Source organism: Alligator mississippiensis, chromosome 8 (genome assembly GCF_030867095.1).
Source record: "Alligator mississippiensis isolate rAllMis1 chromosome 8, rAllMis1, whole genome shotgun sequence".
Taxonomy (NCBI): domain Eukaryota; kingdom Metazoa; phylum Chordata; order Crocodylia; family Alligatoridae; genus Alligator; species Alligator mississippiensis.
In genome coordinates, this window is record NC_081831.1 from 66,302,602 (window position 1) to 66,433,741 (window position 131,140).

At 44.2% G+C, this 131,140-nt stretch overlaps 2 protein-coding genes across 5 annotated transcripts; both read left to right on the forward strand.

Moving 5' to 3' along the window:
* The first annotated feature begins 1,945 nt into the window (after window positions 1-1,945).
* PGK1 (phosphoglycerate kinase 1) lies at window positions 1,946-17,198 on the forward strand. The gene is made up of 11 exons (XM_006262565.4): window positions 1,946-2,055; window positions 5,374-5,424; window positions 6,415-6,570; window positions 6,655-6,799; window positions 10,956-11,059; window positions 11,726-11,845; window positions 13,483-13,597; window positions 14,073-14,252; window positions 14,592-14,769; window positions 15,032-15,130; window positions 16,703-17,198. The coding sequence occupies exons 1-11, from the start codon at window positions 1,991-1,993 to the stop codon at window positions 16,741-16,743; spliced, it is 1,254 nt and encodes a 417-aa protein (XP_006262627.2). The 5' UTR covers window positions 1,946-1,990; the 3' UTR covers window positions 16,744-17,198.
* Window positions 17,199-25,769: 8,571 nt separating this feature from the next.
* AMOT (angiomotin) lies at window positions 25,770-103,388 on the forward strand. Of its 4 annotated transcripts, none has more exons than XM_019487831.2 (13): window positions 25,770-25,874; window positions 59,242-59,402; window positions 60,424-61,342; window positions 68,440-68,893; window positions 70,830-70,974; window positions 72,554-72,646; window positions 76,307-76,452; window positions 89,375-89,524; window positions 92,145-92,335; window positions 95,021-95,143; window positions 95,814-96,046; window positions 96,917-97,141; window positions 98,244-103,388. In XM_019487831.2, exons 3-13 carry the CDS (start codon window positions 60,471-60,473, stop codon window positions 98,342-98,344), a joined length of 2,733 nt encoding a protein of 910 aa, XP_019343376.1. In that variant the 5' UTR covers window positions 25,770-25,874; window positions 59,242-59,402; window positions 60,424-60,470; the 3' UTR covers window positions 98,345-103,388. The 4 variants fall into 4 exon arrangements, with proteins under 4 accessions (XP_019343376.1, XP_014462714.1, XP_014462715.1 ...); XM_014607228.3 differs by lacking the exon at window positions 25,770-25,874 and adding an exon at window positions 45,074-45,159; XM_014607229.3 differs by lacking the exon at window positions 25,770-25,874 and adding an exon at window positions 45,500-45,629.
* Window positions 103,389-131,140: the final 27,752 nt, after the last annotated feature.

Below are 131,140 nucleotides of genomic sequence, written 5' to 3' on the forward strand. Positions count from 1 at the left end.
TGACACATTCAAGATTGAAGCTGATTTCCAGAAGGATGCATTATTTATGCCCTCTACCTACCTAGATTTCTCAAAACTACATGCTTTGGGTGTTTTTTTCCCCCCTGGGATCTCTCTACCCATCCAGGAGCATAGCTTCCAAAATTCGAGGAGTGGAAATGAAAGATAATTAATTTGAATGAGATTTTATCAAACACTTATTCCACAGCTAGATAGAAAAAGAAAAGTAAATGGTCAAGAGGTTTTCCAGAAACCAATAAAATAATTTTACTGTGAGTCCATGACAGCTTATACTGATTTGTCAAGGTATAAAATGGCTTCGTTTCCCAGGAGTAATGTTTCATCATGGTGTCCTTGCAGGATTTTTTCCTTCATTATTCCAGAGGCCTTCGTTTATACGTGGCTAGATCCCTAACTACCCCCAAAATATTGGGATTTGACAATGTTAGTTAATATTGAAAAACTTTGTAAAATGCCTAAATGATACAGAACTGAGCTCTGCATATATCAATAGTTATCCCTGCTGGGATCATATTGTCAAAGGAATCAAGTCTCTCCTTGGGAACTTTCAGGTATACCGTGCATGCGGTGAGCCAGTAATAAACCAGTGTGAGTTCATGCGTGCACACACACGTGCATATAAATGACTACTGAAAATCTTTGAATATTATTGTCCAGTCTTCCTTGTGATGTTACTTAGATAGAGCAATTGGTGGCTATGTGCGTCATCAGCCTGTGCATGGTAAAACAGCACTGTCAGTGTTGTCTGCTGACTCATCTCCGTTGTACATCAAGGAGGGCTGAAAGAACATGATTTTTACAATGCCTAGAATCATAAAAATAAAATTGAATGCTGGATGCTCCCCAACATGTTGCCTTGTCTATAGGATGATAGAGCATAAATCAGTGTGTGTGTGTGTGTGTGTGTGTTGGCATGTACACAGTTGGATATTTCTCTTGCCAAAACTTAATTCAGTGCTTACAATAACTAATATGTGGCTTGAATGCTAAGCATCATCAGCTGAGAGTGGATGCCTTGCTATTGACATTGCTGTGGACATCTCCAGCTGCGCTATACCACAGCTCATCCTGCCCACCGACTTCCCCAGCTAAATGCATTTGTTACCATTATTTTTATTCTTGGGCAGGCTCGGAAGAGGAAGACCAGCAATGGGCTCCTCAGTAACCTCGGGGGTTCAAGTTGGGGAGACCAAACTGCCTCTCCCCCTCCGCTACTCAGCCGGGGAGCAGCGGGCGCGGGCGAGACACGCTCTTGGCACAGAAAAGGAAGGGGGTGCAACGCGACAAGGGGCTCTGCGACACCAAATGCTAAGAGGCGACCAGCCCTCTTTAATCTGCTGCTGCCTAACACCGAGTGGCAACAAGGAGACGCTTGGATAAAACCCGGGAGATGCCTCAAGTGCTACGTGGGAAGCTGGACGAGGCCCCTTGGGTAGATGCCATAGCTTTTAGCAGACCAACTACAGCGTTGGGAGAACTGTTCTTTGCAAGCCTCGGGGTACCACAGACACCTTCTTCTGCAGGCAGAGCCGGAGCTTGCAGGGGCTTTGTGCTCTCCTGGACGGGAGGGAGGCAGCCCCCCCACCGCCAGAGCCTGCAAGCTCCCAGACTCCAGCTGCTGGGCATGAGGGACCAGGCTCTCAACCTCCCTCCTGCAAACTGAGCATGGCCCAGGGGTATCTACCCCCGTGCAGGCCTCACTGCTCAGGGAGGGGGGCCCGTGCAGCGCCCCCGCGCTCAGGGGCGGCCCCGGGGCTCGAACCCGCGTCTCCCGCCAGACGGCGGCTCCGTGCAGGACGTGACCACCCCCCCCGGGGGAGGCGGGCCCTGTCTCGCGACGGACAGGTCGCTCCGCCACTCGCGAGGCGTGGCGCGGGCCGGCAGCCAATGGGCTGCGGGCGCCGGGCGGGGCTCTTGGCGGCGCGGAGCGACCCTGCGGCAGACGCGGCGGAGCAGCAGCAGCAGCAAGATGTCTCTCTCCACCAAACTCACGCTGGACCGGGTGGACGTGAAGGGCAAGCGGGTCATTATGAGGTGAGCAGGGCTCGAACCCGCGTCCCAGCGGCCCTGGTTTAGCTTTGCACTAAGCCTGGCTCCCGGGACCTGGCTCTGGAGCCCTGCGGCCTCCACGTGCTGGGCCGCGCTGGGACTTCCCCGTCCGGGCCTCGTGGTTGCACAGCCTCCCTCGTCTTTGTGGCTTGTTGCGCTGTTCTCAGAGCCCTGTCCGGCAGGCAGGCCCCCCTGCTCTTGGGGTGCAGTGGGTGCATTTGCAGGCCCCCTGCATTTGGGGTGCAGTGGGTGCATTTGCAGGCCCCCTGCATTTGGGGTGCAGTGGGTGCATTTGCAGGCTCCCCTGCATTATGGGTGCATTTGCAGGCCCCCTGCATTTGGGGTGCAGTGGGTGCATTTGCAAGGCCCCCTGCACTTGGGGTGCAGTGGGCGCCTTTCCTTCCAGGAGGCCGTGACTGAGGCACGTTTGACTTCCAGCCCTGGCAGGGGTTTCATGGGGAAAGGTGGCACGGGTCAGAGCTGCATTCTGGTCTGGGGGCGTTTTGGGCCCTTGCAGGATTTGCCAAGGGACCTGAGATTTGTAGGGCAATAAATGTATTGGATGAATGGAAACAAAACCAAGCCGCCCTTTCCTTGGCTAGATGGGTTGTACAAAGCAACAGAAAATTCACTGCTTCTGTGTGCCGTCTTGGGGGAGCCGCACTGATTCATAGGTGCTCTGCACCTTACAACATCAAGCTGTTTGATAGAAAATGTCCGTTATTCCTTGTCGGTGTTAAGCCTGATGTGGGAATGGCGAGTCTCTGACCAATACTATAAGCTGTTTTTGGTGTATTATAACAGTGGGACACATCTTTATAGGCATGGCTCTAAATTTTTCTTCCAGGTACAAGGACTTTTTCCCCAAGGTCATCTGAGTGTAACAAGTGTAGAGCACTAAATCGGTTATTTGAGTAACAGGCATAAGGCAGTGGTGACTTCCTCTGGGCCTCCTCACTCTCACACACTTATTGTTCCAGTGAAATTGTCTAAATATTTTTATTTTCAAGTCATTCATTAGAATTTTGACTGCCTCACTGTGCAGGCCTGATAATAAAACCCTTATGATCAGACCTCAGGAGTGCATCTCCCAAACATTGCAGAAAAGCCTTTTCTCTTATTTCCTTAAGTACTTGCCACTTGACCAATTTTCCCTCTTTTCATACATATTGTTGAGAACAACTTTGCATTAGTAGAGGACAGCATGCTTGGCTAGCTTCATTAGATTCCAGTTTGTGGTCTTTATTTTTAAATAACATGCCTGCCTTATTTGGAAAATACACTGTTGTTGTTAATTTTTTTAATGTAGCCTTAGGTGTAGGACAGATACTAAATATGACCATAAATAATGCAAAACAGTAGCTGAGATATTGTTGCACTGAGATATTGTGGTACCGTCATCCACCCTGGCAATCTGCAAAAAGCATCTTGATGCCCATCTTGCTGGGGTCATCTGATCCCAGCAATCTTTCCAAGTGCAGGGGGGCTGGACCCGATGATCTGTAAGGTCCCATCCAGCCCCTAACATCTATAAAACCTATGAATAGAAGTGACTTGTCCTCTGAAAATGGCATTCAGCAATTTTTTTCCTTCTCTCCTATTCATCCTAATAACTTTTCATGCACCTATCTATACCTTGCTGACCTTCCAGGCCTGCTGCCAAGCAGAGGAGGCCCAAGCAAAACTCTGGCTTATTGAAGGTCGCTGTTAGACTTAAATTTATTCAGTTTAAAGGAGCTCTCACATTTCATTGGCTTTTTACGCTCAGGTCTGCACTGGGAGGCACGGGTGGATCAGGTACTTCATACAGTGATAATGACTTGGCAAAGCAAACTTTTAATTTGCCCCTGGTGCCATAACAATGACATCATCATGGTACATTTTCTTTTTTTAGAATTAATCCACTCTGCCAGGGGCTGCCAGTTCAATTCTTTCTGCTCAGCTTCTCCTATTCTGCTGGAAGCTTTTGAGGCTCTGTCCACATGCCCCTTTACTGAGCAGTCTCTGAAAAAAAATTCAACCTGCATTTTGTATTTGGAGGTGGGTGGAGGGGGTCTTCATTGTGATGCATAAACTACAGGGTAAATTTCCATTTTTTTCATTCTGATACTTGGACACAGTCAGTAAGAATGACTAGTTTTCCCCAAATGAATTTTTTTTTCATTAGTCATCTTACTTGCCGCAGCTAGACTTTCCTGTCTGAACTACTCAGAGAAGGGGCTGGTCTCATTACAGTCTAACGTTCCCTCTTGTCTTGGCATCCCATGAGTAAGTTCTGCCTTCAGCTATTACACAACACTACTTCCTGTTGCCTCTCAGTTTATGGACCCAAGGTATGCTAGGCAGAAATGGCTTATGAAATGCTCCCTTTTATCTTCTGGCATTCAGTAAGGTGCCAATATGCTGTTGGGAAATTACCCACAAGCTGTGTATAAGATCTGACTTGAGTGCAAGAAAGCTGCAGTAGCTAACTAGAGAGAGATGATAACTTCTGCTTGTTAAAAGCTTTTTAAGTGCACAGCATAGCAATAGGCCCAGCAAATAACAGGTCCAAGCTTTGACTGACATGTGACAGAACAGCATGAACTCCTACAATGCATTGGGGGAAAAATTGCACTTGAAGTCGGTAACCTGGAATATTTTGTGGAATCTATCGTATTTCCCACAATTGTCTACCTTCAGCATAGCCCCTGGTGATGCTGACTTTCAGTTCCTTTGGCAAACTTGTCTGTCTTCACATCCGCTTACTGCCAGAGCAGGAGTGTAAGTTGAGTGCAGAAGTAGGGGAAGTGGTGATATTTCAAGCCCTGCCCAACTGGTTTACCGAAATGAGATGCTGCTCATGGTAGACTGTTCAGAGGATCTGCACAATGTCATTTGTCCTTTGTGTGTGATGAATAATGAAACAATAAATGGGCACTGAACATCTTTTGGGACTACTTGAGCTGACTGCAGAGCCTAGCTGAGATCTGAGAAAAAAGAAATTTCTGCTTGTCGTTGAAAAATGGAATTTGGGGTTGGTTATCAAAAGGTGCCCAACTCCCATTTGAAGTCAGTGGGCACCTAACTGCCCTTTTATATTTGGACAGCTTCATCTGCCTCCCTCCCTATTGCTTTGACATAAAAGGTGTCAAGTATAATTGGTTTCATGATAGGCTTGTTCATAAAAGCAAAAGTGAATACTTTGAACTGACTGGATTGCCTTTCTAGTCAGCCCTGTGATCAGCAAGGGCCCCAGGTCTTCCTAAAAGAAATTAGTCATGTTCATTTAAATACTAATAATTATTTTTACTCCTCTTTTAGGGTTGATTTCAATGTTCCAATGAAGGACAACAAAATAACCAACAACCAAAGGTAAGGCACCACTTTAGGTTCTACGTTGAAGTCTCAAACCCCTGTCCATGTAATGGTCCATGTTTTATCTATGTGGTTCACTCTGAACAATAGTGGAAGCATCCTTGTGGTTAGCCACGTCCTCTTGATTCCCTCCAAGAGGGCTAATTGATACATTGTGGCTACTGCAAATACTTTATACTAAAGTTTTCTGTTAAAACCAGCTGTAGCAAATACCTGCCTCCAGTGTTTTGAAAATGGTTATTCTGTGGTTATAGAACTGTTCAACATGTTAGCTTGGCAGACCCTTGCAGGCCAGGAAATGCTGGTTAAGGACATTAACAAAAAAAGCTTGTCTGGTTCATCCTTTTACCTACTCATCTCCTGGCAGGTGCTAACCTTGTCTACATTAAGCCTGCCATTTCTGCTATTATTTCAGCCTTAGCAACAGCATTACTGTTAAAATCCTAGTGTCCCCAGTCATTTTTAACTCCATTTTACTATACATATTTTACTGTAATAGAAGATGGCAGAAGGGGAACAATTGAAAAATATGTAAGAAAAGTACTGGCATCGGCGCACTAGTTTGCATTGGTAGTTGGCTTCTTGCAGCTAGTTGTGTGGCTGCATTCTGTAGTCCTGAAGCTCCTGTCCATAATGGCCATCACTGTCACTGGGAGTGGAGAGGCTTGGATTACTTCCTCATGCAAGGCTCTTCCTTTTAGGTTTGTCAGTGTTCATACCAAACATTTTAACCCATATCTGTTTCAGAGTTACTGTTTGTCCTGTTTGGTGTAGTATTGTTGGCAGTGCTTTCTGTTACAAGGGATTCAAATAAATAAAAAGAGCAGAATGTTTCCTATCTTGTCCTCATTTTTGTGAGAGACGACACCCAGTGGATATGCCTGTAAAAATCGCATTCAGCTTTATGGCCACCTAGCTCATTTGCCCCGTATCACCTCAAGCTGTTTCTTTCTAACTTATCTTTTCTGGCCTTCCTTGCTCTTACAGAATCAAGGCAGCTGTCCCTAGCATCAAGCACTGCTTGGATCATGGAGCCAAGTCTGTGGTTTTGATGAGTCATTTGGGCCGGCCTGATGGAGTCCCTATGCCTGAAAAGTTTTCCTTAGCCCCAGTGGCTGTGGAACTTAAATCACTAATGGGCAGGTATGGTATAATAGTTGTGCAGCGTGGATGGACTTTTGAAAAGTTAAGATGTCGGTGAGATTAAATCTTGATTTATGACTCCAGGGAGATCTTGTTCCTGAAAGACTGTGTGGGTCCAGAAGTGGAGAAGGCTTGTGCTGATCCTCCAGCTGGCTCCATCATCCTCCTGGAAAACCTCCGATTCCATGTAGAAGAAGAAGGGAAAGGGAAGGATGCGTCGGGGAACAAGGTTTGGCATTTCCATTTGAAATCCATCGTGCATTTCTTTCCTTGATCCAGTTTGACAGACAAGCATGACAATGAACTACCTGTGACATTTTGTGCAGGATGTTAACATAGCAGATAGCACTTGCTCTGTCTTTGTCAAAGAAACTAAGAAACCACCCAGAACAGTGTCTGGGACTCTGCTTGTTAGGAGAATATCATAGAGATGCAAAAAGGCACAGCGTTCTGGACTTGACACACATTATGGTGATTAGCATTGGCCATTGTTCTAGGCTAGTAGTAAGGTTTTCTTTGCTTACTTTTGGGATTGAGATTAAGTTGTAAAGTAGCTTGTCTGAAATGCTGAGGTATTGCTTTTTAAACATCAGGAAGTTTGAGTATATCTGATTGGGGCAGAAAGCTCCCATAGAGCCCATGTTGATCATATTTAAATGCTACAAAAATACAGATTGACCATGTGCCAGGAAGGTGCTGCTTATGTGAAGGACACGGGTGAGCATGCAGTAGCTGGTATTCCTATAAAATGAAGGGAAGAGTGGAAAGGAAGGATGACAGAGGTCCTGGGGAAACTGCTGGTTGCTGCAGGAGGGGTTTCTTTCCCTTTGTGGTGTAAAAGTGAGAAAATGGCTTGGAAGGAGATGTTTCCTTGCCCCTTTTTGATCCCAAGTCTTATATCTGAATTTTAATGGGATGTTTAAATACTAAACTGTACTGGGGCTCTGAAAAGCCTTCATTTAAGGCTACTTTCTCTTCAGGCAGTTGCATAGCATCTGCACTGCCTTGTACCTCTGACATTTTCTTGAAGGTCAGGAAGAGCATTTGCTCTAGACAGTTTCTTTTCTTAGTGTAGGTGACCCCATTAGCTACACAGGGTTTGGCTCCCAGCAGATGCAGTTCATAATGCAGATTTGCTGACATAGCATGGTGCCCTTAACAGACTTATACAGAAGATTGTATAGATTGGAGTGCAATTAAGGCCTCTGTAGGTGGAAAGGCTGGAGTTACTTGCCATCACCTAACTTCTGGGAGTCAATTCCCCTTTACCTGTTTTGACTTACTGAACATAGTTCTGGTCCCTTGTGGAAATGCCCTACACCAGAGGTGTTCAAACTTCTGGCCCCACAGACCAGATGAGTGGCAGAAGGTCAGTTCATGGGGTCTACTGCCCACTGTCCTGAACCATCTGTCCACCATCCCTGTCTAGTGCTCAAGACCTTCTTGTTATCTAGCTTGCAGAGCTTCCCGTGGGTCCAAAAATTTGCCAGCAGGATAGTGGCAATTAATGCTGCCACTGCTCCCCTGTCACCAATTTCTGAAGGAGACCCACAGGTTGGATGATACGGCACTGTGGGCTGGGTCTGACCTGTGGGCTGAGTACCTTGTCCCACACTGTCTACCATTCCAGTTTTTCCCACTGTAGCATATCAGTCAGGACATACACAGGCAGCATGACAGCAAAGACAGTTGTAGGCCTGGCTCTTGTCAAAATAGTACATGCTGCAGAAATACTAATGTTACTAACATGATCTTTTGGGGCTAGTGGCAGTTCAGTAGCAGAGGATTGTCTAGACTTTCTAAGGAAAATGTTCTATAGCAGATCCTTCATTCAGATTTAGCTCTTTTCTACTTCCAGCAGTTACTAATTCTAGCAGAAACAATTATATAAAGCTGCCTGACTAAGGAGCAGTTTAGAACAATGATTCTCAATGAGGGTAATGTGAGATCCTTTCATAGTAGGTAGGGTCGGAAGGGACCTGAGCAGATCATCAAGTCCGACCCCCTGCCATGGGTAGGAAAGAGTACTGGGGTCAAACAACCCTGGCAAGGTGTTCATCCAGCCTCCTTTTTAAAGACCCCCAGGGTAGGAGCCAGCACCACTTCTCTTGCAAGTTGGTTCCAGATCCTAGCCACCCTGACTGTGAAGTAGCGCCTCCTGGTGTCTAGTCTGAATCTACCCTCTGCTAGTTTGTGACTGTTATTTCTAGTCACTCCTGGTAGTGCTCAGGGGAACAGGGACTCCCCCAATACCTGCTGGTCCCCCCTGACCAGTTTGTAAATGGCCACTAGATTTCCCCCCCCCCCAGCCTTCTCTTCTGGAGGCTGAACAGGTTCAGGTCCCGTAGCCGTAGGGCCTGCCCTGCTGATAATGCGGGCAGCCCTCCTCTGGACCCTCTCAATGCTGTCCACATCCCTCCTGAAGTGTGGCGCCCAGAACTGGACGCAGTACTTCAACTGTGGCCTGACCAGTGTTGCATAGAGGGGGAGGATCACCTCCTTGGACCTGCTCGAGATGCATCTGTGGATGCTTGACAAGGTGCAGTTGGCCTTCCTGACCGTGTCCCCACACTGTCGGCCCATGTTCATTTTGGCATCTCTAATGACTCCAAGATCCTTTTCTGCCTCTGCACTGACAAGAAGGGAGTTCCACTGCCTGTAGGTATGCTGCTGGTTCTTCCTCCCCAGGTGCAGCACCTTGCACTTGTCAGCGTTGAAACCCATCCTGTTCTCAACTGCCCACCCCTGTGACCTGTCTAGGTCCAATTGCAGCCTATTCCTCCCTTCTGGTGTGCCCACTTCCCCCCACATCTTAGTGTCGTCTGCGAATTTGAACAGGGTGCTTTTTACCCCCTCATCCAAGTTGCTGATGAAGATGTTGAACAGTGTGATGCACGACAGTTTCAAGGGTGATGGACAATGTTAGCACTGTTAGTTGTGCAAACATGATTCACATGATAAACCAGAAGTTTCAAATAGGAATCCCTAGTGTTGAAAACATTCTTGCCTGTTGTGGTCTTTGAGTTCTTTGCAGTGGAAGAATTTTTCAGGTATTTTTTTTTTTTTTTTTTCTCTTTCTACACTTAATTCTCAGTTTTCACTCATTTTCTAGCATTTTCTGAGGGGTGCCGTGAGTCTAAAAAGGTTGACTGCCACCGCTTTAAAATCTCCCTACTTCTTTAGCTTTCCTTCCTTCCCAGATCATGCAAGCAAAAACAGCAAAGAGACTTGGCTGTACATTTCTGCTATATTTTGTTTAGTGCCTTTCCTCAGAATACCTCAGAAATACTTTATACAGGTGGGTAGCAAGCTCTTGAAGTGGAGAGGATTGCACTGATCGCTGAATGAGAGGCTGCTCCATCCTGGATTGTTTCTATATAAAACGCACGATTAAGAACCAGGTCACAGAAGGCCGTTACTGGCTGGGACCAGCTCTGCTATGTTTTCATTGTTGCAGGAGGGGAGATAAACCACTAGAAGACCATGCTGTATGGGTCCCCAGGAAACAGTGTGGGAAGAGACTCACTTAAGACAGATATATCTGGTGCCTGCTGCACACTTAGGAATGCTGAAGATAAGTTCACTTGGCTGGTGTCGCCAATTGCCTGAAGTACAGTACAGGCTATTTTTAAATTAACCTTCTACACTAGGGGCCAGCAGCCTTTTGCTAGCAGCAAGTTGAAGCTGGAGACCTGGCTGCTGCCTCAGCCATCCCTGCTCTGTACCGAGGGCTTCTCTCTTACATCCCCCACTGCAGCCTCCTACTTACTATTGCTGCTGAATCGGCCAGTCCAAGTTTGTCACTTGCCATGTTTTCAACAGCATATTTTTCGACAGAGGCTGCTTAAAGGGTGGGGGGGGAGGGTGAGAAAACAGCACCCACACAGAGCAGGGAATATGCAGCTGCCATCAGGAAAATTCAGATCACAGGCCAAATCAGACAGCTGGGTAACAGTAGAAGTTTGGTGTGACGTTAATTGAATGCAGCCCAGATCAAATCTGTTTGCAGATCTTTTCTCAAGAAAGACCCAAAAGTGAAAAGAGGATGTTGCAGATGAAAGGTGCTGGGCATTGACAGTATGGGGAGGGGAGATTTGCACAGTACCTATTTGATTATGCTTGAAACGAGCCAGTGTTGGTGGATGTCGTGGTCGCTAAATTTGATATAAATCCCTTGCTGCCAGTGATAAGTCTTGACCAGAGGCTTCAAACAGCAGTGTCTTAGGGCCTGAGTTGTGAAGAATCTCAGATGTTTTCTTCATTCAGTAATTCCATTTTTAAATTGAAAGTGAGTCATGCAAGTCTGATTTGCAGTTCATAGTGGCAGAATTAGAGGATCATATTGTAGCTAAATAGCATCAGCTTGCATGTCCTGTATCCCTCAGATCAAGGCTGATTCAGCAAAGGTGGAGGCTTTCAGAGCATCACTTTCTAAACTGGGAGATGTTTACATCAACGATGCTTTTGGAACTGCACACCGAGCTCACAGGTATGTAACTACTTAGCCTCTCTAGGCAGACTTACGTAATTCCTTGTTTTCTGGGTTCACTCCATACTCATCCAAATTAGCTTAGTCCTGGTCTTTTTGTGCTGGCAGACTATCCTCAAAAAGCCCTGTACAGGATTTTCACAATGAGGACTGATGAGTTCTTCATTAAAATTGACCAGTTTAAAGTCTGTGTACTGTGTAAGTCCCACCCTTTAGAAGTTAATGCAAACTGTCAGAGAATGAAGCCTTCTGGACCGTGAATTTGTCTTGTGTATTAAACAATTGCACACCAACTATTTGAACATAGTCTGTAGAGCACTAAGCATAGCGGTAAGATGTGCGACTTAGGGAAAAAAATATCCTGAATAAGCCTGGGTATAGTGCCTCATGAATGCAGATATGCCACTTCCAGTCTTGGGAGGAAGTGTGTTTGGAGTAGCAGGGTATGTATGTGTTTGCCATTGCTCTGCACACTAAGCGTGTGGTTTAGTCATGCCATGAGTTTCCATACCATCTCTTGATGCTGCTGCTGTTATTGCAGCTACACAAAGAGTTAACTTCCCACTGCTGGGAGCATGAAAGGCCCTCTGGCTTTAGGAACGTGAGGAATTCTGTTGTTTGGATATAACTGATACAGAACTCTTTTCTTCTCTGCCTATTCCATAGTTCCATGGTTGGTGTCAATCTGTCACAGAAAGCTGCTGGCTTCCTGATGAAGAAAGAGCTGGATTATTTTGCTAAGGCTCTGGAGAGTCCAGAGAGGCCCTTCCTGGCAATTCTTGGAGGGTAAGAGCCAAGAATATATATGTGTTGTTTTTTTTTTGTTTTTTTTTTTTTGATATGCTGTTAACTCCATTGTCAGAATGAATGAGAGGTTTGTCCAGATTGACATGGACAAGAACACTTTTGTCCACAGGAGGGGAGGAATCCTGAGCTCCCTGTAATCCATACTTCACAAAGGAGCTGACTAACTTTATCCACCACAGTGAAGTTGGCTAGTCCTGTTCAAACTCTCTGCTAGCTCTTCAGCTGCCTCTGCCTGAGTTAGTCCACAGCACTGTGTTCTGCCAGTGATCCAGAAGAGCTCTTGGATATAAGAGATGGCCCTGACACAGACTGCCAGTGCCCTTTCCACTGGAGTTCATAGTACAAGCATAGTGCAAGCTCAGCGTGTCTCTGTAAGTTGACACTGTCTGTCCTTATGTAACTGTGACCTACTGTAGTTGGATGCACTTCAGCTCTTTATGGGCAGTTAATGAACAAAGCCACATCCAGGGGACATGCATACCTATTGAGTAACTCCTGTGTGCCGGAGTAAGCCTCTTTTCAAATGTGCTTGGGTTCTTTTACCTCTGAAGAGTGAATTTAGGCGCATTGCAGACACCTAGCCAAGTACAGGAATGTTCAGATATGGTGTTGGCAATCAGAACAGTGTTTGCCCTGGTGCTCCCACTGTTGCTCCTATTGGAGTTGAACTAGTAATGGTGATGGCAATAATAATACCTGGTGCTTTTTTATCTATTCATGTTCTACAAGGGAAATCAATATCACTATCATTATAGAGATGAGGAAACAGGCACAGAAAAATGAGGGGTTTTGTCTGAAGTCATCCAGCAGACCAGTAGCAAAGTAGAGAACAGAATGCAGCTGTCCCTGAATCCTAGCTAAATGCTTCATCGAGTAGCCCACTGTTTCCCAGAGCAGCTGCACTCTTGTCTAATATCCCTAATGTAGACAAGCCTACCGTTAAGAGAGCAGATCTGCAGAGTTTGATATTCAAGAGCAGAAACTGAGAGACTTATGTTCATGTGTTCCTGTGCTCTGAAATTCCAGTGTAAGGGTACCTTAGGCACTGCCATACCCCTGTCCATCTCTGTCCTGTTTCTCAAACAGGCTCTGCTCCTTTTGGGGAGGGTGATTCTGCATAGTCTCTGACCCTAGAGCAGATCCAGCAGTTAGGAGGAGGCTTTTTCTCCTCTGCTGACTTAATGAACTACTGACCCTGGGCTAATTACAAGAGTTAGGCATCAAGGGGCAGCATGATCCAATGGACTGGGGTTGGGGTCTCTGTTCTAATCTTAGCTCTGCTATGGTTTTGTTGGGCATCCTGGGACATGTCTCTTTCCCTGTTAGTGTTTGGGAATTCAGGCCTCACCATACCTTTTTGAAGTGCCAAATAAGAGATCAGAATGCTAAATGTTACTCCCTGAAGTTGCTGCTAGTGTCCACTAATCTGGTTACCCTGTCTGTGCAGGATGGCACGGTAATGCCCAGGCCTGAGTGTTGCCATTCTAGAGCGGCTGAAATGGCTCCACATTCAAGCCTTGTAGCTTCCTAGGCAGTACATTTCTTAAACAATATATATGCTGCTAGAATGAGTATGTGTTCAGGTACATTGCTCTCTTTCTTTTTCCCTCCTGTAGAGCTAAAGTTAAGGATAAGATTCAGCTAATCAACAACATGCTGGATAAAGTCAATGAGATGATAATTGGTGGTGGAATGGCCTTCACCTTCCTCAAAGTGCTTAACAACATGGAGGTACAAAATGGGAGTTCTGTGCCTGCTTTGGGAGGTTGGGGAGGAGAGGCATAGAGGGGTTTCTCCGTGCACCAGATCATTTGCATTCCCTTTTGGAGTTTAAAACTGAAAATGCATAATCTGACTTGAGTAAATATAATACAGAGCAGTCTCTTTGCAATCAATTTGTCAACTTAAGAGGCGACCTCTTGCCAAGGCCTAGATGTTAGCAAATGAAAAAGGCAATTCAAATGTATGCTTTGGGCATGGGGTGAAGTTCAGCTCTGTGCAGGGGGTCAGCAGTGAGGAATAAGAACCAGATTTGACCCTTCAAAGTGGGACTTCCATAGTGCCTAGGGCATGGGCTGACCCTGTGACTAGTACACATTGCCAGGCTTCAAAACCCAGGTTCATGTTCTTGCTGTCAGAGTGCAGGTAAACTTCTATAATGGCCAGTAGCCACAAGAACTTTTCTATATCCCTGTTTCTTCTGTAGATTGGCAACTCACTGTTTGATGAAGAGGGATCAAAGATTGTCAAGGACCTGATGGCAAAAGCAGAGAAGAATGGCGTGAAGATCACTCTACCTGTTGACTTCATCACTGCTGACAAATTTGATGAGCACGCGCAGACTGGAGAAGCCACTGTGGCCTCTGGGATCCCTGCTGGCTGGATGGTAGGCTTAGTAGGAAAGAGAAAACAAGGTGGAAAGAGGGGTGGAATGTGCACCTTGTTAAAGGAGTTTTGGAAACAGCTTCTGAAAGCACTTGACTGTGGCATGTATATTGGCTAAATAAGGGAAGTTAACAGTGAAGTTGGTGCTTTCACAGTAAGACTGCTGGTAGCTACCCCAGGCAGGTGGTGGTCTCGTTCATTCAGACATGTTTAGCATGTGGTGAATAAGTGAAACAGAAGGTGGTGTAAGAATGAAGTAGCTGGCTTTCTTGGATCATATTAAGTGATCAGTTTTGGATGAAGCTTGACAATAACTGTATTCATGTTTCTCTTCTCTTAGGGCCTGGACTGTGGTCCTGAAAGTAATAAGAAGTTTGTAGAAGTTGTAGGCAGGGCCAAGCAAATTGTGTGGAATGGTCCGGTTGGTGTGTTTGAGTGGGAGAAGTTTGCCAAAGGCACCAAAGCTCTGATGGATAAAGTTGTGGAAGTTACTGGCAAGGGTTGCATCACCATTATTGGTAAGACCTTGATATTAATGCATCTGTCTCCCCCATTCCTCCTCCCTCTCGACACCCCCAGCCAGCAGCATGTTATGTAGCGATTTAGAATCTCCAGCCCTTTCATTGATGGGTTGCTCTGCTCTGCTTAGGCTGCATTTGTGGCCTTGAAGGGCACTGTGTGTACTGGATCGACACACATCCTTGCAAAGAGGAGCAGACTCGTTCTTAGTGGATGAACTTAAGTTCTTCCTACATATCATTAATTCACTTTTCTGACCAGGTGGTGGAGACACTGCTACTTGCTGTGCGAAGTGGAACACTGAGGATAAGGTCAGCCACGTCAGCACTGGAGGCGGTGCCAGCTTGGAACTGCTGGAAGGTAACTTCTTTCCTTCTCTTAATTCACTCATTCAGAGTGGGAAGTAGGTCTGGATGATTTAAGCTGTACTGGTGCAGGCAAAATAACAGAATGAATGTCTCTTGTATTCACCAGTCCAAGTGTGTGCTCTGCCACTGCCTTTGAGATTCTCAGAGGCTTATTTAAAACAGCCTTTCTTTGCCCTGTTCTGGCGTTGGACTGAGAAGAAAAGGGACCATTCTTCTGTGAGCACAGACTGCCATTTCTGCCCTTACTGGAAAGGCAGAACAGAAATTAATTTGAGAACTGACTTGGGTTTTCTAAAACTATTGCCCTTTCATCCCCTTTATGGAAGATTTTGAATTTATGAACTGTCTTGGTCTCAGTTGCTCAGACCCAGAATACTCGTTTAATCTTTGTAATGGCTTGGCTGATGAGCTGCATCTATGTAAAAGACAAAATAGTCTCTACCTTTTTTGGTAGAGAAGCATGATAGCTTTAAAATTTAATTAAAAATCTTAGTTTAAGCAGCCCTCTAGTGGTCACACAAGCCTGTACATGTGAAGATGCCGTGTTTAAAATGGTGAGAACGTATCAAACTCTTTTACAAGCTGCATTATATTCTAAATGAGTTTTCATTTCCTCTGGTAATTAGCCATTTCTCAATATATGTAAATTATCTAATGCTGTCACCTATTCTGTGCAAGAGAAGCCACACTAGACTGTTGCAGCTGTTAGTTTCCATCAGTTGTATGTTAGATGGGGCTTTTGTTTCTGTTGCCTAGGGAGTAATGGTGAAGGGAAAGAATGCAAGTGGCTGGAAGAAACATTGTGCAGCTGATTTATTTTAAAGAACAAAGTTTGTCTACTTTTTGGCTTCAAATGTAGGGGGTGGGTGTGTGTGTGAAGTTTTTTAAATTATAATGAAAGTCTGACTGACTTGAAATATTTCTGTACCTTAAAAAGTAACTTTTGGTTTAAGAATAATGTCATGTGATCTTGTTAAAACTCAGACATTGTAGCATTGTGCTATGGCCCCAGATTTGGAAGATGAGACAGACCTGTTTTGTCTCCTTGTTGTCAAGTCAGTGTCCACCATCAAAGATGAATGAGATACAAAAAACCAAAAAGTGAAAAGGGATTAAAAGAGATTCCTGTACTTTCATCTGGACCCAAATCCTGAGGGGTAGTTGGATACTTCACTCCTCTACCAGTGGGAAATCAGAGCGAGTAAAGCATCAAAATATCTTTGAGGATTTGAATTCTTGTGCGTTTAACACACGTACATTTTAAAAACCCACAAGCCCCATAAGTCTTTTGAGCAGAGGGAGGTTTTGGGTTTTTAACCTACTTAACAGAATGTTGAAAACAGTTGCACTTGAAAGCTTTACTGGAGCTTTAAAATGTGTTTGCTGCTGTGTAGCAATTAGATATAACACTACCTTAAGAGCCATCAAAATCAACAGGAGTGTGTGAGGGCTGATCTAAGCATTTGTGATTCTTTTATAGTGTTGCGGTATTTTAATGCATTTAATACCTCAATTTCTTTTAAAAATAAACCTTATTTTCTGTGGCTTTCTTAATTGCTAACAGGTAAAGTTCTTCCTGGTGTGGATGCTCTGAGCAACGTGTAAAGGACAAAACATCTCCCCAGTCTGTTCTTGTGCACAGTCCTCAAGAATCAACACTGCAGCGCTTCAGTATTTCAGCTCTGCAATAGGCAGATCACAGAATGTAAACCAACACTGGACAGGATTAGGAAGAAAAGAGAGTGGAGATCTCTTGAGTCTACCATTTACATGATGCGAATTTGTCCACTGTTATCCCACTTGAACTAAATGTAGTGTGTTCAACTGTTGTGAATTTAGAGTGTATATATTTATATTTTGCCTTCTAAAAAGATTAACTCTCCCTCTTCCCCCCACCCTTAGATATCTGTTCTCAAAAGATTGATCCTGTCTGCTTCATCATTACTGTTTTTAGCAGCTAGTTTTGTCACTTGACTTGGTTCAGAAACAAAAGGGGACTCCAGACTTTTTTTTGGAGATTGATTGCAGTTGCTGCTAAATAAATGTATGTAAAGCGCTAATCCGTTATGTGTCCTTTTCTTCAGACCTGGAATGCCATTCACGTATGAGAATACACACATAACATGATGGTTCATGTTTGGGTTTTTTCTCTTTTGCACCAAGGTAGTCTTCTATTTGCTCTTTCACTTGGTCCAAGCATTTAGAATGACATGAATCCTAATACCCAAAACTTATTTCCCCAACATGATGCTAATTTTTTGAAGCATTTATTTATGCCAAAATGTCTGACATAATTTACTTCATCCTAATCTGTCATTTGAAATTTCAGTGTTAGATAAATAGTTGCATCTCTCAAATAAATTGGGTCAGCTAGCTGGAGAATTGGGTTTACCGACCCAACTTTATATCCATTTTAAAGATCCTAGAAATTCAGAGGGGTCTGGAGTTCAGGCACGTGGAAAATTTTGAACCACTCTTCTCTGCCTTTCCCACATGCAGTCAACTGAAAATTAAAACAATGCTCAGTGTGGAAAAATGTCTTAAAAGGAAGAGTTAGTGCACACCTTGGGACTTCTAGGAAATGTAGTTGAACTAAAATGTGACGAGTGCCAGAAACCGTGGCTGGAAGTAAAATATTTTAAAGGGAATAATCTGCTGTAAAATAATCCTTCCCTTTTAAGTGCTTTTCCAAAACTGGTACATAACAGAATGTTTGCTGAGGAAACTCCTAATGTCTTCCCTCTATAGAAAATTTAGTTACCATATTTCTAAACACAGTTTTTCAAAGATGCAAATACAGGGCAGAAGGGGCACATGGAGTCTGGGGGAGGGTGCACACATCCAGGCACCTATCTAGAACGAAGTGCAAATAAGTTGTAAGCAAACATCCTCTGATCTCTTACCAGCAGTTTCCTAAAGCAATCAAAGGGCTTGTGTGGCCTTTTGCCTCATTTATGTTACAGCATAGCTTAAAGTGTGAAACATGTCTGTGGACTAGAGATGGTCTAGGAAGATTTTTTTTTTTCCCCTTCTTGGTGTGGATGAAACTATTTTTAACTCCATGTAGGTATAGGGCTAAAATTATTGTTCAATGTCCCCACACAGATGAAAAGAAACATGACTGGGTTATGAGTCTAAGCAAATTGGCACTTAAGTGCTTATGCCACACTACCAACTAATAGTGCTCACTGCTAATTAAACAGTTATTTTCCCTGTCAGTTGTATTGGTTTATGTTCCTCCCCTGCTACCAGTTTGTATAGTGTATTCTGATGTAATATGGTCAACTCTTTCAGACTGCTTTGGTTGATGCAAGCCGAGAATGGGACGTCTTACCCACCATAGTTCCCTTTGGGATATCTTCCATGAGTAGGATAGGTGGTAGGTAGGTCTAGCTAACCTACTGTCATAGAAGTACTTGGCATTCATCAGGCTTGTAAAACAAAGTGCTTCAACACCCATTTGTGCCATGCAACAATTCCCAGAATGGAGCCCTGCATCTGCTGTGTTTGCACATTCCCACCATGTTTGTGTTAGAACTTACCCACAATGCACTAGGAAGCTGTCCTGTAGTTGTTCAGTAGAGATTACAGTGCCTGCAGAACGTGTGCATGAAGAGTGGGCTGAGTTTCCCTTCTTATGGTTTTAAAATGGTGCTATTTTGACTACCTTCATACTCCTTGGTGGTCTAGGCTCCTTTTCTACTACTCGTGTTTGTGAGCAGCTCCTTTCAGTCTCCTACAAGCAGCTCAATCCTGAATCACAGGGAAGTAGGACTGAAAGGGGCCTCATGAAGTCATCCAGTCCCCTGGTCAAGGTAGGATCATCTCGGACTAAACCACCCTAGCCAAGTGTCCCATCTCACTTCCACTTGAACATTTTCAGGATTGGGAAGGCCATGATTTAGCCTATTCCAGTGCTTGACCACCGTAACAGAAAGTGCCTCCTTATCTCCAACCTAAATTTCCTCTGCTGCAGCTTGAGGCCATTGATCCTTATTCTGGTCCCCTGCAGCCACAGAGAAAAGCCTACTTCCATCCTTTCTGTAATAGCCCTTCAGGTATTTAAAGACTGTTAGCAAATCCCCTTTCAGTCTCTTCTTCTCCAGATTAAATAACCATTCCTCATAAATTTTGCCTCCCAGGTCCTGACATTTTTGTTGTACTCTTGTGGACTCTTGCCACGCTGACCATATCCCTCCTGTAGTGCGAGACCCAAATATAGATGCAGGTCTCTAGGAGAGGCCCTCCAGTGCTGCATGGAGTGGACAAATCATTTGCCTCAATTTGCAAATGATACTGCTGTTGATACAACCCAGGATTTTGGCTTTTTTTGCAACAAGAGCACACTATTGGTTCATATTCAGTTTTTAGTCCACTGTAACCCTTCCCTCCAGTACTGCAGCTCAGCCAGTCATTCTCCAGTCTGTATTTGTGCATGCACTTATTCCGTTCCAAGTGCAGGACTTTGCACTTCTGCTTGTTGAATCTCAGCTGATTGACTGCAGCCCAGTTCCCCAGTCTATCCAGGTCATCCTAGCCCTGCCCCTTCGAGTGTCTGCAGTGTGTGCTAGAACAGCATTCTAGCATCCTGCTGAATGATGTCTTGGAGGAAAATGGCTGGGAAGATTGAAAGTGAGTTTTCTGTTCAGTCTGTGAGGCAAGACTAACCCTCAGAAACAAAACACTAATAAATGGAATACTACCAACATTGCAGGAACATCAATTTCTGGTTTTTGGGTGCATCTCCCACAAGCAGAAATGTGTGTTTTCCCCAGGGACAAATAGTTGTCCCCAGGAAACAACCCTGCATGCATGCTGTGGCACACAGCGAGTTGCCCCAGGTCAGGTAGCAGAGGCTGCGGCCAGCACTTGGGCTGGCATCAGTAGTCTTACCTGGGGTCCTGGGCACTTCCTAGGGCTGCATCAGCAGTGATCCAGTCATGTGGAGCCTGGCTGGGAGCCAGAGCAAGGCTCTGGCCAGCTAGGCTCTAGTTTTGGGTGATGCATACTGCTGCCACCCTGCTTTATTCTGGTGCTTTTTTTTTTACACCAAGATTTGCTGGTGTCAAAAAACCCACCACACTGCAAATTAACAGTGCGGCAAATGGGTGTGTGTGTGGCATGTGCGATTTGTGGCACTGTAGACGAGTTTGTAGCACTGCAAACCGCATGTGTGCTCCTTTAGACTCACCCTTTGTGTTTATTTGTAACTCTTATATCGCATCTGGGGTCAGCTCAATCCCAGGCTTAACTTAGAGCAGTGAAAGACTGTTCTGTATCATACAGGCCCTGATCCTTCCCCTCAACTTTCCCTCTCGGGATCACTGCCAGATAGGAATTGCAAGAGCAAGAGTTCTGGTCACACTACTAATGTATTCCTCTACTGGAATCGAGAACAGCTGTGACTGATAACACCAGCACCACCAGCTCCAATTCCAGTTGCATCACTCTTGGGCAGCACAAAGCAGCTAGGAGGTGGGCAGAAGATATGGCCCCCTAGATAGAAGTTCAGGTTTAAAAGCTTGAGCCTACAGAGCACATCTTGATGCATGTGCCTAATGTTTCATATGTTGAGAGAGGGGGAGAGAGTGAGTGAGCATGTTATGTGAATAGGCATATTCTTGTCCTCAAATTTCACCTGGTAACAGTGGGATGACAGTTTAAATCCAATAAGAATGGGTGTGGCAGAGCTGGTAAAGAAAAGGAGAGAAAGACTTCGTTCACACCCCAACCCGAATCCTTTGAGCACCTTGGACTTGCCAACATAGTTACATAGTTTCATAGTAGGTAGGGTCGGAAGGGACCTCAGCAGATCATCAAGTCCGACCCCCTGCCATGGGCAGGAAAGGATGCTGGGGTCAAGTGACCCCGGCAAGGTGATTATCTAGCCTCCTTTTGAAGACCCCCAGGCTAGGAGCTAGCACCACTCCCCTTGGAAGTTGGTTCCAGATCCTGGCCGCCCTGACTGTGAAGTAGCGCTTCCTGATGTCTAGCCTGAATCTACTCTGTCAGCTTATGGCAGTTATTCCTCATTACTCCTGGTAGTGCTCAGGTGAACAGGGACTCTCCCATTGCCTGCTGGTCCCCCTTGGCCATTTTGTAGATGGCCACCAGATCTCCTCTCAGCCTTCTCTTGTGGAGGCTGAACAGGTTCAGGTCCTGTAGCCTTCGCTCGTAGGGCCTGCTTTGCTGCCCCCTGATCATGCGGGTGGCCCTCCTCTGGACCCTCTCCATGTTGTCCACATCCCTCCTGAAGTGCGGCGCCCAGAACTGGACACAGTACTCCAACTGCGGCCTCACCAGTGTTGCATAGAGGGGGAGGATCACTTCCTTCGACCTGCTTGAGATGCATCTCTGGATGCATGACAAGGTGCAGTTAGCCTTGCTGACTGCGTTCCCACATTGGAGGCTCACGTTCATTTTGGCATCAATAATGACTCCAAGACCCTTTTCTGCCTCTGCGCTGATGAGAAGGGAGTTCCCCAGCCTGTAGGTATGCTGCTGGTTCTTCCTCCCCAGGTGCAGCACCTTGCACTTGTCAGGATTGAATCCCATTCTGTTCTCATCTGCCCACCCCTGTAACCTGTCTAGATCTAGTTGCAGGCTGTCCCTCTTCTCCAGCATGCCCACTTCTCCCCACATTTTAGTGTCATCCGTGAATTTGAACAAGGTGCTTTTCACCCCCTCATCCAAGTCACTAATGAAGATGTTGAACAGCGCAGGTCCGAGGACCGAGCCCTGGGGGATCCCACTTCCCACATCCCTCCAGATCAAAAAAGACCCATCCACCACCACTCTCTGGGTGTGGCCCTCCAGCCAATTTGCGACCCATCTGACATGCTCAAACCAGCGCGGAATCAGGATAGCTGGGGTCAGTACCTCACCCAGACCCAGTTGAACTGGGAAGACTCACAGGGAGAGAGACTGAAGCCAGAGATCCACATTGACGTGAGTCATCGTCCAGAGAAAGGGAAGGGCCAGATCTCTTCACCTAGTTCTGCACCCAAGCCGGGAGTCAGCTGATCAAGTCTTGGTCGTTTCCTCCATAGGGATCAGAAGCCTAAGCTGTGCAGCCAAGATCACACCTGATCGGAGCAGAAAGCTGGCAGGAGAGCCCAAGAAGCCCCAGGAACTAAGGCTAGGCAGTGAACAGACACTGAAGCGAGCCAAGCATTGGACAGGTGAGGAGTAGCTGAACTGCTTACTTTTAATTATCCTTATAAGGGACAGACTCTTGGGTATCCCAGGAACTAAATCTGGCACCTACAGCAACAAGGCTGGGTGAAGATAGGACTTAAAGTAATTAAATCACCAGAGGTATGAGGCAGGAGTGTAGGGGGCTGGAGGAGCTCTCAAAATTTGGCCCTTAAGATCAGTTGGCTGGTCCTGAAGGACACAGTGCTGCACGAGACTGGGATCATTCTTGGTACTGTCCCTGCTCAAGGATTGACTGTTCTCAGACCAGACATCACCGCCTATAAATTTTCCATCAAAGTCATGGCAGGAAAGACTAAGCAAGGGCAGGAGGAGTCTCTCTTGGAGGAGGGAGTGAGCTAAACCTTTCCACAGCCAGAGGCCAGGAATCACCCAGTCACCAAGACTTACTATCCTTTCACAGGTGGTGACTGTGACACTGACAATGGGCTTTGTACTAGGCAGCAGGGAAAATATACATTCAGATTGAATTTTTAAATAAATAAATAGAATTGTCTACTGAATCCAGGGAGAAGAATGATAAATAAATTTGAAATAATTAAACTACCATGTTTTTCCTCGTCCTCAATCTCCCAGGTGCCCAGACCAAGCAGGAGCCATGTAGACATTTGCTGGGCTTGCTTTTAGCTATTATTCATGTTTTGTAGGCTGGGATGCAGACCTCCCACAGCAGCACTGCAGAGGTAAAGAAAGGAGCAAGTCTGTGATCCACAGAAAGACGATGGATTTTGAAAATCTAATACTATAAAAACAAATACCCCACCAGGATTTATACCAAGTCTTTCTTGTCTGCCGGGTGAGTGAGGCCTAATGACAGCACAATTCATTGGAGTGTCACTCTTGCACTTCTATGTCCTGGATTCCCATGGAGTAACAACAAACATTTCTGATGTGGCTGCCTTCTTGGTATTTACAGTGAAAGGTCAGTGTGTGGCCATTAAACACTAAAAACATATTTTTTCTTCATCAAAGCCACCTCTCGAAAAATCAGTCAAAACTTCAGCGTGGCTGGAACACCCATAAGCAATGATTTTTAGTGTGAGAGCATTTTGTCATCTCATTCTTAAAGTTTGTTCAGCACAATTTAAAACGTTTCTGTATCTGTCTAGCTTATCTAATTGCTATAGTATTCAAGCCTGTGAAACTCACTCTCCTGAGAGTTCTGAAACCTCGCTGTGCCTAGATTTTGATTTGAGATCTTCTTCTATGTAGGCCATCCTACAACAGAGGAAAAGATACCCATGCAGCCTCACCGAAGAACAAAATAGAGAAATGGTCCAACATGAGAACATGAAAGATATCCACTTCATTATCAGCATTTAATTACATTGGTAGGTAAGAGGTCCCAGACATTTGAAACTTTTGGCAAGCCTTATTAGTGTTTTAGCACATAGATATCACTGTAGTTAGATATTTATAAATATCTATAAATATGTAGTTACATATTTATAAATACCTGGATTAGGTCCCTTTGATGACAACCTCTTATACTCTGCTGGATTTGTATCAGTTCTAGATGACCCCTGTACACTTCATGATGACATTCCTTTAGATATGAATCATCATCCTTTTATGTTTTAATTATATTTATTTAGAATATGCTTGGGAGGAAATGATAGCTCAGTACCATTAAACATGAAATACATATAACTCTATATAAATAATCCTATAGAAGATCTGTATTAACGTATGGGGTGCCAAAAAAAGATCACGAGCTGTGGAAGGTATTTTGTGCAGCCTATATTTAACAATAGAAACCACCAAACAAAATAAATAAAGAGGAAGAACTGCAGTCCTTGCTGTTGGGAGTTAGCCAATATTTTAAAATAAAAGTCTTGAAAAGGCTACTGTATTATTTTAGTCTTAGCCTTCGGTGCTGCGTTCACACCAACTTAGAGTGAATTCTTTCATTTATGCTATACCATCAACGAAAAACTAAACCTATGAAAACCATTTAAGTGTACAAACCAAACTCCATCAGGGCAGAAGTGTCAGCACCTTCCTCCCCGAGTCTCTCTAGAAATGTCCAGCCCATTACAGTGGAAAGAAATGTCCATGTTTTTATATTTATAAATATATTAGATTATTGACATGAAAGGCATGTGCCCCTGGAGGTTGGGGGGGCACGACGACTGCCTGCAGGCGGCAGTGACGGCAGCGGGGGCATAGCAGTGACAAGCGGGGAGCTCCCTCAGGCAGCCATGGCAGTGTTGGCAGTGGAGCAGACCAGGCGGGGAGGGCGAGCACTGAACAGTGGTCGGTGACCACCTGCAGACGCTGTTGGCAGCAGTGACCACCTGCAGATGCCACCGGCGGTGTAGGTGGCAAGGTGGGGGGTGGTGAGCGGTGACCGCCCGCAGGCCCCGCTGGCAGTGTCAGTTGTGCTTCTGTCAGGGGGTGCATGTGCACTTGTGTGCACCCCCTACGCATTGCCAACGGTAGGGCATGTCTCTCTGTGTATAAAGCACCGTGCAAAGCAATGTCACACTAACAACGAAAGATCACAAGTAGAAGGCTTTCTGCCTGACCTCAGACTAACAGGGCTAAGTACCTGTCTCCAGTCATGGGTAACATCAGTACTGCATCAACTGTGTGCACACGGGTCACCCGTGACTTGGTTAAGCACCTTTAGAAGTGAGAACCTGACCTGTACAGTCCTTACTGTCCTCTGATGAGTCCACCATCAAAGAGGCCAAATATTGTCATCTGCCGGGGCTGTGATATGGGAAGTGTGCAGTTCTTAAAATATCATTAGCCCTGCATTACACCTTTAGGAAACTGCAGTGGCAGCAGCCATATTCCAGTCAGCAGGTTATAGAGTAGACAGACATGAGAGCTCACACTGTCCTTTCCCATTTCTCACTTTATTTCCCTCCTTAGCGCCTCAAACACGTCCATCATCTGAGGTTTGCTTTAACCAGCAGTTTCTCATCACCAGCACCCCTCCCATTCCCCGGTGCAACTACTGCAGGGAATAGGGATGTTACAGGATGGCATTTAAAATCTTGGTCCTTAACATGGATGTAACAGCTGGAAAGGAGCAGAGCCAGCACCAAGGGAGTTGCCAGCTCCCCAGGAAGACCTAAACAATTGTCTCATGCACCGTGCTTTGGTGACCTCTCTGTTACTCTGACATAAATCATTCCAAGTAATAAGGCTGCTCTTTGTGCATAAAAACCCCAGCACCTGGTTGTTTTTAACCCATTAGGACCTGGCCCATTTTTGATCCATTAGGACCTGGCCTGGACCCCCGAGCCCCACCGCACAGCCAGGGCTGAGATGGAAACAGCTTGTGGTGCAGCTGAGAACTACAGTTCCCAGCAGGCCGTGCGGTGCAGGCTCGCACCGAGCTCTTCTGGGAGTCCTAGTCGGAGCTGCCTGATGAAAGTTAATAACTGAATCTGGGGTAGGCAGTTCCCAGAGCTCCTCGGTGTCTCTCATTGTTATGCTGCCTTTGTCACCTCCAGGGGAAGAGGCTCAAGATGGATGAATGGGATGCTGCTGGGGCAAGGGCCCATGGGGTAAGGAGCCAGGGCACTGCCCTGTGGGGTGCGGAGGGCAGGAGAGGGTCTCCCTGATGCTTGGCTGCACTGTACCTGGCTCTGTCCAGCCGCTGCCTTGGCAGACATCCTCTGCCTGCCTGCTGGGCTGATTGCACTGCTGGTTTGTTATGCATGGGGCATGCTGCGGGCTCAGAGGCAGGGGGAGGCTGCAGGTGCAGCCGGGGAGCAGCCCCCAGCAGCGCAGGGGGAAGGAAGAAGGCGCTGCCTGGCTCTCTGCTGCTGCCCTTTGAACTACTTTGTGTCCACTCACACAAGGGGAGAGGGCTGGGGATGGTGGATGCAGCCACTCAGTCATTCTCCTCCCCCTTCTCCCTTTCCCGGGCTTTAATCTCCAAAGCTTTTGCTGAGACAGGAATGTGCTGCTACCTCCCATGGGGAGAAGAAAGCCCTGCTGGTTTCCTCCCCTCCCCACAGAACCTGGAGTGGGAGTGCGGTGCCCTCCTCCTCACCCCAGACAGAGCAGCCCTGCCCTGCCCTCCCCCTCCATCAGGTCCCCAGAGAGATATGTGCTTCCCTGCTCCCCCCTGCACAGCCCTGCCCACCTCTTACCCCCTGCATTTCAGAGAGAGCCTTGCCACTTGGTTCCTTTTCTGTCCCTGCCACCAGAGTCTAGAGGGATGCAGGCTCTCGCCCACTCCTTCCCAGCCTACGTGGCCAGAGAAGAGCCATATTTCCCTCACCATATTTCTCTCCCTGTGTCCACAGAAAGGCACCCCTGTCCCTCTTGCCCGCTCACCCTCCACACTCACAGCCTAGAGGCCAGAGATAAAAATGGGCTGGGAGCACAGGTGATGCATAGGAAGGGTACAGGGGGGGCACACGCCCCTCCTGAGATTGGCCGCTGCTGACACTGCCGCTGGCATCTGCAGGTGGTCACTGCTCACCAGCCCCCCTCGCTCACCACCGACACTGCCACAACCACCTGCGGACGGTCCTTGCTCGGCCCGCCCTTGCCACCGATGTCACCACAGCCACCTGCAGGCGGTCCCCACTCGCCACTGCCATGCACCTGCCGTTGACACCACCGCCAACACCACCACTGCTGCCTGTGGGCAGTCGCCGTGCTCCCCCAGCCTCAGGAGGCACATGTTGTTCATGGCTGGGAGGATAGCTCAGTGGCTGAGGCACTGGATCAGGGTCCTGGTAACCTGGGTTCACTACCAGGTTTGTCACAGATTCCTTTTGTGACCTAGGACAATTTGCTTCCCTCTCCTCTGTGCCTCCTTAGTTTTTCATCTCTACAGAGGTGATAATCCTTCCCTGCCTCTCAGCAGGACTGTGGACTATTCATGAACTCTACAGTACATGGACAAGAATGGGAGAGTGGAGAAAGTGTTGTCTTGCCTTAAAGCACTGAGCAATACTGAGGTTATGCAGCTCCCCTTTCTTCCTCCATCTCCCACAGTCCAGATGGAGGATGCATCCTTTTCTCTCCCTCCCCTCTCAAGTCTAAAGATTCACAGAAGTTTAGGGCTGGAAGGGACCTTGTGAGATCATTAGGTCCAACCCCCTGCTCTAGGCAGGACAAACTGCTGGGGTCAAATAACTCAGCAAGGTGAGCTTCCAGTCTCCTTTTGAAGATCTCCAGGGTAGATACCTGCACCACCCCCACAGGGAATGTATTTCAGAGAAGGCAGCTGCCCTTCTTTCCTCTTCCTGAGTCCTCCAGAGTCTTTGGGAAGGTGTTAGGTCATCCTAGTCCTCAAACCCTGTAGCATCTACACCAAGATTCTGCTCGGTTTCTTCAGTCCTTACAAGCCCTTTACATTAGAGGTGCACCAATACATTGATCTAATATTGGATTGGCACCAATATAAAGAAAATGGATTGTATTGGAAATCAGGCTGATGCAGCCAATAATGTGGCCAGTAAATGCCCGTGCATGCATGCAGTCGCAGAGCAGCACGCAGGCAGCTAGGAGTACAGCCCGGCAGCTTGGAGACCTGTGTGCAGCTGGTAAGTCTGTTGTGGTGGACGGGGACAGGGGAGGGAAGGGGTGTGGGGAGAAGCAGATCAACACCCCAACGGTGATGGAGGGAGGGAGTGGGGCGGGGCAGGGGCAGGAGCAGGGACAGGGTGTGGGATGGAGCTGCAGCTTGTCCGGGGGATGCAGGGAGGAAGGAGACTCCCACCGTGGTGTGCACCCTGGGAGGGCATGGGGAGTGCGTATGCCCCCGGTTCTGCACGGGGGTGGGAGGCAAGGTATGCTGTAGCTGTGGGCTGGGGGATGCACCGGGCTCTTCCTGGTTTGTGGGGGCTGTGCTCCCAGTGCATGGAGGCTGTGCTTGGGGCTGTCCTCGAGGCTGTGCTTAGGATGGGCAGCTGTGGTGCTGGGAGGGGGGTACAGTGAAATTTGGGGTGGCTGCAGCCCCCCATAACTCCCTCCCAGTGTTGCCACCACCCACCCCAAGTGCAGCCCTGGCCCAACCCTCCCACCACATGCTGGGAAGAGCCTGGTGTAGCCCCAGCCCACAGCTGCAGCCCTCCCATACAGATCCAGGGGCACATGACCCCATACCTTTCTGGGGTGCGTGCAGCTGTGGGAGCCACCCCCTACCCTGTGTCTCCCGGATGAGCCATGGCTCCGTCCAGTGCCCCACCCCACCCCGGCTGGGTAGTGCCTACCCAAGCCCCTGCCCCACTCCCTCCCTCACTGTGGGGCCTTGATCTGCCCTCCCCCCCACCCCATGTCCCTTCTCTCCTCCATCCCCATCCATCACAAATGACTTATCAGCTGCATGCAGCTGTATCAGAAATCGGATCAGTATTGGTCAATATGTCTCCTTAAAAATCGGCTATTAGTATTGGTCCCCAAAATCTCTATCAGTGCACCCCTACTTTACATTCATCAGACTAGGAGCAACTTCCAGCTCTCCAGTTGTCATGTGGGGGACCAAACTGAAAAGTTTGTTAACAATCCCAGCAGAGTTAATACATTTATCTTAGTGTTGCTTTCTCCAAACAATTTTTGGGACCCACCCAATCACAGCTGTCTTTGGGTAGTGTCTGTGCCTGGCAGTCTTTGCCACCACCCCACAGCCTGGTCCCCTCACTTGAGAGAATACCCATGTTGACAGTCTGTGTGTCAAACCTATTAGACATCTGCTATGATCCTGCAATCCAAGTACCAATTCCAGTAATCCTAGTTTCAGGCTGTAAGGAACTGTGATCAAACCTGGGATCTGAGTGGGGGTAGAGGTTGATTTAAACAACCTTTAATCTACCTTGATCTTCTGGGTAGCTAGATTTAGCCCCCAAATAAATTAGAGTGACCCAAGGGGCTCACAGCAATGGGTTTCCAGGGGTTGGCATGTGGTTCTCTGGCAGTTCTTGATGTAGTCTAGGCCAGATGAATCCATAGCTCCTCAATTATTCTGCTTCAACAGGGCCAGAGCAGGGACCAAAAATTTGGCCCTAAATTGTCAGGTTCAGACTCTCAGTGTCAACTCACAAATAATTATTGGCTGGATCTTGTAAGATTCTAGCTTCCGTCAAGACTGTATGGAAAAAGTAGGGAGGAAACCTGATTTGATTTTGATTCTACCTAATGATAATGACAAGAATAAGTAAAGTAGTAGATGATAATTTCAACCCTCTAGTTCTTTTATAGGAATTCATCATCTGCAGGTCTCAAAACTCTTTCCAAGAACTAGGTGTATCATTATCCTCATTACAAATGCGTCTCTCAGTCACAGTCTACAAATAATTAAGGATACAACCTTGATGCTGAGAACTGGTGTAGAAAACCTGGTGAGGAAACAAAGGAAGGGGAAAAGAAAAGAAATGAGATGAAGGGTCTGAATGAATTTCAGAATAACAAAAAGGGAAGAGATGTGATGGAAGGAGATGGGAAAAAACATTGCTGGCTATTTGGGAATGGTTGTGGGTTTACATTCATACCAACCATGGCTGTAGAGTGTGCTGGAGGACATACTTGGTGCATCTACACATGCACATTTACTGCGCAGTAACCAAAATTACTGCACAGTATGGGTGCGCTTCTACACATGCATGCCTCTACTGCACAGTAAAAAAGGCGACTTACGCCAACTTGAACATATATTTGATATGTGCATCATGCAGGTATCAAATTTACACCCGATTAATTACTGCATCGTAATGCACGTGTAGATGCTTTACTGTGCAGTCCCAAGTCAGTCCACACTCAACGTTAATATGCTTTAATGCCTGCACGTGTAGACGCCGGCCCATTCCCACCTACTGTGCAGTAAATTGAAGCTGGTGTAAATGTACGTGTAAATGATATGCCCAGCGTGTCACCAAGTGGGACAGCAAGAGGCAGGAAGAGAATTCTTGGACAGTTCCCACTTTGAAGCCTTCAGTTTTCCACAGCATATCTGCCGAGAGCTCACTTCTTCCCTGCTACCTTATTTTCTTTCATTTGCCAGTGTTTGGAGAGAGGAAGGAGGTGAGGCACTGTTGGGTTTTCCTATTAACTTAATCTGTGGGAAGCCCTCTATAAATCATGGAATTTCCTAGTCTTGCTAGGAGCTCGATATTTGTACAGTGCAATCAAATGAAAGATCCAGGTTACCAGTCCTTTGACAGAAAGACCGTTATTCTGCTCTTGTGACTCTTAAGTGTGTCTGCCTTTGAAGTCTGAGGCTTAAGAGTCTGCATTAATGATCAAGGGACAGAGCTGAATACCAAATTCGTATCTTGCTAAGGCAAGGATGCATGTATGAATGGGGAAAGAGGGGCATCGGGGCATGTGGCACGTATAGCTCAGCTAATAGAATGGAGAAGCATTTGAACTCTTTCTGGTAAGTTTTCCACACTGGTGGCCAAATTCTTTTCAAATTCTCAGAGTTTAGCACCTTCTTTTTTGGACCCTGGCTCTGTACATTGTAACAATCTCTTCTTGTACCTTGCTATGTTCCTGAGCATCAGTTGCTCAAAAAACATGGACCCTTGTGTTTGAAATCAGAGTTCTTTGTTGTAGGAATTTACTCTGGCTTCCTATACAGAAGTCTTCGTTCCCTACAGGGTTGGGCAACATGGTCTTTGTCATATGACTGCCATTCTCCACCTAAGACTTATCTTAATTTCCCTGGTGCTTGTCTGGTGAAAAACTGCTATGGCGTTCTGTATAAAGTATTATTGTCAGAATGAGCTTCTCCAGAACAACAGCTTCTGAAATTGACTGTATGTAGAATATTACTGATTATTATTGCCCTGCTAATTATTAATCACCATTAGTATTTATTTGTTCTTGGTAGTACACAGCTTCATTAATTTATATCTATGAAAACCTGCGTAGTTGTCCATCTAGCTGTCTGCTGGGCCATCTCCTAAATTAAAATACACAATTGTGACTACAGCATATGGGCATGCTTATGTCAACTTGGGTGCATCTACACAAGATGCTACAGTGACATAGTGACACACTACGGTGACAGTGTCAGCGGGCACAAACTGTGACGCTGCAGCTATATCGCTATAGTAATGTGCTCCCTCGCTATAATGCATTGCTACAGTGACATAGCAGCTAAAAATTACCATGTGCCACCAGCACGGTACAGAAGGTACTAAAAAAAGTGCTAAACGATGGTGCAGTAACAATGGTGCCGTGGGGGCATGTGTAGACATGCCCCTTGATGCACAAATATCCATCACCAACTACAATAAAAGTAGACCCAGACTCATCTGGCCCTTAGTCCATCCTCTCATCATCTTCTGCCAGCTCTTCTAGCTGCTTCCTCCAATAGCTATCCTTATTGGATTAAGAAATAAATCATTAAGCCCTCAGTCAGGTTATACAGGGTCAGGTTGTTGTTGCTGGGTTTTTTTTCTTTTTAAAGAAAAGGAAAGAAAAAAAGACCAAGGATGGATTTTCAAGCAACCCCAAATCTAAACTAGATTTTCAAGAATTTCTCTCTCACATAGGCATCTTAGTGAGGATCAGAATCCAGCAGCTCCCAGTGTGACATTTATAGCATATTGGGTGTGTCTACATGTGCAAATGCTACAGGGTGGGTTTACTCTAGAGTAAATTACTCTAGAGTAAGCCCACCCTGGGCAGGAGGGGATTCCGGAGCAGATTTGCTATTCCTGCCCTGTACAGGGATTCAGGAGCAAATTTGCTACTCATGGCAGCATTCTGCTCTCTCCTCCTCCAGCCCTGCACTGGTCTCCTGTAGCAGTCAGAGGGAGCTCTAGGCTACCCTTGGGTGCTAGCCCAAGGGCTGGCAGGAAGCATGGGGCCAGGAGACAGCTGTCCCCTGGCTGGGGCTGGGAGATTGCTCCTTGACCCCAGGAACTGACTGCTGCTGGGGTGGGCTTCAGTGGCAGAGCTCAGGCAGGGACCATGTCCTCCAGCAGCAGGGAGCTCCCAGCCCTGGCTCCCTGATCAAGGGCAGGGGACTTGGAAAGAGCTGCAGGGATTCGCCGTCCAGCAGGGGGCTTGCTGCTAGGTGCCCCACTGTCAGATCGGGGCAGGGGGCTGGGACCTGCCCCTCCCCCACAGCTCATTTCAAGCCTCGTGCTTTGATCACCTGATTAGGACACAGGGCTGGGACCTGCCCTGATTGGGACAGTTCCTGGCCAGCCCTGAGATGCACAGGGAAGTCTGCACGTGCAGTCCGGAGCTGACTGGGGACTGCCCAAACTAGGACAGTCCCCAGCCAGCTCCAGCTGCATGTGCAGCCCTGTGCAGCCCAAGGCTGGCCGGGAGCGGTTCCTGTCAGTGGCAGGTCCCAGCCAGGGACCAGCTCCAGGCTGGGCAGGGAACACTCCCCATGCAGGGAGCTCCCAGCCCCCCCTACCTGATCATGGAGCAGGGTTTGGGAGACTGTTCCCAACTGATCATGATCACAGAGCACTCCCGCAATCACATCGGGGAGCTGGGGCTGGGAACAATCTCCCAGCCCCTGTTCCATGATTAGGATCACGGAGCGGGGGCTGGGAGCTCCCTGCTGCTGAGGCAAGGGGCATTGTCCCCAACTGTGCTCCAGTGGCAGAGCCTGCCCTGGCAGCAGGCAGCTCCTAGGGGCAGGGAGCAATCTCCCACCCCCTGCTGCCCCACTGACTGGCTGCAAATTTGCTCCTGGTTGGCTGTCTACATGTGTTGTACCGTGCAGTAATTACTTGGCAGTTAATTTGCTACTTGGATTTGCAGATAGTAAATTAACTGCTGAGTAGAGGGAATTACTGTGCAGTAAAAGGTCAGCATGTGTAGACAATGATGCTTAGTATGCAGTAATTAACTCTACAGTAAAGCATCTTGTGCAGATGCGCCCATTGGGTACCAAAATTCCCGATGAGGCACTGGGGAATTTGTTCTACTGCTCTAGCTGGGGCAGATGTAGTGCAGATGTGAAACTGGGTGTCTTGAGTATACTGAGCAAATTGTGTGTCCTGGTATTGAGCTTTTCTGCTGGCCTCACATATACCAATTTAAACCCTGACAAGAGAGAGCCCTTGAGACAGAGGCCCAGGGGAGATCACACAGTGGTAAAAACTCTAGCAGGAGGTCTGTAGTAGTGCTTTGAGTGTTGCAAGGATCAATAGAGCTGAATGATAATACCCCGGGCATTTTTTAAAAACAGTGATTTTTAAGCATACACACTGCTAAGACCTTAGACTAATATCTGTGGAGCCCTTAGAGATCTGGGGAATCAAACATGTTATGTAAAGATCTGATCTAAAGCCCACTGAATTCATCAAAAGATTTCCAGTCTTGATACTCTTGTGTTCAGGAAATTAAAAACCCAAACCAAGCCATTTGAAAGCAGTTTGATGTGTATTTAGTTTCCATTACCTAACATAAGTACAGCATCTTTCTATTACCATACTGAAAAAAAGAAAAAGAAACTGAAGAACAAAAGGTACCTTTGCAAAATAATAAAGGGGAAACAAGCTGGCTAAAGCCAGGAAACTCAATCCTAAACTAATGAATGCTCTGTCCTTAACTCACATTGTGTCTTTTGTTTTCCACTCATGAGCTGCACACAGATTCAGTTTGTCTGTTTTAACTCTTTTGAGGCCTGCTTTATACAGGGTTTTTTGGGTTTTTTTTACTGGCATAGCTCAATCAGGGGTGTGATTTTTGAGGTAGTTACACTGGTACAATCTCTAGTGTGGATGCACCTATATCAATGTAAATGTATGAGCTGCTTTTTGTTGCCTTCTTTTATGATAAAGTAACTGAGTGTATGGGGTTTGTTGTCTCATTTAAACTGCACTTTTACATTTAAAATGATGCTGTAACACACCATGTGTGTATACAAAGCTTGTATATAACATCCGGAAAATGAGGAGCCATGGATGTGCTACTGTTGTAGCTCCATGGTGGAAGCTGTAGTGTAGACAGCATTTTAGTCTATATTTTGATTGCAATACCAGTGACCAGGCTGTGGTAGCGCTGCGTACATGCTAGGGCTACATTTGGAAATGTGAAGAAAAAACACTGCAGTATAGACATGCCTGGAAGCTGCTGCTGTTCTTACAAAAATGGCACTGATCTTGATGGAACACCAGGGTATAAACTGGAAGATTCAGGGTCAGGGGGCATATCTCCTCTACTGATTTATATCTAGATGTGGAAGACAGGCAAAGTACCAGAGTACTGGAACAGGGCCAACATAGTGCCTCTCTGAAAAAAACCCACAAAACAAAACAGAGGACCTTGGGAACTATAGACTGGTCAGCTTCACCTTGATACACAGGAAGTTGCTGGGGCATATCATAAGGAAGTCCATGTGCCAGGCCAGCATCTGGAGGAGGAAAGTCTGATCATGAGCAGCCAGCATGGATTTACTAAGAACAAATTGTGCCAAACAAACTTGATCTCTTTCTTAAACAGTAACAACTTGGGTGGATGAAGGGAATACTGTGGATATAGTGTATCTGGACTTCATCAGGGCTTGCATTTTGATCTTCTCACAATCAAATTGGAGAAATGTGGGCTAGACAAAACTCCTGGAAGGTAGATAAAAACAATTGGCTTGATTGCCACAAGCGAAGGGTAATTATAAACGGGTCCAGGTCGGTATGGATCCATACAGGCAGGAGGTTTCAAGTGGAGTCCCATGGGGATCTGTCCAGGGCTCAGTACTGTTCAACGTATGTATTAATAATTTTGATCTTGGAATAGAGAGCTTCTTCCGCAAATTTACAGATGACATGAAACTGGAAGGATTGCAAATGTATTGGAGGACAGGAGCGCAATTCAGAAGGATCTTGACAGATTGAAAAGCTACACTAACAGGATGACATTCAGTGCTGACAAATGCAAGGTGCAGTACCTCAGGAAGAATAATCAACGACACAAAAACAAACTGAGTGACACTCGGGTAGATGGCAGCAGTGTAGAGAAGGATCTAGGAGTCTAGACAGATCACAGACTCAATATGAGTCTGCTGTGTTATGCAGCTGCACAAAGGCAAACATGGTTTTCAGATGCATCAATAGAAGTGTTAGGTGCAAGACATAGGAAGTGAGAGTGCCTTTTTCCTTGGCATCAGTTAGGCCTCATCTAGCATATTGTGTGTAGTTTTGGGCTCCACATTTTAAAAAGGACATGGAGAAGTTAGAGTCCAGAGGTGGGCAACAAAAATAATAAAGGGCTTGGAAGACAAGTCATGTGAGGAAAGGTTGAAGGAAACAGGCATGTTCATCTTGCAGAAAAGGCCCTTAAAAGGGGACATGATAGCACTCTTCAAATATAGGAAGGGCTGCCATAAAGAAGAGGGAAAAACCCTTTTCTCTCTTGCTGCAGAGAGCAGAATGCAGACCAATGGCTTGAAGTTGCAGCAAAATAGGTTTAGATTGGGTATCAGGAAAAACTCCTCCACTGTCAGAACAGAGAGGCAGTGGAACAGACTGCCGAGGGAACTCTCCGTCACTACAGGTGTTTGAGAAGAGACTGGACAAGCATTTGGGCAGGGAAGATCTAGGAGAGCTGCTGTCTGTGTTCTCCTATGCTTATTTCCCATTCTTCTGGGTTTTGCTAGTTGCCATGTGGGGCTTGGAAGGAAACTTTTCCCCATCCTGCTGCTTTGTGCATCAGCAGTTGTTTTTTAAATCTCTCTCAGAAGCATTGGAAATTGGCTGCAGCCAAGGCTGGGGATTTTGACTGGGGTCTGACAATGCTACTAACTTAAACCCAAAGGTTCCTGGTTAGAGGTTCTTGTCTGTCTGCTCAGGGTCAGACAGATCACCATGTTTGGTGTAAGAAGGAATGTTACCCCATTGTCAGATTGGTACAGAGTGAGAGTGTGTGTGTGTGTGTGGGTGGCAGGGGGTTGCCTTACTCTGCAGCAGAGGGCATGGCTCTTTTTTTTGGATCTCTCAAGCTTATCTTAACAACCCTCAATGGCAGCAGGACATTGGTCACCGTTGTCCCCGTTTGGCCTGTGGCAGGTTAGTGTTGTGTTTTGTGGTTGTGTCAGGGTTGGCTGTGTAGTTTTACTAATGGGTTGGACAACGGATTTGTATAGGTTAGTTTGGATAGGGATGATCCTGCCTCTGGCAGGGGGTTGGACTACTAGATGATGTCTGGAGGTCCTTTCCACCCCACACTTCTCTGTGATTCTAGACTATTTAGTAGCAATACAAGGGTTTTTTCTAAAGTAAACAGTGAAGAGATTGCCACCTAAAATAGTGACATTTATTTCTGTGTGGTTCAAATTATAAAAGATGGTTTCTGAGGGGGCAAAGATACTAAGGACCAGCTATAGTCATTTCTCCTCTTAAAAGTGACTGTTATGTTTGAAGGGGTGTAGGTTGTAGCCATGTTGGTCTAAGGACATAGGCAGGCAAGGTTCTTTGGGTGAATCTGATATCTCTTATTAGACCAACTTAAATAGTTTATGTTTGAAAGAATTTACTAACTGTTTGATAAGTTGAAATGAATCAGATTTGTATCCCATTTAAAATGAAAATGGCATTTTCTTTTTAAAAGACAATTCATTTGGTTTCTTCTGCTTCTTACTGGTTTATTCAACTGGTATTGCCAGCAGAGTGTGCTGGTGTCCTTTCACAACCTGGAGCCTGCCGATGAAAAGGACTGGGAAAATGTGATCATCATACTTTGTTTAGGGTTGTTGCTTGTAGCATGTTGGTCTAAGGACATAGGCAGACAAAGTTCTTTGGATGGATGTGATATCTTTTATTAGACCAACTAGTTAATTAACTAATTAGTTGGTCTAATAAAAGATATCACATCTACCCAACCTCCTCCGCCTGTCACACTTTGTTATAATTTTTATTGTTTAGGAACACAGTTGTCTGATAGTTACTGGCCTGTTATCTCTAATTACCATTGATCTTTTTTGAAATTCCATTAAAGAAAATGTGTAATTATTATTCTAAAAGTAATCCATTTGCTTAAAAAATGATGCCAGTCATGTTTTTTGCTTTTTCTATGTAACTTTACATGGTTTGTCTCTAATGCAGGTTATCTAAATTTTTAGATGATATATTCTACTTCACTGCTGCTTCTTAATTTTATGTTCAAAGAATCAGTTTAACATGTAGCATGCCTATAATTGGATCTGGCCCCGAGTTTATAATTAGTTCATCTCGGGTACAAGGGTCATTTTAGAACTGGAGTTGTATTTGAACCTATGCTTGGGAATAAGATACAAAATTTAATTAGGTCTTTTCCAACTCTCAGGTCTATGATTCTGACCCCAGTTTTAAAATTTGGTCTGCAAAGGAAAGGATTTAAATACAAATGGACTTGTGCTTCCTTTTCTTCTTCTTAAAGATTTATTCAAAAGGCATTAAGGCAGACTTGTTTTTTTCTATTTTTGTTAGCAATTTAGTTTTTCATTTTTGTTAGACTAAGGCATCCTGGGAATTAAGGCACGTCAAGTCTGGTCCTACTGGGGAACTACTAAATGTGTTAGAACATATTCTAATGCAAGTCCTCCATCTTAGTACCAATACTTTAGCAATGACTTCCTTTCTTTAAACTGTTCATTAGCCAAAGTTAGACAGCAGTTGACAACACTAACAACGAACAAGATTTAAAATCCTTTCCCCTCTCACTTGGTGAACTTGTATTCTCTTGTGGTTTCATTATTAAATTCGTTTTCCAATCATTGTAGAATCCACATAGACTTCCATTGGGTTCTGAGGGCACTGCAACCAGTGAGTTGTGGGATGATACGTGGTCCTGGAGACAGAGCACTCCTTGACTCAACTTCCTGTGGCACTTGCTCTTGATGGCTTCTCGCAAGTACAGTAGTTCAGTAGCATGATACACTCCACTGATGGTCTTTCCTGTTGAAAAGTAGTCAGTCATGATTGATAATCCCTTTCCTTCCCCTCTCCCCTTCCTGCAATTGGCTACAACCTTACTGATGCTCATCTTCTTGAATTTCTTGAGATATCTACCATGTGCTCTGCTGTTGGTCTTAGGCTCAAAGTGGTGAACCTATGTCCTGTCCCAAGTCACAAGACTGCTCATGATTTTTTTTCTAAGTTTGCTTGAAGTTGCCCCAGGCACCCATCTTGGTGATTCCACTCTCATGCCCAAGTCTTCACTAAGGATAGCATGCGCTAACTGTCCCTTACTTGCACTTGTCCATTCTTCTAGTGTCATTCACCACCATCTTGAGGACTGCATCAACTTGTTTTGGTGTGGTGGTCTCTGCTGTGTCCTGACCTTGACAGACCCTTAGCCAGGAATCCCACTCATTTAAAATTCAGCTGTCCAGTTTGTTACTGTTACTTGTGAAGGGATATCTTTTCCAATTACTTCCACTCTTGATGGGTTTGCTTTGGGGTCAGGTCTTTCTTATGGACTGACCTGAGCACTACTCTAGTTTTGTTCTTCACATAAAGTTAAAAAAAAGGAGATTGCTTCACTTTAATGTGTCCTTGTGCAACTTCTATAAGCAGAAAATATCTGCTAGTGAGAAACGCATCAAAAGACATGTACTGATATGGGAAATCTGTTGGGCCCTAACATATGACTCAGTAGGTCAGATCAGATACTTTAACACTCCCTGCTATTCAGGCAAACCTCCTGGGCATGGATAGGGCATGGATACATCCAGATAGCAGCCAATGCATTTAATTTAATTTTCTGTAGCTAATGCTGATAAACAGCTGCTGACTATGAGACCTATTTCAGAAATGCTCTGTCGAAGGGAAACTGAGCTCACTCATTCTAGAACATCCCTTAGACTGTAGCAGTGGAGTGATTTATGTGAGGAACATAGTCACTCATTTTATTTTCCATTTTCAATGGGGTATTGGGTCCCTGTTGTTTCCACCAAGGCTCAAGAGTCTTCTGTACTGGGCTGGGAACTGGGTTAAAGAACCACGTGTAAACCGAGTTCAACTTAGTAAGGACATAGTGTAGAGCAGACTTTTTAAAATCTGTGTGCTTCTGTCTATGCTAGCTTGCCGAACCCAGAGTTTGCTAGAACCATATTATTTAATTCACTGTAAAACCCAGCATAAACAGGGCCTCAGTAATTATGTACTCCACAGCAGTTGGCTAAGTTTTCTCATTAATTTTTTATTGTGTAGAATTAGCAGGCTAATAAACTGGTGTAGAAAGATATCACAAGTATTTAGAGAGGGGAAAGAAACTCATAATTTATGTCTATTCTGAAACACAAACATTTCCTAATAACCCCAAACATATTAGGTTTTCCACTGGAAAACTGATATCTGTCTCATGAAAGCTTGCAGAAAAGGACAATTTTCTTGTGATTTCCCAGTTGGTCTAATAAAAGGTATCATTTTGGAACTAAGAGTTCTAGTTTTTTGTATGTCTATCTGTCTCATGAGGACTACTAGCCTGTTGCAGATAGCATTTACTTTTGCTGGCTCAGGTGGATTGACTTTTTTTTTCTTTTTAACACAATGCATTTTAACACCACCTTCATCCAAGGACAGCTTCTCGGGCCACGTCCAGACAGGCACGGCCATGCGGTATGTGGCGCCACAGACATGTCTGCGGTGCTGCATACCACATGTTCAGCTGTTCTCTGTGCTGCAAGGGAGCAGTGTAGAGGGTTTTTTTGACCCCTGGATATCTAGGGGTCAAAAAACCCATGGGAAAAAAAGCAGAGTGGCGCACCCAGCATTAGCATGTGCCGCCCAAAGCTGGAGCCTGGCTGGTCAAAGCCACACTCCACTGCTAGCCAGGCTCTGCACGGCAGGATTGCTGCTGCTGCAGCCCTAGGCGGTCGGTCCCTGGGATCCCAGGTGAGGCTGCTGGGGCCAGCCCAGCGCTGATCCCAGCCTCACCTACCCCACCCGGGGTAACATGCTGCATGCCAAAGCACACGTGGCACAGGCATTCCCTGGGAATAACTAGTGGCAGCACAAGGTGCACTGCTGCTAGTTTTCTCAGGGGAACCAAATATCCATGCACATTTGGACGTGGCCTCGGGGCTTTCTTTGTGTATCGTGATCCACTAGATACAACATAGAGTTGGACACATCAAGTGTCCTGAATTCTAATACTGGCTCAACCCACTTAATTTCTTCTCTGTGAGCAAGGTTTACATCAGGGCTTCCGCTGTTGGCCTGGAAAAAATGCTTTTCCCCCTGGAGGCATCATTTGGCTCTTTTGTTCACTTTACCATCTTGTGAAGTTTTGGACATTGGTCACAGCTAGAGATAGAAGATTGGCTGAGGTATGCTGATGATCCTGCTCATACTTAAAATCTCTCAGACACCTAGCTGGTGGGTCTTGCTCCCATGCTGAGGGTCAAAGCAACTACCTGATTTGGGGTCAGGAAGGAGTTTTTTCCCCCTCTCAGGACATTTTTTTTACTACCTTGGAAGCATGGGGTATGGTCCTTTTCCTAGGATCCTCCCAGCACGTGTTAACCTAACAAATTCCCCGCAGTTTAAAGGGCGGTGTCCTTGTCTACCCTGCTCACTACTCCCCTCTGCATTGCAGAAATGTTTCTTAGCAGGGTGCTTTGTGGCTGTGGTATGTGAGGGGTCAAAGTGGGTGAACATGGGGGCCTGGACTAGATGTCCAAGGAGACCTCTTCTAGGTTGGCATTCTTCCTACCAGAGAGATGTAGTGACCTCAGGGAAAACCACTTCACTTGGCTGCACAGATCCCTTCCTGGTACATTGGCAATGGTGATTTTTATCTAGCTTTGTTTTTATTCTTATTTGTAGATCCCCAAGGCACAAAGCTATTATAATTCTTCTTGTACCTACTGTACGTTCCCCTGGATAGCAAACTCAGGATTATTGATTCAGTTATGTGATAAGAGTAAGGACAAGGAAATAGCCTGTCTTCCTGTTCCTTGGTTCCTGTACATTTGTGACATTTCTTAGCCTCAGCATCTTTTCTTGTTCTTTTCTATATTGATTTTTTTATTTAATAGAAGGTTATTATTATGGTTTGTATGGGATGGTTTGGCTAGGGCTGATCCTGCCTCAGGCAGGGGGTTGGCCTCTGGAGGTCCCTTCCTGCCCTACTTCTCTACGAACCTATGATTATATCATTCAATCTACAGCTTTCACCGATTTCTGGAAATGCATACACTGCTGAATGAAATAAAGATACTGGTGGCCAGAGTCTTCTTTGATTGCTTTGTGCTGGTCAGTCAGTACCTGGTTGTGGAAATCTCAAGCCTGGGAGAGTGCCTGAATGTGGAAAAGGCCGTATAGCCACCCACTCCAGCAGCCTCCAGTGCCAAGGGTAGGTTGAGGACATGGTCAGAGTGCTGCAGTGATGTTTAGTCTCTGTTGGTATAAAGGCCTCTGGGGCCATGGCCAACAGTGTATTTTCTGTGCTGGGGTGGAGCTTGTGTGGAACTGGCTTGTGGATCAAAGATCTGCAGACAGTTCATTTACGTGCCCTCAAAGACCATAAGACTAGGCCGTGACTGTGATCCATATAGTGGAGCAGCTTTCTTAACTCTAGCTGCAGAGAAGGAAAGATAGCAAGGCTGCAGCGATTACTGAAGGAAGAAACCGTAAAAGGAGGAGTTTTAAAGAATGCAAAAGGCAGCTACTCCAAAATCATAGGTGGAGGGATTCCAGTTTACTCCAACACTCTTTTAGGAGGAGGACAGGGTAGAGATTTATTTTCCTGCTTCCAAATTGTTTCCACAGTGATATTTATCTTCTGTCTTTTAGTGCATTTAATGTAACCTTTGCATGATTGCATAACTTGGCCTGAAAATGCTGGAGTGGCTATTAAGAACCCCTTTCTTGTGCTGTTTCCTGAATTCCCACATTGTAGCATGATCTATGTATGGAAAACTGCTGGCTTCCTTTATCTGGCAGTGGGTTTGCCAGGGTGTGCTTCAGTTTATGAGTACTGAGCTGGGTGGGAACGTGGGGGAAGAGAGGATGCAAAGGAAGAACATTTTATAAAGGGAATTTGGATTTCATACATCTGTCTTTGCTTTTTTCCTGTTCAGATAAAGCTGTTATCTCTGATTGCATGGTTTAAGCACGAGCTGCACTGGTGTTTTTTAGAATAAACAGAGGAACAGGACTTGAGGTTAACATGCCTCAAGCAAGGCTAAACATTTGTTGGAGTGAAAATTAAGCTGCATTTTTTCTTTGCTCAGGATCTTCCCCATCATCACCTTTTGGCAACACGAGCAGGAGACAGGATATGTGGTGGGGTCATTTATTTTATAAATCTTTATATTAATCTAACTGTAGCTATATATTTCCAATGCACCCCTTGCTGTACCATCTAGCAAACATGTTTTGTCTAGTTTTTTATATTTGCATACTGTAATGGCATGGGATTTTTAATGAATTGTTTCCATGTGTTTCCCTGTTTGTTTTTCTGACATTTTCTATGAAATGAATTTCAATTACAAGGGAGATAAATAGTCTATTTCTACATGCATGCATTTGGGATTTCTGGGGGGTTTGCTTTGTCTTTCTGAAATTGCTTCCAGATTTTTTCAACTGTAGATTTCTGAATGTTTATAAAGAACTGTCTTCTGCACAAAGCAATTGAAAGATGCAGAGTCAAATCTTGTGAGGAATCCCACTGAACTGAGTGCACTGGGCAAAGCTCAGGATTTGACCTCAGGCCAACAGGAACTGAAGACTGGAGAGCACATGAAAAGGAACATAACTTTGTATGATCAGGCTCAAAAGTTGAGACTATTGCAGGGTGTTAATGTTTTGTATGTCATGGGCTGAAAATACAAAAGGGGGGGGGAGAGGAGATAAAATGCTGTGGTGCATGGACTTCTTCCCTCTTATTTTTCATTGTTGTCATTCTTTAAATTGCAAGTTAGTGAAAAGAGCCAGTCACAAAACAAACACTATCAACTCCAGTAATCTCCATCCTGCTTTCACAGACAATGAAATGAATTCACGCAGAGGAGATTTCGCAAACAAAGGATTAGAGAGTTATTGTATGTAGATGCGGGGTAAGGAGCTGAATTGAGAGACCACAAAGTAATATTTTTTGTACATAAACGGGTCCTGCTGAAGGAGGACCCATTTGAGAAAAGAGGCCATCTTGTCATCACCTGGCCTCGTTTACCCTTGGGATTTGCCTTGATTACAGCCCTAAGTGCGGATAAGACAAAACCGGTGGTAGTACTGGAGCCAACCCCACTTTCAAGCTCCTGCACCAGTGCAAAGAACAGTTTCCCCCGTCTATGCTTGAGGTTTGTACTGCTGCAAACTCATACCTGTGGCATCGCACATTCTGAAGTGTTCAGAAATCATTGGTCAGACTTCCCCAAAATAGCCAGCTTTGAATGAACTGCAGGAGGTGGCAGCACCACAAAGATATGCTGAAGTCTAAAGAAGACCTGCAGTGCCTCCTGTTCTCAGCTGGATGCTTTAGGTGCAATCCTGAGGGACAATAGCACCTGCAGGTGTTCAGCACTATGTAGGACAGGCCTGTGAAAGAATATCTGATGGACTGCTTTTACTTTTAACATAAACTCATCTCATTTAAAGGGGCTTCTCCTTAAGTGCCCTGTAAAATGCATATATTTAGTCATCTTCTATTTTTGCCTTGCTTTCAATTATTTTTAGCAGTTGGCCAGCAAAAATGATGAGTCAGAATTTTAGCTGATGTAAACTTGATGGAGTCTCACATAGCTGGCACAGATTGGGTTTGATGTTTTTTCAGTCTTGGAGCCCTAACCTGAAAACATCCCTGGGGGCTAATTTACTCAAGTGACTGACTTGCTGCTTCTCCTGGTGCTCTGACTCTAGCACTAATGCCCTGATAAATCAGGCCAAAGAAACCTGGATCACTATGCATAGATTAATAACCATGAGTAAGTGTTGCACAGATCCATGTTGCATCACAGGAGCCTCTGCTACCTCATGTGAGCGTTAATATTTATAAAAGTTCATTAGATGAAAGCTGATACCCAATATGTATTTATATAGAGAATACATATTGTATGGTATAAGTAAATGAGTATGTTCTTTATATGAGCATAGATATTGCTCATATACACACACATTGCGTATGCATATATGCATGCGTGTATGCTATCGTGTGCATGCATATGCATGCTTGTCTATATGGGTGCATGCATATGCATGCTTGTCTATATGGGTGCATGCATATGTGTACATGCGTGTGTACACTTGTGTGCATTCATATACGTTTGTACATGTGTGTGTGCATGCATGCACGCACATGTGGGTGTGTATATACACACACACGTGTAGATGTGTGTGTCTGTGTAATTGGCTAACATTGTATTTTCTGTAACCTAGTTGCTTTCCCCTCCTCAGCTCCATCCCTCACGTTAGTCCCTTGCTCCCTCGATATGTATTTCCCTACTGGTTTTGTCATCTTTTTGGATTCATAACTCTTAACATCTACTAATAAAATTCAATCTTTTTAAAAATCCCCCCCCCACTTTATTCCAAGCCAAATTAGCCCAATCAAATTCTGAATCCGTGAGTCAGTCCAGCACCATAAGCGGCCTTATAACTGGCAAACATCCTCCAGCCCCATTTGGGGCTTCAGATGTTACCCAGTCCTTTGGCGGGCACCCCGCACGCAGGCGCAAGCCCAGGGGCTCGGGGTGCAGGGGATGCCCCGAGCTCTGCTTGCTCTCAGCCATTTGGCCGCGGGAGCAAGCCAGGGAGGAGCCGGCCCTTCCCATGAAGTGGGCGCAAAGCCAAGCCCGTCCCACTCCAGCAGCCAAGCGGGAGGCTCACCATCCGTGTGCGCGGCAGGCACTGCTGGGCGCCGGCAGAGCCGCCTTCCCCGGTGCGAGCAGGTGGTCAGGGCGGTCCCGGTGCCGGGCCAGCCTGGGGGGATCCGAGCCCGCCCGAGGTGCGTGTGTAACAGCTGCACTTTCCGATGTAAAACCTACAACTTCACCACGGTCCGGCGCAGGGCGAGCGGCGGCGGCGGCGGCACGGCGCCCGCGGAAGCGCACGCAGCTCCGGCCGGCCGTGCGGGCAGCAGCCCGGGCCCGGGCGCGTTTCCCGGCGCAGGCTCCCGCCCCGGGCTCGCTGCACAATAGAGGCTTGTGTCGGCGGCTCCGGTTTCTCCCCTCCCCGCCCGATTGACAGGCGGGGCCGCCAACGCGAGCGGCGGCCGCGGGGCCGGGCCCAATGGAGCCGCGGGGCCGGGGCCGGGGCGGGCGCTGCCGCGGGCTGCGCTGCCCAACTTGGCGGGGCGGCGGCGGCGGGAGCCGGTGCCTTGGATGCGGCGGGCGGAGCAGCCCGCGCGGGACCGGAGCTGCCTTCCCGCCCCCCGGCCATGCGCGGCCCCCCGCGGCGGCGCTGAGCCCGCACGAGGTGAGCCCGCGGGAGGCAGGAGCAGGAGGCGGGCGGAGGTCGCCGCTGGGCCCCCAAAACCTCCACGCCCCGGGTCGCAGCCCTGCGTCGGCCCCGGGGGAGGTTTGAGGGACACTCCCAGCGGGATTGCTTCTGCCTCTGGAGGGTGGGCAGGGACCGGGGGGGCACAGCTCGCGCAGCCCCTTGCGCGGAGCAGGACGGGCCCCAACTAGGTCATCCCAGCCGAGGCTTTGTCTGGGACCACCTCTCCGGTGACCTGTTGCAGGGCTTCACCACCCTCCTAGGGAGAAAGTTTTTCCTTGTATCTAATCTAAACTTGCTTCCCGTCGCTGCAACTTAGTTGCTCCTCGTTCTGTCTGTCATCCGAGAGCAGCTCCATCCTCTCGGAGCCCTCCTTCGGGGAGCCGAAGGCTGCTATTCAGTCCCCTCGTAGTCCTCTCTGGTTAGCCAGCGGGCGGGAGAGTGGGTTCATACGTGCGCCGGGATCATCCTGGCTTTCGCTAGATTTCTTGTCACTGCACTGAAAATAGTTATACATTGAAAGAAGTGTTTCTACTGTCTGTTCTTCCATGTAAAAGGTTGGTCACCCGTGCCCAAGAAGTCAGGTGTGGGCCTGTCTATAACAGGATATTTAATTGTCAGGCACTTTTGATGTGCATGGGGCTGTACAGAGCCTAAATGAAGTTAATGATTGCAGGAAGTTTTTATTATACCTAGGAGTGACAATACAGCATGAACATCAGCATGAAACCCCATGCCCAAAGCAGGGCAACGATACATTTTGTGGTTCGCTTCTCTCTCTCTCTCGTGTATTAGCGTCCAGCCATCTTGCAGGTACATTATGGTCCAGGTGTGCTATTATATTAGTCTTGTGTGCTTGTCACTTGATCCCCCCTGCTCTGCCCTTCGTGTCCGGTGTGAGAGCTGCCAGTGTTGTGTGTCAGCGAGAGCTGTGCGATACTCCATCCGGAGGGTGCAGGGACTGCTCCTCTCCTTGCAGCATCACGGTTCTGTATTGAAAGGCATACCATCCCCTTGAAGCAGACCTGGCTACTTCTGCAGCCTTCTCCTTTCAGCTGGGTTTTGCTGTAGCTAATGCAGGAAATGCCATGTTTGAGAGTTTGCTACGTTTCCTGCTCATCTTCCTTTGCTTTCGAGAGGGGGCCAAAAGGGAAGTGAGAGAGATTTCCTGTTCACCTCCCAGGGAATGGGGTGATGAGGCAGTATCCTTCAAACCAGTGGATCTCCTGAGATCTGCAGACCTTGGTATTTCTGTTTGGCTACCCTGTCTGCAGTGGGAGACAACTGGGAATTTTATCCCAGGCCTAGACTTTCTGGGTTACCTGGACTGGATGGTTTTTGAATGGTGACTTCCATAAAACTTACTAATTTTCTTTTCACATGAGAATCATGATAACGTTCACAAAGTACAGAACTATAACTAGAAACCATCCTGAGCCTCTTAATTCATTATCTTCCAGGGGACTGATGCCCCAATTCAAGGGCTTGTCTTGGTCCTGCAAATGTCTGTGGGCTGCACTGCTGTATCCCCAGCACCGCTCATCAGGGAAGCAGAATGCAATGATTGTGAATCTGGTTGTGAATTTATAGGGTGGCCGCTGTCTCAGCTTCATCTTTGTGACCCTCAGTTTTGTTTGGAGACTGAGTCTCTCCATTGGCAGGGTGCTGAATCGGGTCCCAGGGCACAAGCAGCAAGCTATGGAGCCGGTGTGCCGTCTTTTATGCTACTTCTGCACTTCCAAGGTGGCACGTGACATCATTGGCTCTCTTCTGCTCATGGAAACGGAGCAAAGATTATTTTGGCTTTTGCCAACCAGACTATCAAGCAGCTGTGAATTTAGCGTATGGTGTGTACTCCAGTGCTGAATGTCATAGCTGGGTCAGTAAGCCATCCCTTACCTGTGATTTGAATGCCTGGGTTTCCAACAGTGTAAGAGGGCAGGTGATTTGTATATACTTGAGAGTTAAGTTCAAAAAATCACATTTCATAGGTTACTAGACTGAGTGCCTGGAGAGGGTATGCTATAAATACGAGATTCATACAGAAAGTGTGGGTAAGTCCTTTTATCTCTGCCCCCTCCCCAAATGACGTTATATGACCAGGGTGTCTTTAGAGATTATTTTTAATTCTTTAACTTCTTTACATTCGAGGGAGTTCCAGGAAGACACTTTGAACCACTTTTGTCAAGTTCCATTGGAGTTATGATGAAATATATGGCACTCATAATAGCCAAAAGGAATTAAAGTTTTGTTTTTTTTTTTAAATGCAAAATGATTCAAAATGCCTGGGCTCTTCAAGTTGGGCTTAACAATGTGTGCAAACATTGCCATCTGGTAGGGATCTGTCTGGGATAAATAAAATCTATGTTTGTAAATGAAGGCTTGCACTTTTAGATGTATCCTGATTAGCACAAGTCATTCAGTTTATAAAACAGTCCCAAGACTCTCAGAATAGACATACAGGGAATTTAACATTGGTTCTCTCTTTCTCCTCACTTCTCCCCCTTTTAAGCCAACTATCTTCATATGGCATGTGGTAACAGGACGAAAGCAGTTTGGTGCCATGCTTTCCAAATGATGTCAGTGAAACACGTGATTTTTGCAAATTCCCTTTTTTTTTGCTTTCTTCTTTTTTTGCTGCTGAACATGGCAGGAAGTGATGAGTTTGTCAGTGGGGGTAAACTTCACACACAGGGATACAGTAGTCCATGTACAGTGCCTCACAATTAGATTCTTCTGGTCCACAAACAAGGCTCTTCTGCACTACACAACAATTAAGTAAACCTCCAAATTTCCTGTCAGGGACGGATTTGTTTTTTTTGACATGATGCCAGGTATCTGACAATGATTCAGAACATCAATATATTAAAAGTATAGCAATGCTTCTTTATTTCAGATTATTAACTGTAAAGGACAGTTCAAATGGGAAATTACCTCTTCCACGCTAATATGAAAATGGGGTTTATCTATCAGTGAACCCATCTTTGAAAACCTCTTTAGGGGCAAGCCACTCACTCTTATTTCTTCATTCTCTTTTGTTGATGGCTTTTTAAAAGTGCTGTTGATTTTTATCCCACTGAAAGTACAACTGTTTCTAAATGCTAATAAGATTTTGTTTTAGAACTTGGCCTGACCTAAAAGCCTGGTGGTCTGTCACCTGTAAACACATGGATTTTGGATCCAGAGCTGAATGTTGTATGGCTTAGGCCATGTTTTAAGTTATAAAGGGAAATCATGTCCTTGTTCTTGGACTGGTAAATGTTCCCCACCCCTGGATGATGTTCCCTCTTCAAATAATACTTTTAAAATTGAAACAGGATGCTTTCTTCCCTTCTCTCCCCCCCCCCCCCCCCCACTTTTAAGCGTGCATCCCTATTTTCACAAGTTTTTGGTGCTAGGGGCAGATTTTTTTGGTTGGGGAAAATCTCCCAGAAGGTTTTCTAAAAGGGAAAAAAAGCCTTAAAGATTTTTTTCCCCCTGTCATTGTGGGCAATGTAGTGGGAGTGGAATGTCCTCTGTTGCCAATGTTTGCTGCTAGGTATCCCCCTTCCATGGAGACCAAGTGTTTGCAATAGTGTGAGAACAGCCATTCTCGGTTGACTAGCAATGAGGTTGAAGGCTCTCCTTCTTGTTCCATCCAACTGGAATACAGCGAGGATTTGGCTGTTTTGGTCCTTTGTACAAGTGATCCAAATTGGCCGTAGCTGTCAGTATAAAGTGCCAGTCAGCAGAAGAACTGAGATTCAGCCCATTGCATTGAATCCAGTCCACAATAAGCTGGATAATTTTCTTTATTTTTTTGCTTGTTTTGTCTAACTCAGGGTTGTTTACTTGAGTGGACTTCCATTTATCTCTTTCCTGTTCTGTACCCCAGAGGGCATCGCTGGGGTTTAACTCCTTCATATTGGGGGTTAAAATTGTGCACTGGGCACTAAATTATTATTTTCCCTCCATATTAATTTAATCAGCTGAAAACTATATTTAGATCATTGTCTTTATGAGAGAACAGGCAACTAAGTTTCCTCTGAATTCAGATTGACCACATGATGCACTCATTTGTAAGCTCTCTTAGTCCAGAGAGGGAGTCCTGAAGCTGCTTTGGATCGCAGAATCCTAGACACAAACCTACAGGCCATGTGCCATGAGGAAGGCTTTGAGTTTGTTTGGTTTTTTTTTGCAAAATAATTTGTTTCGTTCTTTGCGTACCTCTAGTTTATTGATTGGCAATTTGTCTATATGAATACTTTTACAATTAAATATAGTAGGAGACATGATAAAAAAACAGTATTCCTATAATTTGCTTATAAAGTCTGCTCTGTTCAATTGTAAATTAAATTTTAGGAGTTCAGGCAAAAATCTCTCAATCTAACCTAGCAGTAAGTAATAAAGCAGTGAGGAACATAAAGTCAATTACATTTTAAATATATAGTGTAGTTGATCTCTTTCTTGCTGTTAAACCCCCTGAGTGGAATTTTGCAAAGGCAATGTAATTTGTGTTTAAACACCCAGGCGTGTTTTCTAAATAACATACCCAGATATTATCATAGAAATGAGTAAATAAATAGCCATTCAGTGTGAAGCAAACAGTTGAAAAATCAGTGAATGAAGAGTGGATTTATGGCTTTGCTCTGCTAGAGTTGATGAGTGACATTAAAAAAAAAAATGGAAACAGTAACAATACACCTTTTGCAAGCAGCATGCAATATAGAGTTATCCAAAGTTTGTTTTAAAATATCATATTAATATTGTGATGAGTATTTGCTATGCTGACTAAGTAAATGAGGTACTTGTGCTGCAATCTCGCTCAGTGATTTATCAGGGAAAGTTGATGCTAAACAGGCTACCTAATTTTATTTCGGCTACCCATGACAAGTGTCTGACAGGTCTCGTTCTTGTGTCTGACAGGTCATGTCATAGATTTGATGTGGAAAATGCAAGTGCTGTCTCCCTGCTTGGAACAGCCAAATCCTCGTGTGTTTTCCTGACACACCACTCTGGCCTCAGTTTGCTTTTCTGCAGAGGATGCTCAGAGATAAGTTCTGCCATTCATACCTTTATCCCCATTACTTTTAAGTTCCCAGGGAAACTTGTTTAATTTATATGACAAATAGCAAGCTTCTATTAAAGAAAACCTCCAGAGCTCCAAAAAGTGCCACAGAGTCCAAATCATTCAACTACATTTTAAAGCAAAATATGTGAAAATCATATTAATATTTAGTTGTTTCCCCTGTAACAACTGAACATGCATATAATATGATTACGATGTAAAACCAAGACCTTGGGTAGGATGAGAAGATCCCTTTTGCCTGCATCACCTACAGGAGTTCGTGAGCATGCATGCCTTTGTTTAGCCATACCTCAGCTCACAAGTCTTTGATCATAAGTTTGTACCATGGGCTGGTTTAATTGTTTTTGTTTTTATTCAGGGAACAATTTGCTATGGCTTTTTAAAATTGAACATTCATTTTGATGCCGCTTAACCCATCAGTGACAACATCAATTCTCACTTGTTGCACATTCCTAGTAGAACTAAACACATTTCTTTTATTATATTCTGTGCCCAAAACTAACCCTCGTAGCAGGAACCCAGAGCCCAGTATGAATAGCTTTCATGGTAGGAGCACATCTCAGGCTGTCTTTGTGACCACTCAGGGCATTTTTGTAGAGGCCCCCTTTTCCTGCTGCCCATAATGTTCAGAAAATTGCTTTCCGCCTTCTCCTTCCACCAATTTCCTAGGATCTCTTCCTGCTCTCATCAGTGTGCAGAATACATCAGGCTCATGTTTTTTGTGTGGTAGGTAATACTGAGAAACATCCCGCTTTCCCACAAGACACTGCTGCTTACTGTTGTGTCTGCCAAAGTACACTCCTTTGATGGGCTGCAGCTTCTCAGCATAAAGTTAAAAACCTCTCTCTTGTGTCCTGGCCCCCAAGTAAAAAAAACTTGATAATCCAGGAAAGCAGATAATAAGCTGAATCACCGCTCCATTTATATCTATAGCGGTCTGGGTGATAAGTTTATGGAAATGGGTTGTATGATGTGGTTGCTTGTGACAGTGAGGGACTGGACTTGGTAACCCAAGAAGATCCTTTCCAGACTTTCATCCTAAGCTTTCGCTTTTCTCATGCTAGCAGATAGGCTCAAATGTCCTGCCACCATGGACCTTTGTAGGCTATTTCAAATTAATGGTGAATCCTCTATGGCAATCAGCCAGGCCTTGTTGCACTATGGAGAAATGAAATCTTAGCCCTGGTGTGAAGGGCAAATAAGTTCACGTACACAATCACAGGCTCTATGCAGGTGAAGAACCCCATTCATGCAAAGTTGCCAAGCTCCTATGCAATGCCAAGCATTACGTCATGGGACAACAGCAAAACCTCCACTGCAAAAGCCCTGACAGTGGATCTACCAACACCAAACCAGTTAGCTCCCAGCAAGTGGAGTGCTGAACTTCTAGATGGTGAGGGGAGCTTTTCCACAATGACAGGAGCTCTTGTGGTGTTGTTTTGCATCTGCAGCTCTGGTGGCCTTTGATATCCTGATGTTCAGCCATCACTCCTGGTCATCCCAGTGCTGACTAATTTCTCTCCCTCCAAGTCACTACTGCCTGACCAAGCCCAGAAGTGGTGCTTCACTCAGCAGAGGTGCCCAGATAAATGCCTTGCTGAAGGACCTGTTTGATTACATCCTCCTGCTCCTCCTCCTCCATTAGCCATATCTCAGTGGCATCAGCTGCCTTACACAAACTACAAAGCCCAACCCACCTGCTGCCTTGACTTCAAAGGCCTGTGTTTCATCCTGTTTGTACAAATAATTGCCATGAAGGCCATGCTTAGCCTGCTGTCTGACAGCAGCATGGAAATGGTGCTGACAAAATGAACGCAATAGCAGGAGAGGAATCACAGAAGTACCGGAAATCGTGATAGTTTTTAAGGCAGCCCATAATGTACTGGGAGAAAAGTCAGAGATCATAGAGCTGAGTGACAGTGTGCTGCCCCATGGGATGTCTGCGCAGAGTGCCGAGTAGTTAATTTGTACCAAGCACAGAGTTGTGTGGATTCAGTGCTTAACTAAGACACGACTTTAAAGCAGAACAACAGAGGTGCAGATGCCCTTGTTTCTATTATAATTCAGTTACTGCATTTTTGAGTGAAAAATCAGCTTGATGTAGCATCTCCATGTAGATAAGGACTAAGTTACTGGTTTAAACTAGAAATCAGATATGAAAAGATTTACAGTGATTAAAAACCTATTCTACTTACACAAGTGCAAGGTGTGTGTGTGCATGCACCTCTGAATTCCTGGCTTCTTGACCAAAGTCATCTGCCTGACACTTGAGCACCAAGCTCATGACACACATTAGCACAAAAACAGGATGATGCACAGGCATATGGAGTAATGCAGGCAGACAAATTTGCTATAGTGGAAAATCCTACTAGGCCTACATTGCATACTAGTAAACAAAGTCCTTTGGCTCTTAGCAGTTCCCAGAGCTAGACCTGGAGATCTGGAATAGGTTGTTTTTTTTTTTTAAGATCAGCTTTACAGAGCATCATTTGAACAGAGGATGCACACTGATATAACAAAATGGGCTTGTTGGTGACCTAGGGCTGTCCCTGTGCTACCACAGTAGAGCAGTCCCCCTCATTGAGTCGTACGTAGACTCTCAGAAAGGTCCATTTACAGTCCATTACAATGATGAATCATTTAGAAGTTGTCAGTATTTACCCATTAGATGGTCAAATATGTATTTGCTCAGTTTCTTTCTAGAAATAGCTCTCTCCTAAATTAAGAGCCGGATTCCAAAACCTTCCTCCCAATAATGAATCCCTTAATTCTAGGCATGATCAGTTCCAGCAGAATTATTTGTAGAACAGGGAGCTTTTCAGTAGGTGCAAGGGCTGCTAAAACCAGGACGTACACAAACTTAATGCTGTGACATATTGGGAAAAGCAGGGAATTCTATGCTCACATTACGATTTAGTAGTTTTCTCCCCTTTCCTCTGCCAGTTTATATTAAGTTAGGCCCATTGCAACACTCAGAGTTAGTATCAGGAAAAGCTACACAAGAGTAACAGTCTGCCTGGGGAACGTATGCCGATTGTCTCTGTGCTTTAAGCTTTTGGGGTTGATGTTTGCTTTTTTTTAAATGTAGAAGCTGATTCTGATGTTTTCTTCTTAAACAATTTAATGTTTTGGTCTGATTGGTAGGGCCAAATGATCTGCCGTAAGCATTTTGCTCCCTCCTGATAATGCAGATGAAACTGGTTCATGCGTTTTGAAGACTGCAGTTTAACTTCACATGGTTTTCATTATCTGAGGGCCCTGAGGAGAGGTCTGGACTAAATCAGCAAAGGAATGAAGAAACCACACAATGCAGCAAAAATGACGCTGCTGCATGCTTGGGATACTTGTGGGACGGGGCTCCTGACGACAGAAACGGAGCACAGCCTGAGTTAGGAGTAGAGTGATCTGAACGCGCAAGCTAAAATGTTGAATTAAAAGTGCGGTTTGGGTTTGACAATAATTCACAAAGCTGCTCTGAATAACCTGGTGAAGATGGTTACAAAAAAACCAGTGATGTTCAAGGTGGGTGGATTTGGCTTAGCACACATCAGGGACCAGATTTACCTGTGACAATGTGATGCAAGGCTGGGTCTATATTCAAAAACTTGCACCAGTGTAACTAAATCCATGCAGGGTTGATCTAGTTGTACTGTGTCAACATTTTAAAGTGAAATCCAGTCCCTAGACAAAACTCCATTAACTTTGGTGGAACCACAGTGCATGTGCAGGAATGACTGTGTCTGTTGCTTAAACTGTAGGCTCCTCTGTACACTGTAGTAGCCGTGTAATAGATCCCAGACACACTGGCGGTTTCGAATGCGAACAAAAGACTGTCGCATGCAGTGGAGAAAGCAGGATTACTTTAAATGAGCAGGTCTTGCAGTTTGACCAGGATGTCAGGCAATTTGACCAGGATGTCAGGAATAATGCCCTTGACCCTTCCCAGCAGTACTGTTGAGTCTGGTTTTCCTATGCTTCTAGGGAATGTTTAAATCCTGTAGCAGTTCTCTAGTGAAATACTGCAACTCAGATTCATAAAACATTTCAACTGACATTTAGATTTGTGGACCCTTTCCTGCTTCCTTTTTTTTTTTTTTAAACTGTAAAATCTAAATTATGTTGGACTAAAGTTACTTGCCAGTGTCCTTCCCAGTAAGGAAATTGGTACTGAAGAGTGCAAAGTGAGAACATGGAAGGTGTTTTCACTTTGTCCTCAGCTGTGTTACCTCAGGAGGCTCTTACTCTCTCTAATGCCGTGACTCCTCTTTCTTAGGCTGGTATAAGTTGGGTTTTCTCAACTGTCAATTAGGCCTGCTGAGCTTTTATGGCCTTGTGACCCACTTCCAGTAAGTTGATCACTGTCAGATGAACTGATTCTTGCTAAAACTCGACTCTAGATTTGTCTAGTCAGTCATATGAATGATGATCAGTCTACCTAGGGTCCTGAAGCCAGTTGCGGTAGTGCCTGATGATCTAATGTTAAGAGCATGTATAATACTTGGACTACTCTGGGCGGCATTGTTCTTTGTTTTTAGTTGAAAGCAGGAAGTTTTTCTCTTTTGTACGGTGACTTTGTCCCTCTGGTATGAAAATGAGTAATGCTGACATCACTTCATGCACCTGCTGGGTGCCACACCTGCAAGATCATTTGAGACAGTCAGCAGACACGGGCAGCTTGGAAAGGGAAGGTTGAATTGGAGCTAGGACAGTGCGTGAACTTAGGCAATACGTTCGTGCTAATGGTATGTACCTTTGGTTTCCAAACCCGACATCCATTTGGGGGAAGTTTTGCTCACTAAAAGAATACCAGATTTCTGGGGATTGTGGGTGTACAGCCCTGAGGTTTTTCATTGGAGTAAACTTTTATTCATAAGGGTAATCCTTACAACAGTATTTTATCTTTTTGGAAGGGGTAAAGTATAGTTAAGAGTATTTAGTTATAACCTGCATTATTCATTACGTAACTTTATGGTCCTCGTCTTAGGAACTTAACATTTCTAGGCTCTTCAAAGTATATACATATGCATATGAACTTCATCCTACCTACCCTTGTCTCATCTATGTGGCAAACTGGGAAGCTTGTCTTTTTACTGGTAGGTTACTTCGAATGCGAGCTATCAGCTCTGCTGTTACCTAGTTCTTGTTGTATCCCTTCACCCCTTTATCACAGTATCCAAGTACTTCTTGAGATATCGCTTCATTTCTGATGCAGTTCAAGACTATCACTTTCTCACTGAGCATCTCCACACTGTTCCTCTGCAGCCAGCCGGAGCCAGCAAGACCATATCTTCAACAAAGCAGAACATGGTACCGGCCAGAAAAGCCTTTAGGCCACTTGTGAAACCCACCCTTTGAAGAGGCTGAAAGTATTTTGCTTATGAGTTCAAGCCCATAAAGTCTTTGTTTTGTAATTTTATTTGAATGGATGATTTTGTATTGAGCATTACAATTGCATGTGCTTAAGTGAACGTCAGCCCTTCTGAGGAGGTGAACCTGTTCTCATCTCACCTGACGCATTATTTAATTAGCTTCTTGGCTAAACGGTAATTCAGGGCAAGTATGTACAGGCGGCATTTACAGGGACTCTTACATTCAACTTAATTTCGTAAGCAGAAGAGAGATGCTTCCCTTCACCTGTGAGGCCATTATTGCTCCATGCAACTTAATTTAGTTATAGTATTAAAGCCACTTATCAAGAGTGGTGAGCATTTTGCTTGTCTAAGCTTGCTTCTTTTTTTAATTCAAGAAGATGTGTGTGATGCACAGAAACATGGGGCTTTGTTCTGACCTCTGAGCAATGTAACCATTTAAAATTCTTCATTAAATCTCTGGCAGTTTGACTGGGTAAGTGACAAGTGTCTTATGGCATAACTATAGGGCATTTAAAGTAGGTGCCTCTGCTTTTACATGTCTACAAAATGACATGCAAACGTGAGTCTTGTCTTCAGTGACCCAATAGGACTTATAGTGATTCTTCCGCTACTAAATACCACAAAGAAAGGCCACAGAACGGAGAAATGTTAATGTTCATAGAACAATGCTTTCATGGGTGCTAGAAACACATGGTGAGAAGCCCGCTAAAAACAGCCAGCATAGATTCAACCCACAGAATTCACTTCTCCCTGGTTCCTTGCAGCAGAATTGTGCTCTGGAATTGAAACATTCATTTTATAACCTGTGTTTCTGACCTTTGTGGAGAAAGCATGAACCACATGGAAACCAGCATTGTCTTGCAGAGTTTGGCAGACTGAAAAATAAATGTGAAATGTCCCTCGGAACTTAATGGGTTAAGCCTGGTGCCTGTAGATATCCGTTTAAAAGTGTCAGCACAAACTGCTTTATAGCATAAGTTAGGAAATGTTATGCTCCAGCCTCCTCAGATACCAGCTGACAAAACTGCCAGTTCCACCTTGACAGTGTGTTTAGGGTGCTTCAGGTAGTTTTGATGCAAAAATCTTTGACATGATGAGAGAGAGCAGAATAAATAGAAGGTAGAATCGAAAATAAACACCACCTGGGCTGCAGTACTGTTTCACAGTTATTTGAATGTTTGATTGTCTAAAATATTCAGCTAAATGGATCTGCCATAACATTTCTAGCTGACTCACAAGAACAGAATCCAGAAATCTTGTTGCAGCAGTTGCACAAGGTTTTGTTTGGCAATAATAAAAATGGATAAGGTGGAGCTAACAAAGTGGGCTTATCACATGGCTAATAGCTAGAGTTTAGAGTGAACACTGGCCAGAGATCTCCCCATAGTGTGGCTGGATTCTTCTGTTCCAGATTTTCAGGTATGGATTGCAATTTGGACCCAAAGTACTGAGGGAATAGTTGAGTGGTCCTTAATCAAAGCTGGTAATCTTTTGGATTTCAGTGTGGCCTTGCTTGATCCACTGGGCTGTTGCAAGAAGCTTACATAGTCTTGATGTAAAAGCATGTGTGTCTGTGTGTGAAATGACTGCAGAGAACTTTATACTATTTCCTGCCTAATAGGAGGGAGTTAGATGCACACAAATTGAAATGCTCTGTTGAGAAAAAATCTTTTAAATTGAGAAGCAAGATCTGTGGACTTTTCCTTCAAAGTGGATTGTATCTTCCTATTAAAACAAACAAAAACTACATGTGGCCAGTAGAGACAAAAAGGAATAGTTGGGTGGAAAGCAGCATCATATTACAGGATAAAAACCTTTTTACGCTCTCATAAAAAAGGTTGCTTAGAGCAGCTTTTTTTTTTTAACAAAGATTAGATGATGGTATGAGTGGGACTAAGAATCCTTGAACTTAGGTTGTGCAATACTGAAAAAAGAGGCTAGAAATGGCCCTTGTTATCTGCTATCTTAATGCCTGGTTTAAAGGATCTCTTGCTGCATATTTGTTGGCAGCTGTTTTCAATATACCCTTCTCAAACTAAGTCACTAGTTAAGAATTTGACGTTAGGTGTTTGTTCCTAGCCACCATCTTGCAAGTGCTGTACTGTACTGCACAACACAGCCTTGTTCCACAGTTAGATATTGTTCCTGTGCCTTGAAATTGCTGCAGACACTCCAGAGTATTTAACTTACAGATCTATTATAATTTTTGTTGGGTGTGAACATAATATGATGGACACAAATTATCCATGTCAGCATTTTTTCACGGCATCTGTACATTTATTTTTTGCAGCGTTCCAGAAATTGCACTTTTCCCATTTTCCTTGCTTTGTTTTACTTTGTGTATAATTGTCTGCTCTTAAAATACCTACAGGCTCTGAATATAAATATGGTGAAACCCACATCATATACTGATTTATCATAATATATGATTTTTGATCTTTTTATTGTCTTCTCGTTTCAAAATTATTCAAAGTATTGTACATTTCTGTCATGATTTTCCTCCTAGAAGGGAAAAAATAATACAGGGGTGTAAGAAGAGGTTTGGGAGTTATGTCTAGGTTGTCCTATACTTCTGTGGAGCCTATAGCAAGTGTTCCTCATTTTCTCAGGCCATAGAATAGAGATAATGCTCTCCTGCTTGCCTCACAGAGACATCCCGAGTCTTAGTTCATTTATGTATGAAATGCTTTGAGTTCCTGTGACAAAAGTTGTTATATCCATTGGAGACATTGTATAGTACGTATTTACATACATGTGCAGTACCACTGAGAGGTCCATCTGCCCAGAGCATCGTTTTCAGCACTGCAGCTTTCATTCCTGCTCCTCCTCAATCTCCCTCTCAGCCTCCTACCCCAAAGGGAACAACTGGATTTAAAAATCACAGGGAGGGTGTGCGGGGTGCAGGAAGGGAGATGATTCTTCATGTTTTACTCAGACACACAAATGAGGCATTTGTTCTCAAGGCAAAAATCATGATCAAGCAGCAGCAGTAGGCATTGTTGAGCAGTGGGATTGTCTCACCTTAAAGGGACCAAAACTATTGGGTTTGGGAAGAATGCATGAAGGTTTGACAAGCACTATTGACCAAGCTTGGTAGTTTTGGGTGTCCTAACTGGTGGCTAAAGTTAATTTGTTTTTTTTTTCTCCTTAGAATTTTGTTGGGAGTGGAGAGAGCATCAAGTGATCCAAATTACTGAAGGGACAGAGGCCATTTCTGAGCGGTGACTTTGGACCTGCAGAAGAAGGCCAAGTGTCCTCCTATGTACTGGAACTGCTCCTTCTGACTGAGGGACTCTCAGTAAAAGGACATAGGTATGTAGCCACTTCACACTTGATTAAAAAAGGGTTAGCATTAGTGTGTGTGTCAGTGCCACAGTGTGGAGGTCATGAGGAAACGTTATGGAATAAGAAACATTTAAATGTTCTCTGTGTTAGATTTTGGAGAAGAACATTTTCTCTTGACAGTATAAGCACAGGCAGTAGTTTGCAACCAATATATCTACTCTAAAAACTGTCATGAGAGAGATGTGGAAGCAAGGTGGTTTTGTAGCTAAGGCACAAAAAGAAGATTTCATACAATTCAGAAGACCTGGATTTTAATCCCTGGACCAGGACAAGTTGATTTTACTCAGACTTTTGAAAGAGACCATAGATTTTTGGAGCGTCAGTTCTTATGCGTCCAAATGGACCTTATTTTCAGAAGTGCTGAAAACCCATAACTCCTAATGCCATGGGAATCTGAATCTGTAAGGTTATTGATCACTGAGCCCTTCTGGTCTGTGCACATGCTTGACATTTATTTTTATAGATTTATTTTTTTAAATTACATTTGTATCTTTTTGGACTTTCAGATCTAAACTCAGCCTAAGAATTTAATTTTTGTGTGCCTCAGTCTGGCAGTTCCTTCTCTCTTGCAGTTGCTTAGGGGGAAACTGGTGTTATTTAGACATCACAGTTTAAACAGAATTCATGGAGTTCCCCCTTATCCTTGTCTACATGGCAGTATTGTGAACCATTAGTTCTCTGTTGGGGGTAATGTGTGTAGTGTAGATGTGGCTTAGTCATTTTACAGGTCTTTGAGCCAGCAAAAAATTGGCTGTCTAGCACATAGCTCTACAGCTTGTAGTTAATAAGTTTTGAAATTACATCACTTCCACAGGCTTTGCTACCTTAGCAGGCAGGTCCTTTCCACATCTAACAGCTGTAATGACCCTTATTGTTATGAAAACCTTTTCCAATCTAACCTGCATTTTTCTAGTATTTCAAGCCATTGCTCCTAAATGGCCCTTGCTTGATCCACTCAAGAGCTAATAACCATGTCTCCTCTCCTTAGGTCAAGGGCAGCTTTTGCATTCCACTCAAAAGGCACCACAGTTTGAGATGAGGAATTCAGAAGAGCAAACAGCTACGACAGTTTTACAGCGTCTGCTGCAGGAGCAGCTCAGATACGGAAACCCAAATGACAACCGTAACCTTCTTGCCTTACATCAACAAGCCACAGGAAATGCACCCCCTTTCAACAACAGTGGGAGTCCAGTGTCTCAGAATGACGGGCTGAGCTCCCAGGACCATCAGCTTGTGACTCATGCTGCCCGACAAGAGCCCCAGGGCCAGGAGATTCAGGTGGACAACAGCATCATGGAGAAGCAGCTCTCTCCAAGACTTCAGAACAGTGAAGACCTCCCTACCTATGAGGAAGCCAAAGTCCAGTCGCAGTATTTCAGGGGCCAGCAGCATGCCAGTGTTGGGGCAGCATTTTATGTAACGGGGGTAACCAATCAAAAGATGAGGACTGAAGGGCGGCCCACAGTTCAGCGAGTGAGCCCTGGGAAGGTCCATCAGGATGAAGGACTCAAGGACCTCAAGCAAGGGCATGTTCGCTCACTGAGTGAAAGGCTGATGCAGCTGTCCTTGGCCACCAGTGGTGTCAAGGCCCACGCACCTGTCACAAGTGCTCCTCTGTCTCCGCTCTCTTCTCTTTCTTCTCAGCAGCAAAATGACCCATACAAGAACTCCAATTCCAATGATTTCTACAAAAACTCAGTGCAGACGCCTCCCCAGCCAAACATGAAAGGGATGGAGCACAGGGGTCCTCCGCCAGAGTACCCATATAAAAGTATGTCCACCCCACCCATGAACTGCAAACCTCAGGACCCTGGACATTTCTATGGTGATCACCGTATGAGCCAGCAGGGGAGATCCGATGGGCCTATGATGAGATATCAGCATCCTCCTGAATATGGCTCCATCAGGTAAGCAGACTCTTAACTGCTTTTCTAGGCTGGTGGCTTTTAGCTCTGTAACAAGCAAAGCACGGTCTGTTTTTCCCCCTTGTAGCAGGTTGTCTTTAAACAAGGATCCTTTCTCTGTTGTTAGCCTGTACCTGTGGTGTGGTAAGATCATGACTTGCTGTCTGAAGGAGCCAGTTTTCTAGTTATACTGCTGATTGCGGTTTGATTTTACAACAGAGCACAAAGCTGGGCTCTACGGTTCCTGGATCATGCAAGGGCCCTGCTAAAAGGCTGGGGCTGTAGCATGATTCACTGTTCAAACTTGCAGTCCCTTATTGCAAGAGTAAGCCAGGCTTTAATTAACATCTTCCAGGACAATAGATGTTCAGGGTGTGGCCCATTGCCTAAGTATTTTTATATCAGATAATTTAGGAAAGGGGAAAGTGATTGCAGACAAGAATGATAAGTTTACCTGAGTTTCCAGCCTTCATATACTGAGGCAAAGGTGGGAATGGAGAATGGGGTGCTGTTTGTTCACTGCTTGTTTAGCAGTCGCTTTCTCTGCGTTAATTGACATTCCAGTCTGCTCTGGTTTGCTCTAAACTGGATCCTGTTTGGGCCACCACTGATATCCTGGTGGGTGGAGCAGATCAAGTTTAATAAACCAGAATGACCTACGTTGTTCTTTGTCTTACTCTATGTTCAGATCCAGCCAGCGGTTGAGCATTTTCTCTTAAGAGGGAATTCAACTTGAAATGTTCCAATCTAGTGGATATCAGCCCACCAATTCCTGCCTTTTTTGCTTGAAAGATGATGTAAAGCAGAAAGGGGATGGTGGGGGGCAGGATGATGCATCACAAAAGCGGGGTGTGTGCATGCACACGCGTGCGTGCATATACAGAAGGAAGAGGCTGGCCAATATTCTTGCAATGGAGTCAGAACTTTAGAGAATCTGAATCTTTTCGGGACCTTCCCAGCCCTATAGGCAGCTATTTTCAGACTTCGTTCACCATTGTTCATGATCTGAAATGACTTCAGCAGCATACAAGCCTGGTGAAAAGGCCCTTTGATCTGGCTAAGTAAATAAGAAAGAGGCCAGGAAAGGGGGAAGTAGGTTTTTTTTTGTTTTTTTTTCCCATTTTATTTTTTTGGCTACTGACTTCAGAAACTTGTTGCAAATAGCTTGCAAAATCCACAGGCAAGATGAGGCCTTAGCTCTGTGCAAACAGGAAAGGGCAACCAGACTCCTAATGATTATCTCTCAGTGGGAATATACAATGTTACCAGTATCAGAGACTGCCTGCTTGCTGTGTTGAGAGAGGTATTTGAAAGCATGCCAACAGCCAGCTTCTCTGTATGGGATGATTTTTTTGTCTGTACTGGATGGATCTCAGCCACTAGAGGAGATTCAGAGGGGAGGAGGATGGAGGTTCAGTTGGCAAGTTTTCCAGTACAACAAAACAAGGAAAATGTGTCTTCAAACATGTATTGGGAATCTAGTGAGGTTACTTTTTAATCAGAGGAGCTGTGCAGAGAAGAGAATTCCTTTGCTAACAACTGCTGAAACAGTGGAACAAATATAAGACTAAACTTTTAGCTGCTAATCCATAAATTATGGAGCCCCCCCCTTTTAAACAAACTGTCATTAAAACAATAAGCCTTCTGTTGCAATTAAACATACTACTGCAGAATGGATTGGGCATTTGAAAAGTGCACATCTTTTAAAATGGGAATGCTTTCTGGATGCCAGGCAGGGGCAATGAATGGCTCTGCAGCCTCTTTCTGGAATGACACAAGTTTTTTGTTTTTTTTTTTTCCTATTAATGCTGTTTTCCATGCAGTGGTGTATGCATCTGTCAGGGGTTGGGGGGGAGGGAAAGAGAGATTGCCTGCCTTACTATATGTAAAGGAAACAAAGACCCTTTTTTCTGTTGTTAAAAACTCCACCCACTTCAGAGGGTTTTTTCCCCTCATTGTTCAGTGGAATCTGAGGGTGACCTAACAATGCGGTCAGATGAAAACTTGTTGAGCAAGATAAACATTAGGGAATTCACAGCATTCTCATGATTCGCCCTTTGAGTCTGGGAAAGGAATGGCTTGCATGGTGAGTTCCAACCAGTCTGCAAACAGTTTTGCCTCACCTGCTTTTGGGTGGCGTGAGTGTGGCAACATGTATATGTTGCTAACGGTGTTGCTTGAAAGTAAATATTGGACCAGCCAAGAACCCAGACTGACATTCCCAGGCTGTTGTTTGGAAGTTGTAAGAATTCAGTAAGGGCAAAGTGAACCCCAAACTCCGCAAGCCTTATTTTCTCCTTAGTATCTCTGTTGCACTTTGGTGTTTGTAGTGAAATATTTGAGCTTCAGGTGCCGTCTAGGGCTGCTGTCAACAGGGCCCTTGCTGTGGGGATTAATCCCATGGATTTTGGTGGGACTGGTTTTGTGACGGGATTACTAGAGAATTGGCCCCATAATTAGCATATCTTCTGTACACTGCATTTGCCTCTCCTGCTTGTGTTGTATCAAAAGCAGATGATAATCAGGTATGACTAGGAAGTAGAACATAAATGCTTTGGTTAGGTTTCAGCTATTTGATCATGTGAAGCCTGCTCATTTTTTGTGGTTAATGTTTCCAAGTCTGGGAAGGGAGGGCTGTGGGAGAAGGGAAGAACCATACTGCTTGAACATGACATAGGCAAGAGGCGGGAAAGGAGAGGCTGAAACGGGCATGGGATCTTCTCTGGTCTCTTAAAATATACAGGTAACCCCCGCTTAACGCTGTTTCACTTAGCGCTATTTCGCTCATTTGAAATTAATACCTGATTTCACTTAGCATTCAATGAATTGTTGTAACCCTTGCGGTCACCATCTTGGGGCATTAAAAACAATTGCGGTTGCCATCTTGGGTCATCAGTAACTTTCAGTTTTGCTTAACGCTCGTTTCACTTAACGCTTGTTTTTTCAGGAACCAATTAAGAGCGCTAAGCGGGGGTTGCCCGTATTCCCAATTCCATGGATTTCTGTATGGGTCAATGGATGCAATGCATGCAGCAGTCAGGCCTTTCTTTGTTTGCTTGGTGTTCCTATTCCTGCCCAGTATATCAAACCTCTGTGCCTTCATGGCTGCAATAGTACATGACCATTTTAGTAGCAAGAATGCTGACCCAAAGTGCCCAGTCTGCACTATCCTATATGATGTGCCAGGGAATGGAGGGAAGGAGAAGTTCTTTCAAGATATGGTCTTGGAAGCAACAAAGCCTTGAAGGTTGGCCTTCATCTTTAGACTCTCTTCTAGGAATTCTTTCACTTGTTTTTTTTCTGCACATACAGCTTCTCATGTCTCCATCCTGGACAAGTGTACCACTCAATTATATGCTGAGTTTACATTCAATAGAAATTATATATATATATATATATATATATTATTTTACATAGATTGTGAGCTCCTTTTTGAGTGTTTGGATAACACCTAGAACATAGTGGGTGGTTGTGTGAAGCAATGCTAGTCTTATTACTATAATAATTATATAATGATTATAATAAGTCTTTTATAATAACTAGTTTTAACACTGCAAAGCTATGTGGATAGCTGTAGTCTTTTATAAAGGGATGTTTCTCTTGAATGCTATTAATAAAAGTATGGATGGCTCTGAAGTGTCAAATAACAATTTGGGCTTCAAAAACATCAAGAATTCAGCTTTAAAATTGTGAAGTTTACATTGTGAAACCTCATACATTTTGTTCTGTGGTATTTCTTTTCTGGTTTCTAAGCCTCTAGAGTTCACTCAGGTCTGATTCTCAAGCTTGTTTCCATAATTAGAAAGAATAGGAGACTTGCATCCTTTTTTAAAAGTGGAACTGTGATTCTCACATAATCTGAGGAATCCAAGAACTGGAGTCCAAGGAAAACACCAAATATCGTAAGATAAAATTGTGAGACTTGGCAACACTGAATGCCACTTTGAACTTGTATATGGTGTTTTCCATATAGAGGTTTCAAAGCTTCAGTAAGGTTTGGAAATGTTATGGCTAGTTGTCACGATTAGATTATGATGAAAGTATTTAAAGACAGGTGTATTCCACCCCCTGGATTTTACAACTGGTATCCAAGGCACTTAGAATTAAGGACTCATCTGAAGTCATTCATCTAGCCAGCATCAGAGCAGGTAATACAACCAAATGTGTCCAGCTTCCAGGTCATGGGTTGAACGCACAAGACCAGAATGATTTTAAAAGGTTATTTATACTCATTGTGAAGACCTGTGCAGCAATTTGTCGTCGTTTGGGAACTCACCTGCTTTCGGTGCTTGTTTTGCCTGCCCTCAGGCTTCAGGTCATGGGAGGTAATGGTAATACTCTTCCCGAACTTTACTCCCCCCTGCAAAGTAACGAGAGGCTTTTAATCAAATACACGGCACTGACATTGTAAACAGAGTTGACATTTCCATGACCTCCATTAGGCTTGCAGCGTTAACCAATCACAAGGCTGAAAGGCAGGCAGGTGGCGTGTGTCGGTTATGGTTGGGGCTGCCGGCTGTCTGCAGACTCGGGCAGACGGTGCTGCGTCCGTTCACGCTTGGCAGGTTTTCCTCTAAGCACGAGGGCTGCTCCTACTGTCAGTCAGCAGAGGTTGGCTGTCACAGCGCGGTTCCTCTGGAAAGCACCGTGACATCAAACAGGAGAGAATGATGTCACCTGGGGACTAAGTTCCAGGAACCGGTGAATTCGAAAGCAGCAAAATTAGATCTTAATGTGCCGTGGCAACTTCATAAACAGAGCTGAAAGTTATCTACATCAGCAACATGCTTTTGCTTCTCTTTGGCATGTTTTCAGTTTTCTGTGAGGTATCAGGGCTCCTTTCAAATGAACGCAAGGAGCTGCACCCTCCTCCTCTTGGTAGTGGATAGAGCACAGGACTGGATGGTAGGAAGATCCAGAGTTTCTCTCTTGACCGAACCACTGACTCAGCGAGTGACCTTGAGCAAGCCACTAGCACTCTTTTTGCCTCGGATTTAAAGAAGAGCCCCCTCCCAGCAGAGAAACAGCCAGGCACTGCATCTGACCAGGACATTCCTGAGGAAATTAATTGCACATCTCCTCTCTCCCACCAACCCCTGAGAACCACATGTGGCATCTGACCTCTCCTGGGGAAACACATTCCTTGCAATAATGTGGCTGGCAACGAGTAAGTACCATAGTCATTAGAGGGTGGAATAAAAGAGACTGGTACTTTGCTGAAGCAACAGGGAGTTGTCTCTGGCCCTGTGTGTAGGGAACTTGAGAACCAGACTAGTGGATTTCTGACCCAGGGTCCTAGTAATGACACATAACAAAAGCAGCTAGTCTTGTGTGAGCAGGGATAAAGTGGTGAATGTTTGTCAGGAGAGGCACAGGATGTGTAACCCTGAGACGGTCGGTCCTGTGCAGAGGCCCACAATGTGTGACCTCTGAAACATCTTGCCAGCAAGATGTGATTAACACAGACGTTTCCTTTTTGGATGAGTACGAAGAGTTGATGCGTTAGTCCGTTCAGGACAGGAAGGCCAATGCCTAGCACTTGTGCATCCTCTGATAAGTTTTACATGTAACCCTTTAACGTCTAATCCACAGGAGCGCTGACTGTGGTCAAGAAGTGTTGCAGCTGGATTGGAGTTTGAGACCAGGCCTGGTGAATTCTGCAGTGCAGCAGGCTCAGTCTAGCTCCTGGGCCTGGTGTGACCATTCCCCATGAGGTTTCCGATACCTTCAGCAGTGCAGGGCAGCAGCATAACAGGTGTCTTCTGCTTAGCTACACCCGATAGAAGATAGCAAATCCATTCCAGCTGTGCTTTTGAGCTGCAGCAATTAAGGGTTCAGTTACATCAGAAGAATTGGAAGACTGTACAGAATAGTAAATAAGTGCTAGACTGCACTTGTGCCAGGGCCAGTGTCTGTATTTAGGAAGAGCCCTGGGTTGTAAATATGTCCTTGGAACTTCAAATGTAATTTCAGGAGGACTCTGCGCGTATGTGAGGAGGGAATCCTCCTGTTTCCTCACCTTTTATTCCCTCCCACCTACCCAATAACACACATCAATATAACCTTATGAAGATTTTTTCCTCCCTGACAGGGCATGGTCCTGGGTGTAGCTGCCAGTGCTTTTCCACATGCCAGTAAGTGGGGACCGTGGGAGAACAGAGCTCTGACATTCGCTCCTCCATGGGTGAGCGGACAGTAGATCTGATAGTGATAGCAGCTGTCTTGTCCAGCACAACGGGAACAGAACCAAGAATCTCCAGAGTTAAAACCCTGACCTGCTACATCTTGAGTTAGAGTTCTCCAGCTGTTCCCACAGCTGTGGTATCCTCTATGGATTGTGTGCAGAGGTAGATCTGTCAGCACACTCCCACCAGTGACTTATGCTTGCATATTAGGGTGTTGGGAGCAATAAAGATGCCCATTACCCAGGGCTGAGAAGACTTCTGGATCTGTATTCTAATCCTAACTTTTAGGTTGTCTATCGCATCCTTTTACCTCTTTCCTTGGGCAAGGCTGAGGGTCATTAGTTGGCATTTTGGTACATATCAGCCAACAGCAATAAGCAAGACTTTAGCTTACTCATTTAAATCTGTATCCTGAATTTCAGAAGGACGTTCTTTGTTGGCAGGGCTTTTGCCGTGGAAATAGTGCCCTTAGGTACAGCCTGACCCAGTCCATTCTGAACTGCCCTCAACTTAATTCAATTTACTTACAAAAGCAGGGAAAAGTGAACATTTAGAAAATAGTTTCTTCTGCAGTTTTACAGATTTGATTGTTAATACATTGCTAATGTGTTGTAAATTGCAGTCATCCCTCTCGATCAGTGGATGAAGTGAGTATCAAGAGTTTCTCTTACTGCCTCTGTATAAAATGTACTTAAGAACCATTAAGTTTAGGTTCTTTTTCTCACAGCTGCTTACTGGTTTTGGAGTCTGTTATGCAAACATTTTAAATAGGAAAAAATGCATGTAAAATCTTGCATGCTGGGCATCCTATCAATAGTAGCTCTATGTACATGCATTCATCACCTCACTGTACTGTTTGGTTCATATGTAATTATCTGCAGTGCTTCAGCTGAGCTTGTGCTTACTATTTCACAGGCTAAACCCCGATGTACAGATGCAGTTACAGCAGAGGCCACCTCATCATCACAGCCCAACTTCCTCCTTAACGTCCTTGGGATCTTTGACCTTACTACAGTCTCCACCACCATCCAGACTGTCTCCTTCTCAGCATCAGCAACCCCTTATTTCAAGCCAGGGAGACTCAGGCCTTCTACCACGGACCCAGCCACCATTCATGTCAAATCAGGTCCATCAGGGAGATCTTTATCGACTATGTCAACCTATTCTAGGCCAGCAGCAGCAACAAGGAGATTCCTACTCACTGATGTCAAGAGCTCAGCAGATTCCCTCTCCTTATCAGCAGATGCAAGTGGATCCTTTTGCCATTGTTTCCAGGGCCCAGCAGATGGTGGAGATCCTGTCAGAGGAGAACCGGTCCTTACGGCAGGAGTTGGATGGGTGCTACGAGAAGGTAGCAAGGTTACAGAAGGTAGGTGTTGCATAGCCCTGAAAGTCTTCTCTGCAATTAAAAATCACTCTCCAGCAAATGACTGCAGCTGATTCAAGACATTAGTTACCTGCTCTAGAGCTCTTCATCCAGTGTCAGTGGTATCTTCAGCTTCATCACACGATAGCATTCTGTTGGCCTGTATGCAATGAGTCAGTGGCCTCAGTTCTACTCTCAAGTAGGCAACTGGCCACATTTCAGTTGGCAGCCTCATCAGCTGCCTTGGAGAGGCTAGTGGTTTGGGCAGTTTTCTCAGCTAGAACCAGGACTGTGAGACTGCTGCAGGCTTGATGTTCTTATTATATTTGAAAGGTTTAGATATTGTGGTCATGGGAGCTCTAAAGATCACATAGGCCAACAACTGAGTTGGTCCCTCCAAAATTGGCTGACTGGACAGTGAGAGAAACTTGCACAGCTAGTTTCCTGTGGTGTGCCCATGTGTCTAAAAGAAATTTGGACATACAAGGTTTTTAAGGTATAGCTTAAACTCCAAACACAACACAAGTAATGTAATCCTAGTTGTCTCCGTGGTATGAAGCTGATTGTTTGCTTCATTAAACAAGAGTGCACAACACTTGGCATCAAGCTGGCACATACATTTTCATAACTCTTTCTAGAATTGTCAGTAATACTTGCACCATTGATGACGCATAAATGTTGACAGCGGGGAGGGATACAACTCGGAGCTATTGCTGGGCGCTGGCTCTGACTGGGCTGCAGGCCTGGACCCCTCCCTCTGGTTAGTGCAGAAGTTGCACCAGGCCCCACTGCTGCCAGGTCTTGGCTCTGGCTGGGCTGCAACCCACCATCGGCCCAGAAATCTGTGGGTGGGGGGGGAAATATACCCTCCATGTTCCCCCAACGTATTGCCAGTGACTTGCACCTGGCTGTGCCATGATAGACTCACAGAAAGACTTGTTGTCTAATGAGTTCACCAGCAATTAGAACATAGACCTAGTGAGAATTGCCTTTACCCTGGAGCTGTAAGGGAGAAGTTGAGCACTGATTGTAGTTTAGGTGTCTGTAGGCTTTGAACTGTTCTCTGACCCCTAAACAGCCTGTGGGGCCCTAGCAGTTCCTGGCTGTTACAATGCTCTTGCTTTTTGTTCTGCATTTGAGTATTTCTGCCCACCAGTTTGTTTCCTATGTGACTTCTGTTCAGGTTGGTTTGTTCATTTTTAGGAAGGTTGTAATGAGGGAAGTGATTTAGTGAAATGTTTGACAGCTTCCTGATAACAAAGGAACTCCCCTGCTGTCCCCTTACCCAGCTGACTCCTTGCTAAAGATAGAAATGGTGGTGTCTGCTTCTTGGTAGATCCTTACTGCCACAGTGACGTGAGACACAGCCAGCTTGGGTTAAGTGGAAGTGAATTATTTTCTGTCTCTAGTGTTTAACTCTTTCCTTCAGAGAGCAAACTGGAGGCTTTACCATACAAGATAGATGGATTGAAGAAAGCATATTTATTGTTAACAAATCTTCGTTCTGAAAACTGAAGACCTAATGAGACTGAACCCTTTTTAATTTTCTAGACTATACTTCCAATTTTTCAGTGCCAGCTCTGGATTGTTAAGCCCATAAATGAATGCAGTCTAGTGAATCTCATCAGTAAGTTACAACCTGATATTAGTATTTTTTGGCGCAGCTTTATTTGTAAGTCAATTTTCCTGCACTAATGAAAAGTGGTTAGAGCCAGGGCTTGGACGACTTTATTCCTTGCTCTGTGAGATCTGGGATACACTGCAGTTTACTTTGGCCATAGTTTCACCTCCTTGGTATATGGATGTAATCATGCTTTACCTCACTTGAGGCTGAAAAATATTTATTCATAAAAGCACTTTGAGACCCTAGACAGAAACACATATCTTAAGTGCCAGGCATTATTGCTGATTAAATTGCATGCTTCCATTTCCACTGTAGCTGGAAACAGAAATTCAGCAAGTTTCAGAGGCCTACAAAAACCTAGAAAAGTCCTCCTCTAAGCGGGATGCCTTGGAAAAGGCCATGCGAAACAAGCTGGAAGGAGAAATCCGTAGGCTTCATGATTTCAACAGGGACCTGAGAGGTAAATGCATACCATTTCCTCATGTTGTACTTGACTGGTGAGAGTTTTGCTGCTGGACTCACTTGTGTTGGCTGACACACTTACAGAACATGACATGATGCACCAGGTATTCTCAGCTGTCTAGGGTTGTCAGCAAATGGCTGGGACTGTAGAAAGGCGAGGTTTGGTTGATTGCTGCAGCATCTGATTTCCAGCCTCTTTAATTATAAAGGGGGGGGGGGGGGGGAAATCCAGCTAAGCCCAAACTAGGGCATAACATTAGAATTATTTCTCATGTTATAGCTAATAAATAGGGGTGCAGATATAATGATTTTTTTGGCTGATACCAATGGCCAAAAAAAGCCAATTGCTGGTAATGTCAATTTTCCTTTTATCAGTGCTGATATATGAACTGATATATTGGTGCATCTCTCTGAATAAACATTTGAAAATATAATTGAAAAACACTCTGCTGACTGCCCGTTCTGCATGGTCTTTTTATCTCCTATCTGGCAACCCCTTCACACTGACTTACAGACTGTCCACTCTTCCTGTAGTTTCTCAACACTGCTCATCAGTGGAAGCAGCAATTCATTCTGGTCCCCACTTTTTTCCAAGAAGAAAGCATCTATTTCTAGCTAAAAAGTTGTAGTAGTGCAATGGCTGGAAATTGAGACTGGCATTGAATAGGGTTTGAGTCTAAAATGACAGAGAGAGAAAGCCAGCTGTGTTTTTAGCGGCATGCAATCAGAATAATTCAAACTGCTTTTTCTGTAAACACCTTCTAATTTCCCTGAATATCTTCTGCTTTTGCTGTCCTTTCAGCCTCTAATTGTTTAAAGCCACGATTCCTTGGTATCAACAAGGAAGGAAGTGTTTTGAGTTCCAGCCTAAGACCACACAGTGCCCAATATTAAAGCAAAAGGTTTCATGTAAGGGTTGTAATAAACTAAATCAGATATTACTAGCAGTTAGTTAATATTTTCATGGATTGATATAATCTTCTGTTAGAGATCTAATGAGACAAAGATACACCTGCAATTAGGGCAGTTAATTTTTCTGAAGTCAGATAAGGCATCAGAGACATTAGTGACTTTTATTTTCCAGCTTACGTTCCTAAGATTTAATGGAAGCCTTAGAGAGAATCTCTTAATTGCATAGACAGGCCTTCTAGAATTCATACAATAAGGGTATTTTCTCTAGGTTTCTCTAGCCCTCTTGTATAAGCTTCCCAGAAAATTATAGAATTCTATGGAGCGATTCAGTACATCTGTAGAAACATTTTAAAAAACCCACTGCCTCTTACACATTGTTTTTTGGAATAATTTCTATATCCTTTTTTGTTTCATACCTTTAGAATACACCAGAATGTTTTTACAAGAGTATTATAATCAGAACATTCAAAACTATCTGCAAATTTCATGAAATTTCATTTCCCTCCGATTTCAAATACTTCGGATTATTTAGAACTAAAAGTGCTGAGCACTGAACTAGTTTTTACAAGTGTCCCCAGTGGATGCAACTTACAGAGCAAGTTCAAAAAGTTTTCCTGAAAGCTTTTCATTCTTTGTTGTTTCTCCTCTTTAAAAAAATTCTGCAGAGCGTATGGAGACGGCCAACAAGCAGCTTGCAGAGAAGGAATTTGAGGGGTCTGAAGACAATCGGAAAACCATCTCTCAGCTCTTTGCACAGAGTGAGTCAGACATTCACTGTGGTCTAGCTAGTAAAATGCACCACTCAGGTAAAAATGGAGTACTGTCATGCACCGTAGAGAGAGGTAGTTAGCTGTGTTAGTCTGAAATCAGGCAGAAAGTAGGGTATATTTGCACCTTTATAGACTAAATTGGAGATGTGTAGCATATACTTTCATCAGGAGAGTGCTTACTTCATCACATGCAGATCAGCCTGTCTTATCTTGTGCTCAGCTATTGTGGTGAGGAGGGCCATGTAAGGAGGTGATAGTCTGAAACTGCTAGTGGAAGAAGAGGTTGAATTCAGGATTTCCCTTCTATCAGTAAATAAAATTCATTGAATGACATGTATCCAGTGGAAAGATTGGAAAACAAGCACCATTCATCTGCTTTTGGCTCATATGCTGCTTTTTCTGTAGGTTTCTCTAGCCCTAGGCAGGGAGGACCTTAAGGACTTCCACTGTCTACTGAGTCTGCAACTCAGCATCTATTTTGTGGCCTGAAGACGCACTTTGTGTCTGTCCTTCACAGTTGGGCAAGAGTGTGGAGGATGCTATGGAGGAGCTGAGTTTCAGCAAGGGGGCTTTACATCCCCTTAGCTCTTTCCTCTCTACTTCTTATTGGCACGGTTTTTTCTGAAGTCCCTCATTGATGCATTTGGTTCAGTGAACAGGCCAGTAAGTAGGACTCAATAGTTTAAAAAAAATGGGGTACTCTGTGTAGCTGTCTGGGCAGAGATACTTAAGGGTCATGACTTCTGTCCAAAGCAATGGATCCACCACAGGGCAAACCAAAATTACAGGTAAGTGATTTTTGCCTTTCCCCTGTACTGAAATATCTTGAGGTTTATGACAGTGAGTCAACCCTCTTCCTCATTGCTCAGCGCACTCCACCCTTCTGAAAGAGCCCACTATTCTCCATTATATAAAAGATAACGCTATAAAGTTGAGGGGGAAAAATTGCCACAGGGAAATGCATGTTCCTCAGATGTAGGTTGCAGAGAGACCCTAAAATGGAGGGACAGGGCAGTGCACCACATGGGGGAGAATAGAAGCTTTCAGTGAGCCCCTTAGTGCAAGCAATAACCTCAGCTCATGGAAGTTCTCACCAAAGTTAATAGCAAAACTAATCAACTTTTACAGCAGCAGAATTCGGCTACATACATGTCAGTTTGTAGGTCACACTCCTCCAGGCCTGTACAAGCAGGTAGTTTAATACCAGGCGGCAATACTGTATCCCAGTGCTGTAGGAAAGGCCCATGCCACCACTTACTGTGCCTCAGGGTTTCTGCCTGCAGAAGCCAGCTCTAAAAGGTGCAGTCAGGTCTCCCCACTTGGCAGAGGCTGATCTGGGGATATGCTGAGTTGGCAGTCTTCATCTTGGCTGCTCTGGCCAGGTTCCCACTCTTCCTTTGCAACTACTGTTTGGGCTTTTCAATCCTTTTGCAGAGAAGAGTTTGTAGTTGCTACGTGCTGTTAGGGCTTTGAACTTGGCTCTTCCCGGCAGAAGAAAGGCAAGGTAACCCCTGTGTGCAGCCAGGAGCTGGTTCCTGTTTTTCAAGCCTTCCACTCCTTGTCCTCATTCCTTTGTCGTGGGATATTACGTTTTTGGAATGCAGTTTCTCTGGTGTCATCAGTGCTGGGTGTAGATTGCTCTGGGGAGTATTTCATAGTTATATATTCAGTAGATGAGTTAATGCTACCATTGCAAGTGGTTTGCAAGAACTGCTGGGAATGGCAGCAACTCCACAGAGGACGTCTGCTCTGCATTCCAGCTTTGCTTGTGGGCTTGCTTACATGTTCACACTGGTTTTCCATGTCCTTATGTTATCCCATTTATTTTTACTAAAAGAAGTTGCTTTGTGAATGGAAATGCTTTAAGGCACTCTCAAAGTCCAGGTGTTTTGTGGATGGCAGCTTTAATGGAGCAGACATGTTGCATTGAGTAGATTCATCCTTATCTAGTCTAAACTCCATTGTCCCTATGTTGAGGACCTCCACCGCCTACTGAGCATGTGTGCATGCATGTATCTATACTTGCTCCTGGCCTTCTTGGTAATAGCTAAACCTGTACACCATCCATTACGTGACATGATATTTTCCAACGTAACAGATCTGCTCAGACTGCAACATGAAAGAGTCAGGAATGGTATGAACCTCTCTCTAGAGGTCTGAGGAAAAAATATGCATTAAATTGTGTCAAAGAGCATTTCCTTCCTAAGGAGAGAAAAATTTAGAAACTTGAAGCCCAACATCTGGCATCTTTAGGTAACAGTATTGCTACCATTGCATTGCCCCATTGCTAGCAGCATGATCTTGTATTTGGCTAGTCACTGCACTGGGGACTAAGAAACCAAGAAATAGCTCAACTACATGTCAGATTGCTTCCTGAATGTGAGGACTAAGAAGGACAATTAAAATAATCTAGTCCAGCCTTTGACACAGCATAGAACCTGGACTGAATTTCTGCATCAGGCATTGGCTTTAAAAAATTGACAGGGGGGTTTTCAGTACAAGTGCGTGGGTTTGTACAAAGCTTTGGAGAGAGAGAGAGGTGACTTGTGATCTCGGAGTACAGGACAGTCTAAGCACTGATGGCACAGGTCCAGAGGTCTTTACCTGGAGGCAGCAGAGAAGAATTTTATTGCTCGTCCCTCATCCCTGGGCCAGTCAGCATGGTGCTTGTGTGACAGTGATGCTGACCCACCAGTAAGTCATTATTGAAAACAGGCTTATCATGGGGAAGTGAAGCAGAAAAGCAAAGCCTTGCAATAAAATCAGACAGCTCCATGATGCACCTTTGCTATTGTCTACTCGCTAACCTGGGATGTTACCAGCTTCTAAGGATATCAGCTTTTCTCTGACTGATTCTGTTAGCTACAAATACAAGGCACTGTGTCCCAGTAGCTGTCTAGCTACGTAGGGTAGGACACAGCCTAACTCAGGGGTGTCAAATGTATGGCCTGTGGGCTGGATCCAACCCGTGGAAGCACTCTATCCTGCCTGCTGCTATGGGAAGTTGGGGTGTGGTTGCAGGGGAATGGTCTGCTACAGAAAGGCAGACATTGGCAGGAGGAGGGTGAGCAAAGGCCATTGCAGCCCTACTGGCTTTCCATCCACTCCACCCATCACCACTGCCATTGTCCTGTCTCCTCAGCTGTGAGCCCTGCCACCATGTCACAGGGCATACAAGAACGGCAGCAGTTCTGGTTCTGGCACAGGGCACGTTGTGGGATCTGGAGCTGTCTCTGCTGCGGCCATGTGCCCCGTGTCTGAGCTGGAACTGCTACCACCACTGCCCCTGTGCATCCTTGCCTGGAACAACCCCATGCCATAGGCTGGATCAGGCCCAGGGTATGGGGTGAGTTTGACACCTCTAACCTAACAGAGCCTATTTACTGAACAGTCCCTCTTTTTCATCTCTGTCTGTAGTGCTCTCTTTGCCCTCTTTCTTCCCAGAGATTCATCTGGTATTAGCAAAGGTCCCATCTTCCCTTTGGGCAAGTGGTTGCCTGTGAATGCAGATAATGGTACTCAATGGCCTGGGAGCTCCTGTTTACTGTGGAATTTATGGGAATGTCCCACTCACATGAGTCCGGTCAGGGAAAGCTCTGTTCGTTTTGAGATCACATCATGTTTCCCACTATATTTTTATATATATAGATAAAGAAACACAGAGGGAGAAGGAAAAACTGGAGATTGAACTAGCTGCTGCACGCTCCACTAACGAGGATCAGCGGAGGCACATTGAGATTCGAGACCAGGCCCTTAACAATGCGCAGGCCAAGGTGGTGAAACTGGAAGAAGAGGTAAGCTCACTGGGGGAGTATGTCTGAGCATAGCTCAGTGTGTGTATTAATGAAAGGGAATGGGCAGTGGTTCACCCTTTGCAAAATGAGTGAGAAATGTGCTCTCTTTAAGAGGTTTAATTTGCACTGCATTAAATTGCATTGCATTGGTTAGTTACACTGGTTCAAAAGGTGTTCAGATAAGTTGCAAATTTATATTTGCTTGGAAAAACATTCTTCATTCTTTGGGCAGCCTCACTGCGTTTGCCTCTTGTCTTCATCATCTGTTAAAACAGGTTTGAGCTGAAGTCTCAGATCCAGTTATCCCCTGAATTTGGCAGAAATTCAGATCTGGACTTAGTCTTATAAATAATAGCAAGTGAATTCAGCTCACACATTGCCAAGAGTTCTGTCAAAGCTGTGTTGTGAGTAATGTAGCTCTACAGTAACTGTTTTCCTCATTCGTATGGGCTGGGTCAGAGCCTGGCTGCTTTCTCCCCCTCCTCTTGCCAGGGAGAAGGACAGGGACCTGTCTTTTTCCCTGCTTAGCATGGTACATGCCTTATTCATAGGCTGTCTCTTTGACTTTCACCTCTCTCTGCCCATTGTCATAGCATCCATCCTTCTTCCTTCTGCCCACTCCTTCCCCTCACTGATTCCACTTCCCACCTCCAACATCTGTTCCATCTGCCCTCCTCTTGTATGGTGTGGAGTCTCTCTGGTGAAAACCCTGTGACCAAGCTGGCTTCCTCCACTACAGAATCGTCTCTTCTTGTTCAGTTTGGTCATTTTCCTCACTAAACAGTTCTGCTACTCCGGCATTCAAGTAGTACTAGGTCCTCAGTCCCAGTGTTTTTACTGCTTTTGCTCACTCTTGTGCCTCCAGGATTCTGTGTAGAGTCTTACCAGTTTCTTGTTTCTTCCAAGAAACAAAATTGCCAGAAGAAGATATGAATCTGTCCTTCCCCTCCGCTTGCCTTTGCTTCCTTCTCTTCACCTATCTGAAGTGCAGAAGTTACGTACCTGGTGTCCTGTTACTTCTGCACTTACTCAGTGATTCCATCCCATCCTTGGATCTCGCTCATGCCCATTCCTCTCTCCCCCTGTCTCTGTGTAAATGTGATTCAGTTTGTCCCATCTTAAAATACTCCCTTTTGTCCCCTCATGTCTTTCTGACCATCATTCCATCTCCCTTTCATCTCAGTCTGGAGTTCCTCCCTCCAGCTCCATCCATGACCTGGTCCAGTCCAATTTTTGACCCCTTACACTCTACTGAAGCCACATTAACCAGAATTTCTTATCATCTCTTTCTGGCCAAAGACAAAGCATGCATTTCATCCCCCGAGGCCTAGCAAGCTGTCTTCCATGCCATTGACTCTGCTCTTCTAGAAATCTTGCCCTCCCTTGGCTTTTGTGATGTTCTGCTTTCCTGTTTCTTCTGTTTCTCTAATTGCTCCTGTAGGATATCCTCCCTTCATTTTTTGAGTAGGTTCCACAGAGTCCCCCCTCCCTTTATTTTCCCCCTTATACACTTTCTCTCCATCATAGCTCAAGGAATCGGAGACCAGTCTGATGAGGGGCTTTGGCAAGCTCCAGAGAGTGTGGGAGGAGAGGAGGACAGAGATCAACAGGTGAGGAGTCCTTTGGAGACAAAGGAATTTAAGTCTTAGAAATAGAGAGGGACAGGACTGTGGATTATGAACTCCCCTCTGACAGAGAGGGTGCTGCTCCGTGATAGGGTTGAAGTCAGTCTGTGGGGCACTGTGAAGAAAGCTGGCCCTACTACAGCAACACACATGCTATACCTGTTCTGGAGAAAAGAGTGCAAACTTCGCATGAATGGAAAAGAATAGTTGAACTTCTCCTAGAATTGTGTTCAGCTCAGAAGTGAGAGAGACTTGGTTTTGTTGTTCAAAGAGCCAGAGAGGTGGGCTCTCAAAGAGATAGGAAGAGTGGTGACTCGTTGAGGCTTGGCAGGGTGGAGGGTTGAGAAGCTGTTAAGAATCATGGACCAAATCCAGCCCTGAGTGAAGCTGACAATCCAGCAATATCAGTAGAGCTGCAGCCTCTAATGCCAGGTGTGAATTACACTTTGCTTACGTTCAGGAGACAAAAGGAGACAAACTGATTTATAAGAGCAGTGATACAGTTTGGGTCTGAAACTATTCAGTAAGCTTGAACCTGCAAGGTGCAGAGTGGTTTGACACCAGTCCAAAGGCTTAGTCACCTATATACCTTTAAAAATCCAGTGCATGCTTTGGTTTTAGCATGCAAATAGTCTCCTAGATGTCCACAAGATGGCTCATATACTCAAAGGTTCCTGGACCAGGGCCATCAAGTTCAGCACCTTGCAAGCTTGAGCCCCTAATTAAGCTGCTACTGCCTCCCTTACTATAACTTCCAAACGCCTTGAGACAGTAACCCATAAACATGGACATGCTGTATTGCAAAAGAGCCCTCTTGTGTATGCTCAGGGTATGCTGTCATCTCAAAGTATTTGCCTACTGTCCTTTAAAATACAAGATCCAGGATATACATAAATGATTCTTTTAAATATACACAATGGACCCCTACCACTTTGTATGAAAAAATATAGTCCTGACTGCCTGAGGGTTTGTGGTGGCTTTTAATCCATCTTTTGCCTGTAGTCCCAGGACTACAGGAAGTGCCACCCTTCCTGTTGTAGATAAATATGGAAGCTTCTCAGTGAGAAAGTAGACACAAGCCTTCGAGGAGTCTGCTCTTTTTGAAGATGTGGGGGAGGGAATAGGGGAGAAAAAGCCACTCATTTTTGTAGGTCTCAGAAATCACTTTTCAGGGAAGCACTTAGGATCATGAAAGCATTTGTTGCCTCGGCATCAAACCAGGAAAGCTTCTCAAATCTTTTATCTCTCCTTTCAATAACTTTCTGAAAGAAGGCACAGGAAACTTTTCAGTGCTCAGAGTACAATTTAAAGAGAACTCTAAATGTCAGGCTATGATTTAATGGTATCCAGAGACCAAGTTATCTGAGCAATGATTTGTCAAAAAAAATGATTTATCAATGATTTCTTTTATTCCCGTGTGCTTCACCCAAATAGCCAGTCTGCATAATGGTCAGGAATTTCCAAGTTAGTGCTTCAAAAGCGGGTGGGGTCGGCTATACTAACATTTGGCAGAGGCAGTGGTTCAAGGCCTGAGGGATGGCGTGTTTCAGTCGTTGCATCCTGCCGTGTGGTTTTTTTTCAGTTTTTCTTCTTCCTTTTGGGCTTCCTGCTCAGCAGATTCTCATCCCGCCTAATCTCCATCAAACCTTTTCAGATACCCTTTATTCCAGTTGAGATGAGGGCTAGAAATTGTATCGTTGGGATGGAATTTGAAATTTTGTCTTAGAATCAGATTCATTGGTTTCATTCTGCTACTCCTTTACTGCCTTATGCAAGCCATCTAGTCTCTCTATATTTGTCACCTGTTTTGTATGTGGGGAGGTGGTAGCATGGAAAATAATCCCACGGGGCTGGGTGAAGGTAACATGGGGCACTGGGGCCCAAGCCAGGTAGGTGGGGCCTGATCCAGTCTGTAGACTGGTCCCACGCTACTTATCTGGCCCTCAGGGTCAAGCACCACTGGTTTAGAATATAAGCTACTATTGAAAGTTAAGTTTAGGAAATGCTGAAGTTATTTCTGAAGTAAGGGCATGAGTGTAGGTATTTAAAAGGAAATTCAAAGCAAATGTGTCTGCATCCACTTGGTATATGTCTGCATATGTTGTATGAGTTTTCTTATTTCTACTTCTTCGTGATCTGTAGCCCTCTCCCCCAAGAATGTTTAACTCCATTTTCTCATTTTTCACTTCAGATAGGAAGATTTTTTTAGTCTTTTCCCTCTGCCAGAGGGGCCTTGCTAGGACCTTGAGAGAGGACCTTAATAAACAGTATTAACTGCAGCTTTCCCTCCTCACACATTAACTGAGCAAGTATTGGTCCTGCACTTCCAGCTGTGAGATGCAGGGACAGCTGTCAGTCGTGCTTTCATTTGTAAATGCACAAATGGATGAGGGCATGATGAGAACAATATTTGTTATTAAAGGAAATACAGAGCTTCACCTTTCTATACCCCACATCTGTGTATTTAGGTTAGGTGTTTGGAAGTCCCCTCTAAGGATTAATTTGAATAAAGGGAAATATATAAATGCTTGTATTTCACATACATTTAGGGCCATATCATGCTATCTATGTAAGCAGACTTCATTGATTTCATGGAGTCTCTTAATAAGTTTTACAAGATGACCAACAGTTTTGTAAAGACAGGATTTTCAAAGGATCCTAGCTGCTGTTAAGTTGTCAACATGCTGCTCTGTGCTGACCACTTAAAATCTCTGCCCACTACATTTAGGCGTCCAAATGGGAGCTAATTTGCAGAAGTGTTGAATAGAAGGAGGAAATGGAAGAGGTGGAAATGAGTAAAGCTTTGTGAAATCACTCAAAGACCGTCAGTGTTTTTCTGTGGCCATGACAGTCTTAAGGGGAAAATGTACTTAATATTAAGGACGTGGCTGGCATTAATGCCAGACTCCAGGCTAGTGGAGCTTCTTGCTTGATGTTGGTTCAAAGTGATCAAGTTGTGTTGGGCATTGAATCGTGCTGGAAAAAGGGCAAGTGTTTTTTGCTGACATTTAAGATACCAAATGCAGAGAAGAACAGGCCGGTCATAAAATAGCCAGCATATACCAGTTAGCCTAAGTTGATTTTATTTTATTTTTTCCCTTTTGCTTGAATGCCTGATAGAGACTGCGGAGGGAAAATGTTAACCATTGCTGTGCTGTATGGGATCACAGCACTTTTTTTTCCCTAGCACATCAGGACCAGGGGAGGAGACGGTTTGCTATACTAGTTGGAACTCTTGAATTCTACTACTGCCACTGACTGCAAGCAAATTCTTAAATTAACCTTGTATACCCTGTTCACATCTGGGTGTAGTATTTGCTCATTTCATTCAAGTTGTGCGAGACTGTGTGGTTTAAAGCTCTTTAAGATACAGAGGTATTACTGAAGTGTGAATATGGCAGTATTAGCACAGTGTGGCTTATTGTATGCTACTTGTATGCTACTCAAAGCAATAGTTCCTTTTTAGGTCTCAATAATAGGTGTCATTCTCAGTACAGTTTCACAATAATCATTAAATCAGCATCATAACAAATGTTGTTTTAGTGGAATATTTAGCCTATTCCTCTTTAATAATGTCTGCGTGCACACTTTAGAGAGAAGATGGGGTAGATGTTTCTCTTTGTATACATATAAAATATGCACATAAACATGCACATACTTTACATGAACTGAATACAGCTGGCATCTGCTGTGTATTCTGTGTCATCTCAAGGATGTCTTAGAAAACAGAGAGCCCTTTTTAATAGGAAATGCAGATTGCTTTTTATTCTGTTTGTATTGCTGTATGTCTGCCTGTTAGTAATTTTCCAGAGGTGACTTTGAGGACTGTAAACTTATTTTAAGTACAGATGGAGAGACCACATTGTGATGAGTATCCAGGTTGTAGCTGTCAGAGGCAAAAGGAATCAGAACTTGTGGTAGAGGTGATATCTTTTATTAGACCAACTGGATTTTTTCAGAAATATTTTTTCAAATATTTCTGGCACCCTTGCTCAGGTTCTGCTCCTTAACAGGACAGCATCATCAAATCACTTCAACCTGCACTTGAGCTCTTGTCAGTGGCCTCGCTGGAACAGAGTGCAGTCAAGCCACAGTTCACAGGAATCCTGCAGGAATATATTCCAAGAGGGAGAGGTGGATTAATTGTGCCTGCTCTCTTCTTAGTACATTTGGGCAATAGCAAGCAGATTCCTGGAGAAAAGCACATTTTCAGCTTCATCTGAACTGATTCAGCTGTAGGAGAAACTCAGAGAGATTTAACACACGCAGGAGAGATTTAAAAACAAAAAACACTTTGAAGACGTCAAAATGGTGGTGGGAGGGAAGCAGATGTTGACAAGCATTACAAAAATGCTGTAACAGCATAATTCAAAATCAAGAGGGTAACGGCTGGGTTTTTCCCAAGCCTGGAAGCATTTCTGAATCATTGCAAGTTATTCAGGAAGTCCTTATCCAACTCCTTCAAGTTGCAGCAAGGGAAATTTAGGTTGGATATGAGGAAAAATTCTCACGAGGATGGTAGTAAAACACTGGAACAGGTTACCCAGGGAGGTCGTGGAATCTCCATCACCGTGCTGCTGCACCCGCGGGTCGAAGACGAGTCGTGTGCCTTAGAGATTAAGACCTGGATAGACAAAGCTTTGGCTGGGATAATCTAGTTGGGGATGGTCCTACTTTGAGCAGGGGTTGGACTAGATGTGACCTCCTGAGGTCCCTTCCAACCCTAATTTTCTATCATTCCTTGCTATGCAACTCCTCTGAGAGTTATGCTTATCTTCACAGGAGAGGAACTTTTCCTCTCTATGGAGGCTAATTCCAGGATTCCCAAAATGACTCTGTATCCCCAGTGCTCTCCTGGTATCTAAGGACCTGCACAATGAAAGTGCCTCTGCCCTGCATGCCATTGTTCCTGGTATCATATACATAGACCCTCTTTGGTTTCTTTGAAAGCCTTCTTCCATCACTACCCTTGGTGCTCCATAACTGTGCTAATCTAATTACAGGGAATTTGGGCCCAAAGAGAGCAAGTCTGAATAAAACAGGGGAATGGTATTCATTTGGCTTTTGGAATTTTTTCTTCTTAGTCTCTTTTGGGAAGTAGCTCTACGATCCAGCTTTCCGTGTTACGAGGGGGACACATTGTTTTTCAGTGTTTTTGGACTGCATGTTGGATCAAATGCTCTCTGTGGTAAAAGCAGGTGGCCTGGTGACTGGCATTGCTAACGAATTCTCCGCTCCCTGGGAAGTGGGTATTTAAGCATGCTCCCCTGTGAAGAGCGTGAAGGGCTAGTTCCTGCTTGCCGCAGTTCGGTGCATATATTTGTTTTAATTTTATTCCTGTATATTTAAAGAGATGGATCCATTTCCCTCTGCTGAGAGCCTTTTAGTTCAGGGATTTTAATGCATGGATATTTCCAAGCAATAAAACCTTTTAACTCAGAAACAGATTATTCTTCAGGATTTTCTGGAGTAGCGTAGCCCAACATGCTCTTTATTGCACTGAAACCTCCCAGAAGTCTGCAGGAATACAGTCTTGTTAGTAAAAGAGAAGAAATGAGAAACTCTCCTTGGATCAGGAGACCCAGAAATTTTAGGGAAAACAATTGGTTGACTTTTTAATTTTGTGTGTTCTGTATGCCCATTAATGAGCAAGTCCCATAAGGACACGTGGGAAGTTCTGCAGCAGCACTTGAACAAGAAAAATAGAGAGCAGAGGGTTATTTTGCAATTCTTTCCAGAGGAAGCGGGGGATGGGAAGACAGCTACACTTAAATGGTTAATTTAGACACTGCTGCTACAGTTAAAACATCTGACGGGATTAAAATCAGGCTCCAGGTATCTGGGGATGATTTTTTCAAAGCAACGTGGCAGTGAAATAAAGGATTTGTATGGTTACAAGCCTACATATAGTTAGAACTGTATGATGTGCTACAGAAAACAGTCTCTCCACAAAACGTGGTCCTGCGGGGACTCTGTGCAATACAGCCAGCTTTCCTGACTTGTAAGCAGTGTAGCTGAAGCACTTTGTTATCTTCTGGTTTAAAAAAGCTGCTGCCTGTATTGACAGAATGCCTTGCATTCCCCTCCCCAGGAAAGGTTAGTTACTCTAAGTAAAATGGTCATAAGATTATTATTCAGTTTAATTCAGGATCCTTAAAAAAAAATTGCCACTAGAAACCACTAGATCGTCATTAGAATAATCTGCTAAGAACAAAGATGGGCATTTGCTTTTGTACTGAATAAATTCATGCCACAATAAAAGAAACCACTAGCGTATCCCTAATTGGTTAGGGGTAAAATACTTCGTTGGCTGCGGGTACAATTTTGGTATGACAGATAGCTTGGGTTTGTGAGGCAGGGGCCTGCATTGGTGGTAGAAAAGTGCACATTAAATGTCTAGTTCTTCCTGCTGGTTCTTTTTTAGATTTGCAGATGTTATGAGTCTGAAGTCATAGCTACTTAGTTGCCAGAGTTTCCAGATCTTGGTGGAAGGGAGAACAGGAGAAAAGATCCTGGTCTTGGCATCTTCCTAAGAGCTGGAGAGAGCTGCTTGGCAGAACACTTCCTGATTGAAAGGCCAGTTGCAGAGGAAAAGAGTCCATCGTGAGCTGCTGCCATCTTCAACTGGCAGATGTTACGATGGCCATAGTAACATAAAGCAAGCCAAGTTTTTTTTGTCTCGTGCTGGGGGGGAAAAAGTAGGGGTTAGGTACAATTAGGGACAATGAAGAACAAGCCTTAGGATGCTGCTCTCTCATATTTTCCCTTTTGTTTGCCTGCAGCATGCTGGCAATGTTCAAGAAATGCTGTTTCTAATTCCAGTCCCAGAGAAACAGTTTATATTAATAAAATCCCTATGTGCTTGGCTGCAATATTCCCAGCCCTTTTTATGTGGAGGACAGATCCATCTGAAAGACAAAACAGAACTAGAAATCAGCAGTGAAACTTCTGTGGGGAAGTTCTGGTTCACAGCTCATTGCTCTGGGTTGATAGTCATAGAAGTTAAGTAGTCGGAGACGGAAGAAGAGCTCTTCACTGTGAATACAGCGTAAAATTACTGTACTCAGTCAGTCTAAGAGACAATATGGTACATTAGAGGGCTCAAGTTTTCAAGAGTATGTAAGGAGCTTTAAAAATGTACCTAACATCTTTGATTTAGTTGCACAAAGGTGGATTTGAGGAGTTTCTGAATTCCCTCTGTAGCTAAGCTCTTTCAAAAACAATCTTATTTTCTTATATTAGTAATCCATATTTGACACTGAAAGGTTAAATGAAGATTTTTTTTTTAAAAGGAAAAAAAACCTGTCGTGATGAAAATCCACTGAACAAGCCATGCCTGTACGTTGGGTTTGGTGCATCAGTGAAACTTGTGCAGGCAGTGCTAACGTTGGGCAACCACACTTGCATTGCAAAATTTCACCTGCAGGTTTGGCTCTTGGGAGCACTTTCCAAAGTAAATGTCTCAGCCAAATTTGTGTCCTAATTCTTTCTTTGGCTGGGCTCTTGGTATGTGTTGACTGTAGGCCAAAAACCCCCCCCCACAAAAAACCACCCCGCCAAAAAAACATTGTAATACACAGACAGACTCAGATTTATTAATAATTGAACTAGTAAGTGTTTGTTAGCCACCTTGTTTTTCCTTTTAGCAGGTGATCAGCTGATTTCTTTAAGTAATTTTACCTGTGGCTTTAGAAAATATTAGAGATCTAAGATGTCTTCTAGTAGCCCCAAGACCTCTCATTCATTTTCTTACAATAATTAGGAGGAGAGATCCTGGTTATTACTGATTTATTTAGTGTAATGCTCAAATTGCTTTCCTTTTCATTTTGCCAGGCACTTCATTACACTGTTCCCTGAATTTTTACAAGGAGCTTAACTCCAAAGTAAAAAACAAGGGACCAGAACCAGAAACTCTGGGGTTCTGGTCGTGGCCGTTCTGCTGATTCACTGTGTGAGACCTTTGTATTGTCACAGAACTTATTTGAGCCCCTGTTATCTGTAAAATTGATATAATACTATTCACCTTACTGTGAGGCTCTAGGACCAAATCTAAACGGTCCATAATGCACTCTGTTGGAGATCTATCAGTGCCCTCCATAGCATCTTTCATGTAACATTGCATTAAAAAGGTCCTTGCTACTCGTGATCCAAGATGGTTCCAAATCTTGGGCAATCAAGAGGTAAAAATATCCACCTGCCCTAGCTGGGAGCTCTGTGCTTGGATTACTCACCCATTACTGAAACTTGGGAGAAACACCCCTCTGACAGCAACACTGCATCACCTTGCCAGAGGAAGTGTCTGCTGATGCTGCTGTCTGGTTCAGTGTCTGGAGCAGTGCTGTAGCAACAAAGTTTGGTGCCTGGGGCAAAGCCTGCAGTGGCAGCCCTCCCTCACCCCGTGCACAGATCTGGGGGGGCACCCCTGCCCATGCTTGCACGAGAGTGCATGCAGCGGTGGGAGTCACCTTTCCCCTGTGCCCGTTCCCCCCCAAGTGAGCTGTTCACGGCTCCATCCCGTGCCCCATCCCGGCTGGACAGTGCCTGTTGGCGTCCCTTCATTTTGGCACCTGGAGCAGTCGCCCAGCTCACCGCCCTTGCTACGGCACTGGTCTGGAGCTCACCTGGTCTCTCTGTTATGGCTTAGATAAGATGGACTTAAAAAGCAAAAAACCCTGAGGAGCATGTGATGAGATTTTGTTGAGGTAACTGTGGGAGAGAAAAAAAAAAAAAAATCAAGGAAACCTGTGCTTGCAGCAGGGGCTTCTCTGCACATTGTGTTCTGACTTCTCCAGGGCCTCTGCCCTGCATTCACAGCTGAAGTCGAGCTAATAACCATTGTGTTCATATATTTTTTTCCTTTGGCATTCATGTGCGTAGCTGTGCAGGAGGCCTACTCTGTGCTACAACCATTACTATACTCAAGCGCTTTAGACAGAATTAGGCGACAAGTATGTTTTAAAATGGTGTTGTGGCATCTGTATGGATTGGAGCACACTAAAATTTACTGTAGACCATTGTAAAAGGCCAGCATGTTGGGACATGGTTTCTTAATGTATATAAAACATGGCTGCTCTGAGAAAAAGCCAAACCATATCCCAGCATGACCCTTGAAGGCCTACACAGTCAGCCAAGTCATTTGTCTTGTTACGACCTCTGATTTCTGCTTTTCACAAGTGGTAGAAGCCGACTCTTCTTGGAGCAAATGCTTCCACTCTTGCAATATCTACATGTATTTCTAATGGTCCACACAAAAGGACACTGTGGATCTACAACTTTGCTCATGCTCTTCAGAATTTCCACTTAACCCCTGAGGTGGCTGGCCCATAACAGTGGACACCTTCAAACCAGTTGCTCCACCTTGTCATTGCCAGTGAAAGGGGTATTGCAGGCACTTTCCTGTTTTCCTGGAGGCATTGACAAAACTGGGCCTTGCGAGTAGAGCAGACAATAGAGGCACATTTTACTCCAAGCCTATTATTATGTAAAACTGCTTTTCTCTGGATATCACGGGCTGTGTTGAGCAAATGCATTGTGCCAGCCACGTGCTCGGAAGCAGCAGCAATCATTCCCAATTTTTTTCTCGTGTATACAGATATTATAATTTCTCCGTTATCACCACTGTCTGACTCGGTGTTTTGAAGTTTGCAGTCTAAGTGCACACGCTCTGTTAGAATGGACTTTGCTTACAGACACCTCTCCCATAGCCCCAAAAGTGTTTGTAAAGAAAATGACATTGCTAAAATATTTAGAGCAGGGCAGCCTGCAGAATTTGTTGTCTTGTCAGCAGTATTACAGAGCCCAAGACAGTCTTTCAGCAGTTCTTTCAGGTCATTTACAGGACTTTCAGAAAAGCTTTGGTAAGTAGATTTTCCTCAGTTGATCCAAACAAGGTATGACACAAATGTTTTTGAAAGAGCTTTCCAAATAGCTTTTCCTAGTGGGGTTGTCTTTGATGTGAAGTGGAGCATTAGCAGTACAAAATGCCTCTCCAGGTTTCTAAACTTCTCTTCTTAAGAAGTTTGTTCTTCTGTCCTCACGGAAAATAGCTCATTTTTGTACTTGGCTTTTCTACTGGCGATTCAGCTCCTCCCGGCTCCCATTTCTGCAAAGGACTCTCAAGATGTTTGTCATGGATTGGTTTGGTTTGAAATCCATGGGAATATTATATGCATCGTCACCTCGCTGCTTCTGTCAAATGCACTGTTGGATATATTCTATGTCTCTGCTTAACATTTTTATTTGCCACTTGCCTTGCATACAGTGTGGCCATTTTGTATCTTTTCAATATAGCGGCAATTACTCAATTACTTCCTCTTCTACTGATCTCATTGGCTGAGCTGCCTTATTACATGTGCATACTTGTTGCAGACCTGAATGGTACAACAGCACCCTTTACCAAGTGAGACACCCAATGATTTCATCTGACATATGTGTGTACATGCCAGGACATGCTTTAAAAAAAAAAAATCTATAAAGAATCAACCAAGTTAGATGCAATACTCTCCCCACTTCCCTTTGTATGATTACTATTAGTAGAGTTTATTCAGATTCATGCTGTCTTGGATCACTGACTGCCATATCGCAAAATGTAGCTTTACTGATGAGTCTACCAGCTTGGTAGTTTTCAGTGTGTATTATCGATCAAGTTTTCAGTTTGCTAGCTTGATTCTTGGTGGAGAAGGCAAGAGTTAAGCAGAGAATGGAAATTTCCTGGTCACGCTGGCCCAACAGACCATGCACAGAACCCCACACAGCAGCTAGTGGGGGGAGGAGTTCTTGGCTGAAACATGGAGAGAGCACAAGACCTTAACCTCTTTATAATGTCATTTGCTCCTATCGTTATAGAATGGGACTGGAAGGAATTCTTGGTTCTATTCCTGCTAAAGCTCATCAGAAAACTTTGCAAATTTGCATTTTTTTGACCAACTTGAATTCTTGGCTCTTAATATGACATTAGGCCTAGTTACTTAACTTTCTTCATGCCTCAGCACCTTTCCTACCTCTGTAGGAGATTGTGAAGATACCTTCAGTAGCGATGGTGAATTGTCAACTATTATAACGGTGGGGTAGGGAAGACATATGGCACCTGGCTAGAGCCTAAGTAGGACTGACGAGGAGAGAAAGAGGAAGAGTGGAGAGCAGGTGTGGAAAGTTTTGCACTAGCCCAAAGCCTTGACTGGAATTTCAGTTTCATGACCAACAGAGCATCACTTGTGACACTTGATGCGTGCAATAGAAAAAGTAACTTATTTTCAGCACATAAGTTATGATCCATTCTTTCCTTTCCTTTGTTTCAGCTGAAAAAGAAGCAAGTTTATGTGGAGAAGGTGGAGAAGATGCAGCAGGCTTTGGTGCAGCTGCAGGCAGCTTGTGAAAAACGGGAGCAGCTGGAACACCGGCTCCGAACTCGCCTGGAGAGAGAGCTGGAATCTCTCCGGATGCAGCAGGTAACTGGGATCTATCTGCCCTGGGCACTTTCTAATAAGAAATGTGTTTCTTGCGTGCTTTTCCCATCAAATCATGCACAGAACATGCAGCAGTGCCATTATCTTGCTGGGTTTGTATTGTTTTCACTCAGTTAAATATACTGTATCCAAAACCTTTCCATTCTATCCGGACATTTTTTAAATTATAGAATATGAGCAGATTCATCACATGGGAGAGAGCAGGCCTATCCACAATGTCCAGAAAGTGTTCTGTCCCTTTCTGTGTTCCTGCATCTTAATTTTCTGGAATTTAAGACACGCAGGATTTGGTAGATGGTCACATCTGTTTAGATAATCTCAAGCACTGGTCTGAAGAGAGAGCTTTTTGAAATGCTTGTAGCTTGTACAATACCATAAATGCACATGATAGAAACTTGTATCAACTTGGAATGTGTTCCAAGTATTGGAACTAGTACTTCCCCCCTCTTCTAATGTATAGAAGAAAAGGCAGGCTCTCTTGTGGTGGTATGAATTGGATTTTTAGTCATGTGTCGACATATGCTAACGTAAGTTGACTAATCACATTGAAAGTTCTGGTGTAAATAGTTCCAAGTTGTGTTTAGTCCTCAGCTGTGATACACCACTAGAAAAAAATGCTTAAACCCCAGAACAAAATGTTTGTGCTGTCTATACTAGCCTTCGTAACTACATTAGCGAACAAGTTAAAAACATAAAATGTAGTCATGCTGTAAGCATGCTAAAAGAACAAATTATTGTAACACAATAATTTCTATTTTTCAGTTAACGTTTTTTTGGCTGTTTCATATGACATTTAAAAATGCAACTGACTGAAACATGCTGCCAAATACACAGTAAATTAAAACGATAAGCTACTTCCATGCTTTACTTGTATTCATATAGCATGCAAGTGTTGTGCCTGCTTTAATAAGAGAGTGAATAAAGTTAAAATTAAATAAAGTATATGAAAAATGAAATAAAGTTATTATTCAAGAAACTGGTCTTGAAAGACAGTAGAATATATATAAAAAATCTACATTGGGTTTAAAATAAGCATTATTTAAAAATTCCTCCCAATACAAAAGATGCATTTATTTGACACAATTTGTTAATGAGTTTTACTCAGCCTTTAAGAGGTTAAAAGCTCTGACAACTTAGTTTTTGGCTTTAAACCAGAGAATGTCTCTTAAAACAGAAAGCGTGAAATATATTGCTTTACATGATAATGTCAATCCTGAGCCAAACATAGATTCATTTTGCTTCATTCCTTGTAAATGACCTTCTCCTAACTAGCTCCTTAGGGAAAAAGGTCCTGCCAATCTTTGAGCAGATCTCCACACAACAGTTTGTATATTGTCCTTTGAATTTGTTGAACAGCAAATCAGAGACAACTTTTTTGTATTTTCTGCTATTCCTCTGTTAGGTTTTAGGATAGTGGTTCTCAACCTTGTTATATTCCAGGCAGCCCTTGTTAGACTCAAGGCACTCATTAGAAAATGCCTGCCTTGAATTTTCACTTGTTTTTTTTGACTGCAGAAGAATAATAGAGCAGTTCTTCTGTTGCAGAGAATTAGGAAGACCATGACGGATCAGAATGTTTTTGACGTTGTAGATTCCTATTTGAAATCTCTGGGTTTATCTTGTAAATCATGTGTAGATATTTGCACATCTAAGAGACCTAATGTTGTGCGGCACCCTGTGAGGCCATTTTTCTAATACCGTGGATCAGTTTTGCTATACATCCATCGGAGGGCAGGGTCTTGTACATTATTTAACTCTAGTTTTCTTCTCTTTTATAGCCTATTTGCCCCTGAGACAGTACTGCCAATCACCATTTTGTTAAATTACCAACCAAGCTTCCTTTATCTCAGCAATTCTGTTCCTTCATATAGGAACCAAATAATATCACATGCTGCATCTTATGACTGGAGCTGTTATGGGAATTCAGCTCAATAACAGCAAAAGCATTTGTTTAACCTGGTTTGCCCTCATCCATGTTACATGGTCAAACATGTCACAAGAGTTTGACAGCAGGGCATGGCTGTTAAACTTCTGTGGCTCCGTTATCAACTTGCATACTCTGGTGTAACTCCTTTGAAAATGAATGGGATTGCATTAGTGTGAATGTGGAGCATTGTTAGAATTAGCCCATCCAAGTTGCAGGATAGAACTCTCCAGAGTAAATGTGTGTGGTTGGATGTGGATATAAGTATTATACAATATTTTCATTTCAGACATTAGCTTTTTGGGGTTGATCCATTTCAGAAGAGTGCTGGAAAACATTCCCCAATATATGCTGTCAATTAAGCTCTTTTTGCCAGTAGCAGAGTTTGGTTTTGGTTGGTGCTTAGTCTGTGTTTATAAAACAGAAGTCTCTCTTACTGGGGCAGATCAGCATGTTTTCATTGACTTTAGTAGTACTAAGCTAACTTGCATAGATTTAAGGCCATTATCCTTATCATAAGCTAGTCTGTAAAATTTTAGTCAGTGTGCAAGGCAGTGTGGTTCCTGCATAAAGCTAATGAGTAACCTGGAGCAATGGTTCCTCATTCTTCCTTGGAAAACACCTCTTCCAAAAATCTATCCTAATGCATTTTTTTCTTTGAAAAAAAAAAAAAATCAGCGTCAAGGCACATCTCAGACAGCCAACGTCTCAGAGTATAATGCAGCAGCACTTATGGAACTCCTGCGTGAAAAAGAGGAACGAATTCTCGCTTTGGAAGCCGACATGACTAAATGGGAACAGAAATACCTTGAGGAAAGCGTGATGAGACAGTTTGCTTTGGATGCAGCAGCAACTGTGGCTGCTCAGAGGTAAATGAGACTATTCATAGCAAAGGGTTTTTTTTTTCCCCCCTTCAGTAAAGTGTCATGTCATATTTCCAGCTGATAGGTGTTGCCAGAAGTCTCTCTTTCCTGTGAAACCTCCCTTTGCTGCCCAAACATTATCCCTTCTGCTGGAGACCCTGCCTAGTTACCAACATTTAAAACTTTTTTCCAAGGGAATTTTCCTCCCAAAATGAGAGCGGTAGTTCTCATACTAAAATTCTTTTGAGCAGTTCCTAGAAGCTTGTTGACATTAAATTAAAAAAAAAAAAAAAAGATGTTTTGAGCAGTAAAAGTTTTACAGGAATCTGTCCGTGCTGCAGTCATGTGAAATGGGGTAAGCCTGGTGATTCACATCGTTCACCCTGAATGGCATAGTTGTTCTCTAGACTGTTTTTGCAAAAAATTACTTTGTGGTATTGTCCACAGTATGGCTGCTGACCAGAGATGTGTCCTGAAAAATTCCACTCCAAGCAGTCTGCTGTGCATGGATGGCATTTGCAGGGACGAGAGGAGAAGGGTGTCTGAAATTTGGTATTCAGCTTAGATTCCAAGATTACTGCCCAGAAATACTTATTATAACTTGCTGTAAATAGGTGTCTGTAGCTAACTAGTAAAAAAGTGCTTCTGACAGAATGCAAGGCTTCACCATTAGCTAGTATTTGCCTAGGATTTTATTACTGCCAGTTCCAGACAGAACATTTTTGTTTAGTTACTGCGGTTTGTTTCATAAACCAGATTCAAATGTAGATGCTGCTGTGGCTTTGGCACTTTGATTATGCAATCAGAGTACCAATCAGTGGGGAGAGTTACAGGGTCTGCTCTGTTAGCATGTCAAGAGCTATCTTATCTCAGTCCAGAAGCAGCCTCTTGTGCAGTGTTTTCCACCTCCCCAGAAATTCTCAAAAAGGCCTCTCGCTTGCATTTCCCCAGGGGCTGTTATATTTGCAGCACATGCTGATAAGATCCTGGTCTAATGCTTGTCATATACACAGACAGAGGTCAGGTTAAACCTGTTCAGGTTTTAAGTGAATAAACAACAGAAACGTTTACAGGATTGGGAAATATCCCATCTTTTGGACCCTGCTTTCTTGCCGCCTTTTAGCTGCCATTTTTTTAAAGGAGAGGACAGCTCTATTACCACCCAATCATCTTAATCATCCAAAAGTTAATTTAAAAAGTTTAGACCAGTCACCCTCCCTCCGAGAGTGTCCCTTCCTTTGCAGGACACTATTCGTTTTGGTCATAACCTCACCTGTAGTCCACTGAAAATTGGTGTTCCCTCAACTTGACAGTAGAAAATAAATACCATTCAAAACAAGTCATGGAGCGGAGGTTGTAGAAAGACTTGTTGACAGTAAAATAATGAATCTCACCACGTGCTAAGTTCTCCAGGTGAATAGTCTTTTTGTGTCTCTCAGATGGGAACTTTGCTATGTACTACGTCCTCGTTTTGGGCCTTGGCTGGGTGAGCTGTGTTGTCCAGTCAGTTCTTAGCACTGCCGGATGTGGGAAACCAAATTAGTACATTACCATTTATAGCCAAAGGTATCTCGGGTCTCCTTCAGCCCTTTTGATTCTCATTACTTAGTGTACATTCATGGCTGTTGTTGCTTCCAAGGACCTAGCTAGATGCGCTACCACAATGTGCAGGCCCGCAGCAGTAGAAATTAAAAGCCTTTGTTGGACTCTTCTGCTCGCTAGTAGCTGCTTTCTGGTACATGTTATGGCAGGGGCGGGCAAAATGTGGCCCGTGGGCCGGATGTGGTCCGCCAAGCCATTCTATCGGCCCGTGGGGCCCCTAAAAAATTTAGAAAATTAATATTAATTTATTAGTCTGCCATGGGCTGCCTGTCATGTGGCCCTCGATGGCTTGCCAAAACTCAGTAAGCGGCACTCCACCCAAAATAATTGCCTGCCCCTGTGTTATGGCCTGGCATCTTACAGAACAAGTGGAATTGTATTGGTAGTAGATTGAAAGACAAATCACAGTGTTAAAATGCAGAGTGCTACGTAATAATCAGTGTAAACTTTATCCTATTCTGACACATTTGGGCTGAGATGCTCAAACCACTTGTGGTTTCCAGTTTCTGCAATTCTGAAAGTCTGTCAAGAATGTTTGGTGTGGGTTTAAGAAACACAAGACAAAACAAACCAGAAATGGCAGGATAATTTTCCTAAATACTAAAATACATGTGAAGTTTAATTATATACTGGCATGACATTTTTGGGACGTGTTCAGAAGAATATGCTATGTGCTATGTAGGAGAAGTGGTGGAAGAGGGCTGCTTATGCTCCATCATCTAACCAATACGTTGGAGAAACAGCATCTAAGGAGAGACCTATAGATCTGAGTGCAGGCAAATTCAGTATATTCCAATTTAAAAAGGGGACAAGCACTTGTGGTGCCATTTTCTCATACTCCTCCTTCACCTTGTCTATAAGGAATTTTGCTCATCACACCTTTAATTAAATTAATTGTGGACTGCATGGAGATGAAACCATTGTTTTTAGTCACTTTAAAGCATCCTCTGAGCTGTTATTTCTTCAGAGCTGGCAGTTGGATTTTTCTGTACTCAGAAATGAGGACACTGAACCAGGCATTATTCACAGAACATATTTATGCCCAATAAAGGATTGTAGTTACTCAGAGTTCTTTATATCCCTTCTCAGGGACACAACCGTGATCAGCCACTCACCTAATGCTAGCTACGACACCTCCCTGGAAGCTCGCATTCAGAAGGAAGAAGAGGAGATCCTGCTGGCTAACAGGAGGTGTCTTGACATGGAGGGCAGGTAAAATGCAGCTCATTCTCTACAATTAGATGGATTCTTTACAATTGCAAGTTTATGTTAACTGTTGAGCTAGATGACTGGGAGTCATGACATTGGTTGTTGTGACATGATCATTAATAGCAATGAAGCATGCCAGGACATTGGGTTGTGCTTTCTTGCTTGAGCAAGGCAATGCATTGTCTTCAGTATTGAAAAAGGTTGGATTTCTGAGCAAAAATATCCTCTCAGGTACTTATGGATAGGGGGTTGTTTTTTTTTTCTCCATTCATATTTTCCCTGCTCTTCCCTTTCCTCTTCACCACATTCATATGGGCACATTTGTTTAATACTGAGCTTAGATCTTTTTGCTTCTGGGAATCTTTATCCTTGTATTTGGTATGGTGTAGATTCCCTGAGGTGACTGTCTTTCTCACCCTTTTCATTCCTGACCATAAGTTTCAGATCTAAAAGCTACAGCCTCTTCAGCAACTGCTTCTAGTAGCCCAAGGTAAGGTAAGCAACTAGGTCCATGAAACTCTCCCCTGTGTAGAAAGGCTTATGCACACAATCTGCCTCTGGGCTGTACTTGGGACAGCAGGTATTGGTGTTCAGGTTTGTTAGCTCAGATGGATTCTCCTACAGTGGATTTGAGGCATGGATCTGATGATACCATTTTTTGTTCTTCTCCCAGGATAAAAACACTCCATGCTCAAATCATTGAAAAGGATGCCATGATTAAAGTCCTTCAGCAACGTTCTCGGAAAGAGACCAGTAAAACAGACCAGCTCTCCTCGATGAGACCAGCCAAGTCCCTCATGTCAATTTCCAATGCTGGATCAGGCTTACTGTCCCACTCCTCAACGCTGAGCAGCACTCCCATATTGGAAGAGAAGAGAGAGGACAAAAGCTGGAAAGGCAGTTTAGGTAACTTTATAAACAGCAGCAAGAGTTATGTTAGAGTTCTGTCTAAACCACTGTGTAAGCTAGCACGCAGTGAAAGGAGAACATACGATCAGCCCTATGATAGGCTTCAATTATGCATGATGCTGCCTTGCAGCCTGTTGACTCTTATGCACTAAGCAAAAATGTATTGGATGGAGCAAACTGAGAACAAGCATCTTTTAGGGGTAGAGTTCCCCAGGTGGGAGTGGCGATGCTTGGTTCTAGTCCAGGCTCTGCTACTAAAACCCTCTTGGACTGCCTTGAAGGGCTCAGAACTGAGATTTGGGGACAGTGGGTTGCAGTAGTGTAACTAGGGATGGGCGAGTAGGGCAAGAAGAGTAGCAGCTACTGCCACAGCCCTAGCTATCACTGCTGCCCAGGGTGCAAAAGCTGCCTGTTACACCTCAGGAAGGTTGTAAAGAGGCAAGTTATAGGTAATTTTTGGTTGGCTTTGGGCCTGTTCCTCCTGCCAGTGATTTTAGCACAGACTCTGGGCCCAGTTCCACCCCCAGGTGATAAAAATGGAAGTGGTTTTGTGATATCAGTGTAAGGATGAGTGAGAGGAATAAGGAAAGGGAGTGGGAAGTGGGTAGGGAAAGGAAAGCAGTCTGTCTGGTGGCTAGAGAAAAGGCAAGTGAGAAATAAGTGTATTCCAGTACTGCCACCATCCTGTTACCGGGTCTGGAACGTGGGGCTAGGGCTGTCCTTTGTGAGCACTTTGAGACCCGCAGATGAAAATGCTATGGAAGTGCAGAACAGCACTACTGCAGGAGCCTGTACTACAGCCCTTTGAGCCTTGATGCTATTTATCCGGAAACACTTTTTAATCTGCTTGGCTGTCTTTCCCTGAAGGTGTTCTGCTGGGAACAGAATACCGCTCGGAGTCCATTCCTTCAACCCCCTCGCCCGTCCTCCCCTCCACCCCGCTGCTGTCTGCGCACTCGAAAACAGGCAGCCGGGACTGCAGCACTCAGACAGACAGGGGGAGTGACCAAAACAAAGCTGCTTCTTCTGCCGTGGCCCCTCCTCAGGGGCGACTCCCTAGCACCAGCCTGGCCTACAATTCAGACAAAACAGGTAATGGGCCCCAATGGGTCTCCTTTAGAGCACTCGTGTTATTTCATAGTGATTGCTGCTGCAATGTTAACCGCTGTGTAAAGGCTTCTGAGGTTGCCAGAACTGTAGACTTTGCTGTTAGCATGGTGATGTGGGTTAGATGGTTATCACAGTGAAGTTTGGGGGCTAACCCCAGAAGGCAAGAAGTGGAGGGAGTGTTTGGGGCCACTCCTAGCCAGTGCATGTGTGAGAGTTGGCACTGCTCTGCCTTAGGTCTGGACAGAAAGGGGTAAAAAAATTGGCTTCAGAAAGAAGTCAGTGCTGGACAGATGGTCAGATTCAGTGATGAGACAGATGGTGTAAGTGGCACATTGGGTGTAAATAGCTCTAAATGGGTTTTGGAGCAAGTAGTGTAACCTGCACCAATTTGGCTTTTGAGCTGCTGTGCAAAAGCCAGTGTCAGTAGGTGGCTCAAGGTGGGTGGGGCAAGAAAAGCGATTGACAGGGTGAAGCTCCCCGCTTTACAGTGTCTCTACATTCACTCCTGGAAACAAAATGAGCACCGGTATAAGTGAGTCTAGCCGGCAGTGAGAGTTAGTGGGAAGCCATATTTACTTCTGAAATAATTCCAGGCTGTGCTCCCATTTCCACAGTCCAGTCCGTTTCAAATTCAATGCAAGCGATATGACTTTGCTTCTCATGTTTTGTGACCACTTTATACCCCACGTAGAATATATGGCCTTTCTTAAATTGGATGAATTTGAGCCCTCTGTGTGCGTTTCATTCCTGTAATTTTATTTAGTGCCCATCAAGAGAGACAGAGGGACAGAGTATGATCTCTTTTAAATGGATGTAAATCCGTGACTGTACCAGATTTCATATGTAGTCATTAAAATCAAAAGTGAATTGTAACATTTATAAGTGAGATACTTGAAGAGAATGAAAGAACTAGAGGCAGCATTTGAATTAAATAAATAAAGTGCCTTCTGACCAGGGGCACAGACCAACTTTCCAGAATGTGTAGGGAACTCTACTGCCTTAATCATGTCTTCACTAGGTGCCTGCAGTTGGAGTTAGAGCTAGAGCTTGATTCTTTCCATTTTGTTTCCTCCTCTTAATATAGATGGGCCAGTTTTCCACTCCAGCACTCTTGAAAGAAAAACCCCAATTCAAAGCCTGGGGCAGGACCTCACTGATGCCGAAATGGTGGAATACCTCATCTGAAAGGCAGACCTTGCATTGGCGCTGGGACACAATAGCAAGATTTTTTTTAAAAAAAAAAGACATTTTTATTAAAGGGGGAGGGGGGAATTCTTGTACCTGAGTAATAAAGGACCACTCAGTTCTTCGCTCTTGTATATTATGTCTCAAAAGTGTGGACAGGTTAATTTATAATTTGTTCTAAATTATAAAACACTTGTTCTTTGAAAGTTCCTTCCATTCTTTTTAAAAATACTGGATCTAGTAATATCCCTCCCCTTTTTAAAGTACTGGATCTGGTAACTGGAGAAAAACCAAGGTCTTAAATGCACTAAATTTTATTTTTAATTTCAGTATTTTTAAAATCTTGTGGGTTTTTTTTTAAAGTACTTATTTCACAGCAGTTGGTTAATTGTTTAGCTTAAATGCAACAAGATGGATGTAATAACTTGACAAGTGTGTTCGACACCAGATCACACAATGACATTGTAAAAACCAGAACTAGTTTGTGGTACTTTGTTGTGTGTCACAACTTCAGAATGCAGATATTTTTGAGTTGCTTAGGGAGATGTCTCTCTATTGCCCTCAGTGGTAAGAAGTCATCATGGTTATTCCATACTCCAGGGCTGGGAAGATTCAGTTTGTGTGCCCACACCAAAACATTTTTGTACTCTTAATCCCATTTTTAATAGCTCTAGTTTTTAAAATGTCAAATATGGCATTTAATCTATGTCAGAGGAGTCCCTGTATTATCAGACATGAATACTTCAGAGTGATTTATGCAGTGGATAATACAATGAATATTAGCAACTCAGTGTACTGCATTAAACCTCTATGGAGATCTTTTCTCATGGCAGACTTTCTTCTGTTCCAAATCCCTTTCCAGTTGGTCTGTCTCTCCTTCCATCGGGTAAGAAATTCCCTTTCATCCAGGGAAATCGCAGTTAGGGTCTCACCCAAGGTTAAAGCTCCAGTATGTTATTGCCAAAAGTTTTACATTTCAAATATTGCCTTCCCCACCTAACGGGGAAAAAGCAAGAGTTTTTTGTATTCAAGTATTGTAAAATGTTGCACGTTTCCTACTAGTTTCTAGTCAGTTTCACTTCCCAGTTGAAATTGCAAAAGTTCTTGGCACTAGGGTCACAAGTGCTGCAGAGGTACAATTAAACTTGGAAAAAATTTTGGAGGGTTTTTAAAAATTTTATGGGCAGACTTTTGTTCTTAGTTTGTACTGAAAGTTCTGGTTTTAAATGGCATCTTTTGCCATCTAACAAGGCAGTTTAAAGCAACCTAGCTGATCCCAATGTTCCCTGCCTTATTTATAGTAGCCAGATTTTGCTGTGGAATGAAATAGCTTCAGGTTAAAACACAGCCTAATACTGCCATATCCTGAGCACCCTTTGTGTGGACAGTACTTGGAATCTTTCAGAACTAGGCCCAAAGCACAAGGGGCATACCGGGGGTGCAGAATCATTCCCCATCAGTACTCTGTGTTGCCTCTAACTAATCCTCTTTAGAGAGAACTGAAGGAAACGGCCTTAACAGCTTAGTGGAAGCAGCATGCATTTTACTGGGGAGCTCATATGTGTTCCAGTAGGTTAGGTGCTTGCTAAGGTTAAATCAGTGAGCATTCTCAGAACTGTAAGAGTTAACAGTGGGTCTAGGCTCAATATCCCTATTGACCTCTTTTCTTCTGAGCCTGAATACAGCCCCTGTGCAGGACAACGCAAAGCTGTATTTTAAAAAGCCTGGTCTCATCTCTGCCCCATAAATCACAGGCTTTTTTCTGGTCATAGTAGGATTGATCCTTTATTATTTTTTTGAGACTATTGTCTCTCCCTTTCCGAAGAGCCTCCGCAGCCCATAACTGTGTATGTTGGGAATAAGCATATATTTGTTTTTTTCTTTGCTTCATTTCATATCATTCTGTTGAGTAAGACCTAGTCTGGATAAACCTAAGCCATCTTTCTCCTTCCTTTGTAATCACTAGAAACATAGCAGCTAGGCCTTTTTGCTAGCCACCTTGTCCTTCCAGCCATTTCAGGATTGCTTTTTATCACACAGTTTATGGGTTTAAAAAGAATGAACAACAAATGAGATTGTGTATAGCTGTGAGAGAGAAATTCAAGGTGAGAAGTACAAGTATTTCCTTTGCTGTTTCAAAGTTAGGGGAAAAAAATCAGACTATTATGTCTACCAGCAGCTGGAAAGGTGTTTGATAGCTTGTGGGAGTGCTGCTTCTTCCACCCTAACTCAACTGAGCTACACAGGAAGGAGCTAGATCATTTAGGCAGGTATCTGATTTTGGAAAACTGGATTTTCTAATCAGTGTGTTGATGGTTGAAGTGGACCAGTCAATCATAGTATGTACATGTACATACGTGTATGTACATCCTTTTTTCAACTCATTGATGGTAAACAAAATTCCATTTTATTTAAGATAATTAAAAAAAGATAGAGGCTTAATAGCTGTAAGATGTACAGCACAAACTACAAAAACCTCAGTATCAAGTGGTTGCATTGGCAGTTCTCTACGAAGACAAATGAGTTTGGAAGGAAACATCACCCACAGTTTCACATTGCTTTGACCAATTCCTTGCTTTCATGCCTTACTTTGTAGGGTTGACTTCATAAAGTAAGTTCCCTTCTTCTCACCCTATTCAGCCCTTAAGAGGAAGAAAACAGAAAAGCAGCCTGAAAAAAAAGTCATGTACAAGTTGGGAATTTGAAAGCATTGTGTGGCTGATAAACTAGGAACCATCAGAAATAGGTGCTTTTCTTAAGACTTCCTAAAACAGTCCTGCTGTGAATCTAAAATTGCTGCTTTCATTTGGGGGGAATTGTGTAATATAGTTTTCATTTTCTTTCTATAGACTTTTTTCTCTTTTGAAAACAAAAATCTACTTAAAGCCAACCTGCATGCCTAGCTCCTTTCTGTCTATAGACTACTTGCTTCTAGGTATAAGTTTAAAATGCAGCATAAATTGCAAGGACCTTCATTTTTCAAGCCAAATTTTTAGACTAAGAGTTGCCTTAAACTCGGGTAATTAGAAGCAGGATTGCAGCTTTTGTAAGGAGAGCCACATATTTCTCTCAGAGAGCAAAACAAGAATCAAGTTCAGTTTATTTTTTTTCCTCCTTTAAATGCTCATAGAGTGGCCAATCCAGCAAATCCTTTCCATTGGGAACACCATTGAGATTTAGTTGCTCAGAGACATACAATAAAGAGTCTTTCATGGCTATATTCTTTGTTCTGATCTGACCCAATATCATCACTAGTGATTTTAAATAGCTCCCACCAGACACTTCTGTGTTGACCTAGATAGAATCATAGAAAAGTAGGGCTGGACGGGACCTCTAGTCCAGCCCTCTGCTCAAGGCAGGATCATCCCTGGCTTGACTTGGTAGGTTCTCTTGAGAGCTGCCTGGAGGGGGAGGTTTGCAAGACAGGTAAAAAAAAAAGTTATGAACAATAGTTCATGGTCTAGGAGCCCATGCAGATAACTCAAATTCTATATAAAAGATGTGCATACAGCTGTGTTGTATGTGCCAAGGTAATGCTACAGTAGTCTCTTAAGAAATCTGTACAGTGAATCCTTTCACCCAGGGAAATTGCAGTTAGGGTTTCACCCAAGGTAAAAGCTCCACCATGTTATTGCCAAAAGTTTTACATTTCAAATATTGCCTTCCCCCACCTAATGGGGAAAAAGCAAGAGTTGTCTGTATTCTCAAGTATAATAAAAATGTTGCAAGTTTCAGGCTAGTTTCTAGTCGGTTTCACTTCCCAGTTGAAATTGCAAAACAGTAGCCACCAAAGAGAGTGGTCTTAATGTGCTTGCTACAAGGCTGGCAGTGTAACACAGTGCAGCTAGCATGGAGGAACTTTTATGGGTCCTTTAAATTTGACAACTTCCCCCCCATGAATACTGGCAAACTATAGCACAGGATTCACTGTACTGCTACACCGTGTTGAATGTTTTTGCTCCAGATGGGGCGGGGGAGGGGAAGGTTCCCTTTTCATGTATTTGTGTAGGAACTTTTTAAAAAGTTAGCATTTGTAAAGTCTAGAAGATAAAAGACATAGCCAATGTAACTGTACTGTATTTATGAAAAAATACACATCTTTTCATAAAGATCTTACTCTAGGGTGGTTTTAGTCTTTGATTTCTAATATTATTTCTTAGGCTTGCAGAAGAAACGTTGAAACCCAGCTCTCTTTTTCACTTATTACATTCAGTGTAAAACCAGAGGTGAGCTAAACACCTGTGGTAAATAGGAAACCTCCTCCTCCCTTTTAATTTAAAACAAAGCACACCTGAGTTTCAGTTCTGACATGTTTGAGTGAGTACGTTTTCATTCCCCTCCTATTTCTGGCTGGGACCAGAAGCAGGGGTGTTGAAGTAACTTCAGAAACTATGCTTGGGAGACTTGTCTGGTGAAGTTCAGCTCAGCACCCAAAAAAAAGTTGTCTTGATGCTTGTCAAGACCTTTGGAGATTTGTCTCGGCATAGCCTGTTCTCACAGCTGCTGAAAGCAATGGCAAAATGCCCATTGACTCAAGTGGTGAGAGACAAAGCCCTTAAGAAGAGGTATCCTTCCTCTGACTTCACTCCTGTAGTTCTCTCCCACTTGTAGGAACTATTACGTGGAATAACATTTCATGATTGTTTGGTTTCCCTGGAGTTATGATCAATAGGGAAGAGCCAGACAAAAGTGACCAATGCGGTGCTTATTTTGACTATCCAAAATATCAAAGAAATGAATTGAAATCAAGTTTCTTATTTAAAAGCAACCAACCTTAATTAGAAAATAGTCTTTTCTATATAAATCTATATTAAAACAAGCTAAATGGTTTTTTTTCATTTTTGTTTAAACTGTCAAGTTGATTTAATAAGTTATGGAATGAGCTGTTTTCTAATACAACTATTGAAATATCCCTAAAACATCTTTGCAGAATGTGGCAGCTTAATCCTAGAAAAAGTGTAAATATGCGCTATGTGTCTTGTGAATGTCTGTCATCATGTCTGTAGGTAGCCATAAAATATCTTGTGTGTTTTCTAAAAGTGAATCTTGTGTTTTGAATGGTTATTATCATCACTGTGGGCTTGCTCCTTCCCCTCTTCCTTCCTTTTTTTTTTTTTTTTTAGTGTAAAGACTTATTCTAACCCACACAACGATATCAGATATGCATCTCATCACATGTTCACAGGAGTCTCTCTGCAGAATCTGATGGAACGTACATTAGGATGAAAAATGGAGGTGAAAAGAAAATATATCAGTTTTAAAAAATGGACACATTTTTCATGAAGTTGGGGGAAGAAAGTTGATTTTTTTGTTGTTGAGATTTTTGAATAACCTTTTTTTCCTCGTTAACATTTTAACAGCTGAACCTTCCCCAACTAATTCTGTACCTCCTTGGAGGACAAAAGGACTTTTTTTGCAAAGAAAAAATGTCATTATTTTTTTTCCATTGAACATTTTTAAACACGTAGCATTTTGAAAAGCACTAATGATACAAAATGCTACTGCCTTTGATTGTCTAATTTAAGACAAGAACAGCTGTCTGATTTTTCGGAATATGCTAAGCACCTATTCTTTGGGAATTGGACTCAGTGCCTGAAGAAACCCACAAATCAAAAAATTGGTTTTTAGATTTATATCCCTCCATATCCAAGAGGCTTAGAGCACCCTAGGCTAAGATGTTGGAAAACTTCATCTGAAATGAACGACATGATTATCACTACATGAAATTTAAGCATAGTTTGCTGCTTTGTTTCTTTCCCTTTCTCCACCCTGTCTTAGGAGTATTGATCACCTGGCACTGAGTGTCTAAAAGTCAATATACTGGTCAGCAGTAGTTTCATACATAAAAGCCACATCAGCAAAAACTAGGGACCAAAGATTAAAGTTATAACAATTATCGTCCTCACTTCAGAAATTGCAGTAATGGTTTTAGTTAGTCTGTCTTCCCTGCCAATTTATTTGTCTTGATTGTTTAGCTAGATAATCCGTAGATAGCTGCAAGGGCTCAGTGTAGTTTTTTCTTTTTCTTTTTTTTTTTTTAAATAGTGCAAATGCAGCCTGTCGACAAATAGCCTTGCCAGCATATTTAAACATTCTGCAAAACCTGGCTTATAGTGCAGTGGGCCAGTCATTTGGATGTGCTCAAACATGTAGTTGCATGAGCCAGCATCCATGAAGGATACTATGGAAAGATTTACAGTGCCTGTAATGGGTCTTTCGTCAGGACACTCGCACAGATGATTTTGGTTTGTTTTTGCCCTTGCACTGTTTTGTATTCACATAGCAAGTATTTTAACAGACCTGCTTTGGCACACATGTGCACAATATGCTTCCCAGCCATTGCTATTCCAGTTTGACATCTTGAAGCCCAACCGCCGTAGTACTTAGAACTGCTACGTGGGAGAAGTGTCTTTGGAGAAAGCGTCAAGGATGTATTTTTCCTCTCCCTGCTCATTCATTCTTGATGTGCTTAAAAAGAAACCAAATCTCATTTTATTTTTTATTGACGTTTGAAACGCCTGTATTCTTAAATGAACAAAAAAAAGTCTCCAACACTTTGGGCCTATTGTTCCCTTGGCCTGTGTGTAACTTCCATTAACAGTAAAAAGGGTTTAATGATGTAGCACAGTGCACCCAGGGAGGGTAGAACATGCAAAGCACTGATAATTCTTTGGCTAGTGTACATGACAGTATTCTTTAAGGGAAATCATTTCTTTCCGCTGAGTTAAGAGCTATTTTTCCAAATGTGGCCTGGATTTAATTTTGAATATGGCAACTTTCCAAACGCAATTATATTGTACTACTAGTTTGATTATTTAAAGCAGATTTAAAGCAAATATGAGCAAAATGAAACCCCCCCTCCCAACCTCGTGCCCACAATTGCATTATATTTTGACTCTTTTAAATACCTCCTTTCACCACCTGTAGAATCTTAGCATTTTTTACATGAAAATATCCTGTAACACCTGTATAGATCATCTAGGAATATATTAAAAAGGATGACAACTAGAGACTATTTGGTTTTCAGCTTCCAGAGACCCTTAAAAAAGAGAAACAATAATTACATGCAAGTAAGTGTGTGTTTGTGCATCAGTGAGACAATCTTCTTGTTTGTATTTTGGTGGAAAGCTGATAAGCAAAAGACTCCAGAGAGAAATAGAGTGTGTGTCACTCTTGTTGTAAGCAATCCTCACTGGGTGTAAGCAAAATGGCTCCTTTCTTCCCTTTCTCCAGTAAATTTTACAATAATTGGTTTTATAAGAGAAGAAATATTTTTGCACCACACTGCTTTTCTGTGCCTGTGCTCAAGAACTGGAGAATCAAATACCGTCTGTGGTATGTTTTCAGTTGTATCTTTATTTAAAAGTATTTCTTTTAGATGTTTCCTCTTCCTTTCTCTTGTGCATTTACAAGAGTGCAGCAAGGATATTGGACAGGAATTTAGCTAAGCAGGAAATGTTATTTGAAGGCAAAATAACCATTTAAGGGCAGGGATATTGCTGGGATTCAAGCTCTAAATGTAACCCTGGGTGAATTGGATATTTTAACTAAGATGTTTATTGGATAATTACCAGTATTCAATACGTGTAGTTATCAGGCTTCAAACTCAACAGATCACTGGCATAAAAGAGAATAGGCCAGTCCTTTGAGATTTAGGGTCTGGCTAATGGATCTGTTCTGTTCGGGTCCTTGTGTACGCACTGCCATAGAATGGGAGCATGCACTTAGTACAGCAGCTCTGCTACCTGTTCACTTTCCATTTTGGAAAACTTTGCTCTTAAAATAAAAGGGCAAAAAACTTATGTGCATCAATTGAAACTTATGATTTTCAGATGTCAACAGACTTCCTGGAGAAGTGTGGATATACAGCATTGATCTGCAGTGGCTCAGGTCAGACCTCTGTGGACAAGCATGGCACTTGCACAGGATAAGCTCTGGGCAGGGAAGGGATAAGTTTAGTCAGCCACATATTCTCCTTTTACTCTCAAATGTCAGGGGGAGGTTCAGATCCTTCATCCTTGTGAGAAACCAATAGATCTTACACACTTCTATTGGCCTCTGGGAAAAGCATCCCTCTCCATCCACACTACAACACCCTCAATATACAGCCTTCTTCCACGTACAAATGTTTGAGAATTCAAACCAGAAATTCCATCTCTGGTTGCCATGGAAAGGAAAGGTTTATTTAGTCCAACCAATTTGTACATGTAGGCCATGGTTAGAGCTTTGTAACAGAAAAGTCCACCCAGCTCCAGAGAGCACTTTCCATTTGAGGGGTTCATGTGCTGCTCCCTCTAATCAAACCCAAGTCTTGGCACTTAAGAGATAACTAGCTGCTTGTTTGCAGGAAGTGTAAAAAAAAATAAAATAAAAAATGCTTGGCTAAGTTTGAGGCAGCATTACGCTGTTGTGGCAGTGTCAGAGTCCTGTGCTCCTTGGCCTTATGCAAAGTCACTGCATTTGGGGGTGAGTTGACTGACTTGGATCAGGTGGATGATAGTATTCTTGCACAAACATGTTCTAACGATGTGTGGCGCCATGATATCTTTGAAGAGAGTTGCCATCTCTCTCCCTACGCATCATTTTTTAAAATTACCTCTGTTAATTGAAATTGAATTCTCAATTAGAGGTTAAAAGAATGTCTCTCACCTGCAAACATTTGAGGACACTACTGAACCTTCTGCAGCTCCCGAGAGCTTTTCTAGCTGGAACTATTTACTAATTAGGTGAAACATTGAGATGAAATCTTGAGCTCTGGTAAGAGCCCACTCTTGAGTGAAGGCAAAAGGAGTTAGAGTTTGAAACACATTTCCACTGGTTTACATATTGCAGTGAAGCTTTTGGGAACTGCAACCCAGATCTGAATGAGGTCAGGAAACTGGATAGATTATGAGCTCCTTTCCCTTTGCAGTATTGTTTAATCAGAAGTGAAAACTTAAAATATAAAATCTCTCAGGAGTTGTTTAAAGAAAATGTGATTATGGTTGCACAATTAGTTTTTGGGTGGAAGGTTCAAGGAATATTACTTCCTGGAAAACACCCATTCAGTGGGAAGTAAGGATGACATCTTCTGTGTAGTTAAGTCTAATTTTCATGTTTCCATATCTAGCCCAGATGCAGGGACAGCCCCATGCAATAACAGAAGGTGGGGAGAAAAAACAGAAGGCTCAGGGGGTTTCTTAATCAAAACCAGTTTTCTCCCTTTATGTTCTAAAATCCCTTGGAGATATGGCACTTGTAAGTCTACTTGCCTGACTTGAAGCTATCTCTGGGGATTTCATGGAGCAGCAGTGTAATTGCATCATGCCATATAAAAATACTGGCACTTCCCAAATACCAAGTAAACAAGATTCCTAAACCTATTAGGCAATTTGTTATCCTGGTTTTTCAGGTGGGGAAAAGAAAAGGCAGAAGAGGTTGAAGTCTGTTAGGCACAGCTCATGAGCAGCAGATCTGGGATTAAAGCTCAAGAGTGCCTGATTCTTAGCCCTGTAGACCAAGCCTTCCAAGTTACTATAGTTAAACTTGTTCTAGCCTCTTCTGCTTGGCTTGTTTGCCAAAGATTTCCATACTCTGAGCCCACAGATGAAGCCTGTTCTCTACATGGAGTAAGCCCTGGCTACAGCAACTCATGTTAACTCAGAAGTATTGCTACATCAGCTGGAGGAACTGCATTTCTGCCCACAGCTATTGTTCTCTGCTTAGATTGCTATCACTTTACTTCTAAAGAAAAGAAAAAAAAGCCTAAGAATACATTGTAAAAATAAGATTAAACTGGCACACTCACAGGCTAAGGAAAAGAGTAGGTGGATATTGAGAAGTCCCTTATTGCAATGTAGACCTACTTGGCTTCAAGAGGCCAGCCCATGTGAAGGATGGTCTTCCTGGATTTGGCAACAATAGATGCTTTCCTGCTAATATCAAAGCCTATTTGAGGCAAAGTAGGACTGCCCCTCCCAATCTGTTGCTAGTACAACCAAGTAGAAGGTTATTTAAGCAACTACACCCTGCAGCAGTGACTCCAAGTAGAAAACTTGTTGTCCCTTCAGTAAGTACACGAGATAGACCAAGCAGGAAAGGAAACCCCAAAGGAGAAATCCTGTATATTGTTGATCTACCCTCTATTCCTGGAAATGCAAAACTCCAGAACTTTTGGTTTAGAGATGATACCTTATTAGACAAACTGAGAAATCACAAAAAATAATTATCTTTTTCTGCAAGCTTTCAGACACATGCATCCTTCCTCAGGCTCAGGGAAAATTTAAAGATGGTAGAAAGTCACCTTAGGTAGAAATTCCTGGAAATGCAACAGGCTTGAAGTTAAGAAGAAGCCTAAATTTGTGCAGCCCCAGTAGCCTCAGGACAGGTGGGGATAGGGATTGCAGACTTACTGAAGCAGTTGAGAGAGGAAAAGGGAGGATTCAGGAAACTATTGTAGACACCAGAAGTACATTAAGTTTGTAAAACTCCAATAAATCATCATTGCTTAGCTGACAGTGCTAAGTGATATGAAGAGGCAATTAACCTTGTAAGTCTGAAGTCAGTCAGAAGGCAGGGTAGCTATCCACCTTTATAGACAACTAAATAAGCTAGTGTGTATGTGGTAGTGTGTAAATAAGCATCTGTGTATAAAGCATGTGATAGAAATCATATAATATAACCTTCACCTCCTAAGAATCAGCTTTCCAGGATGAGAAAGCTTCTGGCTAACACCCTAAAGACCACCTCCAAAACCTAACCTGGATTGACTACCTGGCTTGAAGGCCACTTCTATAATCTCTTGGCTCCACCCCTTGTTGCCCACCAATCAGCCCTTTCTGTCCCTCTGTGAATGTTTCCTTTTGTTTTATCATTTGCTCTCCTCTCCCTGAGTCTCTTTCTCCTGTTCAAACCCTTGTCACCTTACTTTGCAGAAGGGAATCAAGGAGTCATCCTTATCAAGCCACACCTGTAAACAAACCAACCAGCCAATTACTGGCACTACCCTTCACCAGGGAAAATACAGTTTTCTCATTACAATGCTACATCTTTAACACCTGGTAGTGCTTTATGCATGTAAAACCACAGTATTTAAAAGCCCCCCCATGCTTCGCATGACTTAAAATTGAGGCAAGTAGACAAGTCCTGGTTTTTCCTAGCTTTGGAGGCAGCTTGTCAAATTCATAATATTAAAGCTGAAAATATCCATCTATTGGCGTTTTAAGAGAAGAATGATTGGGAATGGAAAGCGGCAGATCTGCAATGTGCCTCCTCTTCATCGCCAGGAAATTTTCTCTGTAACTCTTCAAACTTGACACAAGTAAAATTTGATATAATTTTGCATTAGTCCTTTAGCAGATCAAATATGCTTTTGGTTTCTAGCCCCTTTGTGGGGCAGCCTGAATATCACAGGACTGTAGAGCCTGACTGTATGTGTACTGCATGTGATGTGATAGGAAATAACTCAATTTATTTCCTTTTTTTCACCAAGCAAGGAAAATAATGAAGTTTTTTTACTGTGACACTCAAATAGAGATTTTGAGTTCTTCACATGTGGATACTGACTTGCATTCACAGAAGCATGACTTCCCAGCTGGCTTTTCTCCTTGAGCAAAGATTTTGTGCATATTGATGCCAAAATGTTCACAGATGCACATATGGAAGTTTGGGACATGTTAAAACATTTGCATCCAAACATTGTTTAAACATAATGAAAAGGTAATTGCTTTAGTGCCAAAGGCAATTACACGGAAGTGCAAAATTATGAGACTAAAGCAGGCTAAATAAAACAATGCAAATTAAAGAAATCGGAGCGCACACAGCCCCACAACAATTACAGGATACAGAGGAGGAAAAATTAAAAATAAAAATCAGTTAATTCTGCCATGGGACGGAGACTTGGAATTCTTTTAGGGAGCCCTGGATATACTCGCAGCAAGAGGCACCTGATTTTATAACAAACTGGACTAATTTTAGGTCTCGTATAAATGAAAAATGACTTATTTTTCATTTATATAAGAAAAATAACAGGGACAAAGGCCTGGGCATGACACATCTAAGGCTTACTACAGACGTTTGGAGCCAGAGATAATTCATGCTGCTTCCGATTCTGGTGTAGCTGTCTCTGTGTGACAGTGCAGGTAGGCATCTTAGCTTTGCTGGGAGGAAGGGCCAGTTAGCCCAGGCGCAGTGGGGTCTGAATGTAGCCTAAGGGATACCTGATTAACCTAAGGAGAGCCACTGGAATAGCTGGGAGGGGTTTGTTCAAAGTCAGGGCCCAGCAAGCGTGTCAGGGGCTCTCGCAGGTCGCTGTGGTGCAGGCCTAAAATTCTGGACTGTTGTGGGTGATCCGGGAGGGACAGTCACTGCAGGTACAATCCAGAGTAAGTCTTGTAAAATAGAGCCATTGCAATCCAGTTTTAACCCTTTAATTCAGTGATGTAATGCTAGCACAGACCTAAAAGCATCATCTATGTTTCAAATGTCCTGTGCTGTCCAAAACAAGCAAGCACCTGGGCCTTAGGGCAGGACCTGCTTACGGATGCAATCCTGTCCTCTGAGGAACTGGAGGCTGGCGTTTCAGTGGGCTGGAGGTGCCAAACTTGCTGAGACGCTTCTCTGCAGCTTTAAGCATCTTTGAAAATGGAGCCTGGAGCACTCTCAAGTCTCAGCTGCTCATGGCAGCTGAGACGCTTCCATGCCGCCTTGAATTAGATCGGTGCAAGAGTGCAGCCATCGACTCCTGTCCGGTGGGGCATTGCCATAACAGTAGGGGGAAGAGTATCTAGGCTGTAAACAAAGGACCTAATTCTTATATCCTTCCTGATCTCTCATCCATAACAAGAATTAATTTGTCCCTTGCAAGGAACAGGCTTCCCACTGTTTGCCAGGGGCCTCTTTCCTCTTGTTTGCAGAAGCTTCCCCTTCCTTGAAGAAAAACGATATCCGAAATCTTGCCTATTTTTAGGCCGGCGTGCGAGCCGAAGGGCACATTTCCTGTGCAGTGGGAATGCCCGGGCTGCATTCCGGAGTCCCACCGTGCTTTTAACCCTTCTCTGACCCTACTCGTGATGACGGGAAAACAGAAGTGAGCAAGTTTCAGTTGTGGATCTACTTAGAGCCAGTTTATCTGATTGGCTTTACAGATCTTTAAATGATTTGTAATTCCAGCCACTAATTGCATTAATTTAATGTAGATACTTAGCAGATCTTGTTTTCCTTTGCATTTTTCCTGGGCAAATTTAATTCCAGGCAAAGGGGCCCAAATTGTATCTTTTGGAGACTGGCGGGTTCTGTTTTGCCACACAAAAACTGTGCTTCCCTGCACTCCCTCATCCGTGGGACTTGATCTGGTGTGATGGGTGCTTAGGGTCTGAGGTGAGAAGAGGAGCCAGGAAGTGAGGCTGAGGAGGGACTGGGGACAAAATGGCTCCGTGTCACCAAGGCATGGGGGCTGGCATGGCCTGTAGTGTCAAGGGACGGTCACTCCAGGAGCTGCTCTCAACTATAGCAGCTTTCCCCAACTGGTCAGAACGCAAGTGCTGCTCCGGCTTCAGCCCTTGCCCGTTTCTGTAACAGGGCTAATGGTGGAAGAGAGGATGGGGCTATTACACCGTCTTCTGTCACTGCTGGACGTCTCTCTGTACCCACTGCCTTCCATCTGCGGAGGGCTGGGTTGCTTTCTGAGCCCTTTATGCAGGACTAACTCATGGCCTTTATTTTTGATTCAGTTCTTAGCCTTTCTACCAAGATGTTAACAGAGCCATAATTTAGTGTGCATTGTATGGTAGGCACTAGGCAACAGGCAGATTTCACTCATAAACTGTTAGAACAGCTGTGTCCATCCACCTGAACTGAAACTAAATTAGCATCTTAGAAGTGAGAGATTTTATACTCCCATTGCTTCTGAATCCTCCTCTGCACTCACCCATGCTTTCTGGTGCTATGGCAAAAAAAACCACACTGAGGACAATCACAGTGCTCTTGCTTTCATCATGCTCTTGCTGATGATTGCTCTCTACCAGACTAGAATGCAAACAGAACAGTGCAGGGCATAAACCCAAGACTGAAATGCATGCGTGGGCAGGGTGCTTGTGCAAGGCGGGCATCACTTGATCCCTATGCCAGCCTGAAGTGGAGGCTTCAGTGGATGCATGGGCCTTCGGCTTGCTCCTCTGCAGGGGTGAACTTAACCTTTGGTAAATAACACAACATTTAACTGCAGTCAGATGCATACCTGAACACTTCCTCTTTGTGGAGGGACCAGGCAGGAAAGCCCTGTAGTTCTGGTTCTGTCCTCTTTATCTTTATCAATTACAACACAGTGATTTAAGCAGAATGTCTCCAAAGGCTGGGTGAGCAAGAATACAGTGGTCGAGTGTGTGGGTAACAGTTTGTTCCTCTCCCCAAATCCTGTGCCTTGGTACCAAAACAATGTTGAGTCATACAATGGTTCAGTATTGTATCAGAATATAAAGTCAGCCGGACTCCTTAAAGTCTGGCTCAGAGAACGCGATTTTGCTGAGCCCAAACAGAAATGAATTATCTTGATATTGGCATAAAAAAAAGCATGAAGAAAATTGGATCAAAGACAACTAGTGACTAAGGTTGAGATGGAATAAAAGACTGAGCTGCCTAAAAGCAAAAGTCCTGCCACCCTACATTGTGTTATCCAGGAACTTGCGGTAGGTGCCCCAGCTCCCTCTCCTGTGCTGAGGAGAGTTAGGTGCCTCTCACTGGGATCCAAAACAGGCAGCATGCTGAAAGTACCACTGCCTGAAGTCAGCACACAGTATGCAGCCACCTGGAGCTGGCAAGATCAAGTGTGGAAGATAGGGATATAGTTTTAATTCAGGCTGCAGAAGCCTTCTTCAAGACTGCAGGAAAGCATCTCCATCTACTTAGGATCCAGATCCTGGAACCATCGTCTTATGACAGGTGCCTCTGCTTTTTCTTTGCTTGCTTCACTTTTACCTTTCAAAATGCACGTAGGGGAGAAGGAGGTGGCAGTGGTTACAGTAGTTGCCCTGTAAGTGGGCAACCTGGCTTTCATTTCATCCTCTGCATGAAGGGACTCACATTTACCTTCCCTATTACCCATGGAAGCGCCGTACACACCAGGCTACAGGCTAGTTTAGGTGAGGTCAATCTCCACCTCTCCAGCTGAAGCTGTGCCATGATGCAGCAAAGGAATGGAAAACTCATGGGGCCAGAGAAAGGGAGCACAAGAAGTCCTGGGAGGGTAAGTTCAGGTTTCTGCTCCAAGGACTATGTTCTGCATTTTATTCACCAAATGCTTCATCCTCAAATGCTATCAGTGGATCTTAACTCCCGCAAGCTTCCAGGTTAATATGCATCCGATTACATAATGCCTAAAAACATGAGGCTCGATAACAACCACATTTAACAAGTTTATCAAATGTGATGCAGAACTAATCACAAACTGGAACCTTAATGCTCTGTCTAAGCAATATATCATCAAAGACATGCATACACATTACTATATTGTTTATTTGAATAACATGAAGCTTTACACTTGGCTAATCCTGTTTCATCCCTCAGTGGAAAATGTTGCCAGAGTATGTTGTAAAACTGAGTTACACCCTAGGAAAAAAATGAAGGATGTCTACCCAGGGAAAGTCCTGAGTAAAGACTAATGAGGAGCTAATAATGTTGGACAAGTGGTTACAGAAAGGAATTATGCAGTGTCAGATTTTGAATTAGAGAAAAAAACCCACTTCAAACAAATCAAGGGCTGAGAAGAGACGACTTCTGGCACCATCTAGAGCTTTGTGAGAGGAGGGGCGTATCCTGGGGAAGGAGTTACCTTCCCAAAGTGAATGGATTCTTGGGGGAACTGAGACATCTTTCTCGACGGCTGCAAGTGTTCAGTTAGGGACTGTAACAAAAAAGTCCAGTTGAAGAGAAAAGATGTGAGGGCAAGTCCAGTTCACCGTAAGCAAGTAGTTGCATTGTATCCAGGGCAAGGACTTGCTAAGTTAAAGCAAGTAGGATTTTTTCACTGACACTCTAATTCTGGTAAATAATTTTTAAAAAATTACACTCCTACTTCACCCTGTGGCAGCAACTCACCCTGTGCAGACAGCTTCTACCAGCCAGAGCCTTTCTCCCACTTTACCTTGACATTTGGAGATGTCCATGATCAGCACAGTGGTTTTCCCAGGGACTGGGAATAACCACTTTTTTGGCATGGGGTAGTACCTGGGCGGAGGTAATGTATAGTTACCCTCCCGCTTTCATTTCCAGTGGGAAGATCTTGGCTTTATGCTGACTTTATGAAACTGGGAGACCCATCCCTAGCATGCTCCTGCAGCCATATGGCTGAGGGCAAGCAAAACCTGGGGGCATCTGAACCCCAAGCCTCGGGGCTTGGGTCTGCACATAGGATGCCTGCCAAATGATTTGGAAACATTGGAAGCCCCAGGTGGGGGTGGAGCAAGTTGGCCAGTAGTAGGGCCACATTTGGTTCTTGAATGACTCAGGAATTTGGAATTTTTTTGGCTTGGAATACTAAAAATTTTCCCTTGGAAAAAAAAGAAGCTATACAAGGGAAAGCCTTTTCTGAGTAGACAAGCTCTGAGGCATACAGAGGTGAAGTGGCTGCCCAAGGTCAGATAGTGTGCTTTCCATCAGACCATGCTGCCTTAAAACTTGCCAACAAGCATGACGTACTGCTGCATTTCAGAGTCTTTCAGACTATCTTTACCTCCAGTATAACAACACTGGATAAGTGAAGTGAATCTCAGCTGGACCTCCTGAAAGAGAAGAAAATACACAAATGAAGGTCTACACTTGAAGGTTTGCCTTACTGGCAAATCTTTGTCCTGCGGACATATGTCATGCAGGCGAAAAAGGTCTTTTTCTGCTTTGGCTCGTACCAGGCTCCTGAATGAAATAAGCAACTTGCTATATAATTGCATCTGCACTAGAGCTTTTCAGGGCATAGGTACGTCAGCAAAAAATTATGTCCCTCACTGACATAGCTTTGCTGATACAACTTTTAAGTGGACATGAAGCATTGAAGAACCACCTCCACTTTCAGTTCTGCTCATTCTGGAAAACTTGGAAGTGCTATCCTGGATGAGGAAGTCAAATGGTGTTCACAGAGTTTAATGTCAGCAGTTACATACATATAAAAATAACCCCAAAGGATAGGAGAGATGAGGAGAAGAGCCTCTCATGTTATTGAGTCTTCTCAAAAAAGTAATGTAAGATACAGAGACTAAGCTGAGACAGTCCTCATGTTTCTCTGTGAGGACAAAATGAGTTTACCCTACTATTTAATAGTCCTGCACATACTAGTCCTTTCTTCCTCCCATGTCCCACTGCTTAATCCTCCTTTTCTCCCCTTCTCAGCTGAGCTGTGTGGGCAGGTGAGGAGAGGTCTATCTATACTGAAGCTGGTGAGCTTTCCAAACAGTGCTGGTGCATATGACCTCAGCTGGTTTCAAGGAGCAGATATGCTTGGTGGGTCCTTGTTGCCTATCTCTTGCTCTCATTGCTGGTTAGTGCTCTGCTAGCAGGACAGCTCAATATTTCCTGAAGACAGCAGAGCAGAGAATACTTCCCTGAAACTAATTTTAGATAAGGCTTTAAAAACATTGACCAATAGGCTGTATCCCATGTAACTGTTTACATTCCCAAATGTGAGCTGCTCCTTCTCTTGCACCATATCACAGGTTTCCATTTTTTGCTATCACCTAGCTAATCCTCCTGTTTATCTTTTCAGGAATTTTAAAATGTTATCAAAAGGCAGAAATAAAAACAAATACCAGGCAAGATGAAGTGGGGATCAGAAGAGGGTCAGATGTCTATTAAGAGTCAGGGGTTGAAAGGGACATTTTAAAGAGGAGCGGGGACGACACTTAGAGAGATTGTCTTTAAAAGGAAAGCCGTCTTCTCAACCCTCTGGCAGATTTGGTGCCATATTGATTTTTCTCCAAAATTGGGATTTGACTGAAAAGATAACCTTCTTTGTGAGGGTGAAGGAAACAATGAGGGACAAAGGCTGGAGAAGTGGTCTCAGACCATGTTTTCAGATGACTTCTTTTTGTTAAGGTGAAAAGGAAAAAAAGGGTTATGTTTTAATATAACTTTTGAGTACAGGAAACCATTGCTGCACCGACTCTACAATGTGATGAATATAGAAGCTGCCCCCTGCCCACAATGAGATGACCATGGCTGCTTGACATCCCCTAAGACAAAGGAATATATAATAGCTGTTTTCTTGCTGCGCTTTACTTGTCAGCCTGTTCAAGTATGCATCAGCATGCTGGTTGCCCATGGGCCAACCCACAGTGATGCAAGGCCTAAATACTACTACTGTACAATGAATGGAGCCCCTCCTTCAGCTCAAGGAGCAAAGTCTGGTCCTCTGTCTCCACTTTATTGCCATGGTGTCTAAGTGACTGAGGTGTGGAGTGTTTGACTATAGTATCCTTTACAGCAAATAAAATTGTTACAACTAAAAAAGAAGTTCAATCAGCATTCAAATGCACAGAGGCCTTTATGAAATCAATTAGTTTCATTGAAAACTCACTGGGAAAGAGACTAACCCAGAAAGGGGATTTGTTCTGCATTAGATTTATTTATAACCTGACATACATTTTGCTCCCACTTGCATGATGATAGCTGTGTCCCAGGCGTATTTTCATTCCTACCTCTTCGGAGTGCTGCATGACTTAATCGGTGTTAGAAAAGTATTTTGAGATCCTTGGCTGAAAGGTGCCACAAGAGAGAAATGCAAAGTACACTAAAGAAAGTGAAAATGTCCGCAAGGGAGAAAAGCTAAAGAATAATTGGATCTGAGTTAGGATCACTCATCTGCTGTCTGCTGAGGGGGGATTGCTGATGAGTTTCAGGGTGGCTGAGGAGTCCAGTCTGTGCTCTGCAAGTTTTTCCATAGATTGGAGGTGGGGAGGGGACAACTGTTGGTCAGGATGTTGTGCACTTTTCTTCCTCCTCTGCTGTTTCTTGGCTTCCTGAGCAAGATGGTTCTCTTCGAAGTGGGCTGCGGCTTGATGTATGGTGCAGCACCATTGAGCCAGCACTTTCCAATTTGCAGGGTTGATGCCACCCTTCTTAAGCTGTGCTTTCATGGTGCCCTTGTAGTGCTCCCTCTTCCTCTGTGGGGCCTCTTTAGGCCTGTGCGAAACAGCTAGTATTCACTTCAGATTTGGATTCGGCCGATTCAGGGGACAGTGATTCAATTTGGTGATTCGAATCACTGTTCCAAATTGATTTGGCTGAATCTGATTCAGAGATTTGGCTGCTGCCGAATCAGCCAAACCTCCAAATCAGACAGGCCCATCCCCCACTTGCCCTCAATGGCTGCCCTGCCTGCCCCAGCTCCCAGCTCCTTGAAAAAAAAAAGCTCTGAATCACCAGCTGCTGCTGGGTGGGGGGTGATCCCCACCTTCCCCCACTGCCCCACACTGCATGGGGGGCTCTGTCATGAGCCCCCTGACCCCTGCCTGCTCTCCCAGCCTCCCCATGGCTACCCTGTGCACCCCAGCTCCTGGCCCTTTAAAAAAAAAACCTCACTCACTGGCTGCTGCCGTCAGGGGGGCGATCCCTGCTGCCCCCCACTTCCCCACTTTACATGGGGGCTCTGCCACAAGCCCCCAGAAGCCCCAAGGCCACTGCAGCAGCTGGTGAGTGCAGAGTTTTTTTTTTTTAAAAAGGGCTGGGAGCTGGGGCAGGCGGGGCAGCCATGGGAGGAGCTGGGCGAGTGGGCGGGGGCTAGGGGGGCTGGGGGAGCAGGCAGGGGTCCCCTGAGGCCTGGCAGGGGTCCCCCCCATGGTCCCCTCCCCCAGCTCCCCCTTCTCCACCCCCTACTTACCAGCATGGAGTCCAGGTCCAGCTCCCTGCTGCAGTGGGTGGGGACTGCCCAAATTGCCGAAGCTCTCCGAATCTTTTCCAAATCAATTCAGATCTTTAAATTGGTTTCCTGATTCAATTTGGCTGCCGAATTGGGCCAAATCTCCTCCAACTCCTCTTTCCGTGACTTAGTTGAGAGAAGAGGACTTGCTTTGGGAGATGAGTGGCAGCCATCCTCACATGGCGGCCAGCCCAGCGGAGTTGATGTTTCATGGTCTTTGCCCCAATGCAGGTTATGGTAGCTGCAGAGAGGATGCTGGCATTGGTGCGGTGGTCTTTCCATCTCACATGAAGACTTCCTGAGGCAACGCTGATGGAACCGTTCCAGGTGCTTAAGATGACTTTGATACATCACCCACATCTCACACTGGTAGAGGAGCATGGGGATAACCACTGCATTGTAGACCAGGGTCTCAGTTTCCACCTGCAAATCCTGGTCAGCAAAGACACAGCAAAACAGCTTTCCGAAGGATACGCTGGCACAGTGAATCCTATGTTCAGTTTTTACATCAAGACTGGCTGGCTGGGAAAGGTGACTGCCAAGGCATGGGAAATTGAAAATGTTCTGCAGGGGAAAAGCTAAAGAAAAAGTTGACCTGAGTTAGGATAAAAGCTTTAAGAGGAGACATTCTCTTCAGAAGCTGTTTATTTCTATCTGCTCTGGGTTTCCCCACAAATGTTCACCACAAGGCCTATTCCTTCAAAGATAGCGCATGCAAAACTCCCACTGAGCTCACACACGCTTCTTAGACAAGGGGTCTGCTGAGCTTCTCTAAAGTACGCAGTACCCAGCATCGATGTAGTTGTGAACGCCACAGTACAGGTTCCCTGCACACGTGTTTTCTTTTCAGGGTAGCAGGCAGGTGCACATCCAAGCTTTCTGAGAACACAGTATCCCTGACTAAGCCGAGAAGAGTGAATGAACTCAGCGGCCAAGGTAAGTCGGACCCTGTTTAACTGGACTCAGTGGGTCACAAATAAGATGCCGTGACCATGTGTATATTGAGACAGCCTGAGCGTGGTGAAGAGGCATGTCCCCTGGACCACTCTGAGTTGTCCGTGCTACCTAGTAGCTGAGCTTGGGTGTGCACAGAGTGGACAGGGCTTTTTCTCTTTGTGGTGGTGCCAGGCTTGGCAGGGAGGTGGTATAGACCTGACTTGAGTCCTTGACAGTAAGTTCGGACAGAGGGATCTTGGGCAGCAGAACTGTACACCCTAGCAATGGTATCTGAAATGTGGATTGACGCCCTTGAGGGACAATATTGCTAAAAGAAGCAAGTTGGGCTCTACCCCTGCTTTCAGTTGCATCAAATTCACTGGGTTACTCTGGATTTATACCAGTGTGGCTGAGAGCTGAGTTTTCTCAACCCCTTGAGATCTGAGATCCTTGCAGAGCTGATCCCCAAAAAAGGTCATTGCACCAAGACTCTGGTAGCTGCAAGACTCTGCCCTTATTGGTGCTGCAATGAATGGGTTTGCGGGCAGGTCACTGGGCCAAGTGACACAGTGCGAGCTAGTGGCTCATTGATTGTACATGTGAAATGATAAATTCTTTCATAGGCAACTCACTGGATCTACCTTCTTGGCAGTCATCATGTTTCCTGGGAATGTATCAAAAGAATCTATTGGAAACACATGATCTGCTTTTTTTCCCTTTTTTTTTTTCTTTTTCTGTAAAGAGAGAGAAATGAAACCATATGTTTTGGGAGGCCAGGAACAGATTCCAGGAAAGTTTTGTTCTCAGTTAACTTGAAACATTTTGCTGGCACGTTTTCATTGAGTATGTGAGTTGTTGGTTTTTTCTTTTTAATAGGTCACCATATTTCTCTAACTGCTTTTCAAGTAAATACATTCTCAAAGATGGGTTTAAAGGTGCCAGAAAGTTCCCAGAGCTGAACTGGAACCCTCCTCCTTTTTTTTTTGGCTAGGGGCTTCTGGGAGATGAGACTTTACCTGTATCTTGGGAGCTAGGTTTCTTCTGAGACTCCCTTTCTTTCTTCTGCTTTTTTTCCTAGCTAGGTTGGGTTTTCCTGTCCTCAGAACTTCCCCAGAGCTTAGATTACTCTTGTCAAACTCTCCAAGCCTCTAACTGCAGGGAGACTCAAACCCTGCCAGGATTTGAGCTTTCCCTGGCAAACATGCCTCGTATTTAGGAATCAGCTTTGACTCCAGTGGTTTGTGTGTTTGCCACCACGCTCTAAACTTCCTCCAGCTTCACAGAAGATCTAGAGGCTGCGCGCACACAGTCTCGCTGGGAAAGCTCAGGTTCGGACTGCATTTTGTAAACGCCTATTTCAGCCCCTCTGCAGCTTGCTGTGGGGAAGAATAGTTTCAGAAGGTGATTTTGAGCTTAAAAAAGACCATGTAAAAATAGCACCTCTTTACTTCAGTCCTGCTCCAGGCCTAGCCCCAGTCTCCTCCTTTTACTGCGGTAGTATAAGCTCAACACTCCTTTTTGCTTTTGCCAGCTCTGTGGAGCTACCACAGCTATGGGAGGGCCTGTTTACACTGCAGCCTCTGCTATGATGGCTGCTGGCATTGCTGTATGAGCTCTGGATGATCTAGCTGGTTATAGCTAGCAATGCTGTGACAGGATGGCGTATTCGGCATGGGCTGCAAAACCTGCTGAGTTTACCAAGCAGGGTAAATGCATGTGATGCTGAACGGCAGACAAGGTTCCTTGGGTGAATTTGATATCTTTTATTAGACCAACCCAAATGGTTGGAGAATAGTTATTAAGCAAGCTTTCGGGTTCAAAAACCCTTTGTCAGGCTGAACTGTATTCTACCACAACTACAGAGCGGGCAGTACCCAAGCTAGCTAGCTTAGAGCTGGTTTGGTTATATCCATATGAGCTGCCAGCACAGTAGTGAGTCCAGTGGGGGCATTCAGGTTCAGTGCCTACCTTGTGCATCATTAACTGCATTGTTGATCAGGTTGCAGGTACAGGGTCAGCTTGTGCCTTTGTTTTCACCTGTGCAAGATCTTTGCAGTAGTAGTTGAAGGCAGTGGAGTTGTCTGGGTTAACTGAGGGCAAAATGTGTAAGCCTTTAACATGGATTGGTTTAAAATTAAGGCAGAATCAGATCTAGACAGAGGACAACATTTTACCTGACCTGAAAAGCGAATGCCATATGGGATCCCTAGTATGCAATTCACATGGACCCTTGCCATGCTTTTCTGGAGTCTTTTACAGGAGAGCACTGAATTTTCATCTTTTCTTGTTCTTTCCATTTTAATTCAGAGCCTCTTCTAGCTTCAGATTAGTCCCTTGTGTCCTTTGCCATTTTCTCACACAAACGTGTGCCCCTAAATACATACAGAGATGTTCATTAACTGCCTACAAGGAACATCTGCACCATCTTTCACTACCTGGCAGATGGGGAGGACTGGTTTCAATATCTTTGGAGGGATGGTCAAGCACTTGGTCAAATAGAGAGTCATTAATAAAGGCGTCTCTAGTCTGGGGCATTGTAGTTGTTTAGTAGCACAAGGCAGCAATTACACCACAGCATCTGATGAAGTGAACTTGGATCCATAACAGCTTGTGCTCTCCTGCTATATCTATATCTTATTTAGTTAGTCTATAAAGGTGCATATCTACTCTGTCTTCTGACCACAGTTTACAACAGGCAGCCCCTCACCTCCAGTCTAATAGCAAAGGGCAGGTTTGAGGAGGTAATATCTAATTATTACCCAGACGCGCATTTGGGGAGTGCAGTTGAACTAACAATGGTCCAGCTGTAAAAAGTTTAGTGGATCATTAACAACCAAACATCCTATTCCCAAACGCAGCATCTTTTCTATATCATGGGGCTGAAATACTGTCAAAACACTAGTGGCATCACTGTCTGAAACACCAGTGGCAGTGCCTGGAGGACTTGTTTTCATCTTGGTGGTCACTCCTCTAAAAACCAAGAACGCCTGATTCTGCTGGAGAGCTGATGAGATCCCAAGTGTTTGCTGTACTTACTTGCATGTAGCTCAGAAGAAAGGAGAACTGGTAGGTATAAGAAGTTGAAATTCTCCAGTTTGGCCACAGAGGGTCTCCTGCCCATTCACATGGAAGGACATGGCTCTCAGGCTTCAGTGCCATGGAGTTGACCTCCCCTCTGCCCTCCGAGGTCTTTAACACCCTCTTAAGTTTTTCCACATTTTTGGATTGAAGGCACGGTGCCAAGCCTCTGACTTTACCCTGCCAAAGGCATATCGTGTTCCAAGTGTCTTGCAGATAGCTGCTGCTTTCTTGTGTTTAGAAAAAGACCAAGAAAACAAGATGTGGGAGACTGTATATAAAGCCCGGATTCTGAAAAAACAAGCCAACCCACACGTATGCACTAGTTCCTACCCTCCAATAACAATGCCGTATAATGAAATTCAACATTGGCTAACCAAACAATAAAACCCTATCCTGAAAGACTGGCACGGTTTACAGAATGAGATAACAAACAGTAGCAGAGAGTAGGAGAGAGAAACTAAGGGGGCAGATGGAAGAGATGCCAACGGCTCAGTTTGTACGCAATGGAGCGGTGGACAGATAGGCAGGCCATCTCCCACTAGCTGGAGCTGCACAGAGGTCTCACCAGGGCTGGCTGGTTGGTGTGAAAAGTCATGAAGCTACTGGATCAGTATCTGTGAAGAAGATGGGATTGAGGAGGCCCATAGTGAACTGGATCCTGAACTGAAGGAGGCACCAGGGAGACTTCTGGAGGAGAGTATTAAAGAGACCATATTTCTGTCCACATGACAGAAAGAGATCAGCGGCATTTTGTACGTGGCGGGAGTCTGTGCATGGCAGCATACGTAGGGTTGTGGCCTGCAAGGTAGGGTACCCAGAGCACAAGGCTCTCCTGCTGCCCTCCAGAAAGGTGCAGCAATATCAATTCACAGGCCTCTTACACCACCTCCCATCCCATCATTTAGCAGGAAGGTGGGTAACACTGCAGCCAGCCCCAGGAGAAAGGAAGGGGGTGTCACAAACTCTCCAGCGTGCCCGCAGTCCAAAGGGCCCCTGGTATTCCTTGATGCAGGGGAAAGGGCCCGCGCCTGGCGAGAGTCCGGCTGCCTCTGCTCATTCCCCGCAGGGAGGCGGGGGAGAGCGCTCCCTTGGTCCGGACTCGCTCAGCTGTACAAACAATTTGGTGGAAATCACCACAGGATGTTTACAGCTAGCAATCGGGCAAGAGTGCATGTAAACACAAGCCTGAGAGCAATCCCGGAGATGCTGACTGGACTGTAGCTGCAGTGAGGGGCCTGTAGAGACTGCATTATGTAATGTGGGCCAAGGCCAACCGGGATGATAAGGATCATTTATTTACCCTCTGGCAACATCCAGTGTCCCCACTCATGGCTGAGGACCCTGTTATATTAAGTCCTCCAGACAATGTCACTGGACCCTGAAGAGTTTGTAATTAGGGGTCTACTTAAGTTGTGGACAAACTAAACAATTTTCTTGGGTTGGTTGCAGTATCAATAGCAAATCCTGCAGATATTTCCCAGATGTGCTCATGCACGATATACAAGAAAGTAAATGGTAGGTAGAGATGCATAAAAAAGTTTAGAAATACTGATTTATGCTGACCTTAATAAAAAACAATCTATGAGGTAGGCACCTATGCCCTGGCGAGAGAAGGAGGGACAAGGGGGCAGTCGCTATCTTGTGTGTAGCTGGAGCCAGGCAGGGAGGCCCTCGGCAAGGTGCCTACTGCCCTTCGTGCCCCCCTGCAGCCCCCACCCCTGGGTGGACTGCTTATTTTTATTAAGATTTTATTTTTTTTAAGTTGATTTTGCAGATAATCCCATATTCCACATTTTCTATGAATCACAAATTGAGTAGACCCTTATTTATAATCTGAGGCTCCAATCCTCACTGTCAAAATGGTTAGCAGTGCAGCTCCACTACCAGGGGTGATGGAAACGTTTCCACCGATACCGGCTTTTCTTATGGAACGCTGGATTTTTGCTAAGTGATTCCTTTTGTGAAAAAAGCTGCTTTCCTCCCCAAATGTCAGCATCCTGGTGGCAAACTGAACCCCCAAACCAAAATCTGCCAGCTGAAAACTGAAAATTTTGATTTCATAATGCCTCCAGGTTACTCCATAAATGGGGCAGTCCAGGGGCCTCATGCCCTTGTTCTCCTCTATGGGCCTCATTCCTGGCCAGCCTGTGCTTCCTGTAGTATCCAGCATCTACGTGTCCAGATCAAAATTCTCTGGGTAAACAATGTTCTGGTTTTGCTAAAAAGTGGAATTTTCTATGAATCCATTCTCTTTTTAACCAAAATTCTCCATGTAAAAAAAAAAAGCTGTTTTGTTGTTGACCAGCTTCATCCATTGGCTTTGCCTGGAGTCTTCACTGGGGCCGAGTGGCTGGGCAAGATGCATGCTGGCTATCAGATCTAAGCTCTAGTTTCTGCTCCAAACAGAGAGTAAGGGGAAGGTGGGGAGGAGATGGGTAGACGGTTGTGACTGGAAGATGCTTTGACTTAGATTAGCTCCAGGACTGTGATGACAAGTATTTATATATTAAAATATAAACCAACCATAGATAGTCATGATGTTGGAAATTCTAGTCCTGGCCCCTTTTAACACTACCTAGAATAGCTCGGATGCTGGAAGGGAGGATGTTTGTTTGGCACAGTGTGTTTGATACATGCAAATGCATTTTGCAAAGAGCAAATGTATTTTACAAACAACATTTCCAGGAAGATTCACAATGTGCTAACAATAGTAAGAAAATGGGAAACCCCTGAGAAAAGCCAATGTAACTGCTCAGGCCATTGCATTCCAATAAATAATTAATCTCAGGGCTCTGACATTTTGGTGCTCATACTTGCATGCATGGCTCATACTTCTGTCATATTCAGCATTGTGGAACGGGATTAGTATTTATGTGAATGCTGTTGACACCTGCATTTAAACTAAGTAGGCTTAAATCACAAAGATGCTCCTTCCTCATGCTTCATGTCCGACCGTTTGTGGGACAAAGGAAGGAAAGCCCTTTTATGAGAAAGCATCATACTGAGGGGCACTATACCTTGCTTCAGTCTGTGGTGCATTTAGGACGCTAGAGGTCAGGAGACGTGAGGCAAAATTTAGTTTTCTGAAATGGGGCTTCTGTAAAAAGCAACTATTTATTCATTATTTATTTGCAGTCTAGTAACAGAGAGTCCCCAGTGAAGGATGGGGTCCCATTGAAGTAGGTATTATATAGCAGTGCTGCTGCCCCGGAGAACTTGGAGTCCAAACACAGAGGAGAGACATGGGGTGAGAGAAAGGCCATGAATGTAAATCATTCCGAGCAATTAGTATGTAACAAAATACAAAATCAAGGCTTTAAGATTTGACCATTTCCCCATGTCATTAGAATCCCTGTATTAAGAGAACTGTTCAGACTCTGGAATTTGACCAGTCGCCCCCCCATCCGGGCCGTTCAGAAACAACAACAACCTCCCCCCCCCCCAAGATAAATATTGGGGAGTGAAAACAAAACAGAACTGTCAACAGGTTGACACAATTTTATTAATGAGCCAGGGTGATGACTTGAGGAATCTAGCAGAATTTATGAAATCTGGCTGGTGCTATGAAGCTGCTGCTCTGAAACTGTTGCATAGTGAAATGCCCCTGTGTGAACATGGATTCCACCGTTGGCTGACAGTGGCGGAGATGTGTAGCAGCTGGACCAGAGAGATTGGAGAACAGTTAACCTTAACTGCTGTGCCCTGAATAAACAATGGATATGCTAAGAGGGTTGCCTGCATGCAAATACAGTCCAATCAAGGGGCTCTAGAGGGGAACTGGAGAGTGGGGAAGCCCCAGCAGCTCATGTGTTCAATTATAATGTAATAGGTTTTGGCATAAAGAATAAGGTTCACTTCTGTCCTCACCAGTTGCCACCCTCCAGGCCAGAGGTGGCTGCATTTCAGTGGCACTGGCACTTTCTGGGGTGATGGGCACCATATACCTGTAATTACGGAGAGGGTTCAGCTCCATGCCTAGTTCAACTCACTCAGAAGCCAGTAAATGAAGGGACAAATCTGATGTGGATTAGCAGGCATGGCTATTTTTCTTGTGCTCTTAGGAGGACAAAGACTTCAGAATAACAAACTTTCCACTCATTTGAAGTGGCAAGTTTCCACCGCTTGGAGGTGTGTGCTTGACTGGTCTTCCACAGAGAGAACTGAATGGCCAGACAGGGTTCCCATGAAAAGGCCTGCTCGTGACTGGGGCAGGCAAAGTTCTTTCAGTAGATGTGATATCTTTTATTAGACCAACTGAGTAGTTGGAAAAAAGTTCTTAGCAAGCGTTCAGGCACAGTCACACTTCTTCAGGCATGGGGCATCTCTGCTGTTCTGAGACTCCAAGGAACGACAATGAACATTTGTGACTGGTGCACTCTTTGCTTGGACTTTCATGAAAACCACATATGAACAACAAGATGTATAGTAAAGCATCAAGAACCCAGTTTTCCAGGGGACACCAATTACTGCTTCTTGCTCTCATGTGCCTTATCTCACCCACCTGCTTGATTCAGAAGTTAAAATTAATTCCCTGTGCCCAAGTCCTTAACACAGGGCTGTCTATGGCTAGGAGCAGAAGTTGCACATCAACCAGTTGATGTAATCAGAAACTGGTTTAAACCCATAACAGAACAGAAGCTCAGTGCACATAAACCAGTTTTGAAATGCTGAAACTGGTTTGAGATAAACCTGGTTGAATGTAGTATCAGACTTAACTGATTTGGGTCAAACTGGTTTATAAAACTTATGTCTCAGACCCCTTCCTGGTTGAAGTTAAACCACAGTCCCCCAGCATGCTTTTCAGCCCTGGGCTGGGCTGGGCAGCAGAGAAAGGTTGGGGGAGGGAGATGATGAGAGGAAGGGACTGCCCCCCAGGCAAACCTTGGCTGGGGTCTGGGGCCAGGAAGGAGGGTTAAACCCCACTTCCCCCAATTAAACCCCACTTCCTCCAAGTACAGAGCTGCCCTGCTAAACTTACTGAAAGTTACTGCTGGCTGTGACTGTGGACTACAAGTCACAGAGGCACCTGGATGCAGGAAGAGGAAGTGATGAGCAACCTTGCAGAGTCCTGCTTTGTGATGCTGGACTGCAAATCCCAGAGACCTTGGGGGCAGCAAAAAGAGAAGTGCCAGAGCCATGCTCTAGCACCCCCTGGCATGTGGCCTGAGCCATTGCAGGCATGTGGCTGCATTTCCTGAATCAAAGGTAAATGTGTGTCCAGTTGACTCTCAGTTTAATCTGTGCAGTTTAGACTAACCTGCAAAGACTGAATCGATTCAGCCTCAGGCTTTTTGACTGTCTGTACATAGCCAATGGGTTTAACTGTATTACAGAGTTTGCTGCTGCTACAGCTTTGCCAGCATAGCTATGGTGGCAGTGTCCTCTGCTGGAGATATGGAGTATGGCCACAGGGGGGTTCTGCCTCCACTGCTGCAATACCACAGCTCTATTTAGATACAAGGTTTTGCTGGCAGAGCTACGCAGCTTGGGGCACAGGGTGATTTCTTCTGTTAGCAAAACTTGGGAGTTTAGACCAAGCGCATGGTGTTGTACTTGGGTGGTTTCTGCTCTGGTGGCTCAGCTACTTAAAGCAGCTGACCCTCATGCATTACAGTCAGTCCAGGAGTTCCTGTAATCTATGCACAGACCAGTTTATATATTTTGACTCTGCTAGCTGCTTGAAAAGCCTGTCAAAACAGTCATCTTGCACCAGTTTTGCACTGACATAATGGAGCCCTCCTGATTTTCACCATTTGCAATGGGAGGAATCACCCTCCAGCCCCCCCCCGATCCTGCTCACCACAGCTCCACACTTTGTGCTTTCACTTACACAAGTTCAAAGAGATGTTCACGGAGCATGACTCTCTGCAATTCTGCCCCTTTGCGTGGGTGTACGTGACCGTACAGTGCAGAGCAATACTTATTTAGAATGTCCCTTATTTTTACTGTCTGCCTTCCTTAGTGAGATCAAATTTTTTTCATCAATTTTTAACAACTTTTCTTCCTGGAAAATGGAAGATTATGGAAACCTATAGTAATCTCCAACCCCTTCCAAAAAACAGCTTCCATAGCTTATTTCATCATGTTTTCAGACATAAATAGACACTGTTAGTATGTTCTTATTATAGACGTGCATGAAAAATTGTTACTCTTTGTTAAAACAGGGCAGGCCTGGAAAACACCCAGCTCTGGACTCCCCAGAATTTGGGGGAAGCACAGATTCAACTGCAACTATGGACACAAACCTGTCTAGCTTTGCTGGTATAATATAAAGTGGTGGGGAATAATTGCATTCACCTATGATCTGCAGCTGCGTGAAAATAAAATGAATGGATACATTTTTTGTGGCAGCACATTCTCCAGGCACAAATTTATACTGCCAGCACCTGGGCTTGCATAGGGGTAAATAGGAACAGGATCTGCCCCTGGATTTTTAAAATCTTGACTGTTTAGCTCTTAAGGAAGGTTTGTATAGCTGGTGATCACAAGAGGGAGCTGTGAGCTAACAACATGGAAGGAAATGGAAGTATAAAAGACAGGGAATACAGCTCATTTGGATATAACCTGGGCAGAGCTTTGATTTTTATGGCCGCACTGGGAATAAGTGTAGAGTACTGACAAGTAACTGGCCTTCTGGGTGGGAAACAAGGTGAGCTACAGCAAGCAAAGACTGAAACCTCAAATGTGTCTCCACCTGCAGAGACCACTCAGAGAAGAGAACAATGCTATAGCAAGAGCCACAGCAGTAGCTTATTTGCTTAGCTCTGTGTTTCATGGGGCTGTGTCAGATGTGATGCTTAATGTGTGGGGGAGTTGAACAATATCCCCCTTGGGAGATTCAGCAGAAGGGAGGAAAACTCAGGGTATACGTCAAACACTCCCTGCTAGTGTGTAAATTAATGGGGGAGACCCCAAGAGCACAGACCAGCCAGCCAGTAATGTTGGGTTCCAGGGGCTTGCATGCACAGCCACATTTTCTATAGAGTTACCGCTGATGTTTGGGTGCTCAACTGGAAATATCTAGGTCTGCATTCTCAGCTGTGCTGATCATTGGCTCCCACTGACATCCTGACAGCCTGTGTGATTCTGCATACCCAAAATCAGTGACTGCGAAGGAGGAAGAGATGTGGAAGCTAAATAGCCTGCCCTACACACCTGTCTCTGGTGCACCGGGCAGAGGGGGAACTCAACACAGTCCTCAATGTGGATCTGCACAGGACAGGATAGATGTGCTATGCCTTGAGCTGGCCCAGCTCATTCGTTTGGTTGGGGCACGACCCAGGGCCATGCCCCGATGCTTGTCATAACCTTCAGGGTCCACTGTTGGCACCCTAAAGAACTAAAGCCAATGTACCTTTATAACATATGCTGTCTAGTGGTGATACAACGGTGACAGAGGGACTACTATGGCCACTGTTGTTAGGCTGTGCTTGACAAGCCAAGGGGCTCTTGATAAACCTGATTCAGTTGCCCCGGGATCAGTAGCAAAAGCAAAGACTGGAAGAACAGCCTGGTGTTTGAGACCATTCAGACAAAGCAGCAGATGCTGTAATGGCCAGATTAAGACCATGAACCTGTAGAACAAACCCCATTAATCAGCAGGGTGTCACATGCTTTCCAGATGCTCTGTGGTTTCAAATACTCTCACCTATTAGTAGTCACCTCTCATGAAAGAGCAGCAGGGCAGGGAGTCAACTCTTGCCCACCTGAATAGTTTAGATTCCTGGAAGATGTGATTCTACTATAATGGAAAAGCTGCCATTAATTACCTTTGAGAAGTCAGAATGGCTGGGGCTTGGGGCAGCAGGCTCCACGTGAGGAGGATGTGCTTGGCAGTAACGGGGTGTATCTACACAAGATGTTTACTGTACAGCAGAGTTATTTGCTCTGCTGCAATGCATGTGCAGATGCTGAACAGGGTTGGCTGGGGCATGAGGGTGCTACAGTGTGGGATTGTCTGCTTGCCAGCTAGCCTCACACTGTAGGACCCTCGTGCCCCAGCCAGCCCTCTGCAGCATGTTGAGCCGGATCAGAGCAGCCCTGGGCTGACAGGCTGACTCCTCAGACTCCCGGACAGCTGGGGCTGTGCTGCCACAACTCACTGTGCTGCAGTCCTGGTCACATGTGTAAATGCTGTGCCTGGGAGCAATAAACTCCGGTGCAAACTGCACCAGAGTTCATTGCATCATATTAATTTTGCATGTAGAGATACCCAGGAAGCTACTGGTTTTTTTCCCCTTTCAGAGTTTTGTTTCTAGCTTTCTGCCCCACTGCAGGAATCTCCTTCTTTCCTGGCATCCTGCCTCCAAGGAAAGGTGCCAGTTGCCTCTGAGCCTTCAGTGGACAGCCTGAGGTTCTGGGGTGAGCAGTTTGGTTGACTGCTTTGCAATTGGTCAAGCATTCCTTCTTTCACTGAATTTAGTGTTGGGGAATGATGCCAGAAGGGGAGCACTGAAGACTTACAGAGCAAGGTTTAGTATGGATAGGCAGCTGACTGAAGCCATAGCAAGTGGCTGCCAGCACTCCTTCACTCTGACTCAGCCCCTACTTATCCAAGACTTAGCCTTTCTACCAATAGTATCAGTTTTTTAATGTGCCTTTAGGGCCACTGCAGACTAGGCTGTGAGATCGTGCATAGAGTTTCCCAATGGAAAGTGGGCCAATGATATATACAATAGATGTTACCAAGGTGTTTCATACCCTCTGCAGTGTCCTGAGTCCTCAATACCAGCCAGGACTGGAAGAGATATCCTGGGATATTGAGTCCAATTCATGTATTTTTGAAAGCAGTCATATTGCACCATCCTGAAATGGTTTCTCATCTGAATGAAACTGATTCAGCTGAGCAAAGGAGCTTCTGGACAAAAACCACTGGGTGCCTGGTACTGCTTGTTGGGCAG

Bases quoted from the DNA above. Each gene is read 5' to 3' on its own strand.
- PGK1 (XM_006262565.4), top strand. From the start codon at position 1,991: ATGTCTCTCTCCACCAAACTCACGCTGGACCGGGTGGACGTGAAGGGC. The intron at 6,800-10,955 runs GTTTGGCATTTC...TGTATCCCTCAG, and splicing joins AGGATGCGTCGGGGAACAAG to ATCAAGGCTGATTCAGCAAA. The intron at 14,253-14,591 runs GTAGGCTTAGTA...CTCTTCTCTTAG, and splicing joins GGATCCCTGCTGGCTGGATG to GGCCTGGACTGTGGTCCTGA.
- AMOT (XM_019487831.2), top strand. From the start codon at position 60,471: ATGAGGAATTCAGAAGAGCAAACAGCTACGACAGTTTTACAGCGTCTG. The intron at 76,453-89,374 runs GTAAGCTCACTG...CCTTTGTTTCAG, and splicing joins TGGTGAAACTGGAAGAAGAG to CTGAAAAAGAAGCAAGTTTA. The intron at 92,336-95,020 runs GTAAATGAGACT...ATCCCTTCTCAG, and splicing joins GCAACTGTGGCTGCTCAGAG to GGACACAACCGTGATCAGCC.